This window comes from Cololabis saira, chromosome 12 (assembly GCF_033807715.1).
Source record: "Cololabis saira isolate AMF1-May2022 chromosome 12, fColSai1.1, whole genome shotgun sequence".
Taxonomy (NCBI): Eukaryota; Metazoa; Chordata; class Actinopteri; order Beloniformes; family Belonidae; genus Cololabis; species Cololabis saira.
The window spans coordinates 18,824,986-18,926,077 of NC_084598.1; the positions used below are offsets into that span (position 1 = coordinate 18,824,986).

A 101,092-nucleotide genomic window follows, 5' to 3' on the forward strand; every position below is an offset into this window, starting at 1 on the left:
GATCCCTCTCTTATCGATTCATGAAGGTGGGAGATAAATTGTGAAAGGGAGCAATTGCTAATGTTATCCAGCGTAAGGGTATTACATTTTGCATCTGCTGGCTGATCTGTGACAGTGAGAAGGAAGCTCCTCTGGCAGCAGGGTCTCCCTTCCTTCCCTCGGTTCTGCATACACACACACACACACACACACACACACACACACACACACACACACACACACACACACACACACACACACACACACACATCCTTCTGAAATTAAATGGTGCTATTACTGTAAGACAGTGACTGTGGAGATGACATAGTGAAGTCCATTTCCTTGCCTTGTAAAACTAGATACTGCACTGTACTGTGCACTGATGTTACTTCTTAAACTTCTGGCTGAATTGCAACATAAATAAACACTCTGTAAACTTTACAGTCATCCTGTCTCTATGTGCTGCAGATGTGCCATGAAATTGGATGACATTATACTAAATTAAGACTTTGTTTGTGTGTCTGTTTCATGTGTGCATTAATTTAAGCCATTCAAGTGGAATCAAAGGAGGGCATCCAATACATATAAGGTCACTTAGGAGGCAATAACACTTTAATCCTCAGCTGGACCAGAATGTCATCTGACCCAGCATGCCTGCATTAGACATGAAGCTCTATATTTTAATGTTTCCATTGGTTTCGGTGTGGATGTGAAATCGTTCAACATTACTCCTATCCTGCAAAGCAGTTTCCCTTCAGTGCAGATGCTACAACAGGTAGTGGGTATTTTCTTTCTATTTATTTTTACATAATCAGCTGACATGACGCAACAGCAGCCCTGAAAACTACTGGATGCAATAAGTGGATTACTGTACAGTTTTTCTCAGTCGCTTTGGTGCTATTCTCAGATCACTCTTAACATTTGCACAACACTTAGTGCATTTCTCAGAACAATTATCACAAACTGCAAAACCTAGTGGATGACCTGCAAAAGCGCGTCACTTGCTCAAAATGGATTGTCTATCCCTCAAAAGCAAGTACTCATGTCAATGAAACTGTCAGTGTCGTCAAAATGAGAAGTCCTGTCACCATCGTTTATGAGCATGATAGTCAAATGGCTTTGTCATGTTTTCATTAGGACACTATATTCGCTAAGAGTTTTCTAATGTAAAAAAAAAGGTCAGGACTTGGTGACACTACCTGAAAATGCTCAAGGCAGAACTATACACTACTTGTACAGCCATTTGAAAACTACAGTAAAGTTACACATTGCTGTAGTTAGGGGAGTAACTGAGTACAAGACACTGAATATGTATGTTTCACATTTTTACTGTATGCTCTTTGCAATTCTACAGCATTGTGCAAAAGAAAAATACACTACAGTCACTAATTTACTGTAGAACAAACATAAGAAACACCTTTTTGGTAAAGCTGTGCACAAATGTGAACAATACACTATAGCAGTACATATTCTAACTGAACATAGGTACAGTAAATCATTCTGGCACATCCAGACGTTCCTGTCTGTCTGGCCACATATTTTCATCTACATCACAACGGATATCATCCCTTGCAATGCAACGAGGAAAGTATCTTCTGGAGTGGCGAATCCACCCTCTGCATGAATCTGCTGTGATGTCGTCACATGCTGCATCCATGGCTGCTAGCAGGGCCATTTGTGTATGTGGACGCCGGTCATAAACCTTCCACCTCCAAGCAGAAAAAAACTCCTCAATCGGATTAAGGAATGGGGAGTAGGGAGGGAGATACTCGACCAGCATCCTGTCATCATGTGCAGCAAACCACTGCCTGACCAGAGGTGAAAGGTGAAAACGGACATTATCCCATACAACGACATAATTGCTCTGTTGGCCTCCACCCCTCTCATTCTCGGGGATTATATCCCTGTAAAGAGAGTCTAAAAAAGTGAGCAGGTGTTGTGTATTATATGGACCAAAGGTATTACAGTAAATTAGCTTGACACAATTTGATAACTTGTTCAACAATTTTGTATGTAATGACTAAAGCAATGAAATGAGGACTATTAGTTTTTTAGGAAATGACTATTCAGCATCCATAAGTATAGTTCATTTTGACTGACATGACATAAACAAATGATAATGTTGTAAAACAGCAGAGAATTGTATGAGAGCAACTGATACATGTCCAAAAGCATTTGCAATTTGTTCAGAGGAAGGAGAAACTGCTACTATGATGTGGACAAAGGACTACATGTTGTGGAGGTTGAACTAATAGTTATGAGAACTTTCATTCTGATCTGAGAATAGCACCAAAGCGACTGAGAAAAACTGTAACACTTCCCTCAACTAAAGTACAACACTGTTCGTGAACACTCAATCCATGACTGCTCCAATTATTTCAACAATGTTTCCACCTTTGAGATTTCACTCAGATTTACCAATCTGTATAGCAATGCATCACTATATTTGCCAATTCTTTGTTTCACTGTGTAGATAGATAGATAGATAGATAGATAGATAGATAGATAGATAGATAGATAGATAGATAGATAGATAGATAGATAGATAGATAGATAGATAGATAGATAGATAGATAGATAGATAGATAGATAGATAGATAGATAGATAGATAGATAGATAGATAGATAGATAGATAGATAGATAGATAGATAGATAGATAGATAGATAGATAGATAGATAGATAGAACTTTATTCATACCCGAATTCAACTGTCCAGCAGCTCATCAAAACATAAAAAGCAACCACTCTTCCACTTAGACAATAAAAGCACATTAATATTAAAATAAACATGAAATATAAGGTTAACAAAATAGCATATAAAGTGCAAACTAAAATATCGTCCAGTTGTGGCAGAGGTGAGTGTGTGAGTGTGTGTGACTGAGTTCAACAGTCTTATTGCTGTGGGGACGAAGGATGTAGTGGTTTGATTAAAAAAAAGGATGTAAAAGAATTGCTGCATCAAGTCAAACTAGGATGCATATTAATGGCTTGACATGCACTACCTGAAAAAATAAATTAATAAACAAATAAGGATGAAGTCCAGTGTGAAACAATGAAGGAACAATGAAAATTTGCTCTTGAAAAAATAAAATAAAATATGCCCTTGGCCTCACTCCCCATCTCGCTGCAGCTATTATTAATTTTCAATGAGCTGCTGCATCTTTAGCTGCAGGGAAGTTAAACTGCAGAATATCCTGTATGACACAACTTGGGAAATTTCTTTTCTTTTTTTTTTTTAAAGGTTTGCTCTGCTTGCTGCAGCAGACTAACCTTGTGATGGGTGAGAGAGATTTTACAGATAACATCAGGCTTTTTTAGGCTTTGTCTTTACTTCCTCTGTCTCTCTAACCTGATCATTTTGTCTATTCGTGTGAAATGTTTAAATCCCTGTGTTTTAGGTTGAACTGTGCAGCAACATGATGAGGGCTGATTTATGGTACCGCGTTACACCAACGCAGACCCTACGGCGATGGCTACGCCGTACCCTACGGCGTAGGGCTCTGCGTCGATTTAACGCGGGACCATAAATCAGGCTTTAGTCGGCTCCCCGGTGTCCCTGCGTGCCTCGTGATTGGACGGAGCCCTCCGGTCGTTACCAGGGGCGTTGCTAGGGGCGTGGTCAGGGGCGTGGCCAGGGGCGTGGAGGGAGCCACGCAAACTAAATGAGAACACATTTGAGTGCCACACCGGTGTACCAAACTAACGTGTCGAGACCAGATGACGAGCGGCAACAGTGATATATATTTTACCTAATTGCCCAAGCAAGGGACTACAGGGAAAGTTTAAATCCTGCGTGTTGTCCAAACGCTATTTAAAGCCACAGCTGCCGCAGAGGAGAGCAGCCAGGGAGAGACGTGTCTGGATGAGAGGGATGCGGCGGCTGGTCAGGAGATAAATGCAACATATTCCTCTGTTTTCCCCTCCCCGGTCGTCCATATGGGCTCCTGGTTCAGCTAGACGAGCTTATTCCTGAAGCTGGATGTGTTTGCGGTGGTTGGGGCGGCTCCTCTCCGTAGAAATGGGGATAAAATACAGATAGGGCGTTTTTTAAGTCCACCTTTTTTTATATTTTGTTGTGGACAGTCGGCTAACCTTAGCATATTTTCGTCGGCGTGACTGCAGCTTGGGTGCTTTTTTTTCTTTGGGTTTCAACGCCTTTTTGGACAAGGTAAGCTGTTCCTTATTTGTGTTTTGTGTCACTGGCATTTTATTGTCTGAAGGGGAAATTAATGTTATTTATAGGCTGGGTGGTAATTCGGCGCTAGCTGTTCAAACTTATTACCTATGTGTCGCCACAATCTATTATAATCACACTATTGTTTTAAACTCGTTATCTTGGTTTTTCATCTATCCGCTTTTATTGGCAGCAGCTAACTTGAGCTCAGTCATTTCAAGTTTTTAGAGACACAGCTCCATAGTTGAGGGTGCGCATTAAAAATGTTTACATTTTTTTTTGCACTAACTGGCCAACATTTCGTTTGCAGCCTTTTGTATCTGCTGAAATCTCTTCTCTGTCATCCATCACAGAGCTGTGAAGGGCCTGTGCTGGCAAACTGCGTCACCGGGTGGGCGCTGCAGGTATTCCTTTATAAATCTGCATGAGGAAAATGAAGCCATGGCACGAATGAACTGGAAACCAAAGTGACTGAACCTTCAAACCCCACCATGGAGCCAGAGGGTAATAATGCAACCTCCCAGATCCATCTAAACTCCAATTATACGTCTGCATCTAATTCTCAGTCTGAACTGACCACAAATATGTATGCGGATGCCATGGATGATGGAAATGTGAATCTTGTGGACTCACTAGTGAGAAGCGGGAGTGACCCCAGCACCTATCCGTCCTCCAGTTATCAGAGGAGTGTGCATCAGAGATTCATCAGGAGAAGTCTATGGTTTTCAGATGCAGACGAGCAGGCCTTTGAAGCACCTGAAAGCGAAAATGGGAGGAAAATCCTAAACATAAACTTGCGGACGATAGTGGACAGGACACGAGGGACGAGCTGTGGGATACGGGAGGGCTCCAGCACTGAAAGTCAAGGTGCGCATAAAGACAACAACAGTGCAACAGAGAGTGCGAGTGCCGACGAGGACAAGGACAAAGGTGGAAGTGCATTGAAAGATACCTGCAGTGATGGCGGTAAAGTTGCCATCAAGGCAGCCAGTGAGGATAATGAAGAGGAAGCAGAGATGAAAGCAGTATCCACATCTCCAGGAGGAAGATTCCTTAAATTTGACATTGAGCTGGGAAGAGGGTCCTTCAAAACTGTCTACAAAGGCCTGGATACGGAGACCTGGGTGGAGGTGGCCTGGTGTGAATTGCAGGTAAAAGAAAATGTCCCCCCTTTTTAAAAAAAAAAAAACAAAACAAACTCTTTAAGCTGTTGGTGTCAGTTAACAGTAAACAAAGCGGATCAATCAGTGCTTTAAATTAATAAAATAAATAAACAACCCTGTCTTTAAGAGGTTCGTTTATTTTTTTATTGATCTCACAATTGGATAAAGACAAAAACAACTCGCACTTGGACTGCTCTGATATGGCGCGTCTATCTTCTTAATGTTCCTAATGTAATAAATACTCATAAATGAAGTGATTAATATCATTGGAAGAAAGACTCGCAGGATGCCTTCTGCCCGTTCTGTTTTCTTATGTCACGTTAGTGTATTAAATGAGTCTTTTAAGGAGCTGTCAATGAGGGTGAATCCCATGAAAGTGTCCTCAGAACTACAGATGGGTTTTCTCAAAATGTGGGTGGTTTAACAGGAAAAGTAACGGGCACATACAGTACACAGTTGCAGCATAGTGATCTATAGTCTTGAAAATGCACATGGAGATTCCATTTTCTTGAATTATACAGACGGAGAAAATCACAAGCTTAGGACCGTGCCATGGTATTAACTAATTATTTCCGTCCTTTGGAGACTGCAGCAGGGATTATCTCTCTCTCCCCCCTGTCTCCCAGGAGGCTTAATGGGAACTATAGTAAGTATGATTGACCCAACAAAGAAAGCAAACCTGTACTATTTTCCAGTAGTTATGTTCTACCAAACTTAATTTCAACAATTTGGCAGGTGACAGTGTAATGACACCGGGCTTTTATTGAAATTGGCAGTGCAGGATATGCATGCATGCATGCACACATGCATTCCCTACCAGCAGTGTGTCTGTAAAATTATGAGTAGTGCTATTCCCTGCATCCCTCCCTCGGTACAACAGGAGGTGCAATGGCAGGAAGCAGCTGAAGTTCGCCGTAGCCTGCTGAGAGCAGTGTGGCGGTCAATAAACTCAGTATTTTGCCTGGGGGATTCAAAACATGCTGTGTCAGTAACCACTGAGACAAAAAAATGCGAACTACTTGGGCCATCCAAAGGAACTCGACCTGCTCTATAGCTGCAGTGTTGCAAAGCAGTGATTTATTTCTAAGGGCTAAGTAAGCATACAATAGTGTTGTGGCTTCGTTTGGGTGATGCCATGTTGAGAAATTCTCAGCTTGAGAATGCAAAGCTGCAGCTTTGCTCAGCAGGTCATACAATTTGGAATGGGAAGCAGTTTACTACCTTTTTTTTTTTTTTTTTTTTTTTTTTTTCTTTCCCTGCTTCAAATTCCCACTAATGGACACTCGGCAGTGGATGTCAACCTCAGTACAAATTGTCGAGTTATAAAATCTGTCACTGATATTTTAGCACTTCCATAATTAATTTTTTCAATAATAATAATTCAATAATTTATTTCCTTGTATTAAAAACAGCTGGATCGAACTATCAGAAAAGCCACATCCCTACTTCAGAATGTTTCCCACAGTTTGGGGAATCATCTGTTTTGGTTTACTAGCACCAACTTTTTGTCTGAAATTTTTATGGACTACATTTTGAAGTGCAGCTGTTGGTGTCATTTTAGTTGCTTACCCACACTAGCAAATTTTGATTTTAAGTTATATTACTACAGTATTCATTTAATAAATGTTTTCCTGAGTCACAATCATCATGTTAACTTGTCAGCTACAGTGTAGTTGCATACATAGCACTGGTAATCCAGTGAATTACACTTAATTTTATGAAACAGTTACAACATAAGTTGGTTTATTTGTCCTCTTTTTTTCAGAATGGCACCTTTTTGTTGTACAGTTAACTGTGCAATTACAGTAAAAGCTTTGACCTTTTCCTCTTATTTTTCAGATAGTCCCTCAAATGACTCAGTCACAGAATTTTTAGTTCCTGGTAGCTATCTCGGGTCACCAACCTAAGCGAGAAGGGTCATGAGGAGGCTTGACTGACACAGAAAGACCCCACTGGTCTTGTCTGAATAGGGTATATATTATTAAGTAGTTGAGAATGCATTTCATGTTCTTTGTGGGATTGTTTACACTTTTGTCTACTCTTATATTTAACTAGTAGTAATACACTTGGGCAACAGAATTATAATAAAGTGTATGCGTGCTATTTGGCTCAACAGCGCCCCCTAAAAAACTTTGTGACTCAAGCCCCACAATACGGTTTGACGTACATGCACGAAAATCGGTACACACCTGTATCATGTTGCAACTTAAAGAAAAGTCTCTTGGCGCCATGGCCGAAACCGAACAGGAAGGGCCAATCCCAATGTTAACCCTACTCACTACCACTAGCCCTCCCTCACTACCACTTCACCCTCAAAATGAAGCCACAAGGGGTAGGGCTTTGTACTCTTCCCTAGGGATTGGGACACCACTTGCTACGTCACTGCGTGGTTTACGTTCGGGTACGTAAGCGGTCCTGGGCATTTCACGGATTTTTGTGAGATCAGGTTGAAAACGTTGTAGCTTCACATTATGGTGGACATTTCTCTTTTTTTTTTTTTTGTGAATAAAATCAATATTTTGAGTTAGTTTCTGCATAAAAATGCGTTTTGATTACATTTCTAGCGAGAAATATATATTCTACTTTCATAATATTCACTCAGTGAATGTACATAATCACTTGCTTGCTCGTTGTTGCGAAGTTTTTTCAGATCTCGCCACAATAAAGGCTGATTTATGGTTCCGCGTCAAACCGACGCAGAGCCGTACGGTGCGCGTCGCCGCGTACCCTACGTCGTAGGCTCGGCGTTGGTATAACGCGTGTGTACACGAAAATCGGTACACAACTGTATCATGTCGCAACTTAAAGAAAAGTCTCTTGGCGCAATGGCCGAAACCGACCAGGAAGTCGGCCATTTTGAACATTTTGATTTAATCGTGTAATTTTGGCGCAATTAATGCCATTCCTTCGGCAGTTAATACGGTCGAACCGTAACGTGCATCCCGGTGTGTTATACATCAAAATGTGCGTCTCCATCCTGCGACGACGCACATTACTTTTCTCTTTCAAAAGCGTTACCTTGACGACGATAGACGCCAAAAAGCGCGCCACCCCTTCATCTGATTGGTCCGTTTTTGATAGTTCCTACTTTCTGCCATAACTTTTGAATGATTTGATATAAAGACTCGTGGGTGGTGTCATCGGACTTGGTTTTGAGTCCTTGAACATAATTGGTGCAAAGTAGCCCCGCCCCTTCTTCTGATTGGTCCGTTTTTGATAGTTCCTACTTTCTGCCGTAACTTTTGAATGGTTTGACATAGAGAGTCGTGGCTGGTGTCATCTGACTCAGATTTGAGTACTTGACCTTCATTGGCATGAATTAGTCCCGCCACTTCTTCTGATTGGTCGATATGGGATAGTTCCTACTTTCTGCCATAACTTTTGAATGGTTTGATACAGAGAGTCGTGGCTGGTGTCATCCGCTAAATGTCCAGGCCTGAAGTCATACAAGCGCTTCCACTGCAGCACGCCTGAACGTGCACAAGGGTGCGAGGGCCCGTTCATTGCTGCTTGCAGCTTTATTATACATTTAAAATTGTGTTTATATAGCATCTATTACAATATAAGTTGTCTCTAGGCACTTTCTAGTTGTCCAGAGACCCAAAACATGACCCCCAAGCAATTATTACATAAACATAAACAATGGCAGGTATTCTTCCCCTAGTGGAAGAATAACCTTAATCCAAACATTGGCAGGAAAAACTCCTGTTTAGGAGGGAAGAAACCTTTAGCAGGACCCGGATTATAAGGGGGGACCCTCCTGCCGAAGGCCAGCTGGGCAGAGCAGGAAAAGGGATAGCAGAAAGAGAAGTGCAGATGTAAGGAGATATGATTGCACATATTAATTTGAGATGGAATAGCATAAGTATAGGAAATTGAGTTTGTCTTCCTATTGGTGGGAATGCTCTCTTGGTGGTATGTTTTGCCCCAACTCAAACCCATGTTTTGTATGTTTTGCCTGGTCATTTGTGCCAAGAACAGCCCTTGCTGCCCACACTCATACCAGATCTTCATCACATTCAACAACATTGCACAGGTATCAACACGCCTCAAGTCTGCTCTCAAGAAAGATATAATTCCTGCTATGCATGTTTATCCTTAAAGTTGGCATACAGATGATACCAGCTTTGTCTTGCTGTGCTAGAAAACAAAGGGCATGTGATCTTTTCTGCAGAAGACGGAGACATGGGATTGGGCCTTGTGATTTCCCACTTTGTTCCTTCCTTCTTATGGTCGGTGGTGCTGTTTTTCCGGCAAATTTGTCTTTCTTGTCTTTGTCTTTCTCTCTGTCGTTCTTTCCTTCTGTCCTTCTTGCTCTCTCTCTTTCTTTCTCTCTGCCAGGTTTCTGGAATAACACAGATGGCTGTAGCTCAGGCTGTGATGTTAATCTGAAAATAGGAAGCCAGTGTTGGTATGAAGAAATGCTTCTGGTGTATTTATTTACCTTTTTTTTTCCCCTTTTTCTTTGTTGTCTGGAAACTGTATCTTTAAAGTTGAAACTTTTTTTCCTGGCATTTGTGACTCTTGTTGTTTTTTGTTCTTCAATCTTTGTTCAGTGTTGGATACACTCTGGTAGGCAGTTTATTTCTGAGAGTTTGCAGACGTTCTTTGGTATTTGACAGTGAGCTTGTTTTTCTGCTGATTAAATCTGGTTCTTCACTTATGCATGCAAAGCTGGTAATGATGCCATGCCAGTGATATCAAACTGCTTGTCTCTACCAGAAATGTTAGTCTTCTGAACTGTACAAACCCAGCAAATGACCTAAAGCCCCTAGATAGTATCTTTATAAACGATAGATTGGATTGATCCGTGTTAGGCGATTTCATTGCTTCGGGATGTAGATCATCGTTTTCTCTTTTGATTAACATTTGTGGAGCTCACAGCTGCAACCCATCCTTACTGTTCGCACGGGAGAAGGAAAACAAAAGTGGAGATATCTAAATGGCTCACTGTTTATGGCCAATCTTGATTATAGTGGCCCAGGGCAGCAAGGACAGCCATAGCAAAGATTTGGTTGATTAGACTGGTATATTGGGAAGCTTCTGCTTGCACAAACCTCCAAGTATGTAAGTGGGTGGGGGGCTTTGGAGCTTGGAATTCAAAATTAAGCTTAGCTATTCTCACAGTTACTATTGTGATTCATTCATTTGTGTGTGTACATGTATGAAAAACATGACAATTGGGTAAATTTGAGCATCTCTGACCTTTAAAATTGTTTTTTTATTAGATTGCCCATCATAATAAATATATATTATGTCATTCCCTATTAGTAGCTTCAGTGAAGCAATATGATAAGAATTCTCACTTCTTCTAACCCACCCACCCCCTCCTCATTGCACTCCTCAAGTGTTAAGATTCCTACAGATTGAGATGACCCGCAAGCATCTAAATACCTAAATGAACAAAATGACAGCTGTTTTTTTTTTTTTTTTTAGTGTTTTATTCTTTTTTGGCATTCTTTAGCTTGAAAAACGTCATTCTTGAAGTGAAAAGATCACTCCATCTCATGATTCCTTGTACAAATATTTCCCTACAATTGTACTGTGATTTGTAAAAATTTGCATGATGACGGGAGAATGAGATGGACTTTGACAGCAACTCCTGTCCTTCCCTTTTTTTTTCTTCCCCAAAATTGCAGAGCTTGATAATTCGTTTGAAATAGGTTATATTATTAGAGAAACAAAATGAGATTGCATTCAACAGAATGTCCAAAATGTTTTTTTGTGGAATAATTATTTATTTTTGAACATCTGTAGTTTCAAAACTGTGGACCCACTTCATAGTCATTGAGTATTGTCAGCTTCTTATTGCCGGATGGTCTTTATATTTCTAAATCTTTGTAAATTTGTTCTTGCCATCTTTCCTTGACCTGATTTTGCTTTCAAACATCAGGGAAAAGGGCGTGCTCACAGTGACTGCAGCTAACACTGCCTTATCACTGGCTACATCTTTAGGCATGTCTGAGTTCCAGTGTCACTCAGCCAGCTGAAGAGCCTGAAAGCAAACTTGTTAGAGCCAAGACAGTGCGGCCTGTTGTGTAGTTTTGACATACATAATCAAAAGTACTTAAAAAATGAAGATCTACTTTTACGTGTTTGTTATGCAGTTAGAAAAACATTTCAGTGTCATCAGTGCCGGTATACATTGACAAAATGTACCACTTATAGAGCTCCAGACAGTGACGTTGAAATTACCAGCGTGCAACACTAGAATGTAAACAACGCCATTTTGGCAGTAAAGCTGAAGCGGGTGAGAAGGATGTTTTTGCTTCGGTAAACGGTAGTAACAATGTCCGATAGCTGTTGTGCACTGGGATTCCATAATATTAGAAAAAGGGGAACAGAGAGCTTTTTATCGGATTCTTAAAGATCACGAGAAGTGAGATTAATAGATTTATGCGTGACCAAGACAGCTGACACATGGGAGAAACTCTGCCCGAATCCAGCTGTGTAGTTGTAGTGAGCTTAAAACACACAACCATCCTCACTATCCATGCCTTAAACTGAGGGCCATTTAGTCTTTGAGAATGACTTGCCTGGGAAAAAAACTTGCATGATAACTATTTATCATATATGTATGAAATGAATGTATGAGGTGGTGCCTTAAAATATTAATTCCCATAGAAAGCAGTCTAATTTATCCGCTGAAAATCCACAGTAACATTTGATTCTAATGAACATGCCGATTTCATTACCCTACACTGACTGTGTTGGTGTTATGCCTTTTTTATTTTGTGCCTCCTGTTATATTAATGAAGTGCCACTTACATTTCCAGTAATGATAAAAGAAACCTTTGCTGAAAGAGTCCGAATCTGTTGTTCAAATCCAGGAGATAACATCCATTTATACCCCTCCAGGCTTTTCTAATTTTTTAGCGAATTACTGGAGTAGGACGAAGGAAAGTTGATCAGGTAGTTGTAGGTGTCAGGATTTTGGAGGTTTGGCGACTCTGTTGCAGTTTCTATGGTTTTAAAAAGTACTCCCAGAGCATTGCAAGGGTCAGTAATATTGAGTCTTTCAAATTTTACAACATAGTTTTCTTTCTTTGGGGTTTAAATGCGCAGTAAACTCTGATGCTCTGAAGTTTTGACTTGCACGAGCAGTTCTTTCCTGCCAAAATGGCATTGTAAACAAAACAGGTCACGCTATACCCCATTTGAATAGCTTTGGTGCAAGCTTTGTAGTCTAATGTTTGTCTAATGATAAAATAAAAATGTCAGTAAACGCTTCAGCAGAGAATACTGAAGATTTTCAGGTCTGTGAGCATATAACAAGTCATCAATAAATATTTAAAGTAGAATATATTCAGTGTGATTAGAGAATACCCAAGATAACTATTACATAATCTGCAATTTGAAGTAGATGATCAATCACAATGTAGGGGACAACCTTAATCCGACTTAATCCAACGCTTAGATCATCATCGTAAACATTCATGGCTATGATGCTAACAAAGACTAAGAGGCTAAAAAAGCTACTAGAATACACAGCCAGCAGCCTCTTGTCATGTCTCATTGTTTAATATAACTGGGTGTAGTTGGCTTTAGTTCTTAGAAAGATCAGGCAAAATTTAAAGTTTTACCTCAGACTTTTTTTTTTTAATGTCTTTTTCAGCAAAGAAAATGTAAATAAGTGCATCTCTATCCGTTACTCATTAAGATCAGAGAGAACATTTCAGCAATGGAGGTGATTTGGTTATGGCTTCTCTTGTTAATAATTGCTTACAGGGTGCTACGAAAAAATTTTGAACAGTATCCATTCTAAGGACGGCTTTGGGGAAATGATTTAATCCCCATAAAATGTGCACTTTAATATCAGCTCTGCTGTTCTGTTGAATGACAACAAGTAAATAATCAAGGAAAAGTGAAACAATGACATGTGTTGACACAGGACCATGTGATGCTGGAAAGATCAAAACTGTCAACACACATTAAAAAAAAAAACCCCATCCTTTTAAATAAAAAACCCCATAAAAAACACTTTTTAAATTATGTTTTATTATACATCGGAGAGACCAGGAAAGGATTAGCCATCAGAAGTATTGGCCATCAGATGGAAACGAATTTGTGGCGTGAAGAGAACTCATCTGGTGTCCTGGTGAGTTTTCAATGCTAGCTAACAATTGATAACATTTTTTCATTTTTGGTACTGTAAAAGTTGAAGTCTGCTGTGGATGATTGGGTGGAAGATGCATTTTGCAGTGTGCAGCAGATCCAGTGTCCAATGAAAAAGGTTAAATTCCACATTCAGTGACGATGTAAGGGTTGCATCTTGTTGAAGAACCTGAGGTGCCTCATTCCTGGTGAGATTTCCTGCAGGTGAAACATCTTCCTTTTTTTTTTTTTTTTCTTTTGTTTCACCTGTGGTGTTTAGTCGAGATTTGGATGTTGTAGTGAATATAGGCTGTTTCCCTGCCTGCTCTCACACACTGCAGTGTTTAATAAAATAGACACCAGGGACGTTGGGCAAGTCACCCAATTCAACTTGGAACATTTCTATTAATTATACTAATTGTCTTTTGCTGTATCTCAGGTCTTCTGCTCATTAGTGATCAGTAAAAAAAAAAACACTTTCTGGCTTGTTCCAGTCCATTGCTGGTCTTATGAGGCTTTAAGCATTTGCATGCTGAATGAATATTTCTAAATGTTGAGAGAAGGTCTCCAAAATTACCATCTTGGGTATCATAGCACCACAGCTATTCGTAGCCAATTGTATTAGCTGTCCTGTTGTTTTTACACTAGGTCTGAGTGACTATGTTTCCACTAAACCTAGATTTTCACTGTCACCACCACCTGTCGTGCTTCACGTTCCACTGAACACACAGATTAATGCTTTCTCTTGTCCACTTGTCCAAAAAAAGACGACTAAACACTGCTAGACTGTAGTTAAAGCCAGTGAGCACATAAAGTGGGATGTTTTAATGCCATTTTTTTCCCTGTTTTGTTTTTTTTTTTTTTTTTATTGACCAAATTATTAATCATACTATAAAGAAATTACCTGTCATGTAAGTGTAGTGCACCCCATTATCTTACATTAGATTAGATCAGCTGTAAAAAGATTAAATTCTTTATACCTTTTTTGTGGGGGGAACAAAAACACTTTTGAAATGTGTTTTCGTAAAGTTTTTTTTTTTTTTTATAAGGAAAAAACAAAGACTGATTCATTTTCAAAAGCCCATCATAAGTGGTTCTAAATAAAGATATGATTGTATAAAATCTGACAACTAAGTGCCCTTGTTTATTTTTTATTTATTTAGACCTTTTTTAATATCAGTTTTTCCCTGTGAGATAATATAAAGATGCTATGGAAGGTCTACTATAATTTTCAATGATTAAATCTTAGCCATTGAAATTAGCATGGCCTAGATACACTCATATACAGTACATGACTGATATTGTGTTGCATGAGTGATCATTTACTCTTCGGTCTGCCTGTTGATGCAGCAGTGATATATTCTGTTGTTTTTCCATCTCTGAATGTGTTTCATGATTGTTTTTCCTAATTCATTCTTTTCATGCCCATTTTAGCAGTTATTAGTTCTTTTGGTTCACTACCATATGAACTCCTGTCTTGTCTTGAATGGTAGAGTTGTGTTTTTGGCTTTTTCTTGTCAAAATAGTGACTGCATTCAACACAAATATATAGAATAATGAATGTTGAGTAATGAACAACCAGTGAGCAATGTCAATAATGAATGAAAAAAGTAAATGTTTTAGAAACGGATGTTAACATGCTAAACCACAGAGGGAAAAGTACAATGGGATGTTTAGTGCTCACAAAATGCCCACAACATGTGAATCAAGGAGAGAACCAAGAACAGCATAGTTTATCTCTACATCCACCAGAAACCAAACATCAAGCTCCAAAAGTCCAGGAGCCAGTAAAAAAACTTCATGGTAACTATACTTACTATCAGGTAAAACTGCCAAGAGGGGGACCCAGAACCAATAAATACCAAAAGAAAGAAAATAAAGAAGTTGAACACATCACAGTGCTGTTTCTATTCCAGAACTGGAGTCAGAAGATTATAAAAGTAGCGCCCACTATCTTATAAAAACTAGGAATCGCACAGCGACACAATGAGCACCACACACAAAATAATCAGAACTCCTTCAGTAACACCTCAGTAATCTTTAAGTAACACTCTTTTAATGGCACAGGATCCCAGGAGGCAGAGTCAACATAAGTGCAGTATGCATCTGTAATTATAGGACAACTAACAAATGCCACTTTGAGTTGTCAACATGCTATTTTATAGGATGACATTGTAGTTGTGGTTTCAGTTGACTGGGGGGGGGTCTAAATGGTCCAGTGGTGATAACTCCAAGCCACGAGTGGGATCAGAAGTCCAACCACTTGATTTTCTTAATGTTTTTTTTAATATTTACTCAGGAGGTCAGTTAGGATGTCTTGGAAACGCCTAGAGACAATTTGTATTGTAATAGAACAGAGGCTATATTGATAAACTCAAATTGTATTGAATTGAACTGGATTTGAAAAAAGAATAGCCAAGGGTTATCCTATATGCCACATTATTAAAAATAAGAAAAAGAAAAGTAAATCACACTTCAGCTCAAAATGGAAAAATAATCAGAAACAGTCGGTTTGTGACACCACAAGCAGCAGTCCTGGTGAGGTCACAGATGCTACGTCCCAGGAATTGTCCTTAATATCCACATGACGTCAAATAAACATTTGCCCCTCAAATTGAAGGGAAAATGTTTGAAACCAAATCACTACTGAATACTCAGAAATGGCATATTCAGAATTTAAGATTAATGTTGTACCAATGCACATCCGTAAATTACTTTTGTCGTGCAGACAGAGGTTCCGAATGTCCATCGTTAAGACCAACAACACTCCCTGAACCTTAGGTCCCCCAAGGAGTACAAGAGGGAGGTGAGCGGAAAGGTTTAACTACCAAATAACAACTTTAATTGACACGCAAAATATGAATTTAAGATAATAGATTCTGGTATTAGTTGTTTCCAAGGAATTCATTAGTCTTAGCTGAAAATACTCAAATTGCAACTCAGGAGGGTCACTGAAGAATATTAAAGAAGCCTTTTTGTTTCCCTGCCCTGCAAACTTATATTTTGGGTTCCTAAGACTCTCAGACATCTAACCTGTGTTCCTTCGTAAAATGTTACATGCTGGAACCCTGAATCCCCGTGTACCATTTTGCTCAGTGGGGATATGCAGTGGCTCTCTGGTAGAACTGTTACACTGAAACAAATATCATGGCATTTGGCACAACTGCTGATCAGAGCCTCCTGCAGTCATGATCGATGGGACACAACTCATTTGCTGGCAGTCCGCTGGCTCATGACTTGTTCTGCACCATCTTTTGTTACAGGAGCAGAAACACAGCAATAGTTGTTTCATCTGCTAAGGATGGAGTGAAATATTGTACTTCCTTTAACCTGTCAAGCTGGGTTTATTCATCATAGTTTCAAAAATCTTCTTTGTTAGAAGTTTGAAAATAAGTTATCCCTGTATATATGCTGTTCTGTAGCAATTTGACCTCCCATGAAGGAAACATGTCCTGCATGGATCAGTAAAGCATCATGTTGTCATTGAGAGCTAGCAGGCAGCGCTTTTTATTATACTTTGAAGGTGTCCTCTGTCGTCTCTGTGCATTAGGTTGTCTACTACCTGTTTAGCTTTGCCATAAAGAAAAACCTTAAGAAATCTTAGGAGAAAATGAACTCTGGGTTGAAAATGCAGCAGTCCAGAGCTGCCCAGACCTCCCGTTTCCTCTATGTGACACTGTTGCACACCAGCTGGATGCTTTCTGTATTACAACACAACTCTGCCTGGACTAGCTAAACATTTCTTTAGTCTGCTTTTCTTCCTCTTTCCTGATATGACAGCTGCAGTACATAGTGTGATATCATATAGTGACTTAAGTCTAGATTCCACCCCATATGAGCAATTTCCCTTTTGGGGATCAATAAAGTATGCTGATATGCCAAAATTATATTTTGTCAGGTAAAACTTTAACTTAATCCGCATTAAGCGTCACATAGACTTGTAAAACTAGAGGTCCATATAAGCAGAAGATTGGCGATGAGATGACATGCAAGGCTGCATCCTGCAGTAAGAAACATTATTTTGCATTAAGCACAAAACCTTTAGGATCTGGTTACTTTTATCGCAAGATTACTGTTACCATAGCAACTTAAAACAAACAGGCCGATACGGCATTTTCTGGTTTTTGTCACTTGTCAAAATGTGACGTGTATTCACTGAAATTTAACTGTAGTACGTCAGTGATCAGACCCTTTTAACCTACTATTCAAAGTTTAATTAGATGTTATTAAAACGCAGGGCCTCTACTTTACTTCCAGGGATCAATGCCTGTCAATTATAGTAAAAAAAAAAAAAAGACTTTCAGTGTGAATGCGCTGCATAAAACACAGATGTCAGGGGTAGCTTTAGTATTACTGCTGGTCCAGATGTAATCTTAATTCAGTTTGTACACATCTGATAAGGTTTAATGAGAATATTGTTTCTCATCTCTGCCAAAAAGGAAAAGCATCTAACATTTCCTTTCTAGCACCTTTTTTTTTTTTTTTTTTTATACCCAACGTTGAACGATGTTATTATCTTTATAATAATACAGAGTCTGAAAGACACCAAGACACAAACAGAAAAAAACACTGTCACTGTCAAGACACTGTCAAGCACCTTTTAAAGTATGATTCATCACATCGGCCATTTGAGGAAGAGGGTCTTAATAATACTAATAGATATAGGTGTCTTTTTTTTTTATTGACTGAGTCTGCACATCAGTGATGATAAATTATAGACTTTGGATCACACTGGAAGTGATTCAATGAAAGTCGAATAAAAATAAAAAAAGCCCTAAACCTTCTCGCAGAGATCATCAGTCAGTATTTTTATATGCACAGTTTAGGCGGTTTAATTGGACTCCTTTCTTTTCTCCAGTATACAAGTGAATGAAGGACATCAATTTACCAACCAAAGGAAGTTAGACTCTGTCATATATGCGATGAGTGCTGCTTTGAGCTTGGTAACACTGGGCTTTTCAGTTGACGTATTACTCCAAAACCACGGATACATTTTTTTTTGTTTTAGCTTACAGTGGGACATTTGAATAGTGGGAAACAGACATACTTTGAGCTTTGTACATTTTAGTTTCTTAGTTTTTGTGATATATATATATATATATATATATATATATATATATATATATATTTTTTTTATCGGTAATCAGATCTGCCGTATTTTTCCTTCTCCTTCCCCAAAGGTGTAAATAGTGTTAGGCTTATTCCTGGTCCTGCAAATATCAGCAGACATTTGTTTTTTCCTTTTCATATTCAAGATGAGGTGGGGTTTTTTTTTCCCATACCATGCAATAAAGTGGTCCATCAATTTTCTTTTCTGTACCACTAACTGTGTTGTACAAGAGGTCTGTCATTTGCAGAGTTAAGAGAAACGGTCAGTACGGTTACATGTCCATATAAATCGAGCTATTGGCAATAATCAAGCTAAGGATTTATTTGACTAGAGTTTCCCAAAAATCAGAGTATACATGAAGAGAATCGAATTATTGAGTGAGATGCATTCGACTCTGCAATGCTAGATGGCACTACATGCCCTTTCGTGTTGGTGTTCTTCCGGTTAGTAAATAAATACGGCAGATACGAAGCAAATGTAGGAGGAGGACAACATGCAAAGATATGGATGCCAACGATGCAGCAGCTCTGTAACTTCCGTACTTACTAAGCCTGGTTGTGTTGCACGTAAGATGCACGCAAAGTCTTCCTCTTCTTCTCCTGCTACTGTGGTGTTGTGATGCTGTGACTGTTATTCCCACTTCACCACTTTCGGAAGGGGGGAGTCCCAGGCCAGTCAACAGCTCGGCCTAACCGTGGTTTGTGTATACATGCCAGAATAGCTCGAATTAGAACCGCATTTTCTGTCTCTAAGGCCGCGTTCAGACTGCAGGCAAATCTGATTCATATCTGATTCCTTCTCATATCCGATTTTCAGGGCTGACTGTTCACACTGTTTTTAGCAAGTGTCCAAATCGCACCTGGCTCTGTTCAGACTGGGCCACATCATTGACTGATCTGACGGGTTGCCGTAGCAACGACGTCGGAGCGGAGGCGTCACCCAGCGCGTGTATTGTGTGACGTCATGTAATTGCAACGACAAAAACAATAACAAGATGGAGCCGCTGTTTGCGGCTGTTTTCAGCATCTTCCGACTGCTCCATACCTGTAACGTATTTCCACAACTCGAAATGGGCGGGTGGTTTGGCGTATGGGTCTGGTCTGGCGTTGCGTAGAGTGACGTCACGGACAGTCAAAACCGATCTGAGTGTTTGGAGCTGTTCAGACTGAGACGCATCTGCCCAAATGCAATATGAATGCGATATGAAACTACCTCCCGGAGGTGGTTTCAATCTGGTTTGCAAAAATCGGATCTCATGTGGTTTGGGACTGTTCAGACTTCAAAAGAGTCATCCAGTTTCAATCTGGATGGGCTAAAAATCGGATATTGGCTGGCAGTCTGAACGCGACCTAATAGTTTGATGTCAAGAACTTCCAGTTCGACCACAACTCGACTAAGGTGTAATAGTGGCTTTTTTAAATTTAGCTCTAAATTTTGGGATTTTCATTTACAAAGAGAGTAGAGTAAGCTGTTGCAGTTTAAAGAAATATGTTTAATGGTCAGTGGTTTTTACAGTTGTTCATTAACTTTAAACAAAAATGACAATATGGTGGTGATGGTTGATAATGAGAGTGAGAGAAGGTGAGTCGGCAAGAACTTAAGAAGACTTTTAACATAACAAGAAAATTGTCAACTTTGTTAAATAGAATATAGAAGAATTGCTTTTTGCTGATCTCCAACTATTTTTCTTATGTTTTAGCTTGTTTGGGCAGTTTTTTGAAGTTCCTATGTATGTCATGGTGCAACACAGGGTTGAAAAGAACACTGGCACATACCAACACATGCGTACCTGCATACACATTTCAAGGATGATTGTTTGCATCTTATTGTGGATTGCAGATGTAATGCTGTGAGTCATATGTAGCACATTCCCTTACAGCAAACGCAGAATCATTTGATATGTCTTTAAAGATACGTTTGTTTTTTTTTTCTTTGCTGTGCTTGTGTGAAAGGAGCAATGTAGTCATAGACCGGATGTGTGTGTGTGTATTTCAGCCAATGATGAACACCACCCATGAGCAAACGGTACATGTGGCTTCTGAATAATAGAGAAGCCCCCGTGTCTGCTAAAGGGGAAATGGAGGAGTGGGAGCAAAAGGGGGGATGTGAGGAGACTGTGACTGGGGTTTGAAGAACACTTTCAATTGGGTGTTATTAAAAGTAGCATGATTGCTGAAAGATGAGAGCACAGTTGAGGGGGAGGCAAGGGACCAACAAAGCGAAAGGTGTTTTGCCTGAAGGGAGGGCTGCTGCAGTGCTCATAGGCTAAAAATGCTTCAAGCTGTCCTTTTTCTTTCTTCACTGTTGCCCCTTTAAAACATTAAACTCAGATAAAGATCAGAACACGTTCTGCTTCTTCTGTACAAGGACAGAGCACTTTGGGATAACCCAGCCAAACTTAGGACCCAGCCTGTCGTTGCTCAGCTTGCCCCTGTTGAAAGAGTTCTCTGCAGAGCTGAATTATTCATGGTTCTTCAGAAGAGTGCAGTGAAAATCCCCACCCCCCATACACTTGCACACAAAACCTGATATGCCACATTCTCACACACTTTATCATTTCATTCCAATCCTTGACACATTGTCTGACATCCCTCATTGTTAAATTTCTTTACTGAGACTTAATTTATTTGGGATTTTTCATCTGGGAAGGAGTTGACTGTTTTTAAAATCATCAGATTAGATCCTGCTAGGTTGTGCTCATTGCATTTCACTCCCAGTGTCATCACTAACTGTGAGACATGGCGTCTTGTTTCTTGGAAAACCTCAGTTTTGAGTTCCTGTTATGCAAGTTGTTAATGTGGTGTGGTATTTTTTTTTTCCCAAAGTAAATGCAGAAAAAGCCTCTTTGCGCAACATAAAACATTGTGCTACCACGAGAGGGGGTCAGTCTTGCAGAGAATTGCATTAAAAGAGAGGGAGGGAAGAGAGATGTTTGGTGATGAAGGGAGTGGTTGATGTGAGAGGTGCAGTGAAAGGGATGGGTTGCAGATGTAGGGGGAGGGGAGAGAGGAGCAAAAAGTAGTGGTTGAGAAATAACGCTTGTAAAGAAGATAAAGAAGCACTGGAGAGATCAGTGACATAGTCTTAATGATGCATGTGCTGGATGTGATCATTATAATGTCTTCATTGTTTTGTTTTTTCCCCTTCGATACGGTGTGCTACAAAAATACCTGTATACTTTAAAGGCACATTCTGATGTTAAAACAACACTATTTCTGTTATTACATGGTAACAAGTGTAAACTTTCATAAGAAACCAAAATTATGCGATTTCAAAATAGTTTTGAGTCGGAACAAAATATGTGTGCAGCAAAATGGCAGTTAATGTTAGAGCTACGGCAAAAGAAACTGCCATTCTAAGCCTCTGATAAGACTCAAAAAATTCCAGTTAAGTGATGGTGTCGATAGGGTTTCTACTGACAAAGCCAGGTAATCTTAGCATATCTGTACCAACTGTAGAAGGTACTATGGCCTTTGCTGGGGTTGGTCTTTTTATAAGAGGCAGAGCTTTCAGTTTTTAGCACGTATGCACATATGCAAGTCAACCAGAAGTCTAGTAATTCCTATACCAATATTCAAAATATCAGGCACATTTGCCTTTTTAAATATAGAGGTTTTTTTGGGGGGGGGCTTTTGCAGTGGATTTAAGAGAGTAATGCAACCATGCTACAAAGTTGGATAAATTAATTAACAATTAATTTGGCAAACTACTCGAGTGACTTAAGCCATTTTCAAAACTCTGTACGCATACTGATTTGCCAAATGTAGAACCAAGTATACAAACGCTTGTACAATCTGCAGTAGTTGAGAATTTCTATGGAAAAAATTCTTGTGTGTAACTGACTAGTCTACCTCACATACAACTCTGTTATGCAGTGCACCATTATGACAGAAGCCAGTTAATGGTCATGGAACGTATCATATTAAAACAACCTCTTGCCAATTGAATATAAGCTTTCTTCTAATACCAGTTGACCAGACTGATCTAAAGGTTCCAGAATGAATGAATTGATTAATTAGTTGGTAGATTGTAAGAATCTCTGTTTTTAAATTCAATTTGGTTTTTGAAAATAATGTGGTATAACACATGGTACTTGAGGTGTTTTTTACAGATGTGTATAAAAACTAACAAAATCCTCATTCTCATTCACTTTTGCCATTTGTAAAAGTATATTTGACACCTGAATTTAAGGAAGCGAGGAAAGAATTTGAGATCCTACACCTGTTAGTTTTTGTGAAGCAAATGCATTATAAACATTTGTTGTGAGTCAATATTGTTTCTTTGATTTATATTTATTCTCTTTTAGGACCGCAAATTGTCAAAGGTGGAACGTCAGCGCTTTAAAGAGGAAGCAGAGATGTTAAAGGGTCTTCAACATCCCAACATCGTTCGTTTCTATGACTTCTGGGAATCACCTCTCAAAGGAAAGAAGTGCATCGTATTAGTAACAGAACTGATGACATCAGGGACATTGAAAACGTGAGTTTTCGTGAATGCAGATTTATGCTAATGGTTACCGGTAACTTTCCTGTTACCTTGTAGTGTGCATCACCTTTAATTGCAATGCAACACTTTTCCTTTTTCTTCATACAGCTACCTGAAGCGTTTCAAGGTAATGAAACCCAAGGTGCTGAGAAGCTGGTGCAGACAAATCCTTAAAGGCCTTCACTTTCTTCATACCAGGACGCCTCCCATCATTCACAGAGACCTAAAATGTGACAACATCTTTATTACTGGACCTACAGGGTCAGTCAAGATAGGGGATTTAGGACTGGCGACACTTAAAGCAGCTTCCTTTGCAAAGAGCGTCATAGGTATGAGACTTGGGTATTAGACTAAACCACGTGGCTTTTCAGTTGCATGATTCATTCAGGTCAATGAGTTCTCCCTCTTTCTCTGCCTTTTGTTTGTCTCTCTGTAGGTACTCCAGAGTTCATGGCTCCAGAGATGTATGAAGAGCATTATGATGAGGCGGTTGATGTCTACGCTTTTGGGATGTGTATGCTAGAGATGGCCACCTCAGAGTATCCCTATTCAGAGTGTCAAAATGCTGCACAGATTTACCGCAAAGTTACAAGTGTAAGTCCAGCTGCTTTTAAATTTCTATCAATTACTGGGTCAGGCAAACGGTGAAGAAGTTTTTTAGTGAGACTACAGCCCATGCTGCTAGCTGGAAATCAGTCATATATGTTGAAAGTATGTGACATGCCTTGTACCCATTCAGATTTTTTTTAAGACCAAAAAAGATGTATATTCCCAAATAAGAACATTTGAACGTAAAAACAATTATTCTTGTATTGGCCTTTACTACATTCCAGACAGGATGTCATATATGTACATTTTTAGCTATGAAACCTGCAACACTTTTTCAAGAATTAAAAAAATAAATAAAATGTTGTAGGTAATTGAAAGCAAGCATGTTTAGAAAGTGATTATTTCAAAAAATGGATTTCCAAAAGCTTTTGTATAAGAAAAATACATCTATAAAAAAAATACATCTATAAAAAGCTCAGTCTTTGAAGCAAAAACATGGCAAAAGTTCTCCAGGTCTTCAACAAATGCATGAGAAAATCAAATCAAAAATAATTAATTTCATAATTAAATTCATTCAAAATACTTTATTAATCCCCAAGAGAAATTAACAAACTAATTAGATTACAGTGCATAAGAGGCAACTGTTCAAGCCTAAGATGAAACCCCCATGATCGCCAATACCTCAGACAGTACTGCATGTCACTCATATCTTCAGCATGCCTTTGAGATGCATTTTCCAGACACATTTGTTCAGAGACAATGTGAAACCTCTGTAGATTTGCAAATTCTGCAAACTTGCAAGGGCTTAGCTGAGAAAGAAGAGGATTCATGTTTGCAGGAAATATATAACGGCATCCCCATATTATTGCATAGATCAAGATGCGTTTTCAGGAAAAATGTGAGGGGCGGGGAAACCCCATCTGAAATGTAAAACTGAAATGTTCAACACTTGGCATCCTTATGGCACTTTTCCACTAGTACCTACTCAGCTCTACTCATCTCAGCTCGACTCAACTTGGCCTAGTTTCTTTTCCATAACAATTCATCACCTGGAGCAGAAGTAGGCGGGGTTGGAGCAAAGCTGCTATGACATATTTGATTGTGTGATCTAAACAAAGACAACAATACTAAAGAATAGATGATATATATGTGCTGCTGGGTCTGTGGCTTGTGTTCGATATCAAGTTAAAAAATGAGAGTGAGAAGCTTTAAGTGGCGAGTCTTTTTAATTTTTTTGTTTGTCTCGGCGCTGCTGAAAAGTCCGTTGGTAGCCACAAGCAGCTATGAAGTGACAGAGCTCCTGGTAGATCTTGTCGTTCCTTATCGCCCCGCCTAGATCCCTTTTTAATTCTCTCCTCAGCCACCAGGTTTATGAACATCTGCACCCGAGAGTTGGATCACGAAACAGACTTTTGCGCTGCCATTGCCTGTCGAACAAAATGAACAAGAAGCCGCCGTCAGAGTCGCTCTTTCACTGATGTCACATCCTGACTCAGATGTCTGACTCCAACCCCCCGACCAATCGGTGGCCTGTAGTGTGATGACGTCAGATACAGCCCGACTCAGCCGCTTAGAACCTCGGCAGAATAGATACAGAAAAAGTATCTACTTGGCACGGCTAGACCCCTAGTGGAAAAGCGCCAAACCGAGTGGAGGCGAGCCGAGCCGGGCTGAGTAGGTGCTAGTGGAAAAGCGCCCTTAGTGCCAGAAGACCTGCTGTGAGAAGAAATAGCAACATTGTGGTGCATCTTTTTTGGAGTGTTGCAGGCCAAAAATTCAGGAATTGATTTATAAATGAAAAAAAAAAATGTTGAAGAGGAAGCGTAACATATTTTGGATTTATGTAGTCAGCAATGAAATAAGTCAATGATAGAAATATATATTTTTTTTCTTTTGTTGCCTCAAACTTTTATGATGGGGATTATACTATAGTTCAGAGGTCAGTTTTTCAGCCTTTCATCATGTTGACAAAGTAATCAATGGGGTATGGTGATATTTTTTTTTTTGGGTCCAAGAAGCAGGAAATTGTCATGTTTGAGAACATTGTGAAGCAAGAGATTTTCAATAATGGCTGAGAATAAAAGCAGTTCCATCTATTGTTTTGGTGACATCTTGCTCCTGACTGCAGTAAATTCTTTCAATTGTTGCTGATTGATTTTGGCCTTGCTGCTGGTGTTATACAGAGTTCTGCATCCCTGCCAAAAAGTAATTACCCACTCACAAAATGTTTCACACCTGTGAAGACAACAAGCCAGAGACATCCTGATATCTCTGTTCTGACTTGTGTTGGAAGGCCGTGTACTGGATGTGTATATGATCTGGGACCACACAGTCACACATTTCCAATCTGGAAACATGAATTGGCAATTGGATTTCTGCATCCCCAACCATGGAAAAAAGATACTTATGAGTCACCTCATTAAAAAGAAATGTATATGTCATTTCATGTAATGTGAATGCAGTCTTAAAGTCCCAATCCAGCAGTTATTCATCAGTAGTTTTTCTGGTGGTGTATGTTTTGTTTTCAGGTTGATAGATCTTCAGGCTCAAACTAAGTGAACCTAGTAGGCCATATGGAGTCACAGTGGGTGGTCAAATCTTAGCGTTTCAGAGAGAGCCTAATGGCTGTGTCTTTCTCTCCTGGTAAAGCATATTTCTAGTTCTAAAATGTGGCTGAAGTCATGACAGACTTCCATATTTGTTGAGGAGTATTGATTGGAAAGAGGCCCTCTGTTCCCATATTAATAATTGAGAAACATGAAAACAGCTGTCTGTAGATACTCTTTTCTGCACTGCAGGATATTAATAGGTGTTTAATCAAAAGGAAATGTTGATTTGATTTCCTGTGTACTCCCTGAACGGAGACATCATCTGGTGGAGAAATTTTGGCGAAAGAGAATCCATAGGATACTTATAGTGGCCTCTATAAACCTGTGGTTGATATATAGGTTTGAATATAACTGCAAAACAAGACTCAAAACACAAGATTCAACTTCCGGCATCTAGGTGATTTGCTCCTATGACTGGGCTTTTTTTGGGCTTGTTGTGAAAAAAGTTTTAAGTGCATTGATTTTCCATTATGCACTAGCTGCATACACCCTCTCCATATAAACTGCCAAAAGTTGGGGTGGGGGGTGATTTTGCAGAAAAGTGTCGTGATTTATCATAAGAAGTAGACATGACTAAGCTGCAAAGGTGTTTGAGAGGTTTATATGGACATTTTTAAGGCTCTTTGGAATCTCACAACCTGTGGTGTGTGCGAGAGAGGGGGGGATGTGTGTGTGTGTGTGTATGTATGTATGTGTATATATATATATATATATATATATATATATATATATGCGTGCGCTAGGCTTTCAGTGTTTGTCATCAACACAATAGCCTTCAGTTGTGTTTTCATAATGTTTTGTTAATATTCCACTCTCCACAGGGAGTGAAGCCAGCCAGCTACAACAAGGTCATGGATCCTGAAATCAAGGAGATAATTGGCGAGTGTATCTGCCAAAAGAAAGAGGATCGGTGAGTGACTGCCCCCTCATTGTCCAGTGTCCAGCCAAATCAGCCCACAAGGTGCCCTTTCATCTTTCATGCCTTTTTCTTGCCTCCCCCGCTTCAATGCAGCAGCACTGACAGTTGGGATCTCAGCAGCATTGCAGTCTCTCTCCATATCTGCAGGGCTTTCATTCAGTTCTGTTACATAATCAGTTAGTGTACAAGGGTAAAATAAACCTATGTGAACTACTGGCTCCTTTTTATCGAAATATGAGTGGATTTAGTTGGGAGCTTAGGTAATACATTACTTGATGACCTTTTTGTCTCATTTCTGTGCAAAACTGGGTCAAAATGTCTCCTAATTGTCAGCACAATAGTGCAACTATTGGAACTCCTATACCACAACTACTTTGTGATATTGCTGAACCGAAACATTCAATTTTTTTAAATTAAGTAGCGGCCGTGTCTGTTCCTTCTTACAGGTACACCATCAAAGACCTGTTGAACCATGCTTTCTTTGCTGAAGACACAGGTGTTAGGGTGGAGCTTGCAGAGGAGGATGATGGGAAAAAGACTTCTATAGCCCTCAAACTATGGGTGGAAGACCACAAGAAGTTAAAAGGGAAGTACAAGGAGAGTGGAGCCATTGAGTTCACATTCGACTTGGAGAAGGAGGTCCCTGAGGTTGTGGCACAAGAAATGGTGAGTGCTTAAGTTAAGAACTTAGTCATTCAAGAAAAAAAAGTGATCTAGATTTAGAATCTTGAATCCTGAACCTTTTATTTAATTCTTTACATTTCTAGATAACACCTGTCATGTAGTTTATGCTAGTTTATTGTTGTTATTTTATTGTTTGTTTTTTTTTTTTTTCATTTGTACAAAAGTCCAGCTGTTTGTTATGAACAATGGTCCAAGCTCCTGACAAAGTGAATCATTCCCCACAGCTCTGGCCACTTTAAATAGATTTCCTCTGCTTGCTCTTGGCTCTGTTTCCAATTATTGCCTTTTTATTGCATCTTCATCTCTCACATACTGTCCTATAATATCTTGAAAATCATACTACTTTTTTTTTCTACTTTTTTTTGTTAGGTGGACTCTGGTTTTTTCCACGATAGTGATGCCAAGACTGTTGGAAAGTCTCTCCGGGACCGTGTGGCACTGATCAAGTGGAGAAGAGGGAGAACAGCATCTGCTGCAGTTCCAGTGGATCAGGGTGAAGGAGGACATGGAATCAGGAGGACACCGTCTGAGGGCATCTCCGCCGGAGCAGCACATGTAGGACAGCTCCCTGTGCTGGAACCAGAAGATCTGGAGACAGATCAGCATTGCAGGCTGCATAACCTGCCAACCAGTGCCACATCGGTGACATGTAAGATACTCTGTTACTATGTGGTCAGTAAAAACCTATAAATCATTGACTTTTTCTTAGCACATCATTTCTGTCTCTCTGCAGCCGACAGTACACTTGACAGCGGCATGGGCTCCACTGTGTATTCAGACTCCCACAGTAGCCAGCAGAGTGTCCTCTACCAGTCCCTTCTGGAGCCTATAACTATGGCAACACAGCAGGTCTGTATCATTAGCTTCTAATACACCCTTGTGGACAGTGTACTAAAAGATGTCAAAGTACACTTTAAAAATACTTATAGACCTCAATATGAGCTTTGAACTGAACAAAAACACTGAACCCTCTTGAAGAGTTGATGTGCAACACATCTTTGGACATGTGCACATCGGTCTACACACAATCATGCTGTAAATAACTCTGTTTATGTTCTTTCTTGTTTACATGGAGTAACATGTTTTGCTTTTGGGTTGTTCCTTGATCAGTGCCGGAGTGGTTACCCACTTCAGACAGAGAGACCTCACTCCTGTGAAAATGGTGAAATCCGTGGGCCAACGCTGAGCCCAGACCTTAGGACTCGATTGAGAAGCTCAGACCGGAGGGGAAGTGCTCCGGTTATTGACCTTCAAAGGGCAAACTACATTTCTCAACTCCACGCTTTTATTCAGTCCCAGAGATCAGTCAGTCCCAACCCCATGCTACCAGAGAACCAGTCAGAAGTCAGCCCTACTGAGCCACACTCAGAGACTGAGGATGGGTTTCCCCCACCAAGAGTTCTGCCAGTGCTGCACGTCTCCCCCGTTTCTTCACCCTCAGAGTGCCGCCGCCTAAGTGACACCAGCTTCAGACCATCATCAGAGGCCACCAGTGACGGTTTAACTCTCCCATTGCCAAGTGAACGGAGACATTCAGACATCAGTGGCCTTCTGAGTTTAACCTCGAACCATAAATACCTTTCTGCAATGCAAAGAAGCCACATGTGCCAGTCCTGCCTCTCCAAGCTTCTGTTGAGGTCAAAAGATGGGAGCCAATCCTACCCCTCTGTCATCCCAACACATCACTGTCCATGTGATGTAAGACAGCACCCATTATATGGTGGAAAAATTTGCAGCAATAATTATGGGCATCTAAAAAGTTTAAATGATTATTCAAATTTCTCTATGCTGCAGCAGTCCCTGTTTAATATAATCAGCCGCAGAGCAGCCCCTAGTCACACCACGGCCCCCCAGACCTCTCTGCTGCAGTCCTCTGTAGTCCAGAGGCCTTCCCACAGTGATGGAGACTCTGGCCTAAACAGTAATTCTCAGTTTGGCTGCTTGCATAAGGACCAGGAATCTCTCCAGGAGTGTGAAGACGGACTTTGTTCCAGAGAGCAACAAACTACCACTGCTCCGGGAGTGGTAGGTCACAGTAGCAAACAAGTTCCTTTATGTTCCTGAAATGGCGCCAATTGCCGCTTTACAGCTTTTCCCCCGCCTGTAGAAAATACATGATTCTGCTTGGAGCTGGAACGATCTCCTGTTTCTTCTCCTAGTCTTGCTGCCTACGTTGACCCTCCAACACTCACATCTTATAATCCTTAGTCTAACACTGACAAAGGCAAATGGTGCACCCTGTGACTAAATTTCCCTCCTGACTAAGAGTAAACAAAGCAATCCTTTTTACAACTGACCTATATTTTAACATTTTCCCTTGCTTTGCTGGGCTAATGCAGCAGCTGTCTTTCTCCTTAGTTTGTCTTGGATCGATGGCCTCTAAATGAAGAGGAAAGGAGGGAGTGGCTGTCCAATTTCCATCCTCTGTCTCTCCTATTTCTCCTTTGTGCTCTTATTTTAGCTCACACCTGCCAAAGCCTGCTCAGTAGTATAACTGATGTTTCATGAACTTATTTTTATCTCTCATCCTCTTATTGTACTTGCATCTGGCGTAACTTAATATAGTTTCCAAGATTTATATTGTTTATCAGAAAATAAACTTCCAGGTCTAATTGAAATGATTTCCTGTGTGTCTTCAGGCCAGCTCAGCAGGTCACCAGAATCAACCATCAGTCCAGGGCCTGCCCTCTTCCAGCACAGCAGTGCCACAGCAGTACCTTCAGGCTGGACACAGCTACCCAGCTGCTCCATATGCTGGTCAGTCCAGTGCTGCCCCACCAGCACCAACCAGTCTATGCTCTGTAAACATCCAGCAACAAACTCAAGCTGGAGTAAGCATTGCAACATCAGCTGTGCCACAACATGTTGCGCAAAACTATCAAGCAACAGGACAACATCAGCAGGCGACAGCAGCAAGTGCTATGACTTTTCCTTTGCAAGTCCATCAAACTTTTCAGAACTCTGTAACATCAGCTCAACAATATTCTCAATCTGCATCAGGATATCCTGGTTCAAATCAGCCTCAGACAGCAGCGTCCACCCTGACAGCACAGCAGCAAGCACAAAGCTGCCCTCTTGCATCAGTTGCACCAGCCATAGCAACCACAGTCCAGGGTCAGACTGCACGTGCCCCCAGCACACCTCAGCATGCCCAAGCAGCAGTGAAGCCGCAGAGTCAACAGCCTGGTCAGAGCTCCTCCACACCAGCACTTTACAACCAACAAATATCCACGTACCAAGAGCACCAACAACCCTTACCACAAAATACGCAAGTATCAAGTATACAGCAGATAGTAAATGCTGGACAGACTTATCATCAGCATAAACAAGAAACTGTACAAACCATGTGCCATCAAATGGTACAACCATCTAACCTCCCATCTCAAAGTCTTCAGTTTCCTACTCAGCCGCAAGTACAGAAACCACCAGTTCAACAGCAGAGTTCAAAGGTCATGCAGACCTCTGTCCCACAGCAGCACCAGGATGTATCTCAGTCTCATCCAACAACCACCCCAGTTGTGCAGGCATCCGCAGAGCATCAAAGTCACTTTGTGCCAGTTCTACCTGATACTGCCTCTCAGAGTTATGCACATTCTGCACCTGGCCAGGCCCAGTACCTGTCAGCACAGTCTGTTTCTGCAGGACTAAGTTACAAAGGAGCTAACCAAGTAGAAACTGCTCAGAACATTTCAGTTTCTTCCCAGCAAAGCCATGCTGCACAAATCACTCAGGTAAGTGTCTGCTGTGATGATCAATATACAACAGTTATGAAGTAGCATGGGATGGTGCCCTGCTTTAGATTTTTTGCCTTTTCCCCTCTGCTGAGATACACTGCCTATTTTTTCCTCCTACAGCTTTAACCCTATCTATGCACCATTCCTTTCCTAACTGAGATGAAAGTCTTGCCCTGATGTACTTTGTGGAAACAGTTTAAACCAATGAACAGTATCTTGATAAATAAGTGGAAGACTGCTCATAGTGCCTGGTTTTGATGTGATGCTGCTGAATTGGAAATAGTTGTGTTGGTGGACAGTCGGTACATATAAAAATAAACAATAAACAGGAATTTCCTCAGACACTAGCCAACAGGGAGATAATGGAAATGGTTAGGAAGGCAATAAAAGTGGTTTTATGCACCACCCCCAAGGTTTGCCTGGTTTGTTTTTCTTATTTAGAGTGCTGCAGTTTGTGCTCAGTATGGGTCTTCTTTTCGAGTCCGTTGCAATCTCAGATGTGGTTCTGCCAGTATCTGACGCAGGTCACAGCTGTTGGGGTGGGTTCCACCAGGTCCCGGGGGCTGCACGGGGGGGGCATCGCAACAGTCCAGTAGGTGGGACATTGTCTGTACTGCTGTGCTGTAAGCAGGGTGCTACAGCACAGAAGGGAAAATGTGAGCTGGTTTGATGTGAGGATGAAAGAGTAATCTCTGAAATCGCTGAGATTCCCCAACCCTATTTTTGTTTTTTTGTTCGGTACAATATCAGCACGGCTCCGTGTTTCACAGTTTGGACATGATGTACAGAGCCATCGGCAGAATTTTAGCAGGTCTGTTTCCAAACCAGACACTCTCTCCTCAGCAGCTAGTGGTCAGACCACTGTCCACCAACAGCTAAAGCTTCTGCAGATTTTAGCTTTACTGCCGCCATCACAAACATCCAAGTTATTAGCATTTTTGTGTCTGCATTATGGGTTTCAGCAGTTTTCTTATTTTTCTTCTGGCTTGCATAGGGTTGAAGGACGAATAATAATATAGATGCACTTTTTGATGCATCACCCCCCCTTCATTTGAACTTTCTAGATTATGATTTTCCTGTGTTTCTACCTCTTTCCTTTTAGTTTCCTTCACAATATCCCACAGTCCAGGTGATGACAGCTGTATCTGACTGTGAATCTACCTATCCTCATACCTGCACTGTTCCTCACCCCTCGGTGTCCTCTTCCCTTAATCATATCTTCCTTTCTCCAGGACATACACTCCCTTTAACTCCCTCTGTCTCTCCCATTTCTCCTGTACATGCTGAAAATGCATTAGTTTCACCCATACCAGTGTCCTTTACACCATCCCCCTCGCCTGTTCTTGGCAGGTTAGAACAAACATCCCCACAACACCATCCCGCCACTGGTCTGCAGCAAACTGCTAGATCAGAGGCTTCTCATGCACAGTGTACATTCATGTCAGCACTACCTACCCACCCCATATACACACACATGGCCCCATGCCAGAACACACACCCTTCCTCAAATGGCAGCATTCAGCCTCTGTTACAGGTAATAAGGATGACAGCATGTGCTTAATTGCATATGGGTTTACTAAAAAGATGTGTAGTGTGTTTCTAAGATAAGTTTACTTAAGTAAACTTTTGATGGTAATAATAAGTCAATTATTTTTTATAATTATTATTATCCCATTATGCTTTTGTTTTAAGATTAAGTGTAATGAACACAGTACAAATTGAATTTATCAGTCATATTAAATGATCCAAATGAGGGGAAAGGACTGTAGGTGTTATATATTTGGAATGATTCAGTAGAATGCGTGATCTTTCAAGAGACTGTAAATGCAAATTATGAGAATGCAATAATGTGTTTTTTTTCTCTTTTCAAAAAAAAAAAAAAAAAAATCAGGTTCGTCATCAGACTCAGGTCACCCATCCTGAGTCTGTTGCCAGTGCTCAGCCTGTGCAGTCTGTTCAGCTCGCACAATCTGCAGCCTTCTCCTCACTTGTGCAGAATGAAGCAGACCGGTGCAAAGCCACTGTAGTCGCACAGCTGGACAACATCAAATCATGCCAGCTACCCCCACAGGCCCAGCACCAGAGTAGTGTTCAAAGCCAAATTCCTGTGCTGCAATCTTCTGACTCACAGAGAGCATCATCTGGGTCAGCCAGCTCCACTTTTCCACAGCAGAAAACGCTCAATACTGTCTCAGGAGCTGCAGGTCAAGGTCCAGCAGAGTCTAACTTGGAGGTACAGCTACACGATTTACTGGAATGCTCTTTAGCTCTTAAAACATATTTTGCTAGTCTGACATTTGGCATCAGTATACTTTCTTTACAGCTCCTGTAAGAGAATAACCTAAAATGGGAATAGCAGTATATTTTATAGTATTGTTTATGTAATAATTGCTCGGGGGTTTATGTTCATGTTCTGGATCTCTGGAAAGCGTCTAGAGACAACATCTGTTGTATTAGACGCTATATATATATATATATATATATATATATATATAATATATATATATATATAGCGTCTAATACAACAGATGTTGTCTCTAGACGCTTTCCAGAGATCCAGAACATGATGTATATGATGATATATACATGATGATATATATATATATATATATATATATATATATATCTATATATATAATTTTTTTTTTTTTTTTTTAATTGTAAATGCATTTCTCTCTTTGCATTGTTTCATCTGTTTCATCTTTGCGTGTTTTTCATCTGTAGGATCAAGCTGCAGAAAAACACACTGGAGGGCAAAGCTGTGACAGGTACAAGTTAATTTCCCCTCAGTCTGTAAAATACACATTTGATTAAAGTAATCTCTTTTTTTTTCTCAAGTCATAGAAATACACAAATATTCGAAGGAATAATTTTTCTGATGGGGAGTGAAGTAAATGCTTATTTAAAACACATGTTCACAGATGTTTAATGTTCCCGCCCATACTTGAACAGTTCAAGCCTCAAACCCTTTTATAGTGCACCAAAGTGCTAATTGTAAACAGAAATTTAGTGAAATTCTGGTTGTTTGTCTTGCTGAAGCAAAGATGTTGTTTACCTTTCAGAAAATTTAAGACCGCTAGCTATTCTTACCCACCAATTCTTTTTGTGGCTCTGGTGGAGAGAAGGGGGAAGACGCGCAGTAAAAAGCGACAGGCTGGGATTCGAACTTGCCCTGCCTGCATGAGGGCAATGGCATCTGTGTATGGTGCGCCCACTCAACCAACTGATTTATCCGGGGCCTGTTCCCAAAACATTTTACTGAACTTTGATCAGTGTTTTGAAGAAGACCGTTTGCATATTCCTGTGTACAGCTCAGTAACAATGACAATGTAACCCTTATCTTTATGTTTACCTTATACGTGCTCTACCATGTCTTCCATTATCAGTTTCCAACATTTTGGCATTTGGGGCATGTTTTGAGCGTGTATAGTCCCATTTGTGGCATGTTAGTTGTCATTTAGGGATGTGTGAAGCTGTGGGAATGGAATAATGTTTCTACCACAGCTGTAATGCTGTGTCTGTGCTGAGGTATTAAGTTGAGAAAACTGCACTGTATTTACTCATGATTTCTTTTTTTTTTTTCTCCCCACAATTGCCTATCTACCCCTGAAACCAGTGTCAACTCTGATGCCACATCAGGAAAGGAGACGAGCGACGGCTATGAAGGGACGCACGGAAGCAAAGGAGAGGGGAAAGTTCGCAAACACCATCGCAGGTCCACGCGCACTCGTTCTCGCCAGGAAAAGATTAGCAGACCAAAGCTGGGCATGCTTAATGTGGGTGGCCTGAATGTATTTGGCAAAGAAAATATTTCTAATGGTTCATATTTTTTAAAACGAGTAAAAAAAGTTCTAACATACAGGGATTCTGGTTTTGTTGTTTTTTTTTAGGTGTGTAACACTGGAGACAAGATGGTAGAATGTCAGTTGGAGACTCATAACCATAAAATGGTCACGTTCAAGTTTGACCTGGATGGAGATGCACCAGAAGAGATTGCAACTTACATGGTATGATAGAGGCAAAGCTGCTGCCGCGGCTGTTGCAAAGGTTTCTGGTGTGGGTTTCGTAAAGTGCAGCCTTACAGCTCCGATAAGAAGCTCCCTATTGGTTTTAGCTGCAGTGTGGCAAGGGGGGTAGTAAGTTTTCTTTTTTCCCTTTTCCCCTAAGCCCTCTCACTTATTTTATGAAGTGGTAATGAATATTTACAGCCCTGTTAATTTATCATAGTCAAAGACATAAACCCAATTTTTGTAATTTTGCCGAAGTGTGAAATACAATTGTATGAAATTTAAGTGGGAATTAAGAGAACAGAGATTTTTTGTTAGATTTGAAAGATAACATTTTATCTATGCAGCATGTATAAAGACTTCAATGTTTGCAAGATTGAGACTTAACCTATAATCTCCTTAATATTCGTATATGTATTGATCATATTGAAGCAATAACCAATGTGTTATTTTGAGCTGTTTGAAAACAATGTTTTCTACTTCCTTTTTTAGGTGGAGAATGATTTCATTCTGCCTCTTGAGAAAGAGGTCTTTATTGAACAGCTGAAGGACATTGTAGACAAGGCAGAGGACATGCTGAGTGAGGACACAGAGGGTGAAAGGTTCTCTGACCAGAGATGCAGCCCTAAACAGAGTGAAGGAGCTGGTGCACTCAGAGCAGAGGTGAGGAAAAAAGTGTTGACAACTGATAGCTGCAGTTGTTCAATCTGTCTTTGAGTGTGCTTGCATCGGATGCAGCATCCTGACAGCACTCTTGAGATAACTTCGCTTAAAACGCTGCCAACGAGGTCTGCCAAAAATACCAGTCTTGCTGATGTGACATTTTGTTCTGACTGTATTTATTTTAGCTCATTGGCTGAGTGGGCAACCCTTTTTCAATGCCCATCAGATGCATGCACATGCATCCACTAAGTTTTATTTTATTTTATTTTTTTAAGGTTTTACAACCCAGTACTCCTCAACTAGTGTACCAACAAAATGGTAAGTTTTTATACTATCAAATTGTACTCAAATCTAACTACGTTTGGAGTTTTTTTTTTTTTTTTTTAATATATATATATTTATTTTTTCTCTGACAGTCCTCCATACTGGCAAGCGCTGGTTTATCATCTGCCCTGTGGCTGAGACACCCATGCAAGACAAGGAAAATCCTTTATCACAAACCTCTGGATCCCAGGGTACGCTGCACACATCATTGATTCTAATTTGTCTTCAGATTTACTCATTAATAAATAGAATAGCAGAATAGTTTTACAAGTCAGTTGAAATATTGAAGATTAGCAAAATAGTGTTGCTGCTATTGGTGGAAAAAAACATCGCGTGCATTTCATCCGTTGGTGTCGGTTATATAAGACGGCTTCTAGAAATGACGTGCAGGATTTTACTCCAGCTGACTGAGGCTGTGGGGGTAAAATGGCCAATGATGTAACACTACAGCAGCCACAGCACCTGGTTTCTCTTCATCTTGGCATTTGTTGTTTAAAGCACTATCTGCTTTTTGGATTAACTCTAACCTCTTGATTTCTCCAGAATATGAAAAGTCTGGTTCATTGTCGGGCAGGACCAACAGCAACGCAGCTGCAGTGATAACACCAGTCACATCCTTATCTTCCCAAAGCCCCTCTACCTCCTCATTACCCACCTCAGCACAACCTCCGGACCAAATCATTGGCAAATCCCAGGTCCAGCAGACCCAGCCCAGTGTAACTAAGCATCCTCTTGCTGCTGGGGGCATCAGCCATCAAAACTCCTATTCTGTTGAAGACTCTTGCATATCTGCAGATATGCCATGCTGTGCAATTGTGCCACCTGTCTCTCTGGATGTAAATGCTAGTAATAAAGGAGCAGGAGCTGGTGTTTTCGCCTCATCACAAACTGATCAACATAATGAAGAGGCCAGTCCTACTTCAGAACTACCTCCCCATGTTGCCTGCCACCAGTCTGTGGTCCTGCAACAGCCCTATGCCACACCAATGCAGCCTGGGACAGTGACATCCCAGCCTCAGAGTCCGGCACATCAAAACCCCCAGATGTCAAGCCAGCAGCAGTGTGGAGGACAGGGAGAGTCCGACAGCGAGGGGCCACGCAGAGTGGAGTTTGTTGACCGTACCATCAAGACCTTGGATGAAAAGCTCAGAAACCTGTTGTACCAGGAGCACGCTCCCTCCCAGCCCCCCAGCAATACTTCTGAACCCCAGGCTTCCAGCACAGAAGGCTTGAGCTCCCCTCCACTCTCAGATGGCCAGAGCACAGAGGGGCCGCTCGCTAAGAAAAAGATGGAACCACTGGTAAAATGCACTTTTTGTGTCTGAGTGAGAGAAATGTGAGCATTCAGACTTGGATTAAGAGTTGTATTATTGGTTGCACAGAGGGGTGCTATTGACTAGACCATTGGCTGTAAGGAATAGGCTCAATACTTAGTTTAGAAACATGGTGGGGTAAAAAAATACTCCTATCATCAAGATCATTCATCGTTGCCTCTTGTTTTGTGTGTATTGAATGTTATCAAATTGTCTGAGGTTGTGACTCATTCAGGGAAGGATAATAACTAGTCTTACCACATGGATTGCTTGTTATGTTGTATCACTCATCACTGCTCAGATTAATGCAGCCTCCTACACTCATGATCACATCCTTGTCTCTTTCTGTTAGCCCCAGATTCCTGAGCGCACGGATAGTGTTGGTACGTTAAACGATTCTGCTGTGGAAGGTTGGTAACTTTATTTATATAATACAGTATTGTATATTTATCAGCTGCATTACTACTCAACTTTGATAGTAATTGTTTCTTAAAGTTCCCCTTTGTTTTTTGTTTTTTAGCCTCTAACAGTACTTTGAACAGAAAAGATGTGATTGAGGGCTCACACAACTCCAAAAGCCGTTTTCAAGTAAGAGTCCCTTTTTGAAATGTTTACTTGAGGAAAAAAATAAATCTGCTCAGTAAAAATGGTATTTGACAAAATCAGATAGTATTGCATGTCATGACTTATTCCATTGTTTGGTCTGTCCCATTTCCAGTTTATTGCTTCAGCATTGCATTAGTGAGTGATGTTTATAGGCCTTAATTTGGTTATAAATATAGGGTTCTCTACTTTCCAGATCATCCCCACTCCTCCAGATGTCATTTGTCGTTTAGAGAAGAGCAAGATGAGCTGCAGCACGTGCAGTTCCCCAGCACCCTCTAGTGGTTCCAGCGTGTCCTACAGCCAGACACAGAGCTCAGGCAGGAGAGAGGACTGTGTGGCAGTTTTCAGATCCTGTGTGACATCTGAAGCTCACAATGAAAATCCAGAAAAGCTCAGACCTCTCAGTGCTAGTCATCACTCTGCCCCAGAAAATTTCTACCAGTGTACCCCCACCTCTAGTCCGGAAACTACTCCACGCCATATCCCTCGAGCCCACACTATTGACGCTCCAACCCATCATCACAATCAGCAGTCGTCACACCTCTACTCAGACTCAGCTGACGAGGACAGCAGCAGCGTGACGCTTCCTCAAGCTCAAGCTGCTCCTCCAGCTCAGGCCATGTCTGAGCACAGTGGAAGTGACCTCATGAAAAGGGCGGTTGCCTTCTTGCGGCGCTCTGGTCGAAGCAAAAGTGAGCAGAGGTCTGATTCACCGAGCCAACAGCCTGTGGTGATGAATGGTCACACTCCTTCACCTTCTGCGGGACACCCACCCCCATCTTACATCAGCAGTGACAATGATTCTGAGTTCGAGGATGCAGATATGAAAAAAGAACTACAGAAACTCAGAGAAAAGTAAAGTAGCATACTTCTGTTTACTTCTGCCCTTAGACACACATACTGTATAATACTCTAAATTATTCTTTAGTTGAAGATTTTCACATAAAGGTTTTTTTCTTTTTTCTTAATAAGATCCACGTTATTTGTCATCATTGTGGCGACTTTGTAAACGTCTTAAGTCATAAAAAAACATTGTCTTATGTTGGTAGGCTGTTATTGTTTACTATAACAATAGTGTTTATTACCGTCTTACTGGAGAAAAGCATGCCTGCACATTCATGCCGTGAATTCAGTTGTCTTTCAGTTGGAGCAGCAGTTTTGAAAGTTAAAATCAGATTTACTCATTCAAAAGGACTTATTTTCAAATTATTAGTAATTTTCACTAAATCTCAAGAGGAAAAATAAAACTTTCTGATGACCGTTTTACAGATATCTCTCCTCAAAAGACAGATTTCTTCATAAGATATTTTAACCAGCTAAATCAGCTTAATCAGCTAAACATTAGCTTCATCTCATAATTGGCAGTGGATCCATGACTTCCAGTTAATAAAGAAAGCTGTTGTATTTTCCTTTACAGTTTTTTATTGGACTGCTAAACATAATATGCTTTTTATTGAAGTCACTTTTTAATATTTTCAAACAGTTACTTCTATGAAGACGTTCGTTTTATTACTTTCCTGTGAGCTTTCCTATTAAAAGCCTGACTTTAGTGTGATTTAATCAGGTTGATGATAAGGAATTGGTTTTAATGTCAGAACATGTTGGGAAGAGTTTTGTCAATGAACTTAAGCCCAAGCATGTTACTGTCTCTGCTCAGTACTTAGAATATCACATTTCTCAACTTTGTCATTTGATGCGACTTGGTTTACCGCTGAAACAGTGTGCCCCCCCTTTTTTTTCTTTTTTATATTAAATTACTTTGTAGCCTAATGCACTTCAAGAGATACAGGATGTCACTTGTTGCAAGGGTCATTGATTGTGGTTTTAATGTTTGTTTACAACAATTGAATGATATTTATTTCCTTTCTGTTGTTGTATCTTTTCTCTAGACACATGAAGGAAATCTCTGAGCTGCAGGCATTTCAGAGAAGCGAGATTGAGAGGCTTTACAAGGAGCTGGGAAAAAGTCTGCCCCCTAATGTGAGCCTGCTTCATGCTGTTCCACCAAATGGACGGAGGCGAAGAACCAGCAAACACAAGCTGAAAGCTGGAAAACTGCTCAATCCAATGGTGCAGCAGCTCAAAAATAACCTGAACACCACTAGCACTGAAAGGAAAGGTGTGTGTGTGTGGGGGGTTAGGCTGATGGAAAAAATTAATGGGAAAGTGTAATCAGTCAGAAGCATGCATCTGATCTTAGACGAACATCAGTGATCCACATTGACTCACTTTCTTTTTTTTTTAATTATTATTAAGGTGAGAGTGCTGCCAGTTCATCTAGTTCCCCAGCTAGAAGCTCCCTTATGTCAGATGGCTCGGCTCACTCCAGTGGCAGCTCCAGCTCCAGCAATCGGCCAAATCCCCTCCAGGAGCAGGTCCATACCCAGCAACCCTGTTCCTTGAAGGGCTCCTTCTCCTCCGACAACCTCAGTGCTAGGGGACATGGCGATGGAATGGCCAGCCCAGCTGGCCACGGCCAAGGTACTCTTTTGGGTTCATGTTCATGCTAGTATACATGTGTGGATAAGATACGCATTCTACAAAACCACCTTCAGGTCTACAGTGAAGGCTGAGAATTGTTTGTTTCATAATTTCCATGGGCAGCCATCTTAGTGTCAACTGTTTTGATAAACACTTATCATTTTACATGACATAAATTCACTGTCAAAGCTCTATCAGATATACAGATTTAAATTAAATCATCAGATGGGGACCATTTTTTTCAAGCTGAAGGACAAACAAGGGTAAATGTGCAATACAATACTTGTTTTAAAACCCTACCTTTCATAAGCTTGACTTTAAATAACATGGGCTTAGTAAGTTTACATCTGTAAATGAAGGCAGAGGCGTACACCACAAGAACAGAGAAATGTGTTCTTGCTCTCAAAGTGGCAAGAGCAAATTTTTTTTTCTTATTTTATCCAGAGTTCTACAGTAGCTGCTTGTTCTCAACATACGGAAAAAACATTCCTCCCCAGATGATATGTTGAGTGCAAGAACTATTGTGTGTTTGGTCAGAAATGTAGAGTGGGCATGGTTAATGCAGAAAAGCAGATGTCCTACCCTCTTTTTTTTATTTTTTTTCTTCTATCTCCTCGGCAATCATGAATAGTGGCAACAAACCTTTCCAATCATATTATTCTCCTCCATTAACTTAAAATTAAAAGCTTTGTCATTGTCGCTGTGCAGCTGCTGTTTTGTTTTTGTTGCGTCACGTACAGTTGCCAGTTCCACTTATAAGTGACTTTGGCTTGTTTTTGGGGGAAGTTATTTTGGAATATCAGGAGCTGCAGGTTTTTCTGTGCTATTTTTCAGATTTGTTCATGTTTCAGGCATCAACATATACCTCCTCTCCTTTCCCTGTGTAGAATCTTTGCGACTGTTTGCGGGCAGTATTAACCTAACGTGCTCAAAATGTAACAAAGGCTTAGCAGCAGGAAGGTGAAATCACTGCAGCGTGTGACAGCTCATTACGTAGAAACATTTAAATCCCACACACTGCACTGTATCTACTGTGCACACACTATACACACCACACATCTTTACTTCTGAATACAACATGACATTGAATAGTGTTTGTCTCTGAGTTACTAATATGACATGTCAGAGTGGGTGAAAATTGATTATTATTATTCTCACTGACTCCTGCCAGCCCATCCCTGATCTGTCGCCCTGACGCATCTCAACTCCTGCAGTATGAAATGTCCTGGCAGAAACCAACTGTTCCTGTTCTTGACACGTTGAGGACAGGAACACATTTCTCTGTTCTTATAAAGTATGCATCAGCATCCAGAAGCCCTATAGAGTTTTTTTGTTTCTGCATGAATATAACCGGAAAAATTATTTAATTTCTTTACAAGCACCAATGTTGGATAAGGGGAGAGTCTTAAAACCATCACCAGAGGCTACACTTCCCCAGTGATTAAATTGCTTACTTAATCATGTATTTGACTAAAATGATCCTATATAACACATCTGTGGTCCAGATGCATCAAAACAAGCCCAAATCAGGATACTTACCAGCACGTTTCATAGATGGGACTAGGTTCTCACACTTTCATTTTCCAAACATAATACCTCAAATTAAAACAACGTTCTGTGTTTTCCTCATGGCATGTTTGCTTTAGAAAAATCCACATCCAGTTTTCTTTTTTTGGAAGGAGAGCTGTGGCATTCTTCTTGTAGAGTTTAATTGTGTGTTTCTATCATTGTGGTCATGAACATTAACCAATGTCACAGAGGATTACAAGAGCTTTGAAATTACCCTGGGGTTTACTTTGTATCTCAGACTTGGAGATCTTACACTAGGAGTGATTAGTATATGTTGGTCAACAACTCCAGGGAAGTAAGACTGGCCTTAAATGCTCTCTTTGTACACAATAGGGGTATTACAAAACCTGAGTGTTGATGAAAATCATGACCATAAAAACAAATGTAATATAATTGGTTAGGAATACAGATAATGTTATGATTTGATTTAAGTTTTCAATTTCATAATCAATATTCACTGCTGATTTTTGTGGGTTGTGGAGGCTTATTTGGTCATTTTATTTTCTCTTTATTTTCTTTCCCCCATTTATTTTATTTCAGACTCAGTTCACTTCATATTTAGTCTAAGTGGTATTCTCAAAAAATGAATGCTTTTGACTAGAATAATTATGCAGTGGAAATCTGATTGAGCCGGCACATGCATCTTTGATGTGTTCAAATGATAGATTTCCAGCCTGAAGAACAGCCACAGTTTTGTTTATTTTCTTTTTTTTCTTTTGGCTCCCTGGTTTATGCTATGATGTATTTCTATAAAGTCCTCTGAGATTAAGCTGTTCAGGGATATTTGTTTGATTATGCAGTTGATCTTGATTGTCATGCAGTCAATAGGATTTCACTAACAAATTGGCCAATCCTAGACATTAGCCACTTAGATGTGTAATATTAGATCATGTCCTGTAATATCAATGTAATGAAAGTAAATTTCCGTTAAAACATACAGATTTTGAACTGAAGATCTTAATCAGCCTATTGTGCCTGATAAATGTGAAATTCTTTAAGTCCTTTCACCATGATTCTTAATCATATTTGTTAGTTTTCATATTTTTGTATAACTGACTGGCTGATTTCATTCAATTAAAAGCTGGTTTACATTTTAATTTTAAATCAATATCTGTAACAGATATTTTTGAAGTCGTTTTGTTTAGGAATAACCCAAATTAACACAAAATTAATTATTAGATGAAATTCTATCCTCAAACTTATGACAAGTCAGCAACCCTTTTTGTTTTCTTACTCGTAAGTCGCCTTCAAATTGGATAAATTAGAGTTGGATCCACAGTTCCTTCTCGTTGTCTTTTTCTGGTGCTTTTGATGGTGGGGGTTCTCGTTCCAGTCTCTGTACACTTTTACAAAGTGTCTCTCTTGTGTTTTCTCTTCTTCTTCCCTCCTATATTCATTTTTACAGGCTGGACGGTTTACCACCAAACGTCAGAGAGAGTCACCTATAAATCTAGTAGCAAACCACGCACTAGATTCCTCAGTGGACCTGTGTCTCTGTCCATCTGTTTGTATTTGTTCTTTTCTATTTCCCCTGACTCATTGTCATACTCTTTCTTTAACCTTCCTTTCTCTTCTTTTTATATGTTCTATAATTGCATTTTAATTTTTTTTCACCCTCCGGGCAGGTCTTCTCACCTGTTTCACATGACCTTTACTTTTTCTTTCATTTACTCCTCCCCCTCTCACTTTACCTCAACACCCTCAAATATTGTGTACTGTACTTTTTTTCCACAACAGCCAGATGGCATCACATGCAGACATATCATTGTAATGCTAAACTGTAAAATTAAATGAATCTGGCTAATTTAAAGGTAGCATACAACCAGGAAAAAAAGGCTTGTACAGCCGTAATGTTTTAGTTACGGCAAATGGTTCAGCTTTAAGTCCCAATATCTCTCTCCAGTAAAAGGTATCTTTTTTTGACGGTTTCATTGCTCATAATGGCATAGAAAAGTTTCACACGGTGCGAAATGGCTGCAATGCATCAGCTGTTATGAATCGCAGCCATTTTTAGTCAGTGACTGGTCTCACCAGAGTGGGGCGATTTAGAAGCGTCTCAGAAGCGACAGTTCACTCTGCTCGACTAAAAATATGCATTGCATGTCTTTTGAGGCTGCATCAATTTACACACAGCAGATCGAGCTGGCAGGAGGTCGGACGTGAGAATGGTAGCAAGAATCTGGGAAATAGTCAAAACAAAGCACCATAGACGGACTCTGACTTGTATATTAAAATTAGATGAACCTGCAGAGACTATGGGTAAACGGTTCAGAGGTTTTTAGAAGAGACTTGAATCGCGTATGAGGAAAGGTTCAGTTTAAAACCACTCATCATTTTTATATGCCTAATTCAAGAAAAACAAGGTGTGAAAACTGTACATGTCTTTTAAATTAGCAGAATGTGTGATTTTTAACGTGATCTAAAAACCTTCGGGTAAACTAATCCACAAATTCAGCAAAGCAGTCAGCACTCGAAATGCTCATCTTTTGAAATGCGCCCGGTGAGACCGAAGGACGAAGCAATACGGCTGCAAAACCTGACCAGGGGGTTTTCACCGTCTGTAGGCCTGAGGCATTAGTTTAAAACTGTTTATGCTGTAAATTAACTTCTGGACTGTAAGCAGTCAATCACATCTAAATTAAACATTAATTCAAAATGACATAAATATGAAAATATGTTTCGTATTAACTTCAATAGGTTCTATTTCATTGTCTGCATGTTGGTGATCCAATAACATGAGCTCCGTCATACCAGCAGACGAAGTCAAACATACACCAGTCATCCTGTTATTGCTTTTGCTCTTATTTTGTGAGCACTAGTTCATTAACATTTTGGTATTTGGTTCTTAAGAGATGACAGTTAAATACAGCTTTTGGGTTCAGGAACTTATAATAACCCTAAAAAGCCAATATAAAAAATGTTGGCATCTAGATTTCAAAAACATTTCTAAGCTGTGCTGCCTCTTACACATCTGCATGTGGTCTTCAGTACCTGAGAAATACATGCACATAACTTGGATGCAATATATAACTCTGCCCGTTGTCCACACTTGACACAATTGTGGTATGTTGCCTCCTTTTCCCCTCCATGTACCAGCTTAATGCAGGGCGTGTGGCTTTAAAACTAAAAAAGAAACAAGTGCACTTGGGCTTGTGAATGGCTAGTCTAATCCAAACATGGGCCTGAGGTCAGATCTAAAACAAGACTGTGTGACTGACTCTTTAAATTCATTAACGTGTTCATGTGTAGGAGACAATGCCAGTCTTTACCTGTTAATTTATGAGCCTTTCTATCCACTGCTGAACATCTTGGAAATGAAGATCTGCAGTCTAGTCTGAAATCCTGTTTATGCAGAGGAAATCCCAGGACCTTTGCCTGGTAGGAAGGCCCCTTTTCTCTTTCTGTCTCTCATGTTTGGACGGAGAAGACGTGCATGGGGCAGGCGCCAGGCCGGGCTCTCTTGGAGACGTGCTCCGCCATACTAAGGGCTGTATCATCAATAATGCTGTTTCTTTCATTTTTTTCACCATTTAATTTTCTTGCATGTTTTTTAGTGCAGACTTAGAGTAGTTCCTGATAGGATTTGTGTTCTTTCTGTTTTAAGTTTTTCTTACGTTTTCACATTGTTTCACAGGCTTTCTCATATGGACAAAGATCTTTTCTTTTTTTTTGGCTATCCAGTCTCCTTTTCTTAGAAAACTAGATTTCCTCTCAGTCTTCTAATAAAAGATGCTTACAAATCAGTAAATTGGCATGATCAATATTCTCATTATTTTATAGGCAGCTAAGATGTATTGTCCCAGAATAATTCTCATAGCAAAGAAAAGGAAATGCAGTCAATTTTGGCTTCACCATTTAAGTTGAAGGTCTTTATCGTGACGAGGACCAGGAGCTGAATAATATTGCAACTTAACAATTTAAGGCCAAGTGCGTGGGTTTTGGGGGTATTTTTTTTTTTTTTTAAATACTTGTCAGGTACACTTTTCTAATAGCCAGCTTTCCTATTGACTTCCCAGTTCACGAGGGACACATAGGTTCTTTCTTCCAGTCCTGCTCACTAATTTTTAAAACCACTTGTCCTTCTTTTCCTCTCTTTCTCTCTCTCTATAATTGTTTTTTGAAATCTGAATGTGCTTTTCAATCAGCTTGTCCACATACTTGTGGTGTGCAGTGTGTCCTGGCCTAACTGTTTGTCTTGTGCTGTTTCACCTTTTATAGGGTCCACTCTGAAACGCCTATGTCTAGGCAAAGAGCGCAGTAGTAGTAACTATCTTATTTACTTTTTCTCTGTATTTCTTACTCTGTCCTCACTACTTTAGTCGTATTGTTTGTTTGTTTGTGTACTTTTGTCCTTGTTTTTGGAATTTGATCATGTGGTACTACTTGTTGAAGACTTCGACACTGAGACTACAGATTGTGGCACTTTATATTGTTTTAATTTTTAGTTTTGCATGGCGATGTGCCTACATGTCTTGATTGACTGTGTCACTGCTTGCCATTTCATTTTTATGTGGTTTTTCATGGAAGGCATGTACATTATAATCCCTTGGCTGTTAGATGAGCAAGATGCGTCAGTTGCAGCTATACATGTACTTAGGCTATGTTCAAATTAGTCCACTTTTGTTTTAAAAAGAATCCTGTGCACCTTCACATTAGCATCAACTTCATTTTAGAAAATGCTTTCACCCACATTGCACCACCATGACAAATATCAGATGGTGATCCATGCTCCCTGAGCATGAATACACGTGTGAAAACAGGCTAAAAAGTCCTCTGGAAACAACTTTTGTTGCAGGTTGTTCTTTCAATGTCCTTCAGTGACATTTAGGCAGTTGTGGTAGTATTACATTCAGACTAAGGTTGCATAAGAGGAGGACAAAATCAGCTGTGCTTGTTTCTCCATCTCCACTTTGTTCTTTACACTGTCCTTATCAATTAAGTCTTATCTGTGTTATCTTCTGGTAATGAGCTTCCCTCATCAGGAAAGTATACATGGTAACCCAGAAGAGTAAGTTCTGCAATGAATCGGCGCAACTACAATGTTGTTTCTAAAAGTTTTGGGATTATGATTATGATTATGATTATGAATCTTTATTTCGGCTTGTACAGAACAAGATGAAAAGGAAGAAAAAAAAAAAAACATTTCTTTTGACGAAAAGGTGTAGATTGAAGCCGTAGCTTATAGGGCCTACCCTTTTTTCTTTTGATCAGCAAAAATATGAGACATTAGCTTTTACTCAGTGGAAACAAACAATACATAAAGAAGAAAAAAATAAGTAAGACAAAATATAAAATTGACGTTTCACATCCTAGAATGTTTTTGATAGTATATTTTATAATTATAGTGTTTTATATTTATTTACAGTATTTTCTTTAAACAATTTCTTAAACTTGACGATAGAGCGACACATTTTTAGGTTGTTATTACAACTATTCCAAATTTCTCTAGCCTTAACTGATGTACATCTCTTTTTAATATTAGTTCTTGCTGTCGTCATCTCAAACATGAGTTTCCCCCTCAGATCATTATCCATCAACATCGCTTCACAATCCAAGATTTTAGTAACTTCAAAAGTGTTTCACTAAAGTACCATAGATGACAGGCATAGGCCAAAACTTTAACAGAAGTTTCATTGTTTACACGTAACTGCACTAATGCGGACATAGCCTGATTCTGGCTTCACCAAAATATGTATTTCGTGATGGGAGTAGAAGTAGGTTAATTTGTCAAAACTGCCTCAAATTCTGCCATACAGCAGCCAACTGATTTGACAGTCCACAGTTGTTTATTTTTTGTTTAGTTTGTTGATCTTGGCAAATGTACAAGTCTCATGTCTTTTCAGGGTCGTCTCTGAATGCCACTACAGCCCCGACAGCCTCAAGTCAGACACAGCCATCAGTCACAGCAGCCACAGCTTCACAGCCATCTCAGCCATTTGCACGGCTCGGCCAGGTTCAGTCCAACAACAGCAACAACAACAGAGGCACGTTTACTGATGATCTTCACAAGCTGGTAGATGATTGGAGAAAAGAGACGGTAGCAGCGGCCAGCCAACGACGACCCTCCCTGAACGAGATGAAGCAGCAGAGACGCCACTCACTCATGGGAGCAGTTGCGCCTGAGGTAGTTTACAGTGAGATATGTAGTCAGTGATGAGGGTATAGTATACCCTGTGCATATTTGTCATAGACATTCCTCCTTCTATTCCAGATGAAACGCCATGTTGTTCCCAACAAGTTCCAGGTGCCTCTCTCATGCCCAATGACTGCTGCTTTAGCGCCTGGTATGCCTGCAACCCTAGCACCAAATTCCTCTGCAATGCTGTCTCCTGGTTACCTTGTTCCAGCGGGCTCCTATGGTGGGATGGTCCGCAGTCCTCTTCATCCCCCGTGGCCCGGCATACCTAGTCCTGTAGGGCCCGTGACTCCTGTAGGCTTGCTTGGTGCTCCAAGAGTGATGCCCTACGTTACAATGGCAAACCCAGGAATCCAAACCTTCCCTTTGTTCATGCACAACCCTGAGATTGGTCCCTCTTCAAAAACCACTAGGACTACCTGATCTGCTAACTGAGATGTGTTGGTGTGTGTCTGCAGGACAGTCCAAATCCACTCTGCTCTATTCACTGGTGGCACACATGTACATAGTCAGATCTTGTAAATAACATGAAGTGTTGGTATTCTTTATACAACACATATCTGTAATAAATTGTGTGTGTGTGTGCGTGAGTATGTATGTGTACATGATAATGATACCCTTAGAAAGTATGTCTGAATATCTAATGCTTTTTAGCTTTGGTCTTTACTAAACTTGGCCATAGAGGACAGTTTATCTGTAGTCACAAACCAATTTCACTCTGTTCTTTCTTGCTGCCGTTTCCACATTTTGCTTTTGTCTTTTTGTTTTATGTGCACTTAAACACTACATTGCAATCCAAATATGAGTGGCTTTGGATCCTGTAACAGGATAGTATTTATGATGTAAAATGTTTGCAGGAATGCAGTGCCTTGAACCTTGATTTCTTTTCAAGCATTTCTGCATCCAAGTTATTTTGATGGTACCTTGAGTACAGATTTACAGTTTGTTTTTGTTTAGTTTTTTTTTTGTTAATGATTCTTTTTTTCTTTTTAGTTTACATATGAATGCCCTTCTAGTACTGCACTATTAACACAGTATATACTCTTATTTAAATATTAGAACCATGTTTTAACACTTGTTTACTTTTCACCCCTGTGACAGATGGACTGCCATAGTGGTGAGATGTTCTGATGCCTTGCAGATACAAACGGTAAATGTACGACTGAGGGATGGGAAAAAGTATTCGCCAGCAGCCAAAATCCATTCAGGTCAAATGGTTCACTCGGACACAGCTTCTTTCTTGACTGGACAGCCGTTGGTTGGACAGCACAAGAGCTGGTAGTGTTGTAAAGGAAAGATGGTGTCCAGAGCCATTCATACTGTACATAGTTCTTTCTACAGTAAATGCCTCTGGTGGTGTCCTGATCAGAATGTAGCAATTGATATGTGAAGGCTTGAGGCTTAAAAGTGCAATTTAATCCCTCCATAAAGCTTTGATTGTGGCCATGCCACAAGCCTTATCTTTGACGTGTGCGACATGAGCAAGCTAAAAAAAGTTGAGCAAAGTTACAGATCACAAAGCAACAGTTAAGATTACCTGGCAAATTATAAATACCACGAACCACCGAGCAAACACTGAATTCACTGCTGCAAAATGTTCCTTCAACTTGGCTCGTACTCTGTGTACACTGTATGTAAAATGTTCTGTGCAATCACCAATTCAATTTGATGTTTTTAACTTATTTGGTGTTTAGAGTTTTTTGTTTTTTTGTTTTTGATGCTGCTATTTATCGAGGTGATTGACTGTACAGTTAAGTGTTCTGTTCTTATACGACGGTACTTAGGTAAGAAGACTTTAAATCAACAGGGGACATGCTCACAAGTCAGTGTTGCCTTGTTGACAGATTGACCCAGGTTGTTTTTGATGCCTGACCCCCCCCCCCCCCCCCTTTTTTTCCAATAATGTACTGCAAAATTGAAATGATACTTGATGTGGGAGATTTGCACAATATACAATCTCTTTATTCTACATAAGCTATGATAATTTTTTTCAAATCACTGACAAGCATGGCCTAACTATTCATGTTCCACTAAGCAAAAAATAAAATAATAGATATAATGGTTAAAAATGTCACATCTTCACAACACATTCAAGAGGTTTCAGCACCCCTGTCTTGCCAAAGCTGTGAATTGAATAGTTCTGTTGCAGCCTGTATTCGTACTTTACACCTTTTTTTCTTTTTTCTTTTTTTTTTCTTTATTTTTGACCATTTGGAGGCAGGTTGCTTTGATGTATATTATTCCATCAATTCGGTTTGAATTGGATTTTTATAGGATATTATGCAGAGTCTTCTGCTTTGGTGAAATACTTCCAATAGTAAGAGATTTCTGTTCTCTGTCACTTTTATCTGGTATGTTTTATTCTGCCTCCCTTACTGCTGGCTGCAGAGATGGGAATAACCACTACTGACATATTCACTTGGATGCTGTGATCAAATGGAGATCAGTGAAATGAAAGGGGGAGTAGTCCTAACACTTCTCCCTCTGCAAGTCACTTCTCTGTGGATGTCATTGCCCTCTTATGGATATGCTGTGATTGTCAAAAGCTTGTATTTAACTGTGTGGGATTGCTTTTGCCTGCTGTACGTCCCACTGCATTACCCCACCCTGTCCTGCTGCACTCTTATCACAACTGTATGTTGAGAGAGAAATAAATATTTTGTGCTTGATGGATTGTCTGTGTTGTTTTTGCACACAAGATTTGTTGTTTTAAGGACAGATTTGCCTGTCTACACATTTCTGGGAATAATATGCCTTATATTACATTATTTAGGTGTTTGGGGATTTATGGAAGTAAAGTAGGAGTTTAATTTCATGGCAATGCATTTATTAAAATTATTTTTCACAAATCTTTTAATTTCAACACATTGTCACGTATTTGCTACTCGAAACCTGACTTAAAATGATATTACGTCTGTAAAATAGTTTATTTTCCTGAAACTGTTTACTTGCTCTCCGCCTCATTAACCCCTAAGAGCTATACAATATCATTGATACATTTTAGACTTGTATTAATTACATCTTTACACTCAAATTATGCATGAAGTGAAAATACGTTTAAATTTTCAATGTGGCATAAATTAATTTCAAATGCAGGAAGAAGCTGCTGGCTCGTGTAGGTGCGAGCCAGCCCTGCGCACCACGGGCAGGTTTCACAGCCACAGATTCGCCACATTTGAAAACGGGTTTTGTTGAAATAATTAAAAAGTTAAACCAAATCTGAGTTTACCTTGGCAAGCGAATTTACGCTTACGAAACCTCTTCTAAAATATACCCTTAACTTTTATTTTGACACCATGGTATTAAAAAAAAAACAGTTTAGATTGTATCGGCTCTAATTTATGACCGCTTTGACAACCAATCCGCTTGCTGTTTTGAACTGCGTCCACCAATCACAGCGCAGCGTCCCGCCCCCGTCCACCAATCAGAGCGCAGCGTCCCGCCCCCGCGTCCCCGCCGCTGATCCAATCTGGACGCGCCTCCGCTCTGCGTGGCGAATGTGTGAAACGGCGTCTGCGACGCAGCGCTGCTGCAATGGTTGCCCCTTTTGTTCAACCCAAATTCCCAAATTGTTCCACACACAATGCAATTATCTGGATATGTAATTGTTTCATACAATCATTTCCCTGCACTTACGCCTCCCGTGGCCTCATCTGGGACTATCTAATGCATTAATACCGAGCCGCATCCCTCCCGAGCTGGTGTGAGCTTCCCGAAGCACGCAGTCTGTAATGAGGAGCGTGGAGTAGTAAGTGTTTAAAACCGTCAACTAGTTTCAGCTACGTTACTTTTGGTGGGGGAAAGTATGCTGACGTTTTACGATGAGATCGTAGGCGTGATTTTGGTGGCGATTACAGTTATCAATCTTAGCCCAATCGTGCCCTGGAAACACAAAGTGGCGTTAAGGCTGATTTATGGTTCCGCGTCACACCGACGCAGAGCATTACGGCGTATGGTGCGCGTCGCCGCGTAACCCGTCGCCGTCGTTTTAACGCGGAACCATAAATCAGGCGTTAGTGGAGTCCTTGATAAGCACTGGCTATTTCCCTCCAAACATTTCCTAGACTGAAGACTGAACTAGTAACTAGTGAGTGTGGCTCGGTTAGTAGTGCAGTGTAGTGAGAGTGTGAGCTGGTCCTCACATGCTGGTGTGGGGTCGCTGGAAACACGTAAACTGTCATGTTGCTGCCAGAGCAGCACCGCGGTGGAATTGGTTTGATATTGGATATTATGAATTCAACACCCATAAAACTTGATTTAATGTGGTTTTATGAATTCAACACCCATAAAACTTGTGATACATACCACTGATTTTGGTCAAACCACTTGTGATGTGTTCATGGTCATCTAGACTACATATCACAAAACAGTAATTATTAAAAAATCATGTATATGGGCATATATATGGGCTGATTTAAAAAATCACATATATGGGCTGATTTAAAAATCATATATATGAGCTGATTTAAAAATCATATATACAGGCTGATTTAATGTGGTTTTATGAATTCAACACCCATAAAACTTGTGATACATACCACTGATTTGGGTCATATTGCTTGTGATGTGTTCATGGTCATTTAGACTATATATCACAAAACAGTAATTATTAAAAAATCATATTATGGGCTGATTTAATGAGGTTTAATGAATTCAACACCAAATGAATTCAACACCCATAAAACTTGTGATACATAACACCAATTGTTTTCATTAAACCACATTAAATCAGCCCATAATATGATTTTTAAATCAGCCCATATATATGCCCATATATATGATTTTTTAATAATTACTGTTTTGTGATATATAGTCTATGACCATGAACACATCACAAGTGGTTTGACCAAAATCAGTGGTATGTATCACAAGTTTTATGGGTGTTAATGTCCAATATCAAACCACTTCACCCGCGGCAGAGCCAGCAGGACAGCAGGGTGAGGTTCTGGAGGGAAACAGCAGCTCTTTATCTGCTCATTAAACTGATCTGTGTTTACATGGGTCGGTGCGGGGCTAACAACACGGCTACACTTTAGCTGTTAGCTTTAACGTTACTGGAGACAGTATTAAAACACGGAGCCAGTCTGAATATCGCAGAACAAAACCCCACCGATCTACCCGCGTGTTTGTGGTATGTGCAGAAGCCCAGCTGGATGTGTATGTGTGCTGGTTCTGAACGGTGAGTTAGTGTTTGCTAGCTGCTGTTAGCATGCTGGCTAGCAGCAGCTCTCATTGTTGGTGGGAAAGTGTTTAAGTTTAAGCTACTAAACTAAACCCACTGGACCGTCTCACTGCCCTGGACCTGCGGGACCATAGGGATGTGTCTGTGCTTGATTACTGATTTAACCTCTGGAGCATCGCAGAGACACAGCCTGGATGTTACAGTGAATTGTGTTGGTTGTTTCTGCTGTTTTGCTGCTGGTCTGACCTGCACCTGTTACAGGTGTTGGGCTGTTGTGGTCCCGGGACACACAGGCTTTATGAGCTTCTTCATCAACATTTGACTTAAGCAAAGGCATAGTGTTGTAAGGAAACTAGTTGACAGTATTGCTTTGGTCCACGGTTTAATCTTAACCAGTGTTCTTCATGATGCACTGTTTGCAACTTAAGTGCAGTAGAAAAGCATCAGAGAACAGGGGTGTTTAAATAGCCTCCAAAACTGACCATAACACAAACAGTAATGACAGATCGTTAAGCTTTAATTCATCAGGTTAACAATCTGTCATTACTTTCAAGATTCAAGACAACTTTATTTAACCCTTGAAGGGCAATTTGATTCGGCAGCTCCCGCCCAAACACACACATAACACATTCAATAGAAACACAGAGAGAAAGTTGGCAGCTGTGTGCAAAAACTTGTGGTGGGAAACAAGTTTAAGTTTAAGCTACTAAACCCACCTGGACCATCTCACTGCCCCGGACCTGCGGGACCACAGGGATATGTCTGTGCTTGATTAGTTATTTAACTCTGGAGCATCGCAGAGACACGACCTGGATGTTACAGTGAATTGTGTTGTTGTTTCTGCTGTTTTGCTGCTGGTCTGACCTGCACCTGTTACAGGTGTTGGGCTGTTGTGGTCCCGGGACACACAGGCTTTATTTATGAGCTTCTTCATCAAAACTCCTACGTGACTTAAGCAAAGGCATAGTGTTGTAAGGAAACTAGTTGACAGTATTGCTTTGGTCCACGGTTTAATCTTAACCAGTGTTCTTTATGATGCACTGTTTGCAACTTAAAGTAGCTTGTACCAAATGCAGGGCAGTATAAAAGCATCAGAGAACAGGGGTGTTTAAATAGCCTCCAAAACTGACCATAACACAAACAGTAATGACAGATTGTTAAGATTTAATTCATCAGGTTAACAATCTGTCACTACTTTCAAGATTCAAGACAACTTTAGTTAACCCTTGAAGGGCAATTTGATTCGGCAGCTCCCGCCCAAACACACACATAACACATTCAATAGAAACACAGAGAGAAAGTTGGCAGCTGTGCGCAAAAATCTGCAATTTGTTGCATTAAAAAGTGCTGATACCAATAAATTAATTAATTAAAAACAGTCTATACAAACACCGGATGATATAATTCCTAGAAGGTACACAGTACCTAAATCAGGGGTCTCCAACCCTGGTCCTGCAGAGCACCTATCCAGCATGTTTTAGGTGTCTCCCTGCATGAACACACCTGATTTTAATCAATGGTCGTTATAAACTTGTCATCAAGGTCTGGACAGTTCTGTTGATGACACAGCTCCTTGTATGATGGTGTGCTGAAGCAGGGAAAGATCTAAAACATGCTGGATAGGTGCTCTCCAGGACCAGGGTTGGAGAACCCTGACCTAAATGCACATACCTAACAAATTCATAAGAATAAATTTAATAGCCGGACAGCAGAGGAGATAAAAGACCTGGAAAAGCGATTACCCTTAAACAGGTTGGGCATAACGACGTCCTGAAGGCAGCAGTGAAAATTATTTTTCTAAGACGTGCCCAGAAGTTCCAGAATACTCTGAGTCTTCCTCAAAACCTGTTGTTCCCATAGGGAGCCAAGGTCGCTCTGCTTGAGTCCAATAATCCTGGAACAGATTTTCACCACACTGTTAAGACTGTTCCTGTCCCTGAGTGACAGGTTGTTGAACCAACAAATAAAAGAATAAGTTAAAAGGCTTTCAATGAAGGACTGATAAAAACGACAGAGAATCACTGGACTCACAGAAAAAGAATTCAACATACGAAGGAGATGAATCCTCTGCTGTCCACGTTTGACCAGTGCTTCAGTGTTGAAATCAACTTACTGTTTGTGTGACCGATCTCATTGAGACTCAATGAATTGTGGTCACTTTTTCAGTGATCGTTCCCTATTATTTTCTGTTTCAGATGTAAACGTAAATACTATCTCTCCCAGCGGTGGCTGTTGACACAATGGGACTGGATTTTGATGTAAAGACATTCTGTCACAATCTTCGGGCCACCAAGCCGCCCTATGAGTGTCCTGTGGAGAGTTGCCGTAAGGTCTACAAGAGCTACAGTGGCATAGAGTATCACCTGTACCACTATGACCACGACAACCCAACTCCTGCGCAAACTGTGCCCCAGAAGAAGAGAAAGGGACGGCCTCCTCGTGCCTCACTGGCTGGTTCAGGGGACACTGACGATGGTGGAGGTAATGGAGGTGGAGGACCGGGTCACGAAGGGAACACACCTTGTAGCCCCAGTCGGTCGGAGCGCTCTCACTCGCCAGGCAGAGAGACTATGACCTACGCTCAGGCACAGAGCATGGTGGAGCTGGAGATCCAAGGGCGTGTTCACCGGATTAGCATCTTTGAGAACTTGGACGTGGTGTCAGAGGAAGACAGTGATGCGGAGGATGGGCTGCCATCAGGAACTGGTAGTAGTGGTGGAGGAGTGTGTAATGGTAGTGATGGTGGAGCTGGAGGAAGTGAAGTAGGAGGAAGCGGCAAGGATCGTTCAGATATCCCATCTTCTAATGGGGGCAAAGCTACTCCAAAGACTGGAAAGCATAAGAGTAAAGAAAAGAAGAAAGATGGCTCATCTCATCATCACAATGCACAGTCCGGTCCAGCAGTTAAGCTACCAGAGGCCGTGTTTATAGAACTTCACCAGGAGAGACCCGATTGCCCTCCGCGGCCATCATCTTACTACAGGTATGTTATTATCTACAGCTGCTTATTCCTGTTCAGGGTCACGGGGATTTGCTGGAGTCTATCCCGGCTCTCTTCAGGCACTACTAACTGCTAACCACCAAGTCACCATGCTGCCTAAAATTATGACTTAAATAATACTGACTTTATTTATTTAGCTACAAGAAATTAAATCAAATATTTGACACAGTAACAAATTCATTTGCCAAAGTCGATGGGACACCGTTCCTTCTCTGCCTCCGCCCCACACCTATGGAACTCTCTACCTGACGACCTCAGGAATGCACCTTCTGTGGAGTCCTTTAAAACGGGCCTTAAAACACTTTTCTACAAGCAGGCTTTCCCCTGAACTCTTCCCTTGACCCCATTTATTCAAATATATATATATTTTTTGCTGCCCACAACTTTTTATCTTACTTAGTAGCTAGGCTTTGTCTTAGTTTCTTAGTCTTGTTTTTAGTCTTCTTTGTAAAGCGTTCTGAGATCTGTCGCTTCAGGTGAAAAGCGCTATATAATTTGAAATTATTATTATTATTATTATTATTAAGTCTGTATTTAAAAAAAAAAAAAAAAGGTCTTCTCAAATACTTTGAATTATTCTGTCAAATATAACATATTTCTGCAAAAAGAAATTAGTACCAATTCCACAGTCCTAAGAAATGACACTTCCATGTGTGCCATACAAGCAAGTGTTACTCCTCCATCCAATTCTGGACTTCAGGTATATCGATAAGTCAGTGGAGGAGCTGGATGAGGAGGTGGAGTACGACATTGATGAGGAAGATTACATCTGGCTTGGCATCATGAACGACAAGCGGCGGCGTGACGGTGTCCCACCCATCCCTCAGGAGGTTTTTGAGTATCTCATGGACCGCTTGGAAAAGGAATCCTACTTTGAGAGCCACAACAAGGTACCTGAGCTTGTATACAGAGGGAAAGATGATTTATTTTTTTTACATTGAAAAATTCATGGATTGCATTGACCTGTCGTCTCCTGTCGTCATATTTCTCAGGCTGACCCAAGTACGCTAATCGACGAAGATGCTGTCTGTTGTATCTGTAATGATGGAGAGTGTCAGAACAGCAATGTGATCCTGTTTTGCGACATGTGCAATTTGGCGGTTCACCAAGAGTGCTACGGTGTGCCCTATATCCCAGAGGGTCAGTGGTTATGTCGTCGCTGTCTGCAGTCGCCCAGTAGAGCGGTGGACTGTGCTCTTTGTCCTAACAAGGGCGGTGCTTTCAAGCAGACAGATGATGCACGCTGGGCTCATGTAGTGTGTGCCCTCTGGATCCCAGAGGTAAAGCCACATGTCGCTGCATACATGTTCAATTACAATGACATTTAGTGGGTTCACATCCTCTTACGTTTTGTTCACCCTGCTTGCATTATTTCAATAAAGTGACATATCTTTCATTTTTAGGTTTGTTTTGCCAACACAGTTTTTTTGGAGCCCATTGATAGTATCGAACACATCCCTCCTGCTCGCTGGAAGCTCACCTGCTACATCTGCAAACAGCGTGGTTCAGGCGCCTGCATCCAGTGTCACAAAGCGAACTGCTACACAGCTTTCCATGTCACCTGTGCCCAGCAGGCAGGCCTCTATATGAAAATGGAGCCTGTTAGAGAGACTGGAGCCAATGGCACCTCTTTCAGCGTCCGCAAGACGGCATACTGTGACATCCACACACCCCCCGGATCAGCCCGACCATTAGGAGGAGTGGGCGGGGGTAGCATGGGGTCATCCAACAGTGAAGGAGAGCTGGAGGAAGACGACGAGCCAAGTCTCGGCCACGATGAGGACTCAAAGGGATGGAGTTCTGAACGAGCAAAGAGGGCGAAGGCAAAATCCAGACTGAAAATGAAAAGAGCGAGGAAGATCTTAGCAGAGAGGAGAGCTGCTGCACCGGTGGTGTCTGTTCCCTGCATACCTCCTCACAGGTAGGCACGCTCCACACCTGGCCTTTATATGCCTACTGCTCTCAAAAGCATGACACCGTTTGTCTGTTCAGCTGAAACAGAACATCACAATCAGGTTTATTGGCCAAGTTTGAACATGCCAGACAGGGAATTTTACTCCGGTTATTTCGCTCACTGTACCCAGATTTAAATAGTTACAAACAGTAAATCGACAAATGACTCTTATTAACATATATACACTTTAAAAAAAAAATGAGGTAGACATGGTTATTGAAAGGTGCATTGTTACAGCATATGATTGTGGTTATTATTATTATTATTATTATTATTATTATTATTGCACAGTGATTAATTATTTTGAGACTCTATGAGTGATGAGAGTTCATCAGAGCAACAGCTTGGGGGAATTTTTTGGGAGAAGAACAATTTAATAAGGCTTTACATTTATCACATGGAATTCCATCAAAGCATTTAAAAAAAAAAAAATGTTTTCCCTTCAGGCTCAGCAAAATCACAAGTAACTTGACGGTACCCAGGAAAAGCCAGTTCATGCAGCGGCTCCACAGCTACTGGACCCTGAAGAGACAAAGTCGCAATGGCGTGCCTCTTCTGCGCCGGCTTCAGACTCACCTGCCATCGCAACGGCATGTCGATCCACATCCACCACAGCCTTCGACGCAACTTGCTCCGGTACATTTTTGCTTGTGTTTTCTTAAAAAAAAAATGGTCTCATGCATTTGTCTAAAAAAAAACCTGAGCAAGCATCTCGTACCACACCATGTTCATGGGTTCGTGTGCTTAACTGGTGTTTCAGAGGGACAGCGAGGAGAAACAATCTGCTTTAAAGGAGCAACTGAAAGCCTGGCAGAGACTGAGACACGACCTGGAAAGAGCGAGGCTGCTAGTGGAGCTCATCCGCAAGAGGGAGAAGCTCAAGAGAGAGACGGTGAGATACAAAAAAAATGCAACTTTCTATCACTGCAAGATTTTTAGTCCAGTAGTATAGCAGTAGTTAATAAGTTTTAAAGATGAATTATAAGCAAAAAATACACTGAAGGTGGAGGTCAGGATGTCATGTGGTGCACATTAAGTGGCACACCTGGCACCAATAGGAAGCTTTGGGAAGTAGTGCACACCAACCACATTATATGATGTGGTGACTGACTGTAAGTTTTCTATCATAGCTCTGTCTTTAATTAACATTATAAAAATGTACATTGTGATCAGTAGTTTTATATAATGAAAACAGTACAACAACATGCACACTTTTAGGATACTGTGTACCAGTTAAGACTAAATATTCTACACATTTCTCACATTTTACAACCCAATTCTAAATAAACAATTTTGCAATACTTTCTAAAATGTAGGTGAAAACCAAGTGCAATGATTTGCAAATCTCGTTATCCCATATTTTGTTTACAAGGGGAAACAGAAAACGTATTAACTTTTTAATCTGAGGATATGTACAGTCTTCAGGGAAAACAAAAGGTAGTTTTTGAATGTGATGGCAGCAACACGTTTCAAAAAAGTTGGGACAGAATGATTATTTACCCTTGTGTAGCACGTCTCCTCTTTTCACTGCAGTCCATATTCATCTGAAAACTGAGTCCAGTCTCTGGACTTTAAGGAGAAAATAATGTTGCCTCCGTGTCTGATACAAGATTTGAGCTGCTCAACAGTCCGGGGTCGTCTTTGTAATATTTTTATTTCATGATCGATGCATCAATTGTTTTCAGTTGGTGAAAAGTCTGGACTGCAGGTCTGTTCAGTGCATGTGCTCCTCCAGAACGAAGCCATTTTGTGGTCCATGATTTAGATTTGTCTCGCTCAACGTTGCAAGGCCCTGTCTCAAAAAGATTTTGCTCTCTGACCTGTATATACATTCCAGATGTGCAAGCGGCCCATTCCATAGGTACTAATGCTCCCACAACACGTCAGTAATTCAGGATTTTGAACTGAGACGATAACAAACCAGGTGGCCCTTCCTCTCTTTGTGGCATTCATGATTTCCAAAAAGAATTTCAAACTTGTATTCCCCTGGCCTCAGGACAGTGTTCCACTTCGCCTCAGTTAATTTTGAATTAGCTTTGGCCCACAGATGATGGCAGAATTTCTGGATCATCTTCTGCACATTTTACTTTGCATGAGTGAATTGTAATGTGCATTTGTGTGTGGCATGATCAATGTGTACTGAAACAGTGGCCTCCAGAAGTGTATATTATTTCCATTACAGAATCATACCTGCTTTTAAGCGGTACTTCCTGAGGACCTGAAGATCATTTGCATCTTTACATTCATATTTTGCCCCATGCGCCTACACAAAGAGATTACCAGATTCTCTTAATCTTTTTATATTATTATGTACTGTACAGATAAGATGTTCAGAGTCTTCCCAATCTTCCATTGAGGAGCATTAATCTGAATTGTTTTCACAGACAGCTGAACTTCCACCTATCTTTACCTCTCCTTGAATGTTTTTTTTAACATATACACCCAATCATGCCACTTACCAGTTGCCAGTTAACCCAGTTAGTCGCCAAATGTTCCCCCAGGTGTTTCTTTTTACAGCCGTTTCCCATCCCAGCTTTTTGTTGCCCATGTCCCAACTTTTTGAGACGCATAGCTGCTATCTAATAAAAATAAAAGGGCTAATAATTTTCATGAAATGTTCAAATGACTCACTTTCAGCATTTGATATGTTTTCTATGTTATGTTGTGAATAAAATATAAGTATATGGGATTTGCAAACCATTGCATTCTGTTTTTATTTACATTTTACACAGCATTCCAACTTTTTTGGAACTGGGCTTTTAGGTAGCAGATTACATCACTAGTAAGTGGTGGGTTTCTACCATTTTGAACTTAAACTAGGAAACACCTACTTTATTTACTTATATAATAATACAGATAATAAAACAATTTGAATTACAGAATATTATCTATACCAAAAAATGTTTCCAGCAACAATCGGATGTCGGTTTAATACTCTGAAGGCAGCTACTATATTTCTCACGTGAAGAATGTGTACCATTGCCAGGCAATAATGGGTTTACAATACATATAGAATGAGAAATTTCTATTCCTCAGCATTGTATATTTCATCATTCACTTTAAAAATACTTTTATAAAGAAATAATGTTTATATAAAAACAGAGAACAACTTCAGGAGCACAGAATAAGAGGAACTACTACAGGAACTGAAATGCACAAGAAAATAAAAACAAAAGGTTTTTGTTTTTTTTTTCCTTTCAGGAGTCTCAATATGTGAAAGTAAAACTGTAGCAGGACCAGTTCCCTGAGATGAGTGGGTGGGTGGAGGGTTAATAGTAAATAATATGATGGGTGTTTTGGCATGCGTGGATGCCACCAGCGTGTCCAGACCATTACACTTCTCCTGTCTTTCTTTCGGGGCCGAGTTAATTGTGAACACACAATTTCTCTGTTTATTTATTCAGCTTACAGGATACACCTTACTTATAAAAAAATAAACAAATCAACCGATGCAAACAATCAATCAATCAATCAATCCTATGTGTTTAGATTAAAGTCCAGCAGATGGCGCTGGAGATGCAGCTGACTCCCTTCCTGGTGCTTCTGAGGAGCACGTTGGAACAGTTGCAGGAAAGAGACACTAACAACTTCTTCACTGATCCTGTCCCCCTCGAGGAGGTAAATGCACAAACATACAGAATATTTATACTCTTTACTTTGGCTGTGTGTTGTTATTTTTTGATTGTCTGTTTTGTTTGTTGTTGGGTTGTTTTTTTTTTTGGGGGGGGGGGTTGATGTTCCAAAACCATTTTTTCCTTCTGATTGGTTTTATGTTTCCTTTGTTCTTTGTTTTTTGAATATCACGAGATACCAAGTACTAACGCAGGGGTGGGCAATCCTGGTCCTCGACGGCCGGTGTCCTACCGGTTTTAGATGTTTCCCTGCTCCATGATACAAGCGACTGTCGTTAACAGAATTGTGCAGACCATGGTGATGATTAATTAGAATCAGGTGTGTTAAAGCACTGAAACATGTAAACTATGCAGGACTCCGGCCCTTGAGGAGCAGGATTGCCTGTACTAACGTCATTTCAGACATCCAAATGTCCGTGGTACCTACAGCTGATTGCCTGTACCTTTTTTATCTTATATGACGTGTGTTCAGTCACAGTGTGATTCAGTTTAAGGAGAGCCGTTTCTGAGACATATTTCCAACCCAGCTTGCTGTTTCCCAACTCCAGAAGTTCAGCTATGCAGTTAAATTGGACATTTTCAATGATTGAACGGGGTCATTAAAGGATAAGGAATTCTACAATTTTTCTCATTATTATTGAAGGTTTTTGTTTTTCTTTGGTGTATTTCTCTCAATTTCCAAATGCTAACTCCAGAATATTATGCTGTAATTCCTCCACCAGCCTCTTTCATTTAATAATCTATTTGTGTTATTTCACCTGCTGATTGCATAAATGCTTTGTAAGGTCACTCTTGTTACTGAAACTGAAGCCGTACATATTGAGCATCCCATCCCTGATACAGCTAGCTCAGCTATACAACTTGTCTCGTCTCTTCTCCATCTACCAACCTTAAACAGAAATTTGCAAGGCAGTATTGTCTCACTTCTGGCTTTAAGTGCAACAAAGTATTGGGATTCTGTTTGTAAAAATGATGTGCTATCAGGTGGTTTAGAGATGTAAATGATTGCAGATCCAGATACCATTATTGTTTCCCAGAATCATGAGTATTGCCAGTGTTGGTATTGGAATCAGAACAGCTCTATTTAAAATGTTGCCATTACATTTACTATTAGTTTTCTATGATTCGATAAATGTTTGAGGTATTCTTCATTACAGTAGGCTCAAAAGTTCTGGATTTATATGAATAAATACACATACAGAAACTTGTCCATGCAACTATAACGTCTCTCAAGAAAAAAAAACAAAAATGTAAAATTCTCATCTGAACACTCCGGTCATGACTGTGTGATTTCTTCCGTTTATCCCAAAGGTACCAGACTACCTGGAACATATTGACACTCCGATGGACTTTCAGACCATGTGGAACCTGCTGGAGTCTCACCGCTACCTCACTTTTGAGGCCTTTGAGGCGGATTTTGGCCTTATCGTCAACAACTGCCTCAAGTACAATGCCAAGGACACGGTGTTTTATCGTGCTGCCCTGCGGCTCAGAGAGATGGGTGGCGCTGTTATCAGAGCGGCAAGGCGCCAAGTTGAGCGGATTGGCTTTGATTGTGAGACGGGTTTGCACCTCCATCGTGAGCCGAGCCCTGAGAGTCAACGCGAGCAAGAGAGAGACAGAGAGCGGGAGCGGGAGCGACAGCGGGAACGGGAGCGGGAGCGAGACAGGGAACGAGAACGAGAACGAGAACGAGAAAGAGACAGAGACAGAGAAAGAGACCGACCTTTGTCTTCTAATGAAGATGGTAAGCATTCATCTTTCATTGGGAGGTTTTTGAGGAGGGAAAAAGTAGATGTGAAGTAAATTATATATTTTCTCAGAGAACGTCATTTGAGATGATGCTAAAGTGTGACAATGTTAGTGACCAGTGATTTTTGGTTTCTTTACGCCGTGAATGAAGGTAATTTACAACCCACTGGTTATCAAAAACACTCATCTAAAAAACATTATAGCCCCTTTCACACAGCCAGTTCGAGGCGGGAACGTTGCGCCTTTAAGCCGCCTCGCTGTTCTGTGTGAAAGTCACGGAGGCGGAATGGGGGGGCCAAGTGGCCCCACCAATAAGCCGGCAGCGGAGGTAGTCACAGAGCCGAAACGGGGTCTGTGTGAATGACACAGCCGGCATGCCGGCATGCCACTAGACGCTGACGCTGTCGTCACGCCTTTGATTGCGGAACGCCGGCATGCTGTGTGAATTTACAGACGGGAGCGGCGTTATGCCGGCGTTGTATGGTTCTGTGTGAACCAACAAAGGCGGCGTATTGGCAGGACTTCTTTACACCAATATTGCGGAATCTCTGTGTGAAAGGGGCTTATGACACAGCCACTCTGCCTGTGTTTTCACTCTGCTTTACATTATTCATCATTCTTTTTTAACTCTCTCCTTGCCTCAGACCTGCTCCTGCCAGAGAACAGGCGGCGGCTTCCTCTAGAAGAGCAGCTGCATTACCTGCAGGCACGGCTGGACGACGTCAGCTCAGGGAAGCACAGCATCGGCCAGTCGCGCAGAGCCAAAGCTCTGAGAAAGGAGATCAGTGTGATCAAGAGGAAACTCGCACACCAGCGGGAAGGAAGTTCCGGCATGGGGGGCCGGGAATCTGTGGGAGACCGAGGTTCTTCTCTCCCTCACCACTCGTCATCTGCAGGGCACCACGATGAAGGGGGAGAGAGCAGCAGTCAGGAGATTGGTGGAAAGGGTGCGTCTCAGAGAATGTATTCATGCCATTAACATGCATCATGAAAAGAAGAAACGTAACAACATGAAGCATATTTTGTATCTTAACATTTAAACCTCTCTTTCCATTAAGATTTGAGTGTGTCCTCATCTGCCCTAGCTCCAGAGGTCGGCCGTCGGACTTCTGTCCTTTTCTCTAAGAAGAACCAAAGAATTGCTGTACCCCCTAAAAGGCCAGGACGCCCCCCGAAGAACCGGGATGCTGGTTATTCTGGGGGGCCGGTGGGCCAAAGTCCCATCGGGCCCCCACAGCTGGCCTTGCTGTCGACAAGCAGGCAGAGGAAGAGGCCGCGCAGCCCTCGCACCAGCTCCAGCTCCGACAGCGACAGCGACCCGGATGACCTGTTGCCAGGTGCAGAAGATAACCATATTCTATTAATGCTTCCAACGTACAAAGACTGAATCCCATGTTCACACTTCTTTTCTTTTTTTATTTTGCTTCTCACCTTCAGGTTTGCCAAGCAACGGTTTCGATACAGGAAACCAACCAGTAACTGAAAGCTTCCGCGTGTACAGAAGTGAATCGCGGCTCCCGCGTTCAAGCTCAGACTCTGAGTCCACAACAAGCAGCAGCAGCAGTGCAGCTTCTGACAGGACCAGGTGATGCCTGTGCATATTTGAGCATCCATAGTTTGTGAACGACAAGTGAAAGTTGACATTAAACAAACAAACATCCTCTGCTCTGGTTTTGTTACAGCCTTTATCAAAATGCATTTTTCAGTTTGAAACATTGAAAGATCTGTTAGTGACTGCAATATATACTTATCTTTTTTTGTTTGTTTCTTTTAATCACAGCACAACCCCGTCTAAGCAAGGCAGAGGAAAGACGTCATTCTCCCGCTCCACCTTCCATGAGGACAGTAGTGAGGAAACGTCAGGGACAGAAAATGATTCATACTCAGTTGGAGGATCACGGAGCGTTTCACATTGTAAGCTTATTTTCTCGCGCTGAAACCCAGACAATGAATGCTTGGTTCGTTTTGTGTTTATTCACATGCTGAGTATATTCAGTGATTTGAATATTCATGCTTTTATTTTAGTACTTGGGATTTTAACTAGTCTGATATGATCACAAGATTTGATTTGTTTTGAAGATTTGAGAAATGCACTAATGGAAACTTTTGATTGAACTTGATTTCTAATCATTTTTAATTTGCTGAGACCTTATTTTTTTGCATTTTTTTCAGGGTTGGTAGAGACAACAAATTATTTCAAGATCAACCTTCCTTGAAATGTATTTAGAGTGTAAAACCGCAGCAAAGCCAATACCCCCTTTCCCATAAAAGGCAGCATGAAAGCTGTCTTACTCCTACACCAACTTTAATGAAAACTGCACATTTTGTGTGTGAAATCCAGCTACAGTTAGACAGATGGGAACCCGGGTGTCCAGTAAATCATAGATGGCGATACTAAAAGATACAGCTGCTTCAAATGGAGCGTCTTAAAATGTCCATTCCTGCCGTTGGTGGAAGCTTTTACAGCCAGCAGATTTGGGTGTGGCAGCTGCTCTGTTGTTCTGTATGAAAGGAAAATAAGATCTGCTTAAAGAAAGAAAGGAGACAAAAAAGATCTGTTGTCACCGCATGATGGGTTGGGTTGTGTAGGTCAAATGTCTACAAATATCTTCTGTTCAGGTCTCCTTTCCAAGCAGTCAACAAGCTGTAAATGTATTTTAACAACTAACTCAGGTCACTCTGAAGCAAATAAACACTTGTAAATGGTGAAAAAAAGCTTAATACAATAAAATAATGACTATTGTGGAGTGAGGAGCAGAATCAGAAACACTTGTATTTTCTGCTGTCAGTGGTGCGTGGCCGGGAGAGGTCAGGATGCTGGATGGCATCGGATGACTATACTTCTCTGGAAGCTCTGGACCTGGTGTGGGCCAAGTGCAGAGGTTATCCCTCCTATCCTGCTCTGGTGAGTCACATGCACACTTCTTATTGCGTAGACTAAAAGCTTCCTCTTGTTGTGGAATTGAGGGTTGCATGTCTGATCCCCTCCATTTCAGATAATTGACCCAAAGATGCCCAGGGAGGGGGTGTTTCACCGAGGTGTCCCAATCCCTGTCCCTCCTTTGGACGTGCTAAAACTCGGAGAGCAAATGACGCAAGAGGCCAGAGAGCACCTGTTCCTGGTCCTCTTCTTTGACAACAAGAGAACTTGGTCAGTGTTTTTATTTTTGTTATTATTAAAATTTTGGTCAAATATTACTTTAAGTAATCATCTTCATCCCATTAAAACCTGTTGCAACATATGGGTGTTGGAGTTTCCAAGTTTAGGAGAATGCCTCATGACTCAATATGTCAAGATTTTGGATTTTTCTTGTTTGTTTTGCTTTTAACTTTGCTGACATTTTGCACCTTCTGTCGGAAATGATGTGGAGGTTTGCAGAAAAGTACAAGGTGCAAGCAAAAAAGACTTCTGGTATTACTGGATGTAAGCTCACAAATAATGTTGTGGCAAAGCTTCAAAGCGAACGGCAGACCTCTTACTGAAGTGTGAGATGAAACGTTCAGAACAGAAATGGGGCAGACTTGGTTTTTGACAGTGTAAGACGAAAAGATCACAGTTATTTAGGTCATCGTGTGTACTCCGCAACACTGCACAGCTCACACTAGGCTTTAGGCTGTTCCATATTCAACCTCCTTAGAGCTGGTGCACACATATGTGAACATCACATGTCCTGTTGTCCATATCATTATATTTAATTTCTTAAAAGGGGCCCAAAGCAACAAGAAAAAAAACTTGCACAACCGGGTCTTGAGCTGTTTAAGAAACAGATGAATGTGTGAGGACAACTGACGACAACAGCAATGGCAGAGTGCACTCTTAGGTTATCGGAAGTTCGCCTGATCTCGGATCAGGTCCTATAATAATAAATAATGGTCCTGTTCAGCCCTATAGAGGAATTTTTTTATTACACCTTGACCATGTATTGATTCTGTCTGGGCGTCCTGACTGACAGCGGTATACTATGTTTTTGTTTTTGATGTGCAAACAAATGGGACAAATGGGTTTTATGTGCATGCAGGCAGTGGCTGCCACGCTCCAAGCTGGTGCCGCTCGGCGTGGATCAGGAGCTTGACAAGGAGAAGATGCTAGAGGGCAGGAAATCCAACATTCGTAAATCTGTGCAGGTGGCCTATCACCGCGCCATGCAGCACCGCAGCAAAGTACAAGGGGACCCCAGCAGCGAAACCAGCGACAGTGACTGAACGCAAACACAGAGTCAAACACAAATGACACGCCGGTTCCCTGCACGTGTCATGGAGTTTAGGGCAACCCACATCACACAACACAAAACAAGAGTGCCAGTAGCAAAGTGTTGGGAAAACAGCAGTCGCTACTTTGTCCCCAAGAATCTCACATTGATGCACAAATAGATGTTATTTAATCCAACCTGTAAAATTATGTATTTAAGAGGATTGAAAAAAAAAAGATAATAATAATGGTGGAAAAATATATGTTGAGAATCATGAATCAAAAATATTCCTTTTACGTGGTCAATATGTTTGATAACAAATGAGAGGTTTACAAGTCAAACAAAATTGTATATTATTACAATATGATGCATCCCACTTCCCCACACGTACAGTCACACACGTGATCTTACATTTGAACAGGGAAATGCATGTGTTATATGTGAAATGCACACACTGTGGGCATGGCTGGGAATGCCTTTCCTCCCAACACGTCTTCTTCAGACCTGTCATCTGGTTCTCTAAAAGAAAAAAAAGAAAAACAGGCCTGGTGCTATTGTTTAGTCATTGTCAGTGGAGCACAAACAGAGACTGATGCAGCCTGGCTTCGGGCAAACCAACGTTACTGTAATTTATTCTTGTTAACAAGGTCCACGCCATTGTTTTATCATGGACAACTTCTTATCACTCCGGCTGCACTAATGATAGTCTGGTGGTCTTTTCTCTGTCAGTCTTTGGTTCCTGTTTAGTTTTTTTTTTTTTTTTTTTTTTTTTTTTTACATTTTTGTTAACATATGTACCTGTCACTTGTCTTCGAGCTGTTGGCCAGTCAATAATGAGGACTGAACTGAAACACAATTTCCTCACTGTTTTAGTCTCAGGCTGATGGCGTTAGAATTTTTATATAAACAAATTGCATAAAAATACAACTTTAATAAAAAAAAAAAAAAAAAAAAAAGATTTCACCCTTTTTTTTGCGGGTTGTGTTACAGTTATTGCTTCACCCTGTTTCATCGCTGGAGAGGCATTTTTCTTTTATTTTCAGCAGAAACCTCTGACCTTGCCGTTACCTCTGATCAAGGGAAATGTGAATCATTAGGTCCATTTAGCTCAACATTTAAGCAAGAAATATACAGTGCTGTGCAAAGGTCGTAGCCCACACTATTCTTGTTCTTTTATCAAAGTTTTAACAGTCATCCATGTTTACTGTTCAGCCTCTTTATTGAGATAAAAATAGAAACTACAGTATGGGTGGACCAGTCATACACCAAGCAGCCAGAGAAAAGCCCATATCAGTCGACCTTTAAATGATATGCCCACAAATAAAACAAAAACTACCCAATGTTCAGAACAAAATGAATCTACAAGAAAAAACTGTATTTGGAGTCAGTTTCCTCAGCACTGATTTAACCATTTTCTGGAGATGTTTGCAGGAAGATTAAATAGGATTCTCCTATTTAGGTTCAAGAGAGCCAAGTTCCTGTATTTTCTGTCTGTTTATTAAAGAGACTGGAAAATAAAATATGGGTTCCAACATTAGGGGAGACTTTTGCACGGTACTGTTGAATATACTTGATGTGATGCTCATCTTGTAAGCTTCATACGTTGTACCCAAAGGAGGTAAGAAACACTTTTCTTGAATAGTAATTTCTTTTATGACTAAACGGTTAGTTTGAAGTCAGTCATCAACCACAAATGACTGACAGCTACTGCAAGTTGTTTGTTTTTACTGTCTTTCCTGATATGCAAAGCGCACACACAGTGGTTCTGGTTGGCAGATTGCCTTCTCAAAAAACGCACACGTCTGGATATCGACTGCCTCAGGGGTGTTTGTGGGTGGCAAATTTTTGAATGTGATGATGAATGGTGTGAGGTAAAAGCAGCAGTGTGATTGGATGTGAATCATCTGTGTTTTATCATAAAGTTACATGAACCATGTTTCTACATTTTCAGGGAAGAAAAGAAGAAAAACAGCTCATCACAGTATCTGACAGTACAGCAGTTTAATCCACGTTTCCCATAAAATGGCTGTTTGTGTTATCTGAGACCACATAAGCCGAAGTGTCTGTGATGATTAATGCCTTACGTAAATGTATCTTCCTCAGATCAGAGCTTTCAGTCACTCTTTCCGCACATGGTAAAGATCCCTCATACTACAGGCGCCCCCAAACACCACATGTGTATCTTGAGATTAGCAACCGAGATGGCCCCCTGTTTCGCTTTAGCAGCACGCAGAACTTGGATGGAAACCGCTGATAAACGCTGGCTTGTGGTTTCAGAGGAGGCCTGAAAGGAATAAGAACTGTATGGTGTTAAGGAAATTAAATAGTTTATTATTCTTTGTGAAAGTCTTGCATTAAATTGTAGCCCTGACTAGTTACATGTAGACATGCAAACTGTCACATTTAGTATCTGCGCACATAATCTGCTCATTACATGTACTCCGCCAAATGTAATGATGTAGCAAGACTGCAGCCTGCTTCACGAGGCTGTGCTCAAGTGTGGTTTTAGGTCACTGCAAACATACATCTTTGTTATCAGTTCAGAGCATTAAGCACATCTGTGGCTTATGTCACCGTGAAGAAAACCAAATAAAGATTCTGATCTTATGCAGGCCTGAGAGAAAATATAGACACCTCACAGATGATCCTGGTGTGGACGTGCAGCATGTGGCAAATATGACAGGATTTTGTCTGTATTAGTAGAGTATGGGTCTGTGTCATTCCTCGAGGCTGAACTGTGAGTGTTCATGAGTTGACCTGCTTTACCTAAAAATATACCAGTCATGTTCTCTGCCATATCTGCAGCTGCTGGTTCAGGTCTCAGTCCAATTTCCTTGAGCTATTAGCTGTCACATAATATGTAAGAAACTTTGTTCCCAGTTGAAACCACAAACTGCGCCACTCCTTTATCCCTTAGCTTTCTAAATCAGTCGTGCACAAATTTACCTTGACGGTTGTCCTCCCATGATGCTTCAAGTGTTTGGTGACATTTTAGTTTCTACAGCAGAGAAGCATGAGCTCATTTCTTTTCCTCTTCGATACAAAGAACGTTGAACTGAGGGCATAAGAGAGCAGCAGGGAGGCAGTGAGGGAAAGAAGGAAGAGACAGTTCACTGACATCCCTCTCAACTTTCTGCAGAGTGGCTACATTAAGGACAGAACCAGAAATGGATGCAGTGCATCAGGTGGGTGGAGATCGTTGCATGTTCTTCTAAAGGATTAGGGGTTCCCATGGCACATTAAGAGAAGTCAAGTAAGGCCAACGACTGCAGTAGTATATAGTTGGATGAATAAGCTGAGGGAAAAAAAGGGTATCACTCCTTCAAGAATCCTATTTATTCCAGGTGGAGCATGGAAAATTATAAAATCTACAGGAATTTATATTACTGCTCATAAAGAATGACAAATAGGTTGCATATCAATATCACAGGATCAATAAAACAGGCCTCAAAAGATGGAAGTCACAAATGCCCCATTAGAGGATGAGAATGGATAATAGTTGGAAGCAGCTACATCCATTGGAATGTGATTTTACACAGTGCCGTCTACATAAAATCCATTCAAGAACAGATTCTATAATCATTGATGTAGGAAGTGTGGGACAGGAAGGATGCATGCATCTGACCACAACACGTACCAGCCTGTTCTCAGGCTTCTGCTCTCAGATCACATGTGCCCCTCGTACAGGAAGCTCTTATGCAGCAGGTCTTAAGCGTTGGTGTAATGGAGGAAGTGACACATGCTGTTAAATCATGATGTGGGAACACTAAAACATGAACAAAGGGCAGGGGGGATAAAGGATATTTAAAAACTGAGCAAACAGCCTCAGTTTTTCTTGGTTCTGTGGCTCTAATGTTTATGTGGTCTTTTTGTTTGGAGACTTATGCAAATAAGACTGTTGGATAAATAAAAACCAATAAGGACATTTAACTACCTGTGCTCCCCTGTAGAGCTGCACAACCAGGTCACTACAAAGGTGTGCTAATTCAACAGGTGCTCCAGCTGCAAACTCTCACGCATGCTTTAAAATGAAGGGACCTCACCATCCAGGCCGAGCCTCCCTACAGCACTCAGGAAACAAAGAAAGTTACTCAAAACATAGACTACCGGTAAGTAGCTCCTGCTAGATAACTCAGAATAAAGATATCACAAACACAACAAAAGAAACTACATTCTAGAGGGCAAAACAGCAGGACAAACAGCAGGTGGACCTGGAAAAAGAAATCAAATTAAAAATGTCTCCCATTATATTAAAAGCTGTTTAAGAAAGCTCACCCAACTCATCAGCATATGTAGGTCAGCCAGCCACAGCAGGAACCCGGCAGGAGGCGAGCGCTGCCAGAGCCCTTTATACCCGTGCCCTGATTGGACTGTGATTGGAGGGAGGGGCGAGCCTGTTGCTCTGCACCCTCACCTCCAGACATAAAGGAAAATACTTAGATCACAAAAACACTTCCCCATAACACCAGATATTCCATGACACTAAAGGTCAATAGTATTTAAAAGGTTTGCAGTTCTGGAGAGAGTGGGGAACTTAAGAGCCTGATCCATTCCAGAAATGTCCAGAAATCCACATTTTAGAAGGAAATACACAACATTCTGACGTGAATGCTGCATGGTTCCCTATCTATGCAGTCTAAACTCACTAGATGTAAATGTGCAAGTCCAGTTCCAATTAACTTGGGATGCTGTTTAAAATCTAAATAAAAATAGAATTCCATGATTTTCAAATCACGTAAATGGATATTCCCTACGTAACATAACATATACCGGTAGGCTATTTCATAGATATAATTAGCAACATATCTCAGAAAAGGGGTAACAGGGCCAACGAAAGGTTGGAAAAGAAATTGTTGCAAATCAAGAAAAACTGGAGGAGCATTTGATAAATAAGATATAATAAGATATAACTATGCCTGGGTATAAAAGGAACATTTCAGAGAGGCAGAGTCTCTCAGATGCAAAGGTGGACGGAAGTTTCAGAGACCCAGAGCATGACCCCCCAATAAATATCAAGAAACAATGGCAAGTAAAAAAAACTCACTTTACAGGAAAAAAAACAAACATTTTCATAGACAGAACGCCCCAAAACAGTGACATATTTACCTTATTCTGGTACTGCTCATTCATTTATAAGATAAGATAAGATAAGATAACCTTTATTATTCCCTCCATGTATAATGGGGGAATCTCCTGTGTTGGCAGCAGTACACTTAACATATACACACATACACACACACACACACACACGCATGCGGGGAAGGGGGGTAAAAATTTAAAAAGTAAAAGATATATATAATTTAAAAATATGGACAGTATATACAAAATACACAATATACATAATGTAGTCGAGATAAAAAAATATATATATAGCGTCTATTACAACACAAGTTGTCTCTAGGCGCTTTCCAGAGACCCAGATCATGACCCCCGAGCAATTATTACACAAAAACTCCCCTAGTTGGGAGAAAAACCTTAAGCCAAACAGTGACAAGAAAAAACTCCCCTTTAAGAGAGAAAAAACCTTGAGCAGCACCAGGATCATAAGGGGGACCCTCCTGCCGAAGGTCGGGAAAATGTTCCAAAAACTTTGAAGATCCCACCATCTATAGTGTATAATATCATCCAAAGATTCAGAGAGTTAGGAGACAAGGTGCTTGTGATCTTCAAGTCTTCAGATGGTACTGCATTAAAAACAGGCAGGATCCTCAACTGAATCACTGCATGACGTCCAGGGCACTTCCAGGTATCACTATCTGTGAAAATAATTTGCTGTGTAACCTACAAATGCAAGTTTAGGGCTCTAGCACACAAAAGGAAAAAGTCACATGTGAACAAGATCCATATAGATATGCACGATCCACCCATTCACCTTGTTATGGGTGCTTAGTTCAAAAGCCTGCAACCTCATCTCTGATGGGGTTGCATTAGTGCCTGTGGCATGGGCAGCTTACACATCTGGAAAGGCACCATCAATGCTGAAAAATACAGAGGTTTAAGAGCAACACTAAGCTCCCATCTGATGGCACATTCAGGGAAAGGCCTTGCATATTTCAACAAGACGATGTCAGTCTCCCTTGTATTGCTGCCATCAAATTAAAAAACGTGCCAGTATTTTCAGTATGACATGACTAAAATGTCTATTTCAACAGCTAAAATGCTGTTTATGTTCTATTGGGAATCAAATATATGTTTATGAGATTTGCAAATCATTGCATTCTGTTTTTATTTTATTATTTTTCACCTTTGTTTTGAATAATTTCGTGTATGCTTTTATTGAGTTTGCTAATTTAAGGTCGTTGTCTAATGAGTTCCACAGTTTTACTCCTATAACGGATATACATCTGCCCTTTGTATTTGTTCTTACTGCTGTTGCGTCAAACATTGCTGTTCCCCTGAGGTCGTGTTTGCCCTCTCTTGGCTTGAACAGTTCCTGCATGCAGCCCGGAAGTAAATTATTATAAACCTTGTATATTATTACAGTGGTGTTCAGATTAACTATATCTTGCAATTTAAGTGTATTGTTTTGAATGAAAAGTGGGTTTGTTGATGCAAGATAGTCAGCCCAGTTTACAATTCTAATTGCTTTTTTTTGTAAAATATAAATGGGTTGGATTATTGATTTATACGTATTCCCCCACACTTCCACACAGTAGGTAAGGTATGGGAGTAGTAGGGATCTGTATAGTGTTTGTAATGATCTTTTATTTATAATACCTTTCATTTTATATAATATTGCTATTGTTTTAGATAATTTTCTTTTTAAGGTATTAATATATGGCTTCCATGTGAGTTTTTCATCAATAATTATTCCTAAGAATGTAGTAATGTTTTTTATTCTAATTTTATGTTATTGATGATTAGGTTTATTGGAGCATTTATCATTTTGTTGCCAAAAACAATGAATTTGGTTTTACCAATACTTAATGATAACTTGTTTATTTTAACCATGTATTCAGTATTGAGGACCTTCTGTACTGCATGCAGGAGCTGCTCCAGATCTGTACCAGATGAGTACAGGCTTGTGTCATCTGCAAATAGAAGACACTGCATGTTTTGTAGGGATTTACATATCGTTTATAAATAATTTTGGCCCTAGTACAGAGCCTTGAGGAACTCCAAAAGTTATTTGTAAGGGATTTGGAATTGGTGTTGTATAAATCAGAGACAGAGATCTGTGATCATCTTCTGGCCAACAGCTTCTAAGAAAGCGACTACAGAGAAACGGGGGTGACGTGGACTCTACCCCTACACATGGCAGTAGCTGCTCGAGCTTCATAGAAGACACATGGGAGTAACATGAGCCTAAACAGAATACCGGAGATGTGGTCGAGCAGGCAGGATATGAGAGTACAAGAGACCAAGCCGGCAATTGGGCTTGTCTTCGGTTATTTTCTGCTCTAATCTGCAAAATCAGCTTGAGAAGGAAGTCAAAGAGAGGTGGGGCTGCCATTCATAACAAAAACACCTTTTCTCCCCCGAGCGTGCGCGTGTTTGCGTCACAGCCGGCTCTGCCGGTAAACAGCGAGCTGTCAGATAAACCTCGCAGACACAGCAGCTTCGGTCACCACACCAACTTTCTGGGACCTGAACAGGCATTTTTATATGTCGAGCGGGCAGACGGTGTTACTGGATCAATGATGCGCCTGATCAAAGCACGCGCTGAACTTTTTCAGTGAGTTAAAGATGTTAAAGAGGCGCGTCTCCGGCGCGTTGGCTCTCCTCGTCCTCGCAGCGTGTCTGCGGCTGGGAGGCTGCAAGGCAACCTGTCAGGTGGGTGTCAGGCTGGACCTTCAACAGGATACTTGTCCTGGAGGTTTTCTTAAGGTTTCCTATTTCATAATCTCGTTTTTTTTGTCTCTACTATTTTAGATTGTAAATGAAAATGGTAAGTTTCTATATGTATATTTAAATTTTTGTAGTGAGAACATGTGGAGGCCACATGTGCAGCCTGCTGCTCTAATGCTCTTCTGTCTGGACAGATCATGTTGAGGGTGAATGTCCTATAAAACTCACCTCTGTCCAAGTTAAAGATGGTAGAAGCTCTCCAAAATTCACCCTCCGTGTCTGGCTGAAAGCTGATGGTAAGCTGTTCAACCATGGCGAAGTATCATCCTTTTTTTTTTTTTTTTTTTTTTTTTTTTTACATGTAACCATCTTTTAAAGCTGTTAATGAGGTAGCTCTAAAAAAAGATGCTTTTTGTCTCACCATTTTCTTCCAGACTTCTTTAAATACCCAATTATTGAAATTCTCTTACGATACAAAAAGGAGGTTCTCAGGCCTGTCCAGAAAAGGAAACACAAGGTTTGATTTGCACCAGATCTGAATAATCTGTGAAATCTCAGTAAAAGCCTGCAGGCCATGATGTTAACAGATACAATGGTATGATCTCTTCCTGTACCCTAGTGTGGCAATAAAAGACGTGGAGATGAAATCCTAGTCAGATGCTCCAGTAGAGGTCTCACACAAACATTGACACATGGGAATACCAGTTTGGCCCTAGTAAGATGACACTTTGGCTTAGGCTATATATATATATATATATATATATATATATATATATATATATATATATATATATATATATATATATATATATATATATATATATATATATATATATATATATTTGTTCATTTTATTATTATTCGATGGTTGTGGGGATAATTCTCATAATGACTGTGTGTACGTGTGTTTTTTGTTCAGTGGGAGCTGGTTTATGGTTTTATTGGTGAAGATGCAAGTCACGTTTCTGTGACCTATAGAACCAACTCATCAAACTGCAGCATCACTTACTCAGTACCAAGTAAAGTATTTCAAATTTCTACCATGCGGTATCTTTTTATGTCTTTTTATTTATGTCTTCCTGAAATAATCAGCCTTTTCTTTCTAATTATACTCACAAACACTGCAAAAGTCACACGTAATACTACACCTGTCATTGCAGATGTAAACACTACACCCTCTTTGAATTCTAGTTTTATATGTCAGGAGACAATTACAAATAATTTGGTCTTAAAAGTGCAGAAGACTTGGCATATTACATTGTGCACTATTAATTAATTAAAGATAAAGCGAAAGTGAGAAATATTTTCTGTTACTCATCTTTGTAAACTACCTCAGAAAGAAGTTGGGCTGCCACCACAAGCCTCAAGAAAACGTCAGTGGAAGAGACACGAATGTGAAGTCTGTTGGAAGAAGACCAATATTTCCTCACATGTCTATTCAGTGTTTCCACTGCATGCATTGGTTTACCTTTAAACGGAAAGCTTCAGAATTATACCAGATGATTCATGTAATTTTCATACTCAAACATCAAATGACTCAAGCTGTTTTCTGTGTGACAGAGCCCCGACCAGACTTCACCGTGTCTGTGAACAAGTCTTCTAAAACCGTTGGTGTTATTATGGAGTCTGAAGATGAAGTGTTTGTCAAGTTGTGTTATAAAGTAAATGATATGCAATGCAACGAGGTAGAAACCCCACAAAAAAAGGTAAGCATTACATTTGTCTGTTTGAAAGCAAAAGGTAAAACAATTTCTTCTGTAATACGTGTGTGTTCTCTTGTCTTTTCAGTCACAATCAGCTCTCCTCAACATCCCTTATCTGCTACCCTGCGTGTGCGTACAGGTGAGATCCATATACATTTTCAGAGGGCAGTTTTGTGCAGCCAGTCTGATTTTCATGCTTGCACATGTCTTGTCACTGGCAGGTTTATTACACCTATACAGATGCATTGCGACATCAAAAGTGCCCATTTCAAAATAAAAGCCTCATAGGTGAGTATAACTAACCGCAGCTGATATTAGTCTTTAACTGATGGGAATTGAAAAATGTTTTGAAACTGACACCTCAGATAGTCTGTTATGACTCAGATATAAAACCCAGTCTTATTTCTTCCCCTTTATCTCAGTTTCTCACAACCAGGAAACAAATCTTACTCAAGATCAAACTCATTGATGTTTGTTATTTTCTATCAACCTGTCATCGATTCAAACAATGAAATAAATATATAATATAGAAAAATGAAGCCATTCAAAATAAGCTAGGCACATTTAGTCTGTTGTACTGAACTATATGTAGAGAGACATTATGGACATACATTGAAATATTGGTTCATATATTGCAAGTCATATTGTTATTGTAAGCTAAAGTTTTGTCGTCACACGTTTTCCTAAAATTGTGCAGCACTCGTCTTCATACGAGTGCTGCTCCCTAAACTGGAAACAAACCACAACTAATGTTCCAGCCATTCACCGACAGACTGCATGTGCTCTTTGTTGTAAAGGGTGTGGCTAGAGGGTTCATAAATGAGGCTCTGGAACTGGTAGTATATGGAGCTAGAACAGTCAGAATTATGAGACTGTTGGCATACTCAACTTAAAAGCAAATCTTTCTGTTGTTAACATGATCAAGAGCTGTAGAAGCATCAACCAAACAAAGGAACTGATATCTGTTCTTTTTATTTACAGCACTGGTCAGTGCCACTGTAGATTTGAAATTCAGGGATTATCTGTAGGATGAATAGTTTTGAATTATCTTGAACTTTATTATGAAGGCCTATTATTGTAAGAATTACATATTTAACGACTGTCACCAACAGAACCACTGTTGTTAAATCTGATCACCAGCAATGAAACAAGTAATTAAAAGAAAGATAAGTTATATTGAAGTATTTTAGGTGTCAACAGTGACATGTTGTCAATCACACACTTTGCTATCAGCTGGGTAATGTAGTTTTATTTTGGAGTTTCTCTGGGATGGTGGATGACGGAGTATTGGAGGCAAAAGCTTCAGCATTTAAAACTCAAAATATCCACATGGAGGGTATCAGAAGAGGCAACAAAAACACGTTGTTTTATTTTCTCTTAAAAAGGTGCATGTTCTCACATGTCTGCGTATCAGATAAGTGGCATTTACTGAACTAAAGAAGCTATTAAAAAAAAAAAAAAGTGTATGTTTACGCTCACCTGCATCCCCTGATGACGACGTTCATTCCAGCATGACAGTTATCTAACATGAGGGTGTCTGCTTTAATCATTACACAGATGTCAGGGATATTCTGCGCTCCTCTGAAGTTAGTCTGTACGACTCGTACATTCACTGGAGGTATGAGTGTCCTGCCATCGATCTGAACATCGCTGCTTCCCTCTGCTGGAAGCAGCAAGAGCAGCTCTGCATACCTGTGCTCAATTTCACATTGGAGAAGCAAAATGGATCAACCCTGGTAAATATTTGCAATGTTGGCAATTGTTTCTCCTTCTAAAAAAAAATAAAAAATCTTCTTGATGTCTACTATGTCTCCTTAAAAGATGTTCAATACGGCAGCAGTGGACAAACACCCTCAAATTTGCGTGCAAGTAAGATTGAATTTGACTAAATAAAAACAAAACTTCTTTTTGTTTGCAGATTCAAATAATTGTGCTTCTCTTGCAGTTTAATGTACAAGGGAGCATTGACACCAAATGCCTCTTCCAGGCTGGTGAGTGGTTATTTATAGAAAAGCTGTTTTAAATCACATTTACCTACATGTTCCCCCGACTCGACTCGTCCTTTTCTTGGCCCCTCACAGATATGTCTTCTTGGGAGGTGAATACTGGACCAGGCCTGCAGAGCATATCCGTGTTTCTCACCTCTTCTGCCTCGGCAAAATTCTCAGCTCAACTCTGTGTCCTCGCTGAGCAGGGGTGCACGCCCAGGGGACCAGTCCACTCTGTAACAATGGTTAGTACAGATTATTGGCAAAGAAATGAACACATAACCAGTTTTGTATACCAGAATATTATGGTAAAATCTGTTACGGCTTTGGTGATGGTTGGATCCAAAAGCAAACAAGACTGTGGGATGAAAAATTCAGACTTTTATTGTCTTTTATTACCGGTATTCAAATGTCCTGGACTAAAACATGGCAGGGGTTGTAACGTGGCGTGGGGTTACTTTGCTGCTTCTGGTCATTCAGATAAAGAATACTGAATATGTTATATTTATTGAAAAAGTATGCATGTGTGAATATTTTATCGCAGTTTACCTCTTTGTCAAAAGAAAAGGACTGAGGAAAGATGGTGGGTGTTTCAGGAGGACAAAAGCCTGATGAATGAGCACTATATGAGCACCAGAAATTCAAAAGAAAATTAGTCATAACCATAACCCCCTAGAAAATAAAAGTAATGAGCTGAACTCTATATTGAAAGAATTTCAACACTTGTGAGTAGAAATAAGCATGACAGAAAACTCCCACCAGAGAGATGGCTAAAAGAAAAGGATTTCGAGGCTGTCAGTGTCGCTCCCAACCGGGGTACCAGTAATCATTTTAACTTGAATTTATATTTCGCTTTTTTTCTTAAATTTTGAAAATGTAATATTATGACCTTATTATTTAGGGTTCAAAAAAATCAAAAACTCCCATTTCTTTTCCAGGAGGGAAATGGCATTGAGAACAGGATAAATGTACCTGTTCTGAACCTCACTGAGAAGCCGTGTGTGCAGGTAAAGAAACATACTGTACAGTACAGTTTGTATGGCTGAAAAGGCTTTTCTCTGCATGCTACATTTCCTTTCACTATTAACTCCTGTTTTTCTGCAGGTGTGGCAGTCAGATCCTTATCTCAATGGAAGAAGAATCCTGTGCCCTGACTGTAAGTGCGCTCAAGATGCACACGCAAGCTTAACTGCAGTCATGTAATGCATGAATGCACATGCGACATCCACAAAGTAAATGGACCTGGGTGTTTGTTTTTCTCCAGACACACACAAAAGAGAGGGCCTATATGCAGCAGCAGCTTTGTTGTTTGTGGTTCTTGTCACATTACTTGGATTGTTCTTCCACCGTTTCATTAAAAGTGTCACATCAGGTTAGTTAAATTGACACATTACGTTTGAAGACCCAAGTTGCACAATGATTGTGTCTTTTGGTTTCCATCTTCTAATCCGTTTGTCATATCGTTATTTCCAACATATTTAGGTTGGCTGATTATCCACAAGCCTTTGCTGCTGGTGTGTTCGTCAGATCAGTCGAGCCATATCTCCTCTGTGTGTGCCTTGGCGTTGATACTGCAGAGGGAGCTCGGCGCCACGGTGCACACCTCTCTGTGGGCCCAAAGCTCACAAAGGCAGGATGGAACTGGAGCAGGTGTGGCAGATCTGGGCCCACTTCCCTGGCTGTATGGACAGTGGGAAGCTGTCTGTAAGGCGCAAGGGAAAGTACTGATTATATGGAGTACTGAGGCCAATAAGACCTATGAGAATTGGAGGAAAGAAAGGGCAAACATGAGTAAGAGTGAGAAAAAAACAGAGCACTGCAGGAAAGAGGATTTCAAACGGAATGGAAGAAAGCTGGGAAAATACAGAAAAGAAAAAGTGCTAGGAGAAAAAGGCTTTGTCGAATTATGTGATAATAAAGACTGGCACCCGGAGAGGGAGCCCTCTACTGTGATAGAGTCTGTGTTTCTGGCTGCTCTGGTCTCTCTAGAGGCAGCACTGCAGGAGTGCAGAAGTCAGGGAGTTGCCATTGTCTATTTCCAGGGCCTTTGCCACAGCAAGGATATCCCAAAAACCCTCAGAGGTGTTTCTCAGTACTGTTTACCTCAAGACTTCAGTGGTTTAATACAAGAGCTTGGACAGCTGAGAAGAAGGACAAAAAATGGGGAGTTTCGATGGCACTGCTGGCCCAGACTCGTGTCTAAAGGGCTGTCAGTGTGGCTGGCACGAAAACTCGCGCAAAGGCTGCAAACATTGCTACCTCAGAAGCAAGGACGTAAACCACATGGGCTGACTGTCACATCCACATCATCAGTGAAAGTGACATCAGACCAGACAGAGCAGGCTCAGGTTGCCAGTGGCTGCTGAACTGGGAAGCCTGCAGGAGCGAGAGCTTCTCCAGGGGTCATCATGGGGAGCGGAGAAGCCCTGATCTCAAGTTTCACCGACTGCGCTTTTGTTCAGCTGGAAACACAGGGACCTGGAGCTCTACTGTTAAGCACCTCACAACTTCTGACCCCGCAGGAACTATTGCATTACTCGTCAACCCTTATTTGTACATGAAGAAGAGGTCCACATGACTTACTGTCTCCTGCATTTCAAACAGAACAGTCTTTATGTTAGCTTTTGTGTATGAAGCCAGAGCAAACACCTGTCTTATCTCTGTAAATATGCTAAACTATGAAAATCGTATTGCAAATGTTCCCTCTCTCTCTCTTCATGCATGCATTTACTGTTTGAAAAAGCTATGATAGCACAGGTACCACACTGTGTGGCGGCTGTTTGCAAAAACACACACATTAAGATTTTCAAAACTTACATGAAGCCAAAGCTGTCCACATATTTCCCTTTTCTGAGTGCTGCACATACAAATATGATGTGTCTCTCCTTTTTTGGTGTAAACGGTGGTCATATGTTTTGAAGTCATGATATTGGAAGGTCCATGACTATTGCATCAAGTAATGATGGTCCAGTTTTTTTCACAGCGCTGTTGTTGAATTATTTTGGCACACATACTACCTCCTACTTTCAAATTAACGAAACCTGAAACCTTTCATATTGCAAACCTAAATTCAGGAATCATAAAGATTTGAGAATTTGAAAAAAAAAAGAAAAATAAATGCTGCATTATTCAAATAGTTGAAGCCCTGCTGTTACCTCATAAATCTCATAGCATGAGATCTGGAACAACCCAGACATTCTGAAAAATGATACAAAGACGGTAAACTTCACTCAGTGGAGAGAACAAGGAATAAAGTATTTACAACATATAATCATAAGTGGAAATTTTGTACCTTTTAACACTCACTGTTCAATATGGAATTAGCAGTAACACATTTTTAGAATACCAACAACTCAAGTGCATAATAAGTAAAAAATATAAACTCAACCAACTGCATCTGCAACTTCCCATCAGGTAACAGAATTACTTAATCCGGGTCCGGGGGGCAGGTCTCCCCCGGCGGGGGGGACTCGGATGGGTCGGGCAGCTGGAGAATTAGAAAAAAAAGAAAACAAATCAACTTTACAACTTACAACCGGCTGGGGTACTTTCCGACATGTTACATATTTTCCAGGGATCTAATCCAGGTCAACGGTAAACTGTATGCAAAGCACCTGTAAACTGTTAACCCAGAGCTCATTGAATCTACATGAAACAAATACAACTGCCTATTTAGGAAGTACTGTTTTTGTCCTACAGTGAACCATGTTGAGGTGTTTGTTAACTCATCCTTGTTGGCTTTATACAAGTGTGGATGCTGAATATCGGTAAATGTTTTGATTTACAAAATGAAGTGTCTTTAATTGAAGTACTTTACCAGTTTTGTCATGTAGTGTTTCTAATGTGTAAGGCCTTAATCCAAACCATCCTCCAAACCTGTTTTTGTGGATTGTTTTTTTTAACTCATTTATACCTAAGACTTTATAAAAAACTAAACTTGCCAGGCGTGGTTAAAAGCCCAACAAAACCCAACTGAGTGATAGACCTTCACCGCTCACTTCTCTCAGATCCACATGAATTACTCTGACATTGTCAACTTAAAAGCATCATTCTGAAAACATAATCTAAGTATTTGTTTGGATCAAATTCTATCTTAAAGCAAATTAGTAGATTTGTAATAGGCATAAAATGAGGAGTCAAATAACAGTTAAAGAGCATGCTGCGTGGGCCCCCTTTCTGTCAAGGAAATGCATGTACTGACAAAACCGATCCTGTATAGTTTTGCATAAAACAGCACAGGTGTTTCTGTCTGCAACACAAACAAGAACCTGATAGTAGACTTTACTGGCCAATTCGCCAATAAAGTTTAATCATGAAGATTAATGATTAAATGCTGGAATGTTACTATCAAGCTGTACTCTTTCTCTGAAGATCAACTGAGTCAACTGAAGCTAAACCATGGAAGTCCCATCCTCTCAACTCTGACAAATAACCAGTTTGTATAACCATCAGTTTGTTGAGTTAAGCAAAGAGAAGATAAACTGATTACCAGAAGACACAATGATCAAGATAAAATCATGTTTTCCAGACTGACGATCTGTCAATCACTATTGTTTGCATAACATTGGAGTTAAAAAAAGAAGAAAAATGTAAAGTACACAATGGAAGAAAGTGTACTCTGAGAAATGTGAGCCCTGTAATAACTTTTAGTGAGGTTGTAGAGCATGGGGTTTTTGGAAAGGGCTGACACGACTTTCAAACATTTTATAAATAAATGACATCAGCCACTGTTTCAACAGCCATGAGCTCCTCAGAGAAGGTCCCTCACTCTCAGAAAATGGACGTAACTAATGTTCATCAAGGAAGAAAGCGGCTTAAGACAATAGGTGAGACTTTTCAGGTGGCTTATTTCCTCTTTTGCTAGAAATCAAAGTTACCACTATGGAGTAAAGGTTTTGGTATAACAAAAGATCTGTAGGATGCTGAAAAAAGCTGCGAAATGCCTCTGGTTTGTTATCTTAAAATGCTTACGGGTGAAAACTTAAAGAAATGTGTGTTCTTTTACGTTATGCCTTTTTATCACCTTGCTTTTAATATAATCCAAAATTTCGAGGAAGGACATCCAAACTATTGCATGTAAAATTACTTTACACGCAATAGCAATTCACTAAACATCGTTCAGTGACTGAACTATTTTCAGTGAGAAAAAAAGGATTAAATGTTGGCAGAGCTGCGTATTTTGTCTTTGAGATCAGAATGCAGTGTTCACAGCATGATTAAGATCTTGCTTTATCACATTGCAGTCTGTATTGTAACCGACTGGGATCACAATTCAGCTCAGGGAATAAAGCCTGAATTAAAGACCCATCCAGACCAGGTCTTAAAGCTGGCGTCTTTGTTCTCTTTATCACTAACACTTTGGAAGACACCGTGACATGGCGACATTGGTATACTCCTAGAAAATAGAGACAGAAAATAAATAGAACAGAATGACTTTTGTTGACTGTGTGGTGAATGTGTACACAATACTGAAGCAGGATGTGTTCGGTGCATGAGGCTGGTGTGTGAAGGTACTTGATGAACTGTGAACACGCTATCGCAGGTTATTCCAAAGACAGTAAGCATACATACTATGAAAACTGCAGCTCTGATTAAACATGTATTGCATAATTTTAACTGCAACTTGTGTTTGTCATTGTTTTGTTTGGATATACACACTCACTTTTATCTTTTTATCCATTTATTTATGTCTGCACAAACAAACAAATAAACCTATTCCATCAATGAAAAGCTGAAACTGAATAAACAAGACTAGTTATTGAGTATAAGTACATTCAAATTGTTTTAGTGTAACAACAAAAGTTACCATGGAAAGAAGATCAGCTTACAGAAAAAAAAGTTTATACTAAAATGTAACAAAATATCTCTTATTTAGACCCGTCTTTAATGTAATCACTTGATTGCGTCTGTTACACGCCCAGGATGTGGCTTTGTAACAGATTATATTTTTTTAAACTGTTCTGCTGGGTAAACCTGAATAAACAGGGAAAAACACGAGACAGAGTCAGTTTTAGTGCTTTTTGTTCTCTCTTCCTTGCGCATCTGTTTTATTATCAATAATTTTCACAAAATATCAATAACCCATATTTCCTTCAGTCATATACGTCTTAACCATTACAATACCTTCTTCTATTCATTCATGTTCATATTCCCATATGTTTTTCTTTCTCACCATTAACATACTGTAATCATGTTTGCTTTTTTTCACAATCATGTTACTTATTGCATAGAATTAATCATTATTTTTTTATATTGTTACATCCCTAATAACTGTGTTGTTTTTCTAAACTTCCCCATCACTATTTGTATTTTTTTTTGTATTTATTTATTTAGCACAATATTTTTTTTTAAAATAGTGCAAGGAGGGAACGAAGCCCAGAGGGCTTGTACAGAGTTCCACCCCCGTCATCTACTGTAAACATAAAATTAAATGTACAAACATAGGAAAACTCTCATTATAAACATGAAAAGAAAACAAGGATACATAATAGAGAATACATTGAAAAATTAGGACATGAGATGTTTTTTCAGCAATTTTTTGAAGGATATAAATGACAATGTGGACCTCAGAGACATGAGTCTCTAAGAACTAATGAGACACTAAGAACTAATTTCTACAATCATGAAACCAAACTGAATTCCTTCTGTTATCAGAACATATTAGTAGTCTATTAAACTTGCACAGTAGGCATTTACATGCATGTCATTGTGCCTGTTTTATTCCAAAGGAAGGGGGAAGAAATCAAATTAAACTGTGTAGTAAAATAGATACTCCACATGCAGCCATGATGAGTGCATTAAGATAGCTTCTAAATCAATGGTATTTTTATTTATATTATATAGTGGTTTTGCTAGTGCTGTGTGTGAAATACTACTGCTATACTATTAACAACAACACTAATAATAATTTGTTTTGTTTTTGGTGACTTTTATGGTATGACCTTAGTTGTCTGATACTGTATGTCATTTAGTGACAAACATGTATTGACAAAAACAAAGTTCTTCCGCTCCACTCACCTGAGCAGGTGACGCAGCCGCATTCACAGCCAATCACCGTGAAGGGCGTGGGCTGGAACCAGATTCCTGGAGCGCTTCAGCAGGTTGCGGTGAGGATCCCGCGGTGGCTGGAGCCGCTTCCCTTCACAAGCGACACACTGTGAGGGATCCGGTGACATGAGTGAAGCCGGAGACCCGGAGTCGTGCGACAAAAAGGATTAAGTGAGCGAAAAGCGCAAAGCTGCGCTCTCTTAAAACATGGCTCTCCATCATCGGGGGCCCCCCTGGGGGCCACATGTCTCCCTGCTGCTGTCACTGCTGCCTCTCTGGATGGGCCCGCCGGCAGATGCTCTGGAGCTCATTTTTCCTGACACACCTGAACTCATCTGCTGCAAGGTAACTATGGTGTGGGCTCCGCTGACTTGTGCTTTGAACAGTTGTAGTGTTATTTAGTGTTTTACTTTTGAGGAGAGGCCAGTCGATTCACAGCCATCCGAATATCTGAGTTTGGTGTGCAGGTTTTATTTGTTAGACAATATAGTTAGAAATATAGACAAGTTTGAACTTGGGGAAAACAATAGTTCCTTATGGTGATTAGATGATCAGCTGCAGATCGTTTTAGTCGCACAAACAAGTGCTGAGGCAAGTGCGCAGGGACCGTGTCCTGACTAAAGGACGCACATGGATCTGATTTCTGGGAACCCTTATGAGGGTTATAGACAGTGACAAGTCTGAGACGTACGAGGACCCAAACTGGTCAATTTTGTATCAAATGTCAGGGATAGCAATGTGAACAAGCAGTAGCTACTTAATCTGAAATAAAAGTGCCACACACCTGTGTGACTGCTGCTGTTCGCCTGTTTGAAACATTATGACAAAAGTAGCCCACCACATGTCATGCAACTTAATGATTAGTTGATAAGACACAAAAGAACTGAAAATATAACTGAAAAAGAAAACCTTTTCTTTTTACTATAAATAAACAAAAACTGTCATGTGTGCAGTATATTTTTGCATCTAAAAGACCAAACAAGTCTTGTAATGTCGCTAAGAGCAAAACAGTCGTTAATAATGATGTTATTACATTTATTTACAGCCGTGCAGTTTGTGGACAGTTCCTGCAGTCTTCTTAGGTTACACACACACAGATTAGAGTTTAATGCCCATTACTTATTTACTATTTTCTCTGAGCCGGACACCTTACCCCACTGCTCCATTTCTGAGGTGGCAAGTCTCAGAAAGGTGTACGGTGCAAAGTTTTCATTTCTTAATTCATACACATGTAAGGACTGCGTGTTTAATTTTGTCACTGATTTTGTCAACAGACATTTTATTGTTTTCCAGGCTAAATCCTTATCTCACTAAGCCGATGTTGCTCTGTAAGATATTTGGTTAATAATTACAAGGAATGGTGGTTCAAAGATTTTGTCATTAAGGACAGTTTTGAGCCGCTTACCCTAGCAACACGTCAAACCCAGCCCAGCCCATACTGTAGTGTAGAGGCCACACAAGAAGTTTTCAACCAAGCTTGGAGGGCCCTTACAGTAAGAACAGAAGATAGTTGTTATAGTATGAAAGAAACAAAGGAGAGGCCTACTGGACATTTTGTAGATGTGCTCAAACTTTTTTAGGAAAATCTTTTTTTTAAAAGAGCCAGCAGACCCAGATAACACAACCTTTCAACATCACAGCTGGATGGATAATAGTGTTTTCCTCCAATACTAAACAGCCCCCCCGCCCCAAAGTCGCTTTAAATTAAATAATCATCTTAATGATTCAAAATAAATGTCACTAACAAACATGACTGGACACAAGAAGCAGCCACAGTTGTCACAAAGCTGCTGGAAGTACATGTAATTTGAAAATGATTCAGTGTGTCTCTGTAGTTTTAGTTTCAGGGTCGGTGTCACAGTCGGTTCTTTGTTATAGATGACAGAGGCACGTGTACATGTAAGGGAACCTTTGTTAACGTTATCAGTAACACCCATTTTTCTACTTTGATATCTCAAACTGTCTGCTGCGGGGAAAAAGGACCTATCGTTCAAATTAACTTGGTGCAGTGATCATCCACTGTAATTCATTTATAACTTTAAATTGTTTGACCTCATTTAGTGTTTTTGTTGCCTCAAAACTGACATTTACTGAAAATGCAAATGACCCTAGTGTCATCCCCTTTTTTTTCTCTCCTTTTCCTGGTATGTACAAGTTACTGTGCTTCTCGAAATTTAATCATTAAAAGATGGAGAGCACACTGAAGTGAAATATTTTGAAGACGTTCTATTATTGGATTCAAAACATTGCAAAAATAATAATATTCAATGGTGGTCTCATATTTTTCGAACCCATAAGAATTTTGGCTGCAGTTATAGCAGTGAAACGATCAGTTGCTCCTTTGGACGATGCCACAGACAGGATATTATTCAAACTAAAACTCCTTTAGCACCACTTTACTAAAACATCTGGATATATAATCTGCTGCAGTTTTGTGCCATATTGCACTAGGTTATATAACCTTTACTAATGCACTTCTTTATTTCTGCAGGGCTGCATTGACTGCCATGTGAGCCCAGGTAGGAATGTGTTCAATGCAACATCAGTACATCTATCAAATATCTACAAGCTTGCATGTGAACATTTGGAGTAAAGCAGAATGCCTTGTTTCTCTCCCAGCAGAAGCTCAGTTCACCGCTGCCCTGGCTGATCCACACGGCTCAGTGGATATTACCCAGCTACAGCTAATCACCAGTCTCTGCCGCTCAGAAACACAGGACTACAAACCGTGTCTGCGCATCGATATCACTCTCCAAGGTAGCCTTAACTTTCCTTTTTGCTAGTGACAGGGTGAATCATTAATTTTCTTCCTTACAGTAAATGCTTCATTTTGTACTTCCTTGGATGCTGCTCATATTTTCATAAAAGGATTTGAGCAACTGCTTCCTGGTCCCTTATCACCGTCATTTAACTAATTACGCTGTGATTTTAAAACATTGTTTCCTCTCCTGATGTATTTACTGACTGCATATGTCCTTGCAGAAGTGGATATTGTAAAAGGTGTTTCTGAGGAGTCGGGTGACGACAGCGAGGAGAAAGGTAAGAAAACATATTCAGTTGTTCCTTCTGAGTCACAGAACAAGTAGTTTCACCCAGTCCATCAAAATGATGTCTCTTTGTACATTTTCCCTCTAATCATTCTTTTTGTTTTTCTTTGCCCTCTGTGTGACAGTTCTGGTCCAAGTGTGTATCAGTTCTGCAGGCTTCTTAGGTGTCTGTAAGGCCATCCAGTTTAAACCAGGAACCCAAAGCCAGTCTTCTGGGCCTTCCACACATAAGGTAATATTGGGCAAACAGTTCATGTAAACTTGTATTCAGATACTTTTCTCAGTCCCTAATTTTTGATATAATGTGTTAAAAATTATTAACTTAGGTGGAAAAGCGCGTAGCTTATCATTTTGAACCATTCAGCAGCATTTGTCAAGATGGAAAATATTTATAGTGATCCTCCCACATTCTTTCCAACTAGTTGAATAACTGGACTGAAAACTGAGTACCTAAGTTACCAAGAATAACACTTGAGAGATGATTCACATTTTGGTAGATTTAATTCAACAGTTGCATGAAAACGGGTCAGACCATACAGTGGGGAGAACAAGTATTTGATACACTGCCGATTTTGCAGGTTTTCCCACTTGCAAAGCATGTAGAAGTCTGTCATTTTTATCATAGGTACTCTACAACTGTGAGTGATGGAATCTAAAAAAAAAATCCAGAAAATCACATTGTATGATTTTTAAGTAATTATTTTGCATTTTATTGCATGACATAAGTATTTGATCACCTGTCAACCAGTAAGACTTCCGGCTCTCACAGACCTGTTAGTTCTTCTTTAAGAAGCCCTCCTGTTCTTCACTCATTACCTGTATTAACTGCACCTGTTTGAACTCGTTACCTGTATAAAAGACACCTGTCCACACACTCAATCAAACAAACTCCAACCTCTCCACAATGGCCAAGACCAGAGAGCTGTGTAAGGACATCAGGGATAAAATTGTAGACCTGCACAAGGCTGGGATGGGCTACAGGACAATAGGCAAGCAGCTTGGTGAGAAGGCAACAACTGTTGGCGCAATTATTAGAAAATGGAAGAAGTTCAAGATGACGGTCAATCTCCCTCGGTCTGGGGCTCCATGCAAAATCTCACCTGGTGGGGCATCAATGATCATGAGGAAGGTGAGGGATCAGCCCAGAACTACACGGCAGGACCTGGTCAATGACCTGAAGAGAGCTGGGACCACAGTCTTAATGACTTGGATTTATATAGTGCCCTTCTAGGCACCCAGAGCGCTTTACAGAAATCATTATTCATCCATACACATTCTCTCTGGTGGTGGTAAGCTACGTTTGTAGCCACAGCTGCCCTGGGGCAGACTGACAGAAGCGTGGCTGCCATATCGCGCCTAACGGCCCCTCTGACCACCACCAACATTCATACACATTCACACGAGGCAAGGTGGGTAAGGTGTCTTGCCCAAGGACACTACGAAGAAAGAAGAAATCCAAAGAAAACCTTTAGTAACACACTACGCCGTCATGGATTAAAATCCTGCAGCGCACGCAAGCTCCCCCTGCTCAAGCCAGTGCATGTCAAGGCCCGTCTGAAGTTTGCCAATGACCATCTGGATGATCCAGAGGAGGAATGGGAGAAGGTTATGTGGTCTGATGAGACTAAAATAGAGCTTTTTGGTCTAAACTCCATTCAACGTGTTTGGAGGAAGAAGAAGGATGAGTACAACCCCAAGAACACCATCCCAACCGTGAAGCATGGAGGTGGAAACATCATTCTTTGGGGATGCTTTTCTGCAAAGGGGACAGGACGACTGCACCGTATTGAGGGGAGGATGGATGGGGCCATGTATCGCGAGATCTTGGCCAACAACCTCCTTCCCTCAGTAAGAGCATTGAAGATGGGTCGTGGCTGGGTCTTCCAGCATGACAACGACCCGAAACACACAGCCAGGGCAACTAAGGAGTGGCTCCGTAAGAAGCATTTCAAGGTCCTGGAGTGGCCTAGCCAGTCTCCAGACCTGAACCCAATAGAAAATCTTTGGAGGGAGCTGAAAGTCCGTATTGCCCAGCGACAGCCCCGAAACCTGAAGGATCTGGAGAAGATCTGTATGGAGGAGTGGGCCAAAATCCCTGCTGCAGTGTGTGCAAACCTGGTCAAGAACTACAGGAAACGTCTGATCTCTGTAATTGCAAACAAAGGTTTCTGTACCAAATATTAAGTTTTGTTTTTCTGATGTATCAAATACTTATGTCATGCAATAAAATGCAAATTAATTACTTAATCATACAATGTGATTTTCTGGATTTTTTTTTTTAGATTCCATCACTCACAGTTGAAGAGTACCTATGATAAAGATGACAGACTTCTACATGCTTTTCAAGTGGGAAAACCTGCAAAATCGGCAGTGTATCAAATACTTGTTCTCCCCACTGTATATCAGGTGTCTTGATGCAGAATGACAATGAAACAGAGGATCATACTGATATGAAAGCGTAGAGGATGATACATTCTAGTAGACAAAACATTGGTGTTCCCACCGCTAATCTTTGTTTGGTACTAGTCTGCACCTGTAGTCGGCCAAGGCTATATTCCAAGGTTCTCAGCAGTTTTGTTTTCATCAAGACACTTTTTTCCCATCACACTTGGATTTTCAATCTAGAGGACAAATAACAAATGCAGCTACTTAAAAAGTAATTAAGAGTATAGCTTTGGGATTTTTGAGGTTTAATTAACTTTATAGATTTTGTAGCTGGTATGGAATAACATGGATCTTTTACTGTGTCGGTCTCGACCTTTAAACCACTGGCAGGTCACGTGAGTAAGGATACCTTATTCTGCTGCTAAGATCTGCATCCTGGTATCCACACGGATGCTCCACTGACTCTTGGCAAATAGTTTTTGCAAAACAGAGACATCCCCTACATGACAACAGCACTCCCTGACAGTTGCAGCCTCCATCAGCATGACAGCATTGTGAGCCCAACCCACAGACTCCACCCAGTAACCTACAAAGCCCCAAAGGGTTTGCCAATATCAACCTCAGATGTTAAATGTCCCCTTCCTGAGTTGTCAGACCTGTTTTTGTGGCACAAAGAGGGCGTAAAGAACATTGAATTGGTTTGCTGGCTGATTGGTAAATGCTTTTCTTTTTTTAAGGTTTTATTTATTGAAAATGCTTCATGTTAACACTGTATTTGCATTTCCTGCAAACGCAGCTGGTGCTGATAGAGAAAGTGAATTTCGGCATAACTATCGTGGTGACAGCTCATTCCAAGGAAACGTATGTCATCCAGAATGTCACGTCTCCAACTTTAGATGAAGGTGAGTTCAGGTGCTGTGATCTGAGTAGACCCAGAACAGCAGAGCTGATTATCTCTGAGCGTTTGTGCCTTCTTCTTCTTACAGTTTGCTCCATGAAGCTTGGGATGAACATAACACAATGTGCTGGTAAGAGATGTCTTTTTTTATTCAGGACGATCTATTGACACAAATACAATATAATGTTGCGCCACGATGCAAGTCTAACTTTGAAAGTGTTGCTTTCACATGTTCATTTACTCTAGCAGGTTTTGTGATATCCTGCTCCTCAACATATTTAAAGCTAGGAGAGTAATTAATTACCGGTATTCACAATGACACGTGCTCATACCTCAGTCCCCAGACTCCAAGCAGTCATCGAACAAGAGAGAAATGTGGTCCGACTGCAGCTAGAAAATGCTGATTTCAAACACGAGGAACTCTTTTTGCAGATGGACTGGAATGAAATACCTGGGAAGGTTCTTACATGGGTGAGTCAGTGCTAAATTGCTCTGACAAAGTGTTTTATCTGTGATGCTAACTGCATCCCCTTTGTAATCTGTGCAGCCAAAAGGCGAAAGCGAGATGGTTATTTCTTCAAACTTTGTCGCACCGTGTCTGTGCTTTCAGGTAGCCAACATGTTAATTAATAAGAAATTAACTAATGCAAAAATTATTTAAATGAAATGAAAAAGAAAAACAATTTTGTTTACAGATATGGTCAAAGGGAAAAAGCAGGAGAGGAAAATACTGCCCATTCAAGGATCAACAAGGTAAAGCAAGTTCCCTGTGATGGGAAAGAAATCTACTGTAGGTGAAGTTCAGTTGGACTAGTTGATGATTATAGATGCGTGACATAGCATTTTTCTTTCTCTTATTTTGAACAGACGCTCTGGAGAGAATGTTACATAATGTGTCTCTGAGTGTGGTGAAGTCACGGGTGAGGGATGGACGTACAGGGCTGAGCTGGAATGTGACTTCCCCCTGTAGACTGGAGGCAGAAGTCTGGCTGTGCAAGAAAGACTTGAGCGGGGGGCGGTGTGAAGAAGTGATGGGCTCCAGACAGAAACTGAAACCTGGCTGGAGTGCCACACGCAATGCACATTTGGTAAAACTACAAACACACAACACACACAGGGTTTCACTCAAGTCCCAGATGCTTAAAAGAATTTCATATTTCTGCCATGTATGCCCTGCTTTTCTTTGAGTATTACTTTCAAAGTGATTGAAAAGATCAGAAATGATTAACTGCTACAGTGTGCATTAACAATATAAGACCTGCCAGCCACGGAGCCGTTGCAGTGAAACTCAAAATGAAAGCACTTTGTGATGCCAGTGACAGGCTCAGCTTGTTGGACACTAGTCTTACAACATCACAATGTACCAGTGTTCTCACTCTGCCATACAAACATTTATTTCCCTATCAATTCTTTTTTTAATATGCCTGGCTTCTTTGAATCCAAGACTGAAGGTAGAATTTCAGAAATACTGCATAGATTTAAACTGAAGCCATTAAATCTACAATTGATTAACACATTTTACTTAAAATTATCATAAAGATATTCAATTCAATTCAGTTCAATTTTATTTATATAGCATCTATTACGATACAAATTGTCTTTAGGTGCGTTTCAGAACATGACTCCCAAACAATTGTTACATAAACAGTGACAAATAAAAAAAAAACTCCCCTAATGGGGAAAAAAAAGACTTTGAAACAAACAGTGGCAACAAAAACTCCCCTTTAAGAGGGAAGAAACTTTGAGCAGGACCTGGCTTGCGGGGGGGATCCTCCTGCCGAAGGCCAGCGGGCCAGAGCAGGAAAACGGTAAGGAGACCGGAAAGAGGAGCAGCACAGATATATTGTCAATAATAAGACAAAATGTATTAGTATCCGTTTTCTGGGAAACTAAGGGCCTGATTTACTAAAGGTTTGCGTGTGTAAAAACGTGTGCAAACTTGACAGCACCCGCAAACCACCCGCAAGTGCCAGCATATCTACTAACAGCGTGCAAAGAGGACTGCGCCTCTCAAATGCGCAAAATAGCACACGCAATTCATTTAGTACTTTTGCCCTGATGAATAATCAATATGGGGCGTACCCGCCAGAAATCGCTAAATACTGGGAGGGGAAGATGCAAATTGGTCCATTTACCACCCGCAATGAGATTTACCAAGCCTGAAAGTAATTGCGTGGATTGTGATTGCGTCTGTATTTAATACGTTCGAAAGGAAGGTGCTAATCTCCACATGCAAAAGGAGAAATATTTTATTTGAATGTTAAATCGAGTATTATTCAGCAAAAGGTTGCCACAGGAGGCACATTCATTTTTTTATTTGTGATAATAAATAAATCACGTGTTTTCATGGAGAAAAAAGTGTTTCTTATTGTGCGCCTATACTTGTTCTGCAGTTGTCATACACCGGTGTTGTGCAGTATTCAGCACCCCTGCCGTGAAAAGCACCCCCTCGTCTGACAAAAATTATATTCTCATTCCGTGTCATGTTCTGTTTAGTGTCCAGTTTTGTGTTAATGATTCATGTTTAAATGCGCTCATGGATTCCACAATAGTCATACTTTCCCACAATCACAGTCACAGATAACAAAAATCGGGTAAATGGTTATTGATGTCATTAATTAATAGCCTGCTTACTGTGTTGTCTTCCATAATATTTGTAAATGTATATAATATAAACTCCTAAGTATGTGTTTGTGTGAGTGTGTATATATAAATATATTGAAGTGTCAGTGTGTTGTTTTTTTTCTTGGTCTACTTATCATTGAATATACGAGGGGGGGCTTTTCACGGCAGGGGTGCTGAATACGGCACAACAATTTGCCTCTTCCACTAATATCTCTAACTCCAACTCGTCAAATTTCATTTTGCGCTTGCGACTATCCTGCTTTCCATCCACTCTCCATGGCGCAAAGTTTGCGCCGCAAACCGTAAGACGTGCAACACCTCATTTAAATACTGCTGTTTGCACCTGTTATCAATTGCGCACACAATCTTAGTTGATCACCCGCAAACCACACGCAAACAGCACGTGCAAACTTTTTCAGTTCACACGCAATTTAGTACTCTTTATTTAGGATCTTAGTAAATCGCGCCCTAAGACTTTCATGTACTTATGTCCTGACTGATACTGTTTAAAGTAAGTTGATTTACCCTACAGATAATAATATAAACAGGAGGAGATCAACACTTGAAAGGTCAGAGGACTGCACATCGTCATGCAAGTCTAGAAGCTCTGGCCTGCAAACATACAGAAGAGATCGAGGCGGGCAGACTGCACAACAAATTAGAACAATGGAGTACAGTTATGTTTACGAGTTGGTCTAATTAACAAGTATAAATTCAGCTGAAGGAAGAAAAGAAAACCAATGGATCTGTAATGAGCTGGGACCCTGTAAATGGATGGATGGATGACTGCCCTTTTTATTCTTTTGTTTTTCAGCAAACGGGAGAGTTCGATGTGCCACATCAACCACATCTTTGTGTTCAGGTAACATTTATTTTACTGCCTAATATATGTGAAATATAAATTCAGACTCACCATAACATTTTTTTGTACTTCCTCTGTTATTCACTGCCCTTACTTTATTTAAATGTTTAGATGACGCTAGAAGGAACACGGTTATTCTTAGAGCCTCACTGTCCCTTTACAGGTAACTTTACTCATTAATAATACTTTATAAATCCCTAAAAAACAAGTTGTATATAATAAATAGAATAGGATACATTAAATACGTGATATTTAAATAATTCTGTCTAAGAATAATGTCAATTTCTATTAAAATTACTTGTATATGTTGCTTTTCACTGTTCACTTATATGTTTGATTTACATCACTGTCTTTGAAGTCTTTAAAAGGTTTTTAAAGCTTCATAATTTATTTTTCAAGCATCTCGTGCAAGATGGATTCTGCCGCTGCTCATGGGATTACTACTCATGTGTTTGGCCATCCTGGGAGTTTATATTACACAAGGTGTCTTAAAAGGTCAGCTTTCTATTTCTCAGTCCCTGAATATGATCGACACTGAAGGATAATATATTCACGTGAACTCTTTTCTAAAACATCCAGGCTATGTCTGGAGATGGTTGAAAGAAGATGATGTTAAAGGTGCGAGAAAGTTTGCACCGCATTCCTGTCACACACTGTTTTCCACGAATCCTCAATGTTGTTTGTAGTTGGCAAAAATAGAATCTTGCGATTTTTTTTTTTTTTTTTTTTTTTTTAAACAATTTTTTGTGGATTGTTTACCATTTAAAAGCTCCACGTGCATTGTTATTTAATTGCAACAGCTTAAATCAATATTTTGATGTTGTGTTTCAGGCGCTGTGGGTGGTGGTCATGTGGTGCTGCTGTACTCGCCGGATGATGACAACCAGGAACTGCCAGAGCTGCTGTGTCATTTGGGGTCATGTCTTCAGGCTCTGGGGTTCACCGTGTCTCTAGACCTGTGGAGCCAGGCTGAGCTCAGCATCCTTGGTCCTGTGCCGTGGCTCCACTCACGACTGGACCGACTGCAAAGACAGGGAGGAAAAGTAGTGCTAGTTTTAACCCAGGCCACTTGGACAAGGGCAGAAGAATGGGGGGCTTTTGTCTGTGGCAGAAACACTCCCAGAGAAAGACACACAGGTGTGGGGGAGGAGACATTAGGAGTAAGCCACCCTGCCCCGTCTCGCCGAGTGGATGTTTTTGGCGCTTCATTGAACTGCGTTCTGGCAGACTGCATACAGGGGCGTGCTGGTGAGCGGTTCATGTTGGTGCAGTTGGAATCACTCCCACCAGAGCCTCCAGGTAGTTTCCGGCCACTGCCACAACTGTTTCGTGGCCTTCATGTATACAGCCTTCCCTCCCAGAGTCTGGGTTTTCTGACTGAACTGGCTGGAGCTCGACATATTGCATCTGCATCAGCCAGACGTAAAAGGGCAGGGGGGCTCAGGATGGCGTCCCGAACTTTGGCCCGAAGGCTGTCTGGATTCACAGCAGGGACAAATGTAGCAAGGCTCGCAGACGTAACTCAGAGTTGTATTGGCGTTGGAGTGGAACTCTCTGTGGAAACTATACCCTTAAATCCATATCTGCTCACACCTCCAAGTACCCCGGACGCCGACACTAAGACCAGTGAAATAGGATGCATCTGATAGCTGGTTACATGTTAAAGCTTCAGCCCTTAGGGATGAGCAGCTCAGAGTGACATAAAATTACCTCAAGTGATGAATATGGAGATGCTCAGAAAAAAGTCAACTTGACAGCTTTGTCATTTTCTAGTCAAGTCATCTGTTGTGTAGGATCTATTCAAATACTGTAGAAGAGTTTACATTTTCAGCTGCAAAAACAGTATGTTCCTTAATGAACATACTGCCGGGTCAGTAAAGTTTGAACTACTGCTGCTCCAAAACAAGCCTTAGGAATTATGAAACAGCATTGATTTACAGGGTACAAAAATGCTCTGAGAGCATCTCAATGAAGTATATTACTCGCTTAACCTCAGACTGTTTAAACAACGCCACTGTGTGTTTAAAGCATTTCTTTTCTTATACATAGCATCTTTCTTGCACAAGTACCTCTTATTAAAAGCTCTGAAATGTGTGAAAAATATTTTTAAACATTGTCCTGTTGATTACTGCATTTTCTGTTTTTTTTTTTTTTCAAATGTTTAAAATAAATTTTGATATGCTTGTCTGACAACTGATAGTTGCTTGGGTTTTTGTTCCAAGAACTTTTCCCCAGTTAACACCCGAAGGTGATTATAGATGAAGCCATGTCTGAATGTCACAAAACAGGTGGCTCAGTCATGGGAGAACATTCTCATTGGGGCTTTTGTGTTTAGCTCTTAAGCTGTTGTTTGTAAAGCTGACTGAGCTCATTTTAATCTGTCACCATGTCGCTACATCTCAACGTGTGCACAAACCCAGAAAATTCAGTAGAAATTCTCAGGTGTCTGCAGTAACCGATTGAAAAGCATGACATGACCTTGTTCTTTTGTTTGGGGCTCCCTTCATCTGCTAATTTGTCAATTATTGAGTCTTAAGATTCCTTTATTGATCCCCACAGGGGAATTTAAGTATCACAACTGCTCGAGAGGAGAAATATTAGCAAGAAGACAGGTATCAATAAAGACCAAAAGAATACATGAAAAACTAGAGTATAAAATATACTGTATAAACAGTAAATAACAGTACAACAGAAAAAGAAATGAAGTCTCATCAAGCGATGAGTCAATAAGGTAGCATGACTCCTGTGCAAGAGTGACATAACTGGTGTAGCGTAAAAGTGTATACTATACTTTAGAAGAAAAATAGGTTAATTATTTTAGCTGTTATATTGGCATGCATGTCTCATATTCAAGAGACATGTTTTACACAATGAAAACATCAATAAATGTTCAATAAATGTTTTAAACAAATAGTAAATACAAATATGCAAAGTTCCTCAATATCAAGAGCTGAAATCATTAAGTAAATACAAATATAAATACATTTAGAACAGGAAAATATGAATACATAATTATAATTAATATTATTTTAATAATTATTCAACAGCAGCAGCCTATAGTCAGGATAAAAAAGGGTTCAAATTGTAACATTAAAAAAAAACAAAAAAAATGACAACAAAGGTAATTTGTAGTTTTGGGTTGTAGTACAGTTTTTTAACTCCTTTTTATCTCTCCCACCACTTTATTCCTTTCTCTTACCGCACCCATAACCATTACATAAAAATGGCAAATTATGCAAATTAGACTTAAAGAGGGACACATATCCTCACATGAGGGGAGGATGGATGGGGCCATGTATCGCGAGATCTTGGCCAACAACCTCCTTCTCTCAGTAAGAGCATTGAAGATGGGTCGTGGCTGGGTCTTCCAGCATGACAACGACCCGAAACACACAGCCAGGGCAACTAAGGAGTGGCTCCGTAAGAAGCATTTCAAGGTCCTGGAGTGGCCTAGCCAGTCTCCACACCTGAACCCAATAGAAAATCTTTGGAGGGAGCTGAAAGTCTGTATTGCCCAGCGACAGCCCCGAAACCTGAAGGATCTGGAGAAGATCTGTATGGAGGAGTGGGCCAAAATCCCTGCTGCAGTGTGTGCAAACCTGGTCAAGAACTACAGGAAACGTCTGATCTCTGTAATTGCAAACAAAGGTTTCTGTACCAAATATTAAGTTCTGTTTTTCTGATGTATCAAATACTTATGTCATGCAATAACATGCAAATGAATTACTTAAAAAACATACAATGTGATTTTCTGTTTTTTTTTTTAGATTCCATCACTCACAGTTGAAGAGTACCTATGATAAAAATTACAGACTTCTACATGCTTTTCAAGTGGGAAAACCTGCAAAATCGACAGTGTATCAAATACTTGTTCTCCCCACTGTAGGTAGGAGCACTGGGTGACAAAAAAAAATTGAAAAAAATGGAGGATAAAAATCCATCCATCCATCCATCCATCCATCTTCTACATCCGTTTATGCTTTGCAGGGTCACATGGGTCTGCTAAAGCCTATCCCACCTCATTAAAGGCGAAAGGCAGTGGTACACCCTGGACAGGTGTGAGTGTGTCTGGTTGTTTGTGTTTATGTGGCCCTGCAATGGACTGGCGACCTGTCCAGGGTGAACCCCTGCCTCTCGCCTGAAAATAGCTGGGATAGGCTCCAGCAGAACCCCGTGACCCTGCAAAGGATAAAGCGGGTATAGATAATGGATGGAAAAATTTACACAAAAAAAAAAACAACAGTGGATGTAGAAGAACTTCCCTGACCTCCCATCAAAGTCCATGACTCTGCCTGAGCTGCTTACTTTCATCCATGAGAAAGAGCTCACAGAAATCTATCCCAATCTGTGGACTGCACTCAGAATAGGTCTGACCCCCTTCAGTGACAGCAGCGGAAGCAGAAAGGAGTTTTTACAAGCTGAAGCTTATTAAACATAC

General features: G+C 40.4%; 4 protein-coding genes across 12 annotated transcripts; all 4 read left to right on the plus strand.

The window, feature by feature from the left end:
- The first annotated feature begins 3,670 nt into the window (after positions 1-3,670).
- On the plus strand, positions 3,671-51,269 carry LOC133457030 (serine/threonine-protein kinase WNK2). 6 transcript variants are annotated; one of them, XM_061735848.1, is made up of 29 exons: positions 3,671-4,148; positions 4,508-5,305; positions 22,828-23,000; positions 23,115-23,335; positions 23,443-23,600; positions 26,986-27,074; positions 27,530-27,749; positions 28,137-28,416; positions 28,501-28,616; positions 28,878-29,792; positions 30,407-31,498; positions 33,393-33,734; positions 34,226-34,269; positions 35,118-35,277; positions 35,392-35,508; positions 36,001-36,171; positions 36,447-36,489; positions 36,588-36,686; positions 37,039-37,796; positions 38,161-38,218; positions 38,329-38,396; positions 38,608-39,269; positions 40,304-40,533; positions 40,671-40,895; positions 43,870-43,968; positions 46,683-46,727; positions 48,308-48,588; positions 48,676-49,044; positions 49,702-51,269. In XM_061735848.1, exons 2-28 carry the CDS (start codon positions 4,646-4,648, stop codon positions 49,021-49,023), a joined length of 7,674 nt encoding a protein of 2,557 aa, XP_061591832.1. In that variant the 5' UTR covers positions 3,671-4,148; positions 4,508-4,645; the 3' UTR covers positions 49,024-49,044; positions 49,702-51,269. The 6 variants fall into 6 exon arrangements, with proteins under 6 accessions (XP_061591832.1, XP_061591834.1, XP_061591836.1 ...); XM_061735850.1 differs by having other exon boundaries at positions 48,676-48,748; XM_061735852.1 differs by having other exon boundaries at positions 48,676-48,708.
- Positions 51,270-52,112: 843 nt separating this feature from the next.
- Positions 52,113-69,232, plus strand: brpf1 (bromodomain and PHD finger containing, 1). Of its 3 annotated transcripts, none has more exons than XM_061735854.1 (16): positions 52,113-52,348; positions 55,978-56,765; positions 57,484-57,673; positions 57,776-58,063; positions 58,187-58,704; positions 59,184-59,373; positions 59,498-59,629; positions 62,227-62,355; positions 63,681-64,116; positions 64,766-65,068; positions 65,180-65,458; positions 65,559-65,706; positions 65,902-66,035; positions 66,911-67,026; positions 67,118-67,272; positions 68,141-69,232. In XM_061735854.1, exons 2-16 carry the CDS (start codon positions 56,023-56,025, stop codon positions 68,322-68,324), a joined length of 3,945 nt encoding a protein of 1,314 aa, XP_061591838.1. In that variant the 5' UTR covers positions 52,113-52,348; positions 55,978-56,022; the 3' UTR covers positions 68,325-69,232. The 3 variants fall into 3 exon arrangements, with proteins under 3 accessions (XP_061591838.1, XP_061591840.1, XP_061591839.1); XM_061735856.1 differs by having other exon boundaries at positions 65,207-65,458; XM_061735855.1 differs by lacking the exon at positions 52,113-52,348 and adding an exon at positions 53,688-53,779.
- Positions 69,233-75,851: 6,619 nt separating this feature from the next.
- On the plus strand, positions 75,852-84,755 carry LOC133457032 (interleukin-17 receptor C). Its single transcript, XM_061735857.1, is given in 18 exon segments — positions 75,852-76,084; positions 76,184-76,199; positions 76,294-76,395; positions 76,534-76,616; positions 76,719-76,814; positions 77,019-77,118; positions 77,660-77,805; positions 77,888-77,941; positions 78,024-78,090; positions 79,360-79,538; positions 79,624-79,671; positions 79,748-79,793; positions 79,884-80,035; positions 80,729-80,797; positions 80,895-80,946; positions 81,055-81,162; positions 81,273-82,122; positions 82,124-84,755. Coding segments are annotated over 18 exon segments (2,352 nt in total). The 5' UTR covers positions 75,852-75,997; the 3' UTR covers positions 82,221-84,755.
- Positions 84,756-86,886: 2,131 nt separating this feature from the next.
- Positions 86,887-98,847, plus strand: wu:fl23c11 (uncharacterized). Of its 2 annotated transcripts, none has more exons than XM_061735858.1 (16): positions 86,887-87,182; positions 89,329-89,356; positions 89,457-89,594; positions 89,820-89,876; positions 90,010-90,116; positions 93,066-93,171; positions 93,256-93,297; positions 93,505-93,638; positions 93,715-93,777; positions 93,863-93,920; positions 94,035-94,255; positions 96,607-96,654; positions 96,766-96,817; positions 97,054-97,149; positions 97,234-97,272; positions 97,486-98,847. In XM_061735858.1, the coding sequence occupies exons 1-16, from the start codon at positions 87,045-87,047 to the stop codon at positions 98,298-98,300; spliced, it is 2,142 nt and encodes a 713-aa protein (XP_061591842.1). In that variant the 5' UTR covers positions 86,887-87,044; the 3' UTR covers positions 98,301-98,847. The 2 variants fall into 2 exon arrangements, with proteins under 2 accessions (XP_061591842.1, XP_061591843.1); XM_061735859.1 differs by having other exon boundaries at positions 89,460-89,594.
- Positions 98,848-101,092: the final 2,245 nt, after the last annotated feature.

Excerpts from the sequence above, each read along its gene's own strand:
- wu:fl23c11 (XM_061735858.1), top strand. The coding sequence starts at position 87,045 with ATGGCTCTCCATCATCGGGGGCCCCCCTGGGGGCCACATGTCTCCCTG. Across the intron at positions 89,595-89,819 it reads CATCGATATCACTCTCCAAG|AAGTGGATATTGTAAAAGGT; the intron begins GTAGCCTTAACT and ends ATGTCCTTGCAG. Across the intron at positions 96,818-97,053 it reads GCCTCACTGTCCCTTTACAG|CATCTCGTGCAAGATGGATT; the intron begins GTAACTTTACTC and ends TTATTTTTCAAG.
- LOC133457030 (XM_061735847.1), top strand. The coding sequence starts at position 4,646 with ATGGAGCCAGAGGGTAATAATGCAACCTCCCAGATCCATCTAAACTCC. Across the intron at positions 23,001-23,114 it reads ACATCAGGGACATTGAAAAC|CTACCTGAAGCGTTTCAAGG; the intron begins GTGAGTTTTCGT and ends TTCTTCATACAG. Across the intron at positions 48,589-48,675 it reads TGGGAGCAGTTGCGCCTGAG|ATGAAACGCCATGTTGTTCC; the intron begins GTAGTTTACAGT and ends CTTCTATTCCAG.
- brpf1 (XM_061735854.1), top strand. The coding sequence starts at position 56,023 with ATGGGACTGGATTTTGATGTAAAGACATTCTGTCACAATCTTCGGGCC. Across the intron at positions 56,766-57,483 it reads CGGCCATCATCTTACTACAG|GTATATCGATAAGTCAGTGG; the intron begins GTATGTTATTAT and ends TCTGGACTTCAG. Across the intron at positions 57,674-57,775 it reads ACTTTGAGAGCCACAACAAG|GCTGACCCAAGTACGCTAAT; the intron begins GTACCTGAGCTT and ends CATATTTCTCAG.